The sequence below is a fragment of the Hordeum vulgare genome, chromosome 6H, assembly GCF_904849725.1.
Source record: "Hordeum vulgare subsp. vulgare chromosome 6H, MorexV3_pseudomolecules_assembly, whole genome shotgun sequence".
Taxonomy (NCBI): Eukaryota; Viridiplantae; Streptophyta; class Magnoliopsida; order Poales; family Poaceae; genus Hordeum; species Hordeum vulgare.
Genome location: NC_058523.1, coordinates 381,160,206 through 381,304,384, shown reverse-complemented (window position 1 = coordinate 381,304,384; position 144,179 = coordinate 381,160,206). Strand labels below are relative to the sequence as shown.

Genomic DNA, 144,179 nt, shown 5'->3' with positions numbered 1-144,179 from the left:
TATCAAGACAAGGTGAATCGAAACCAAGGTCCAATGAGGACATGGTGGAGCCTTCGTTTCCGAACTGGGACTGTGAAGAAGATGTGGATATGAGTGGAGAAAAAACCTCCACTCCTTCTACAAGACGCCTAGTTATCCTCCACGAAGCAAGGAGAGGCAAGCACTTCTCTGGTGATGGCAAGCACGTGCACGACGGTCTTACTCAGGTTGGAGCATCGAGGGAGGGGGGAGGACACATCGTATTGTGGCACGGGGCAGGGGATCCTAACCTGGGTAGTTTTGGCAGAGAGGTCAGAGGGGGTGAGGAGGATTGCGAGCTTGACAATTCGGTGTGTCGGAAGACGACCGTGGAGCTTGGTAATGGTGGAGAAGAACTAGTGCGGCGGAGATGGGTCGTTGTTGATGGCGTTGGTAGTAAAGAGAAATGAGAAAGGCGAGATTTGGGGATAGAGATAGAGATGGGTGAGTTAATCGAGTGTCCTTGACTTTTTTTTGAGTGAGCTCTTGGCCGTGGGATGGTGCAGGATGAACGTCAAGCAATTAGTCTGAATTTTTCTTTCTATCAGCCATATGATAGATAGTGTTTCCCTAGACTTAAATGTGTTTTCCACGTGATTCATGATGCTCTTTTGCATGTTTCAATTACTATTCTTGTGTGAGCATCATTGAAATCATCAAGCCTAGCTAAAAGGCATTAAAGAGAAGTGCTTGTTGGGAGACAACCCAACACTTATTATTTTTGTTTTTGTGTGTTAGTATGATTAAGATACTGTATTAATCATGTTTTGTATATTTTATTCCAATAATGTGCCAAGTAAAGCCTTTGGGATAGTGTGGATACTTGTTGGTTTGACTCTATGCAAAAACAGAAAATTTTGTGTCGAGTATAAAAATTCTCAGAATTTACTGGAGCATCAAAATATTCTGAAATTTATACACAGTATTGATCTCAAATTTCCTATGTTTTATTATTTTTTCAGAATTTTAAGAGATATGGAAGTATAGATTTAGTGGAAATCTTTACAAATTGTTGTTTTTTGACACATTCTGTTTTGCATCCATAGTTTGCTTATTTTAGTGTTTCCATAACTTATATTTAGTGATATAAATTATTAGAATGATATAACAAATTAGGAATTATGTTAGAACAACTATGAATCTTGTCTTGACAGTACCTAAGTGAATGATGTATCTCTATTACACTAACCCATCTCACGAAGTTCCGTCAAGTTTTTGTGTGATTGAAGTATTCAACTTTTAGGTGAGATATCTATATGACGATAATAAGGAGTGGCAATACACTAAGCTTGCGGATGCCCAATACACCCCAACATAATATCCAAGGAATACTCAAGCGTCTAAGCTTGGGGATACCCCGGAAGACATCCCATCTTTCGTCTTCAACACTAACGGTATATCTTACTTAGAGCTATATTTTTATTCGTCACATAATATGCATTTTTCTTGGAGCATCATTATATTTTGTTAAAATTTTCTTGCTATTATTTATAATCTTAGTTTTCTAATACAAATACCAAGAATTGCCTTGAGGATGCTGGAATTGCATTTTGATGTGTGTTATTCAAATACAAAAACTTTTATTGTAGTGTTTGAATCTATTTATTTTACTCGAATGTGGAAAGTTTCTAAAGAAATACACCACATTGTCATACAAATTATTTATTATGTCCTAAATTTTCATAATTTTGGAGATACAGAAGTTCTTTTTGAATTAATTACTACACACTGTCCTGTTTAGACAGATTGTTGGCATAGTTTTGTTATCTACTTCCCCTACAGTTTTCATGAATTCCATTGGTAGATATAAATTGTGGAAACTATAGTATACAGTCCTAATGTTTGAAATAATTATGCAACTTGTCTTGGCAGTATATCAAGTGTTGATATATTCATATGTGTACTAACCTATCTCACGTGTTCTTTTTAAGTTTTGTGTGGATGAAGTTTCTGAGACTTAGGTGAAACCAGGATATGAGAGGAATTAAAAATAAACAAAATTTGAAGCTTGGGGATGTCCAAGGCTCCCCAAGTCAATATTAAAAGATGTCTCAAGTATCTAAGGTTGGGTATGCTACTCATCCCATCATTGTTCGTCAACAAATATCGGATAATCTATGTTGATCCTAAGTTTTTATTTGTTCACATGATATGTGCTATTATTGGAGTGCCTCTTCCTTTCTTTCTTGTGTGAAATAAATGCCAGATCTGAAAAATCTTTATTGAGAGAGAGTCCTCACATAGCTACTTAATTGTTTGACTACTCATTGGTCTTCACTTTGACGTTTATTCTTGTGCTTCACTTATATCCCAAGAGTAAATTGTGAATGAATTGAATTTAATAAATCTTAAATTATCCATGTGCTTTATTATTAGTAGTAGTTTCATATTTGTTTTGGAAAGTAAAATCTATTGAAGTTTGACAATCACAATATTGGCCATACAAGTAATTCAGGAGTGATTAGTATAAGAAAGAGAACTTTCACATACAAATATCTTATCTTAGACATCTTTTACGATTGTGAATACCCATTAATAATTTTCAACCTTGATCAAATTGTTGAAGGTGGAAAAGGAAGACATCGTAATGGTTATGTTTGGGTATATTTACTTGGAAGTTATATTGTTATGGATCCTCCAAATGTGGTGCTTGTTTAAAACCTTTTGCTAGCCAAGACTTCGTACTAAGTAGAGATACTACTTGTGGATCCAAATCCTTGAGCAAAGTTTCTTCCATGAGAGTTCAACATACCTACCTATATATGGTGCTGCACTGCCATTCCAAGTAAATCTGCATATGCCACCTCTAAAACCTTCCAACAAACATTTGTTTGTGTGCCCCTACCGCTCATGGAGCGATCGGGCCGGTTAGTATCTTCCATGCTAAGAGGGTTATTTTCATGATGAGTGTTTATTCACTTGGCATTGCAGGAGAGAGAATTGTAAAAAGGATGCCCAGTCTTGCATAATGCAAAAATAAAATAAACAAGAACTCTCCCTAGAAAGTTGATTGCTTGGAGGGCACCCGTGGATATGGCTAGCCATGGAATGTATTTGAATGGTTGAGGGGGAGAAAAATTTCAGTTCTATTTCGGAACCGCTAATAATGTGATTATAATGGAAGATATTGTAATCCCTTGTCGTAACATCGACACGAAAGGCGCGCCACCCAAAATATATTCATCTTTGTTTTAAGCAATGAGCTCTCGCACCTCTACAAATCCCTACTTCCCTCCGCAAAGGGACAATCCATTTAATTTCATGCTATTTACTTTTCATGTTGGGTCAAATTCTTATTCCAACCTCAATCTATTAGTTGGCAAGCATCATGTGGTGGGTAAAGATCTAGGCATATATATCCAGTCAAATATATTTTATCATGACTCATTATTGTTGACAATTATCTTTATGATAAGTGCGTTGGGACACGTAACATTAAGCCCCTATCTTTCTCTATGTTCGATGGATGTGGTTTGTTCTAAAAATATGCTTTGAGTATTAGCAATCATAGAAGACTATATTATAATTGAGTATGTGGAGCTCTTAGTTGGACTTTGTTGAAAATAAGATGCATCGAAATTGTTCGATGACTAAGAACATAGGTTGTTAAGTTTCAAGAGAATGCATGGTTCAAAATTTGACAACTGAATTGATTGCTACTCCATCATGGTGAGTTTTATGAGAAATTATTACTAGTTTTGATTCTAGAAAAGGTGTTTGAAATTATCATTAATCAAATTTATACAGTATGCCAACATTCACACTTCATAAAATACTTCTTTTATCATTTACCTACTCGAGCACGAGTAGAAATTAAGCTTGGGGATGCTAATACGTCTCCAACTTATTGATAATCGATGAAGTATGCATGCCATATTTATCCATGTTAACAATTTGTTTATATGGTTTTCATGCACTTTATATGATTTAATTAGAACTAACAGGGACTAACGTTGTTTCTAGTAGAATTATCATGGTGTTGCTTTTGTGTAGAAAATAAAAGTTTTCGAAAGCGTCCGAAACATTTTGACGATTTTTTCTGGAATATATAAGAAATACTGGAGAAAAAACCAATAGAGGGGGGCACTAGTTGCTCACAAGGCAACAAGGCGACCCCCCAGGGAGCGCCCTGCTGTCTTCTAGGTCCCCTATGGCACTTCTTCACATGATTCCAACACTGAAAAATCCTACATATTGAGAAACCCCCAGAAATTAACCTAGAACTTCTACTCCGCTGCCGCAAGCCCATGTTCCAAAGCGGTCTCATCTGAAGCCCTGTTCTGGCACCCTGCCGGAGGGGGAAATCATCACTGGAGGCCATCTTCATTATGTCGGTGGTCTCCATGATGAGGAGGGAGTAGTTCACCCTCGGGGCATAGGGTATGTACCAGTAGCTATATGTTGATCTCTCTTTCTCTCGTGTTCTTGAGATTGCACGATCTTGATGTATCACTCGCTTTGTGAATATAGTTGGATCGTATGGTGTTCTTCCCTTGCTATCTTGATGTGATGAATTGAGTCTTTTCCTTTGAGGTTTTTGTTTTGTTGGATTGAATATTGTATTTGAGATCACCTCATGTATGTCTTGCATGTGGATAACCGTGGTGATTCACTTGATATATGTTTTGGTAATCAACTTGCCGATTCTCGTGATGACAATGGGGTAATCTATGCATATGGGTTGATACACGTTCTCGTCGTACTTTCTCTGATAGAATTTTTGGGATACTTTTTGAAGTTCATTGTGTTGTATTGAATATGAAGGATCTGAAATTGTTTGATGCATGTCAAATAATAAACTCATGAATACTTGTGATGACATTGGAGCACCTAGGTGACACTAGAGTTGGTTGACGTGTATCATAGGTGTTATTGTAATACGAACTACACTTACGGGACTGGCTAAATAGATTGATCGGAAATGATAACTTTGAGGTGGTTCTACAACCTACAACAATTTTATCTTATATTTTCCACTACATAAGAACTTTGAAATGGTTCTTTGTCGAACACGGTCACCCCAGCCACTGCGCGCGGGGCAACATCGGGGATCCCTCCAAGACAGATATCCCGTGTTGCCGGATCCTGGATGGGAGGGGGAAAGTGCACCGTTGCCGCCAGGCCGCACGGGCTTTGCCCGACGACCTCCGTCGACGGTGGCGAGGGAAGGAGGGGGTGGTGGAGCTACATTGGCGGCGGCTACAGTTCACCCCCCTTTTCACCCACGGGAGTGACCGCTAAGAGCATCTCCAACAGACGCGCGGAGGCGCGACACACAATTTTTTTTACAGCATGCACAAGGGCTTTTTTTGTACCCGAGTAGGCACTTGCTTCACTCGACGCTTCAAATTTTAGCGTGCCACTGTAGCGCTTCAGCAGGAACGCTAAAAGTACAGTGCGACGCTCATATTTCAACTATAGTTCATCATAGATAAAAACTACTCTTCGCCGATAGTTCATAAATAAAATCATAGTTCATACATAATAAAAAATGATAGAAAAGAAAAAAATTACTCCTCGACGCATTCCTCTAACTCGCTGGTGTCCAACTCCTTCGTCGTGTTGAAGGCGTAAGGCCACCGTTCATCTTCGAGGTTCCAAGTCGATGCTTCTTTGAGCTTGATGATGAAGAGCGTGGCCTGCTTCTGCATATGCCTGTCCTCGCGAGGCCCTCCTCACCGTCCTCCTTTCACGAAGAACGTGCGCTCGTCGAGGACGTCCTGCGGGAACCGTTGGCACCACGCCGTCATGGCATGCTCGTCCATCTCAGCGATGCTGAGGCGGCGCTCCCGCCACTAGTTCGTGCGACGGTCCTCTTCGGTCACAAGCTGAGGGCGAGGCGTGAGCCGCTGCGCCCACTCACGCGTCATCACCTCGAGGAAATTCATCTCCCTACGAGGTCGCCGGAGGCGCCACGCCGCTGCATCGTACGCCTGGGCGGCGTCTTCGGGGTTGTCGAACATGCCGAGGCCGAGGCACATCTCGCCGGAGCGGATCTCGGCGGAGAAGGTATCGGATGGGCGCGCGCGGACGCCGCGGTAGCCCGAACTTCCCTGACGGTGTGGCAGAGGCAAGGCGAGAAGGAAGAGCGGCAGAAAGGGCGCGTCGCGAGGCAGAGCGGTGGAGAGGGCGTATGAAGTGACGTTGGATTTAGGCGTGCATCGACATGCGCCAAAACTGCCGCGCGCTCCCCCGCTTTTTTCCGCGTGTGTTCTGTTTTTTGCGGGCCACTTTTTGTGGCGCCGCGCGGATGCCCGCGCTTTATTTGACGCGTTTGTTGAAGATGTTTTAAATGTAAGACCCATGATTGATATTAGGTTTTATTGGTTTTCGTTGTGTGCAGGTTGATTGTTTAGGCGGCACCAGATCCATGGCCACAAAGATAACCGGAAAATTTTCCCTTATCCATGCTAGATACTGAGGGCCCAACCATACAAAGCATGGCACATTCCCGGAATCCTTCCTACGCGCCTGGAGGGAAACAACTTCCTCGTCACTAGTCATAGCGTGTTGGCCTTGTTTTCTACTCCAGCTTTGGTCATTTCCGCATTCCCCGAGCTGGCTAGCCTCTAAAACACTCCTTTAGAATCGAGTCATGTGCATAGGGCATCTTTGACAGCGATAAACTGATAGTGCTTACCCAGGGCATGGTGCTGTTCCCTCTCGGGTTGGTTCCACCCGTCCATTATGCTCGTAGTTCAGTCGGGCCTACATCAGCTGCTGCTGATCGCTGAGCACAAAGCATCTTAATGTGGGTCATCATGCAAGTCCCGGTTTTCACATACTAGCACCTTTTATCATGCTCACAACAGTTATTCCTCCTCAGAAGCAAAAGTATAGATAGATATTATGTTCGCTTCCGACATCCATACATGTCAACCCGTGAGCCGCTCCTATCTTCAGTCTAGTTGTGTTATCCGTATATTTGCTCGGGCCGTGGAGCTGCCTCGCACGATCAGTCGACATTGTTCTCATTTATACGACAGTCGCCATTAACATTCGACAATTCTTCCTTTAGAAAAGAGAACGCCATAGCAAATAGGAATATAGGATAGTGTGCTTTATAGTTGTAGTATAGGCGAGCAGGGTGTGATTATTAAAAAGCTCGGTCAGTTTTCTTTTGGAAAAAAACTGGCTATTGAATTTGTTACGAAGATTTTACGTTCTTGAAGTTTTCAGAAATTTTGATTTTTTAAAGAAATAGAAATTTTATAAAAGTTCTTGAAGTTTTCTGGAAAACCATAAAGTTTTCAAAAAATAGCCTACTTTTAAAAAAACTCTTCATAGTTTTTAAAAATATAAAATAACTAAAAAATATTCTCAAAATTTACAAATGATTTGAAATTTAAAACAGGTTCATAAAATTTTAAAATTACAAACGTTTTAGAAAATGCCTACAAATTTAAAAAAACTTCCTAATTTTTCATAAATACGAAATTTTTAATTATCATGTACTATAAAATATATTCATGTATTTTAGAAAAGGGGGGAGTATAAAACGAAAGTAAACTACAAAAACCCGATGAAAGAAACACAAAAGAAAAAAAAAACTAGAAACAGAATGGCCACGAGACAAGTTTTTGAAGCGGTGCCCACAAAGGCCACGAAATATGTAAGAAATCCACTCAGGGACTTGATCTAATTTGGCTGGTGTTTCTCAACAAGAAAATGGCTTGTTTGGTTTGCTACGTTCTCTGTCTTTAAATGTGACGAGCATCGAATATGGTTTACTACAAGGGTGCTTCTACTCGGGCTATTTTTTAAAAATAATACATTCTGATAACTAGATACTTTCAAAGCCGTCGACTCGGTGCAAAGGCCGTTCGTGCTAGAGGTCCTTCAGGCCCTAGGCTTTGGCAGGAGATGAATTGCATGGATAGCCGGCTTGTTTTCCACCGCATCAACTTGGATCCTCATCAACGGCGTGCAAGGTGCACCAATAAGGAATAGGAAGGGGTTTAGGCAAGGCGACACACTGTCCCCTATGATGTTCATCATGATGATGGAACCCCTGCAGCGGCTATTTGCTCTCGCAGATAGGCAGGGCTTGCTCTCACCATTATCGAGAGCTCCAAACCAGCAGATCTCGATATTCGTGGACGACGTTATGCTATTCCTGCAATCGGAGGCCCGGGATCAACACATGTACAATGCCATCCTCGGCTCGTTTGGGGGTGCTTCAGGGTTGTAAGTGAACAGGGCGAAGACATGCGCGATGCCCATCAGGTACTCCGAGGAGCACATCGACAGGATTACAGTCACGCTTGGTTGTGCTCTGGGAGCTTTTCCCTACCGCTACCTTGAACTGTCGCTTAGCTTGCCGAAGTTAACGACAGCGCAGCTCATTGACCTGGTGGCCCAGGTAGCTCGGAAGCTGCCTTCGTGGAGAGGGGCCTCGCTGCCCAGGAGCAGTTAGTTGGTGCTGGTTAAATAGACTCTTTGTGCCATTCCTGTTCACGCCATACTCGCCATCCACATACCGCATAAGACAATCAAGGCTATCAACATGATCTGCCACGTATTCCTCTGGGATGGCGTGGCGGAGGCTAACGGTGGTCAGTGCAGGGTGTCTTGGAAGTACGTATGCACTTATAAGTGGGTGGGTGGACTTGGTGTTCCTGACTTGAAGTGGCTAAACGTCGTGCTTCAGGCTTGGTGGCCATGGCTGCAGAAAACGGATGACTTCAGGGCATGTAAAGGGATGGACATCAAGGTTTCGAATGATGCCAGGAGGCTATTTCTGGCGGCTACATCTACCACGGACGGTGATGGCCATTGGGCGATCTTCTGGGAAGACAGGTGGATCAACGGGTACAGGGCGCATGAGATTGTGCCGAACCTGTATCAGCGCATGCCTCACAGAACAAGGACGAATATGACAGTCGCGCAGAGGCTTACTGATGGTAGCTGGCTGTGAGCGTTGGCCCACACATGGACGGGGGCACCCTTCGCGAGTATTTGGCCCTTTGGTCGGCGACTGCCATTATTCAGCTAATGCCAAATTCGTGAGACATCGTTAGATGTGCCTGGGAGGAAAATGGTCTCTACTATTCTAGATCGTCTTGTGCGGCAAATTTCTGGGGCCTCATGAGGGCAAACTATGCGGTTCTAGCCTAGAAGTCCAAGGCTCCTCTACAATGTCGCTTCTTCAACTGGTTGGTCGCCAGAGATAGGTGCTGGATTTCAGACAGGTTGGCGCGGCGAGGGCTTCCCCACCAGGCGGCTTGCCCCTTCCGCGACCAGGTGGAGGCTACGATCAACCACAATATCCTAACTTGTGTCTTTGACCAAACGGTGTGGAGAGCCGTGCTTGCGGCATTGGGCAAACCTGAATGGGCACCACGCCAGGAGGACTCCGTAGTGGAGTGGTTCACTACGTGCTCGTCCATGGGGATTCGGTAGTGGGATGTCACCACCATGTTCTCTCTATGTCTTTGGGAGCTATGGAAGCATAGAAACAAGATCATCTTCGAGGGATCCTTATCATCAACAGCGATAGTGATTGCTCGCATTGAGGCCGAGGGCAGAGCTTGGACGAGGGCTAGGATGTTTAGGCACGACATAGCAACCTTCCTGTCTGTGCTTGCTACATGGGCTAGCACGAGTAGTTAGGTCTGTTGGAAATATGCCCTAGAGGCAATAATAAAATATTTATTATTGTATTTCCTATTTCAAGATAATCATTTATTATCGATGCTATAATTGTATTGAATGGAAACACAAATACATGTGTGGATACATAGACAAAATACTGTCCCTAGTAAGCCTCTAGTTGACTAGCTCATTGATCAAAGAAGGTTAAGGTTTACTAGCCATAGACAAGTGTTGTCACTTGATAACAGAATGACATCATTAGGAGAATGGTGTGATGGACAAGACCCAAACCATAAACGTAGCATGTGATCGTGTTATTTTCTTGCTACTATTTCCTGCATGTCATGTATACATTCATATGACCATGAGATCATGTAACTCACTGACACCGGAGGAATGCCTTGTGTGTATCAAACGTCGCAACGTTAATAGGTGACTATAAAGGTTCTCTAGAGGTATCTTCGAAGGTCTCCATTGAGTTAGCATGGATAACGACCGGGATTAGTCACTTCGTATGACGGAGCGGTATCTCAGGCCCACTCGGTAATACAACACCAAAAACAAGCCTTGCAAGCAATGTGACTAAAGAGTTAGCCACGGTATCTTGTATTACGGAACAAACAAAGAGACTTGCTGATAACGATATTGAAATATAGGTATGGAGATACCGACCATCTAATCTCGGGCAAGTAACATACCGAACGACAAAGGGAATGATATACGAGATTAACTGAATCCTTGACATAGAGGTTCAACCGATAAGATCTTCATAGAATATGTAGGATCCAATATGGGCATCTAGGTCCCGCTAGTGGATATTGACCGGAGAGTGTCTCGGTCATGTCTACACCATAGGGTCTGCACACTTAAGGTTTGGTGATGTTTCGGTATAGTTGAATTATTGATGTTAGTAAACAAAGGTTGTTCGGAGTCCCGGATGAGATCCCGGAAAACACGAGGGTTTTCGGAATGGTCCGGAGATGAAGATTGATACATAGGAAGTATTCATTTGGCTTCCGGAAGGTTTTCGGGCATTACCGGTAAAGTACTGGGAGTGACGAATTTGGGTTCCGGAGTTCTACCGGGAGGGGCCACTCACCCGGGAGAGGACCAAAGAGGCCCAAGGGTGGCGCACAAGCCCCTAGTGGGCTGGTGGCCAGCCCAAGTGGGCCTAGGTCGACAGAAGGAGGATAAAAGGAAGGGGGAGGGAGGCAAACCGAATTAGGAAGGGAATCCTCCTCCAGGTCGGTTTGGAGGAGGACTCCTCCTCCTTTGCTTGGCGCGCCGACCAATACTAGGGTTTTTTCCCTAGGGTGCCACCCTTCACTCCCACCTATATATAGTGGAGGTGAGAGAGGCTTTTGGCACTCAAGCCAAAGTGTAGCCCTCTCTCCCTCCTCCACTTTGAGACCCCCGTAGCAAGATTGGACCGACACGCCGAAGCCCTACCGGAGTAGCTCCACCACCATCACTACCATGTGATACGTCCCCAACGCATCTATAATTTTTAATTGTTCCATGCTATTATATTATCTGTTTTGGATGTTTTATATGCATTAATATGCTATTTTATATTATTTTTGGGACTAACCTATTAATCTAGAGACTAGTGCCAGTTTATGTTTTTTCCTTGTTTTTAAGTATTGCGGATAAGGAATATTAAACGGAGTCCAAACGGAATAAAATCTCCAGACTTATTTTTCTTGGACCAGAAGAAACATGTCAGACTTGGAGAGGGGGGTAGGAGACGTGCTGGGAGAGGACAAGCCTGCAGGGGATGCCCTATGGGGGGGGGCTAGATTGTGGGCCCCCTACAGCTCTCCTAACCCTAATCCTTGGCCTATAAATTCTCAAATATTCCCCCATTACCAGAGCAACAACAAAAAATACTTTTCCGCCGCCGGAAGCCTCTATTTCTGTGAGATCCAATCTTGGAGCCTTTTCCGGTAATCTGCCGGAGGGGGAATCGATCACGGAGGGCATCTACATCAACTCCATTGCCCCTCCGATGATGCGTGAGTAGTTCATCATAGACCTACGGGTCCATAGCTAGTAGCTAGATGGCTTCTTCTCTCTCTTTGTTCCTCAATACCATGATCTTCATGGAGATCTACCCGATGTAATACTCTTTTGCGGTGTGTTTGTCGAGATCCAATGAATTGTGGGTTTATGTTAAGATTATCTATGAATATTATCTCAATCTCATTTGAATTCTTATATGCATGATTTCATATCTTTGCAAGTCTCTCTGAGTTGTTGGTTTGGTTTGGCCAACAAGATTGGTAATTCTTGCAATGGGAGAAGTGCTTAGTTTTCGGTTCAATCTTGCGGTGTCCTCACGTAGTGACTAAGTTGGGGTAGCGAGGCACGTATTGCATTATTGCCATCAAGGATAAAAAGATGGGGTTTTCATCATATTGCTTGAGTTTATCGCTCTACATCATGTCATCTTACCTGATGCGGTACTCTGTTCTTCATGAACTTAATACTCTAGATGCACGCAGGAGTCGGTCGATGTGTGGAGTAATAGTAGTAGATGTAGAATCATTTCAGTCTACTCGACATGGACGTGATGCCTATATGCATAATCATTGCCTTGGATATCTTCATATTTATTCGCTTTTCTATCAATTGCTTGACAGTAATTTGTTCACCCACCGTATTATTTTCCTTCATTAGAGAAGCCTCTAACGAAACATATGACCCCCGGGTCTATTTTCCACATTATACTTTCAGGTCTATGTACCAAAACTACCAAAAATACCTTGCTGCAATTTATTTACTTTTGTTTTACTTTTCGTCTCTGCGATCTTTTATATCTATCTCTATTAGATCTCATCCTTGCAAATAACCGTGAAGGGATTGACAACCCCTTTGTAGAGTTGGGTGCAAGTGTTTGATTGTTTGTGTAGGTGCTAACGTTGGGGCCTTGCTTGTTCCTCCTACTGGATTGGTACCTTGGTTCTCAACAAACTGAGGGAAATACTTATCTACTTTGTGGCATCACCCTTTCCTTTTCAAGGGGAAACCAATGCAAGCTAGCAAGAAGGATTCCTGGCGCCGTTGCCATGGAGAAAACATATCAAGATCAAGCCTACAAAGTAACCATCACAAACTCATCTCTTGCATTTACATTATTTTCCGCTCATTCTCCTCTCCCCCACTTCACCAATTTGCCGTTTTATTCACCGTTTCTTTCGTTGGATCTCTTTTGTCTACTTGTGTTACTATGTGCCTTCTATTTGCTTGCATCTTTTCTTGCTAAAAATATATTGATATGGATCCTCATCCACTTGGTGATCTTTTCAAGAGATCGAATTATGATGAACCAATTGCTAGTGAGTTGAGTGTACTTGATTATCTCTATGAAGTTTTGCTTGAGATTCGTGAATCTAAATTTTTTGATGAAGTGATTCACGATGTTTCCTTGAATGCAAAGCATAATTGCAATGAAATTGTTATAAATTCTATTAATATCGATTGTGCTAATGATATGCAAACCCACAAGCTTGAGGATGCTATATTTGATGAGTTTGCCGTGACCGCTACTTATTGCAATGATCATAATTGGGGTGATAATGCTTCTTATGATCTTGATAATTTATTTAATACTCATGATGATTATGATATGGAAAGTGGGTTTGGAAGATTGTCAACTTTAGGCATTATTTATCCCACTATTTTGGAGAGTATTCTCTCTTATGAAATTTTTGATAAAGGTGGGTTTGGAGAGGTCATTACTTTAGCTATTGATAATCCCTCTATTTTGGAAGAGTGTCAAATTTGCATGCTTGTGGATCATGAAGAGAAAATTTTATATGATAGTTACATTATTGAATTCCTTCGTGATGCTACTAAAATTTATTATGAGGGAGGAGCATATGCTTGTTGGGATTGCAATAATATCAAGTTTCATCTCTATGTGTTTAAAGTTTTGAAGTTATACTTGTTTTTCCTTCCTATGCTAGTTGATTCTTGTTACCATAAATTATTTGATCACAAAATCCATATGCATAGTAAGTAGGTTAGACTTAAATTTGTTTTTCATTCTATTCATGATGCTCTTTTGCATATCTCAATTACTACCTTTTATGTGAGCATCATTAAAATCGTTATGCCTAGATAGGGGCGTTAAACAATAGCGCTTGTTGGGAGGCAACCCAATTTTATTTTTATGATTTTGTTTTTGAGTTCTACACACATTATTACCTCTATAGTAATTGTGTTTTCTTGTTTTAATTAGTGTTTGAGCCAAGTAAGACCTTTGGGATGGTCTACGGTGTTTGTGATTTGATTTTGCTGAAAAACATAAACTTTCTCTCTCAATATAGGAATTTTGTAAATTCACTGGAACGTGATTTTGATCTGAATTTTTGTACAAAACATTCATATAAAAATTGACTTGATCTTCATAATTTTCTAGGATTTTTGGACTTGCATAAGTATTCCAAGTATACAAATTGCTACAAACTATTCTGTTTTTGAGAGATTCAGTTTTCTTTGTGTTGCTTGCTTATTACGATGTATCTATGGGTCGTATCCGGGGGTACGAACCATGGAGAACTTGAAATACAGTAAATTTTACACCAATATAAATAAAGAATAAGTTCAAAAACAGTACCTTAAGTGGTGATTTATTTTTCTTAAACTAATGGATCTCATGAGTTTTCTGTTGAGTTTTGTGATGTGAAGTTTTCATGTTTTGGGTAAAGATTTGATGGACTATGGAATAAGGAGTGGCAAGAGCCTAAGATTGGGGGTGCCCAAGGCACCCCAAGCCATATTCAGGGATACCAAAGAGCCTAAGCTTGGGGATGCCCCGAAAGGCGTGCATATAGTCATACTTTGTTCTAGGTATCGAGTTGTAATTTTGGAGTTGTAAGTAAATAAAAGTGTGATGATTTGCATTATTAGAGCATTGTCCCGTGTGAGAAAAGGATGATGGAAGATATGACTCCCTCACAAGTTGGGATGAGTATCCTAACTTCACAAAAAATAAAAGAGGCCATCGAAGCCCACAATAAAAAAAGAGGCCAAAGATGCCCACCAAAAAGAAAAAAATGAGAGAAAGAGAGAAGGGACAATGCTACTATCTTTTTCCACACTTATGCTTCAAAGTAGCACCTTGATATTCATGATATATAGTCTGCTTGTGTGTCACTTCATATACTAGTGGGAATTTTTCAGTATAGAACTTGGCTTGTATATTCCAATGATGGGTTTCCTCAAATTGCCCTAGGTCTTAGTGAGCAAGCGAGTTGGATGCACACCCACTTAGTTTCTTTTTGAGCTTCCATACACTTATAGCTCTAGTGCATCCGTTGTATGGCAATCCCTATTCACTCACATTGATATATATTGATGGGCATCTCCATAGCCCGTTGATACGCATAGTTGATGTGAGACCATCTTCTCCTTTTTTCGTTGCAACCCACACCATATTCTATTCACCTATAGTGTTATATCCATGGCTCACGCTCATGTATTGCATGAGAGTTGAAAAGGTTTGAGAATATAAAAATTGTGAAACAATTGCTTGACTTTCATCTGGGTTGTGCATGATTTAGATACTTTGTGTGGTGAAGATGGAGCATAGCAAGACTATATGATTTTGTAGGGATAACTTTCTAAGGCCATGTTATTTTGAAAGGAAACAATTGCCTTGTTAGTATACTTGAAGTATTACTATCTTTATGTCAATATTAGAATTTTGTTTTGAATCTTATGGATCTGAATATTCATGCCACAATAAAGAATATTACATGGATAAATATGTTAGGTAGCATTCCACATAAAAAATTTGGTTTTTATCATTTACCTACTTGAGGAAGAGCAGGAATTAAACTTGGGGATGCTTGATACGTCTCCAAATATATCTATAATATTTGATTGTTCCATGCTATTATATTATCTGTTTTGGATGTTTTATATGCATTAATATGCTATTTTATATTATTTTTGGGACTACCCTATTAATCTAGATCATAGTGCTAGTTTCTGTTTTTTCCTTGTTTTTGAGTATTGCAGATAAGGAATATTAAACGGAGTCCGAACGGAATAAAATCTATGGAATGATTTTTCTTGGACCACAAGAAACCCACGAGACTTGGAGAGGGGGGCAAGAGACAACAAGCGTACAATGTGCGCCCTAATCCCCTGGCTTGAGGGCCCCCTGTAGCTCTCCTAACCCTAATCCTTGGCCTATAAATTCCCAAATATGCCCCCATTACCATAACGACAACAATAAATACTTTTTCACCGCCGGAAGCCTCCGTTTCCATGAGATCCAATCTTGCAGCCTTTTCCGGTAATCTGCCGGAGGGGGAATCGATCACAGAGGGCATCTACATCAACTCCATTACCCCTCCGATGATGTGTGAGTAGTTCACCACAGACCTATGGGTCCATAGTTAGTAGATAGATGGCTTCTTCTCTCTCTTTGTTCCTCAATACCATGTTCTTCATGATCTTCATGGAGATCTATCCGATGTAATACTCTTTTGCGGTGTGTTTGATGAGATCCGATGAATTGTGGGTTTATGTTAAAATTATCTATGAACATTATTTGAATCTCCTCTGAAATGTTATATGCATGATTTCATATCTTTGCAAGTATCGTCGTATTGGTTTGGTTTGGCCAACTAGATTGGTAATTCTTGCAATGGGTGAAGTGCTTAGTTTTGGGTTCAATCTTGCGTTGTCCTCACCCAGTGACAAAGTAGGGGTAGCGAGGCACGTATTGCATTATTGCCATCAAGGATAAAAAAATGGGGTTTTCATCATATTGCTTGAGTTTATCCCTCCACATCATGTCATCTTCCCTAATGTGTTACTCTGTTCTTCATGAACTTAATACTCTAGATGCAGGCAGGAGTCGGTCGATGTGTGGAGTAATAGTAGATGAAGAATCATTTCGGTCTACTTGACATTGACGTGATGCGTACATGCATAACCATTGCCTTGGATATCTTCATAGTTATTCGCTTTTCTATCAATTGCTCGACAGTAATTTGTTCATCCACCGTATTATTTTCCTTCATGAGAGAAGCCCCTAGCAAAACCTATGGCCTCCGGGTCTATTTTCCACATTATACTTTCAGATCTATACACCAAAATTACCAAAAAATACCTTGCTGCAATTTATTTACTTATGTTTTACTTTTCGTCTCCGCAATCTTTTATATCTATCTCTATCAGATCTCATCCTTGCAAATAACCGTGAAGGGATTGACAACTCCTTTGTAGTGTTGGGTGCAAGTGTTTGATTGTTTGTGTAGGTGCTAATATTGGGGCCATGCTTGTTCCTCCTACTGGATGGATACCTTGGTTCTCAACAAACTGAGGGAAATACTTATCTACTTTGCCGCATCACCCTTTCGTATTCAAGGGAAAACCAACGCAAGCTCAAGAAGTAGCACCACGCCGTCACGTTGCCGGAGAATTCAACTACCACTTCGCCCCTCTTGCTAGATCAAGAAGGCAGAGATATTCACCAAGATGTACGTGTGCTGAACGCATAGGTGTCGTCAATTTGGTACTAGATCGGGACGGAGTTCGTGGGACGCTTGCGATTTGGTTCGCGAAGACGTTCAACTACATCAACCGCATTTCTTAATGCTCCCCGCTTAGCGATCTGCAAGGGTATGTGGATCCAATCTCCCTTCTCGTAGATGATCATCACCATGATAGGTATTGCGTGTACGTATAATTTTTTTAATTTCCCATGCAACGTTCCCCAACAGTGGCATCAGAGCTAGGTATATGCGTAGATGATATATCGAGTAGAACACGAAAGAGTTTGTGGGTGTTGATGTTCACTTTGCTGCCCTCCTTGGTCTTTTCTTGATTCAACGGTATTGTTGTATTGAAGCGGCCCGGACCAACATCACTCCTATGCTTACGAGAGACCAGATTCATCGACTAACATGCAACTTGTTGCATAAAGATGACTAGCGGGTGTGTGTTTCTTCAACTTTAGTTGAATCGGATTTGACCGAGGCGGTCCTTGGAGAAGGTTGAATGGCAATTTGCATATCACCGTTGTGGCTTTGCGTAAGTAAGATGCGATCATACTAGATACACATAGCAGCCATGTAAAATTTGCAACAACAAATTAGAGGGCGTCTAACTTGTTTTTGCAGGGTATGCATGTGATGTGATATGGCCAAAGACATGATATGTTATATTGGATGTATGAGATGAGCATGTTGTAATAGTTAAATATCGACTTGCACGTCGATGCTACGACAACCGGCAGGAGCCATAGGGTTGTATTTAATTATTTTGCGCTTGGAGATGCTTTGCTTTATCGCTAGTTAGTAGCTTTAGTAGTAACAACATAGTTAGCGCGACAACCTCGATGGAAGCACAATGATGGAGATCATAATGATGGAGATCATGGTGTGGCGCCGGTGATGATGGAGATCATACCAGTGCTTTGGTGATGGAGATCAAGGAGCACAAGTTCTTGGCCATATCATGTCACTTATGATTTGCATGTGAAGTTAATCCTTTTATGCACCTTATTCTGCTTAGGACGACATTAGCATTATAAGGTTATCCCTCACTAAAATTTCAAGAAAAAATGGCGTTCTCCCGACTGTGCACCGTTGTGACAGTTCGTCGTTTCAAGACACGACGTGATGATCGGGTGTGATAGACTCTATGTTCACATACAACGGGGCAAAACAGTTGCACACGCGGAACATTCGGGTTAAACTTGACGAGCCTAGCATGTATAGACATGGCCTCAGAACACAAGAGACCGAAAGGTCGAGCATTAATCATATAGTGGATATGATCAACATGGAGGTGTTCACCATTAAAGCTAAACTCAACTCACATGATGATCGGACTGGAGTTAGTGAATTTGGATATTGTGACACTCGAATGACTAGAGGGATGTCAATTTGAGTGGGAGTTCTTAACTAATATGATCAAGTGAATTCATTATCATGAACATAGTCAAAATTCCTTTACAAAGTATGTTGTAGCTTGCATTGTAGCTCTACTCATTTTGATATGTTCCTAGAGAAAACTTAGTTGAAAGATGATAGTAACAATTATGCGAACTTGGTCCGTAAACTGAGGATTGTCCTCATTGCTGCACAGAAGGCTTATGTCCTTGATGCACCGCTCAATGTGCTAAACCCTGAGCGTTGTTTGTAGATGTTGTGAACATCTGACATACACGTTTTTGATGTCTACATGATAGTTCAGTGCATAATGCTTGAACGGCTTAGAATTAGGGCGGCGAAGACGTTTTGAACGTCACAGGACATATGAGATGTTCCAAGAGATGAAATTGGGATTTCAGGCTTGTGCCAGTGTTGAGAGGTATAAGACCTCCGACAATATTCTTTGTCTACAAAATAAGGGAGAAAAGATCAATTGTTGAGCATATGCTTAGATTGTCTAGGTGCTACAATCACTCGAATCGAGTGGGAGTTGATCTTCCAGATAAGATAGTGATTGACATATTTTCCAAAATCACTGCCACCAAGCTAAAGAGCTTTGTGATGAACTATAACATATCAAGAATAGAGTTGATGATCCTTGAGCTATTTGCATCAAGTGTTGATGATTAGTAGAACCACTAGTTTCGAGAAGGGCAAGGTTTAAAAGGGATACTCTATGAAATGGCAAACCAGTTGCCACTCTAGTAAAGAAACACAAGGTTGACTAAGTGCTTCTATTATGAGGGGAACGGTCACTAAAGCAGAACTTCCCTAGTTACTTGGTAGATGAGAAGGCTAGCAAAGTCGGCAAAAGTATATCGGATATACATGATATTGATGTATACTTTACTAGTACCCCTAGTAGCACCGAGCTATTAAATATCAGTTCGGTTGCTAAGTGTTAGTAACTCAAAATAAAAGCTACACAATAAACAGAGGCTAGCTAAAGGCAAGGTGATGATGTATGTTGGAAGTGTTTCCAAGGTGATGTGATCGCCATCGCACACTCCCTCTACTTTCGAGATTAGTGTTGAACCTAAATGTTGTTTGGTGTTTGCGTTGAGAATGAACATGATTAGATTGTGTTTATTGCAATACGGTTATTCATTTAAAGATACTAATGGTTATTCCGTTTACTTGAATATACCTTCAATTGTCATGCACCTAATATGAATGATTTATTGAATCTAGATCATAGTATTACATATGTTCATAATATTTGATGCCAAAAGATACAACATAGTAATGATAGTACCACTTACTTGTGGCACTGCCGCTTCAGTCATATTGGTGTAAAACGCATGAAGAAGCTCTGTCGTGGTATTTCCGGGACAAATTCCATGGGGTGGCTTAACTCATGGATTGGGCCGATGGGCACCGACGACATCTCGGAGCGGGTCTAGGCGTAACACACATGACGCCGGTGTACCCAGGTTTGGGGCCCTCCAGTGAGGTAATACCCCTAGTCGTGCCTGTGTGACTATATGATAATCACAGTACAATGGTGCTCCTGGAGCTGTATGGGAGGAGGGGGATGGAGCACTGGCTGCGTATCTCGCTCCCTCAGTGGTGTTCTACGTGTGCCGTTGCATTGAGAGAATAATGCTTGTGAACCTGCGCTCTCTCGGTGGGCAGGTGAGAGTCTTTATAGTGTAGCCATGGGGGTACAGTGTTGAGGATACGACTGAAGGTGGGACCCGGTTGCGAGCCTCCGAGCCGGCTGTGGGCCTGCCTGCTGTCTGGTCTTGTCGTGGGGCTCGCCGCCCGTGCGCAGCAGCGGCTCATGCGCCGAGCCGTCAGGGCGCGTGCGAATGGGCTATCATGACTACACGACCGCACCGTTTGGTCAGCGTCGGTGTTGTCTAGGCACCCTGTAGCCCTGCTCACTTAATCATCATCCCGTTGTGGCAATCTCCGCCTTTGGTATACCCAGGGGTAGTATCCCCATCAGTAGCCCCCTAAACCGCTGGGGTCCGTAGGCCTCCGCGTGAGGGGGGCAGCGGTTTCACCCCCCCCCCCCCGCACATGAAGGAGCTTGTTGAGGCCGGTCGGCTGCGATGGGCAGGCGGCCGGAGGTCTTCTGTTCGGCCTCGGTGGCAGTCGGCCGAGGCTGTTGCCGGACGTGTTCCAGCTGGCCGCGACGCTTCGGTTCAAGTGCCGGGCCCGACCTGCCATGTGGAGGCCCGTGACGAGCGTCAGGCCCGCCACTACCCGCGCGACAAGACAGCGCTACAGGCCTAGCTTGGCACGCCACGGCCGACGCGCAGATTTACTGTGGCCACTGCCGTTGGTTGGGTTCCCCGTGCATGTTTATTACGCGGAGATCATGGGGAAGCGCAGAGGATTGTGGTTGCAACCGATCCCATGCGCCCCCCGACCTTCCACGGTTTTAAAAGGGGAGAGGGGGAGGCAGAAGCCACCATTGCCTCGCATATTTACCCCATCCTCTCGCACACCGCATTCGTCCTCCTCGCGCCCGCAACGCCTCTCCGCCTCCGTCCTTCCTCCTCGCGCCCGCGGCGCCTCTCTCTTGCCTGCTCCTCTGGTCCGTCGCTGGTGTCGTCGGAGATGCCAAAGCTGTCGGCTAGCTCGTGGGAAGGCTCCCTCATCAACCAGGAGCTCATGGGAAGGCTCCCTCATCAACCAGGAAGCATGCCCAAAGATGAGATCGTGCCGCAACCGCGCGACGGCGAGCGCGTGTTCTTCCTTGAGACCTATGGCCTCCATATGCATCATCTGGGGGTGAACTCTGTCATGTACATCATGTGCTTCGCCACGCTGTGCGGGCTTCCGCCCCTTCTCCATGTTCTTCCGTCACTTCTTTTACTTCCGTGCCCGGAAGCACGGCTTAGTGGGCGACTCCTATGGAGGCACAGTGGTCTACAGGCAGAATGGCCCACCGCTCCCGAGGATGACATTCAAAGAGTCCTTCAAGAAGTGGCAGCGGACGTTCTTCTACGTCTGTAGCCTTGACGAGAAGCGGGATTGGGTAGGCCTCGTCCATTTTGTCAATCAGCTGCCGACCAGGACGAACTGGACTATCGAGCCCTCCTTTTCGGAGCTGAAGGAGATGGTCGGCTGGCTAAAGCTGCTTGAATGTTCTGGGCTGATGGGCGCGGATGTGGTGGCAACCTTTATCACGCGTTGAGTGAAACTGCTGTTGGCGAGGTTGCACCAGATATGTGACATGAGTGGCGCCAGGGACCATGCCGGCTATCGAAAGTGGAGCTGCCGCTGCATAAGGTGGCCTCCCGGGTGAATGACATCACCAACTTTTAGCTGGATGAGGTTGCGTGGCGGTTCGGCATGGAGCCGTTCGACCATAGCAACCCAGGACTACAAGTAAGTCCTCCAGCCGACTGAAGTTGTTTTTCCTTTGCTATATTCTTCCTTTACCAGAGGTACCTAATGCGCGGTCGTGGTGTTCCCCAGATGTTTACCGGCAAAACACCCCGGACCGCAGAGGCTTCTTGCGGATAAGATGGAGTCTGACTCCACCGACTACAAATCATACGGGGCAGGCCCTGATGCCCTCGAGTACTCGGATGCCCAGAGGTCGCAGGGGACGAAGCGGGCGAGGACGATGGTGCGGACAAGCTGGCCTGCGCCCCCACCGACGAGGCGGCATCATCACGCCATCACCCCAAAGGGTTCAGGGACTGGCCAGACAATGATGTGCAGTTGCTGGACGGACCGCCAGCCTCGATGGTGTCGCTTCCGGGCCGCCGCTGCGGAGGGAGCACGGAAGCGCCGGCTAGGGGCCGGCTGATGGTTACGTAGCCAGCCCGCCGCGAGATGGCAGAGCAGCGCCATCGCGAGAAGCAGCCGATCGTTGGCTCGGCCGGCAGCCCAGTCGCCAAGAAGCTGTGGTGGCCGTCCTGCCGGCTGGTGTTCTTCTGCCGGGGTGGAGGAGGGTCAGGTGCGGGCCCCATGAGATCCCCCTTGCCGATGGGTAAGACTTTCTTCGAGGCTGGTGCCACCTTTCTCTTTTCATGTTTGCTGCTGGCATTTGAGCTCGTGCTCATCTTTGTCCTGCAGGCCTCCTCTTGTGCTACCTGAACCGGAGACGTCGGCCCTCAAGACCGCGCAAGTCGCCATCACTCGCCGTGGAGCACCCGCGGTGACAGCGTGACTCGAGAGGGAGCGTCATGCTAATAAGGTCGTGCCGGCTGGGGGAGCCGGCGTCAGCGGCCCCTCGGGCGAAGCAGCAAATGATGCCATGGTGTCGGCGCCGCCTACAGCTGCTTAGGAGAGTCCTTCAATGTACATGTGGACGCAGGCCCCGAGCCACCTCCAGAGATGGCGACCCCAGCGGCTGGCGAGCCAGCTGCCCTAGAGGCGGTTCGTTCAAAGTCTGACCCGGGGCAGCGGACCGGAGCTGCTGCCGATGCCCCTGGCGACGGCGACCGAGCCATTGTTGTGTCAAGAGCACCGGCGATTTCGACCGCGCCGGCTTGTGGGAGCCGGGTGCACTTGTTGACGTCGGTGACGACCGTGTCAGAGCAGCTGCACCCCGCCCCGCCTGCGACCGAGACAGTCCCTTTGACCCCTGGGCAGGCGGTGTTAGTGCTGCGGTCGTTGAGCGTGATTGTCCAATGCAAAAAGGACATGCTCGACTTCGACATATCGATGATGGTTGGCCAAAAGACTCTAGACCAGGTGCTCGAGGTGAGTTTTTCACCCAGATTCTTTTCTTCTTTTGCTTGATGGTGGGTGCGTGCGAGCGCACCCACTGGGTGTAGTCCCTCAGATTTGGATCGGCTACGCGGCTGCGTGGCAGTTGGGCCCAATCTTATTTATTGTTCTTTCTTGTCTTTTCAGGCCAAGCGGTCGCAGCACAGTGCAATCTGTCGGGATGCAACATACATCGGCCGCGCTCCAACAACTGCTACCACAAAGCTCGCAACGACCTCGCGTCTCAGTCGACCGAGGTAGAGACGGTCAAGGCCGAGATGGAAGCTGCCAAAGGTAATTTTCCTCTTCTTTTTTGCTAGTGGGTGGGCGCGAGCGCACCCATTGGGTGTAGTCCCCGAGATTCGGGTTGGCTGCGCAGCTCCGTGACAGCCGGGCCAAATCTTATTGTGTTTTGAGTCGTTGTAGCTTAGCCGGCTGCATACTTGTCTTTCGTGCAGCAGCGGCCGTTCCCGCAGCCGAGGTGGAGGAGATCGCCGGAGAGCGCGACCAGCTGGCCAAGAACTTGGCCGCGAACCAGGCGGCCATGACGGTGCTTGATACGTCTCCATCGTATGTACTTTTCCAAACTCTTTTGCCCTTGTTTTGGACTCTAACTTGCACGATTTGAATGGAACTAACCCGGACTGACGTTGTTTTCAGCAGAATTGCCAAGGTGTTGTTTTTGTGCAGAAATGGAAGTTCTCGGAACGTCGTGAAAATTTGCGGAGAATACTTTTGGAAAATATGAAAAATACTTGCGCAAAGATCCACCATAGGGGGTGAGCCAGTGGGTCACAAGCCCTGTGGTCGCGGCCACCCACCCAGGCCGCGACGCAGGGTTTGTGGGGCCCATGTGGCTCTGCCGCCCCCAAACTGAGTGCTATTTATTCCCTTTCGTCCCGAAAAAAATCAGGAGAGAAGATTTCATCGCATTTGCGACACGGAGGCGCCGCCTCATCCTGTTCTTCATCTGGAGGGCAGATCTGGAGTCCGTTTTGGGCTCCGGATCAAGGAGATCGTCGCCATTGTCATCATAAACCTTCTTACCTCTCCAATTCCATGAAGCTCTTCATCGTTCGTGAGTTATCTATTCGTAGGCTCGCTAGGCGGTGATGAGTAGGATGAGATCTATCATGTAATCGAGTTAGTTTTGACGGGGATTGATCCCTAGTATCCACTATGTTCTGAGATTGATGTTGCTACTACTTTGCCATGCTTAATGCTTGTCACTAGGGCCCGAGTGCCATGATTTCAGATCTGAAATTATTATGTTGTCACCAATATATGTGTGTTTTAGATCCGATCTTGCAAGTTGTAGTTACCTACTATGTGTTATGATCCGGCAACCCCGGAGTGACAATAACCGGAACCACTCCCGATGATGACCATAGTTTGAGGAGTTCATGTGTTCACCAAGTGCTAATGCGTGTGTCCGGTTCTTTATTAAAAGCAGAACCTTAATATCCCGTAGTATCCATTTGGACCCCGCTGCCACGGGAGGGATGGACAATAGATGTCATGCAAGTTCTTTTCTCTAAGCACGTATGACTACACACGGAATGCATGCCTACATCACGTTGACGAACGGAATCTAGCCACATATCTCTCCGTGTTATAACTGTTGCATGATGAATGTCATCCGATAAATCACCGATCCATTGCCTACGAGTTTGTCCCACTACTGCTGTTACTTGCTTTGCTCTGTTGCTGTTACTACTGTTGCTGCTACTGTTACTTGCTACTCTTGCTACTTGCTACTGCTGTCACTACTGCTGTTCCTTGCCACTGCTGTTACTCGTTACACTGCTGCTACCTGCTACAATACTTTTTCTGGCATTGTTGCCGGGAAAGAATATTTCCCGTCCACGGGCAACTTACTGGCGCCATTGATACAACAGTTAGCAATAGTCTGCCGTCAACAAATCGTTTCTGGCACAGTTGTTATCATACTACTTTGCTTGCAGACACTAATCTTTCAGGTGTGGTTGAATCTGACGCATTCAGCTGCTATTACTTGAGAATATTCTTTCACTTCCCGTCGTGCGAACCAACATATTTGGGTTGAATACTCTACCCTCGAAAACTGCCGCGATCCCACACGCTGGTGGGCTATTGCAAGACAATTTCTAATGGTTGAGCAACTAGAAGCAGCTCTTTTTTGGCTCCGTTGCCGTGGAGGCATCAAGTCAGGAATAGTTGCACGTCAACAGTGCTGAAGGCAGAGGTGGAGAGGCTCGGTGGTGCACTCCACGCGGCGGAGGCGGCGTAGGAGGCAGCACAGCAGGCGGCACTCGCGAGTGACAAGGTGACACGGACCCTCCGGGACAAGGTGGCTCGGCTCGGGGAGCTCTAGCAGGGGGCAGACCAGAAGGCGGCCTGCGCCATTGGCCTTGTTAAGGGGGTGGACAACATCTTCGCTGGTATGTCTTACCGCCCTTCACCCATCTATGTTTTTAGTCGGTCTTCTTCTCTTGACTTCCTTCTATGGGACAACCCGCTTTCCAAAGATGCAAGCATGAGCGGAGCGCGCCGTGATGGAGTTCCGGGAGGAGCATCACCAAGCCGGCGGCGGAACGGGCGATGGTGCGAACTGGTCGGCGGCGGAGGTGTCGCTTGCGTGTGAGGCCCGGGTGGTCCATCGCCGGGCCCTCTAGGACCGGCTGCTGACGGCGGGCGAGGAGGTCGTTCGGGCCCATTGGCCTAACCGCGCCGAGGAGGTGCCTGATGATCGGGTTGCGACGTGGCTAGAGTAGGCCGTTGATCGGTTCAACGCGTGGAGGGCGTCGGCTGCCCGGGCTGGTGCTCGGATTGCCTTGACCTTCACGGTCTCTTGGTACTCAGGCGTCAACTTGGGCAAGCTGACTACCTTGAGGGCCGACTCGTAGACTAAGCTGGCGCAGCGTGAGGGGGAAATTGGTTTCCAAGCCCACGAGCTCGCGAGTTACGCGGCGCTGAAGACTAACTTCCCCAAGCTAGATGATGACGGTGTGCCCCTCCTGGAAGATGACTACGACATCCCCATCGGTGAGGGAGAGGAGGAGGTGGCATCCAGCTCAGATGAACCCGAGGATGACGCAGGAGCCGCCAAGACGACTGCCGACAGCGCTGTCAACGTGGAAGCATTACCGACTGGCAAGACGGAGGGCCGACAGGAACCACCGCCGGCTCCCGATGCCTAGACGGGCCGAACAGCCGCGCCGGCTGGACCAGGAGGCAGCGCTGCCATAGCTGGCCATCTACATTTCCTGCTTTTTCTTTCCATTCACAGTTTGTTATGAACAAGTCCACCCACTGGGGGTGGATTGTACCGTAAACTCGGCCTTGGGCGTTATCTTTTTATCTATGCAATGCGTGTTTAGTTTTAACTTGCTCCCGGCTACCTTTTTTGTTCTTTATCGTTTCTTGCTCTGAACCCTTTTCCCACGTGCTCCGCTCCTTGGCCTTTTTTCCTTTTGCCAGCGAGCTAGCGGACCGTGGCCGAGCAAGGAGTGGGCTGCCGGAGGCGGGGTGTTGGTATTTCAGATTTTTTGCAACTTAGTCTTTGAACATTCAGGGTAGTGCAGCCGGACCCAGCCCACCCCTTGTCAGTTTTTCTCATACACCCTGCCTCCTTTTTCCTATGCGCCTACCGACTAGACAGCCACATTGTGGTCTGTAGCCGGCAGGGTTGAGCCGTCGAGTGGAAGGGGCTATGGTACTTTGCCGAGCTGGGGTGGGGATCAGGCGGCCCAGCATTCCCCGGGTTGGCAGAGCCAACTCGGGGGCAGCCGGTGTAGAAAAAATTTAACCATAGTTGAGATGGAAAGGCAGTCCCCGAGTCCTCCTCTGCAGTGCCGGCTATTTTATTTATTGAAAGTAGGGCGGATACATACATACATTCTTCAGCTGTAAAACGGACGGAGGAGCTGTCCATTCCACGGACGCTATGTCTCGGAGGCCGAGGCATCCTTCTTGTCCTTTCTGGCCTTCTGGACGTCGACCAGATAGTAGTCGTTGTTGCTCAAAGCTTTGTTGATGAAGAACGGGCCCTCCCATGGGGCTGATAGTTTGTTCTGGCCGGCTGTGTGTTGGATCAGCCGGAGCACCAGGTCACCCTCTCTGAATGAGAAGGGCTTGACCCACCGGCTGTGGTAGCGGTGCAGGGCTTGCTGGTACATGGTTGTTCTGGACAGCACCACCTCGTGTGCCTCCTCGAGGAGGTTGACACTGTCTTCTGTGGCCTCATTGGCGTGTGTGGGTGTTCTAGGAATGGGGATACCCAGACCTGCCTGCCTGCGGCCCAGGGCTGGCCCACTTCATCGACCAGACACGACCAAGCACGACACCACTCAGGGTAAGGCCCTCCTGAGGGCCTGAGCCTCGTGAGGAGAAACATCACCAAGACCCACAGGGGGCCTCCTCAGGACACCTGCGGAGCAGCGGAGATTCCAAGGCAAGACCCAGCCTCACGAGTCAAGGATGACGCGGGGAAGGACACGCGAGCAGCGGATTGCAGGACGGTGCAGTTTCGCCTTTTGTGCAAAGGGGCAAGGACGTACGCGGGTTCTCAAGGTATCTTCCAAAGGTTTCCATTCCGGTGCAACATGGCCAAAACCGCCCGCCTGCAGGATGAACGTCATGGCTGGGCCCGTCCCTGCAGAGCCGACAGCCGCTTTGCACGCGAAGACCACATTTGGGCACGGGGAACATGTTCCCCTGTTCACCTTCAAAATTGGCTGTTGTGGGATGCCTTCCTGCCATTGCGATAAGGGAAGAGGACCCGGGCCGTCTCTATCTATAGGAGATAGGTTACTTCGTAGAGGGGGACCTGGGATCCATTCATCCATTCACTTTCAACACCGATAGTCCACCAAGCCGCTGGGATCCCGGAATACATCTGACGGCCTCCGGAGGCTCCCAAACACTGTACTAGTTCATCCACCAACCTCCACGAGAGGTAATCCATCAAAGCAAGAGTAGGGTATTACGCTTCGCAGCGGCCCGAACCTGGGTAAACTGTCGTGTTCGTTGTCTTCCTCACCATCGAGTGAGTTCTTTGCCATACTCGTCGAGTAGCGAGCTAGGAGAAGCGAGGCCGCGGGAGATCTTTGCACACGCCCATGAGTTCGAATCTTAAGGGTTTTGCACAACCTGAAATCCGACATTTGGCGCATGAGGTAGGGGCGTGTCAAAGTCTCCTCCATGTCTCGACTCGCCGGAGCTTGTCACACTCAAGGTGAGAGGACGGCGAATCAGCGCGAAGCGGCGAGCCGTTCGCGTGGCGCGGCCGGTGCAGGCGGGCCGGAACGTCGTGCGATGCTTTCCCACCCCGTCGGCGGGCGTTCACACCGGACGGGCTTCCAACGAGCGTCGGGGGCTGCTGCCTTCACTAGCCGCATGGAAGGCCCCTGTCACCCCGGCCCTTCCTCGCGTTCAGGTCGTGCCTCCCTCTTTCGAGTCTGTCAAGATCCGACTCACAGACATGTCGTGCTCCTTGTGGCGCACGAGCTTAGGCGCCAACACGCCGGCCGCCGCCGCTGCATCATCGGGCCTAGGCGTGCTCCTGGGCGCAACGTCGCCAACGAGACCCAGGTGCGCCCCACGGGGACCGCGCTCGTGGGCCCGCACCACTGGGGGTTGTAACGAGGGAACCGCATGGGCGCATCTAAGACATCCGCTCAGGCCCGCGGGAGGGAACCGCACGGGGACTCGGCGGGAGCCTCCGGAGGCGCGGGTCGTGGCCGCGCAAGGGGAGCATGGTCCAGCGTTCCCCGACACGCTTTCCGAAACAAGGGAGGACAAACGGGGCCCCGACTACATCGACTCCTGGAGGCACGCGCAATTCGAAAACGACCGCGTTAGCACACGTCCGGACCACGGAGGAAGCGGCACCGGCTACCACAGTAGCAGGAGACATGTGCGCGACCTCGCGAGTAGCCCCCACAAAGACAGGTACGTGCAGCATCGCGGGGGCGGCTCGCCGGGGTGGCTTCGCAAGGATACCCAGTGCGGGTGTACTCGTGAGGCACACCCCCTTGCTGGGAGCTGCTTCGGACAGACGTCTGGGTCTGGGGACCGGGGGCCGCTCGTGTGGGAACGCGGGGTGGATATTGTCGCCATTCTGGGAATGGGGTTACCGAGACCTGCCTGCGTGCGGCCTAGGGCTGGCCCACTTCATCGACCGTACACAATCGGGAACGGCCCCACTCAAGGCAAGACCCTCGCGAGGGGCCAAGCCTTGCGAGGAGGAGCGGCACCAAGACCCGCAGGGGGCCTCCTGAGGACCCCTCCGGAGAGGCGAAGATTTCGAGGCAATACCTGACTTCAGGAGTCAAGGATGACGCGGGGAAAGGACAGGCGAGCAGCGGATTGCAGGACGGTGCAGTTTCCCCTTTCGTGCAATGGAGACAAGGACGTACGTGGGTTCCCATGGCATCTTCCAAAGGTTTCCATTTTGGTGTAACAAGGCCTCCACCGCCCGCCTGCAGGACGGACGTCATTGCCGGACCCATCCCTGCAGCACCGGCAGCCACTTTGCAAGCGAATACCACCTTTGGACAGGGGAAGCATGTTCCCGTGTTCCCCTTCAAAATTGGCTGGGATCCCTTCCCGCCCTTGCGGTAAGGGAAGAGGACCCGGCAGACTGCTATATATAGAGGATATGTTACTTCGTAGAGGGGGGACTCATTCGCTCAATTCCACCACATGTAGACCACCAAGGCATTGAGGGACCGGAACGTATCCGAGAGGCCTCCGGAGGCTCCCAAGTCATGTACTAGTTCATCCACAAACCTCCACAAGAGGCAATCCACCAAAGCAGGAGTAGGGTATATTACGCTTCTCTGTGGTCCGAACCTGGGTAAATGCCATGTTCGTTGCTAACTCACCATCGAGTGAGTTCTTTGCCATTCCGAGCGAGTAGTGAGCTAGGTGAGGCAAGGCCGCGAGAGATCTTCGCACACGCCCGTGAGTTCGAATCTTAAGTGTTTTGCGGATCCTGAAATCTGAGAATTGGCGCGCCAGGTAGGGGGCGTGTCAAGCTCTCCTCCATGTCTCGACCCACCAAAGCTTGTCACACACATGGTGAGAGGACAACGAATCCGCATGGAGAGGCGGGCGGCTCGCGTGGCACAACCGGCTTAGGTGGGCCAGAATGATGTGCGACGCTCCGCCACCCCGTCAATCGGCGTTCACACCGGACGGGCTTCCAACGAGCGCCGGGGGCTGCCACCTTCGTCAACCGCACGACATGCCATGTTTTCAGGCCGTGCCTCCTCCCTTCCGAGTCTATCAGCACCCGACTCACACATATGTCGTGCTCCTTGTCGCGCATTAGCTCGGGCACAAACACGCCGCCCGTCGCCGCCCAAGCGTGTGTCAGGGAGTGACATGCCGACGAGACCCAGGTGCGCCCCCGCGGGGACCGTGCTCGTGAGCCCGCACCACCAGGGGTTGCGGCGAGGGAACCGCGCGGGCGCGCCCCAGACATCCACTCAGGCCTGCCCCCTTTGGGGACTCGGCGGGAACCTATGGAGGCGCGGGTCCTGGCCGTGCAAGTGGGGCACGGTCCGGCGTGCCCCGACACCCTTCATGGAACGAGGAGGGAGAACCGGAGGTCTGACTACGTCAACTCCTGGAGGCGCGCATTTCGACAACGACCGCGTGGGCTCACGTTCGGATCATGGAGGGAGCGGCGCACACTTCCACAGCAGTAGGAGGCACCTGTGCGACCTCGCGAGTACCCCCTGTGCAGACAGGTACGTGCAACATCACGGGAACGGCTCGCGGGGGTGGCTTCGCGGGGGCGCCCGGTGCGGTTGTCCTCGCGAGGCACACCTGCTCGTTGGGAGCTGCTTCGGGAAGACGTCTGGGTCTGGGGAACAGGGACCTCTCGCCTGGGAACGAGGGGTGGGCACACCCTCGTATCCAGGTCGAGAGGCCCCAGACTGGGGACGGAGGGTCGAACACACGCCCATGTTCCCGGTCTAGATGATCCTAACCTGGCGGCGAGGGGTGGTACATCCGCCCTTGCCTCCGGGGCGTGCGACACCCGCCTCAGGACGGAGGGTGGAACACACGCCCATGTCACCAGTGCGGGCTTTGTTCGATCGCCAGCGGGTGTTCAGGTACTTGCCGTTGCCCTCAGGTTTGACTGGACTGGCTTGGGGGGCACGGCCCAGAGTACCAGCATGGGAACCCAGGGGACCCTGCGAGGCACGATGGGGCAACTCCCGGGGACTCAGGACCCACCGCCTCGGCGAGCTCTCCTGCCGGCGAGCATTGGGGGCTTCTCCCATGCTCGGGGTCTCACTCAAGGCGGACCACACCGCGTTGCTACGAGCCCGGGGACCACGAGCGGGGCCCGCGCCTACGAGGCATGGGGCTCCAGAAGCGTCACCGGGACCTCCATCAACCTGTGACACCTCTGCATCATCCTTCAATCCTTCTGGAACCTACTTCATCCCGTGACACTCTCACGTAATAACGAGCTGCGGGTGTATACGCCCGGGGCACCTCGAGGACACGGAGGGGTCCCTGCCATGCCAAGTGGATGCCCTACGCTCCGCGTTGGGGAAAGACCGTGACACTCTCACGTCATAACGAGCTGCGGATGTATATGCCCGGGGCCCCCCGAGGACGCGGAGGGGTCCCTCCCACGCAATGTGGAAACCCTATGCTGCACGCTGGGGGGAAACGGCGACAGAGACTAGCCTAGGTGCCGGACGCGGCGTTTGCTTGCTTCTTTCTCGAGCTTGAATTGCCCTCTGTTGGATCGAAATTTGACGATCTCAACAGTTGATGTTTGAAAAACAAAAAAAACGTGGAACTTTTTCTTGCATCTTCTCGTTTCGCCAGCTTTGAAGCCTTCTTTTCTGGATGACATTTTCAGAGGAGCTGAATGCTCCACGCCACCCCTAGGCGCCATAGAGCATGAAAGCGAGGATTTGCCGCCGCAGGGGGAAACATTTTCAGTGGTGGACTGATACGTCCATTTTGCATCATGCTTTTATGTTGATATTTATCGCTTTATGGGATGTTATTAGACTTCACGGTACAATACTTATGCCTTTTCTCTCTTATTTTGCAAGGTTTACATGAAGAGGGAGAATGCCGGCACGTGGAATTCTGGCCTGAAAAAGGAGCAAGTTTGAGATACCTATTCTGCACAACTCCAAAAGCCGTGAAAATCAACGAGGATTTATTTTGGAATTTATAAAAAATACTGGGCCGAAGAAGTACGAGAGGGGAGCCACCAGGAGGCCACAAGCCTGCTAGGAGCGGCCTACCCCCCTGGCCATGCCTAGGGGGCTTGTGGGCTCCCAGTTGGCCCTCTGGCCCCCCTCTATTTCTATAAGGAGTGTTTCGTTCTAGAAAAAATCAAGAGGAGGCTTTCGGGAGGAATCGCCACCGCCGCGAGGCGGAACTTGAGAAAACCAATCTAGAGCTCCGGTAGGGTCGTCCTGCCGGGGAAACTTCCCTCCCGGAGGGGGAAATCATCGCCATCGTTATCACCAACACTCCCCTCATCGGAGGGGAATCGTCACCATCAACATCTTCATCAGCACAATCTCATCTCCAAACCCTAGTTCATCTCTTGTAACCAATCTTCGTCTCACGACTCCGATTGGTACTTGTAAGGTTGCTAGTAGTGTTAATTACTCTTTGTAGTTGATGCTAGTTGGATTACTCAGTGGAAGATTATATGTTCAGATCCTTGATGCTATTCAATACCACTCTGGTCATGAATATTATTATGCTTTGTGAGTAGTCACTTATTCCTGAGGACATGGGATAAGTCTTGCTATAAGTAGTCATGTGAATTTGGTGTTCGTTAGATATTTTGATGTGTTGTATGTTGTCTCTCCTCTAGTGGTGTTATGTGAACGTCGACTACATAACACTTCACCATTATTTGGCCCTAGAGGAAGGCATTGGGAAGTAGTAAGTAGATGATGTGTTGCTAGAGTGACAAAAGCTTAAACCCTAGTTTATGCGTTGCTTCATAAGGGGCTGATTTGGATCCATTAGTTTAATGCTATGGTTAGACTTTGTCTTAATTCTTCTTTCGTAGTTGTGGATGCTTGCGAGAGGGGTTAATCATAAGTGGTATGTTTGTCCAAGTAAGGGCAACATCCAAGCACCGGTCCACCCACATATAAAACTATCAAAGTAGCGAACGCGAATCATATGAACATGATGAAAACTAGCTTGACAGAAATTCCCAGGCTTGTCCCTTGCTACAAAGGGTATTGGGCCACTTTTCTGCACCTTTATTACTTTTGCTACTTGCTACTTCCTACGAATCATCTTATCACACAACTATCTGTTACCGATAATTTCAGTGCTTGCAGAGAATACCTTGCTGAAAACCACTTGTCAGATCCTTCTGCTCCTCGTTGGGTTCGACACTCTTACTTATCGAAAGGACTACGATAGATCCCCTATACTTGTGGGTCATCAAGACTCTTTTCTGGCGCCGTTGCCGGGGAGTGAAGAGCCTTTGGTAAGTGGAATTTGGTAAGGAAACATTTATATAGTGTGCTGAAATTTATTGTCACTTGTTACTATGGAAACTAATCCTTTGAGGAGCTTGTTTGGGGTATCTTCACCTCAAACGGAAGCACAAGGATTTGCTCCTCAACTTGCTGCACCTACTGAAAATATTTGCTATGAATTTCCTTCGGGTATGCTTGAGAAACTGCTGGCTAATCCTTTTACAGGAGATGGAACATCACATCCCGACTTGCATCTAATCTATGTAGATGAAGTTTGTGGTTTATTTAAGCTTACAGGTTTGACCGAGGATGAGGTCAAGAAGAAGGTCTTTCCCTTATCTTTTAGGGTTAAAGCATTGACATGGTATAGGCTATGTGATGATACTGGATCATGGAACTACAACCGGTTGAAATTGGAATTTCATCAGAAGTTTTATCCTATTCATCTAGTACATTGTGATCGGAAATATATTTATAATTTTTGGCCTCGTGACAGAGAAAGCATCGCTCAAGCTTGGGGGAGGCTTAAATCAATGTTATATTCCTGCCCCAACCATGAGCTCTCGAGAGAAATTATCATTCAGAACTTCTATGCTCGGCTTTCTCATGATGATCGCACCATGCTTGACACTTCTTGTACCGTTTATTTTATGAAGAGAGATATTGACTTCAGATGGAATTGATTGGAAAGAATTAAACGCAACTCTAAAGATTGGGAGTTTGATGAAGGTAAGGAGTCAGGTATGAATTTCAAGTTTGATTGCGTTAAATCCTTTGTCGAAACAAATACTTTTTGTGATTTTAGCGCTAAATATGGACTTGAGTCTGAGATAGTAGCTTCATTGTGTGAATCATTTGCTGATCATATTGATCTCCCTAAAGAGAGGTGGTTTAAATATCATCCTCCCTTAGAAGTCAATGTAGTTAAACCCAATCCAGTTGAAGAGAAAGTCATCGCTTATAATGATCCTATTGTTCCCAGTGCTTACATTGAGAAACCACATTTCCCTATTAGGATAAAAGATCATTCTAAAGTTTCAATTGTGATACGTAGGGGCTGCATTAGAACACCTACAGCCCCTGAGCAAATTAGAGTTGATCCTCGCATTGCTATTGTCAAAGATCTCCTGTCCGACAATATTGATGGCCATGATATTTACTTTTGTGAAGGTGGTGCTAGAATTGCTAAACCACATGCTAGAGACAAACATAGGCCTGTTGTTGGCACGCCTGTTGTTTCTGTTAAGATAGGAGATCATTGTTATCATGGTTTATGTGATGTGGGTGCTAGTGTTAGTGCAATACCACAATCCTTATATGATGAAATTAAAGACGAGATTGCACCTGTTGAGATGGAACCTATTGATGTCACTATTCAGCTTGCCAATAGAGATACTATCTACCCTTTGGGAATTGTTAGAGATGTTGAAGTCTTGTGTGGTAAAACAAATTATCCTGCTGATTTTCTCTTTCTTGCTACCACACAAGATAGCTTTTGTCCCACAATATTTGGCAGACCCTTCCTCAATACCGTCAATGCTCATATTGACTGTGAGAAGCAAACTGTCACTGTTGGCTTTGAAGGTGTGTCACATGAGTTCAAATTCTCCAAGTTTGGTAGACAACCTCATGAAAAAGTGTTTCCTAGTAAGGATGAAATTATTGCCTAGCTTCTATTGCCGTGCCTCCTATTGGTCCTTTAGAGAAATACTTGCTTGAGCATGAAAATGATATGCATATGGATGAAAGGGATGAGATAGATAGAGTTGTCTATGAAAAATATCCATCCTTCAGAATAATTTGCCTGTTGAATTGCTTGGAGATCCACCCCCACCAAAGGGTGATCCTCTGTTCGAGCTTAAACAGTTGCCTGATACTCTTAAGTATGCTTATCTAGATGAAAAAGAGATATATCATGTTATTATTAGTGCTAGCGTCTCAGAGCATGAAGAAAAGAAGTTACTACAAACTCTAAGGAAGCACCGTGCTGCTATTGGATATACTCTGGATGATCTTAAGGGCATTAGTCCCACTCTATGCCAGCACAAGATTAAAACCGATCCTGATTCCAAACCAGTTGCTGACCATCAACGAAGATTAAATCCTAAGATGAAAGAGGTAGTAAGAAATCCTAAGATGAAAGAGGTAGTAAGAAAATAAATACTAAATCTACTGGAAGCAGGTATTATCTATCCTGTTTCTCATAGTGATTGGGTGAGTCCGGTGCATTGCGTCCCTAAGAAGGGAGGTATTACTGTTGTCCCTAATGATAAAGATGAATTGATCCCACAGAGGATTATTAGTGGCTATAGGATGGTGATCGATTTTAGGAAATTGAATAAGGCCACTAGGAAAAATCATTACCCTTTGCCTTTTATCGACCAAATGCTAGAAAGACTGTCTAAACATACACACTTCTGCTTTCTAGATGGTTATTCTAGTTTATCCCAAATACCGGTTGCACAATCTAATTAGGAGAAAACCACTTTCACCTGCCCTTTCGGTACCTTTGCTTACAGACATATGACTTTTGGCTTATGTAATGCACCTGCTACCTTTCAAAGATGTATGATGGCTATATTCTCTGACTTTTGTGAAAAGATTGTTGAGGTTTTCATGGATGACTTCTCCATTTACGGGTCTTCTTTTGATGATTGCCTCAGCAACCTTGATCGAGTCTTGCAGAGATGTAAAGATACCAACCTTGTCTTGAATTAGGAGAAGTGCCACTTTATGGTTAATGAAGGCATCGTCTTAGGACATAAAATTTTTGAAAGAGGTATTGAAGTCGATAAGGCTAACGTTGATGCGATCGATAAAATGCCGTGCCCTACAGTTATCAAAGGTATAAGAAGTTTCCTTGGTCATGCTGGTTTCTATAGAAGGTTCATTAAAGACTTCTCTAAGATTTCTAGGCCTCTTACCAATCTCTTGCAAAAGGATATTCCTTTTGTTTTTGACGATGATTGTGAGGAAGCCTTCGAAATATTTAAGAAGGCCTTGATAATTGCACCTATTGTTCAACCACCTGATTGGAACTTAGCTTTTGAAATCATGTGTGATGCTAGTGATTATGCTGTTGGCGTTGTTCTAGGACAAAGAGTTGATAAGAAGTTGAATGTTATTCACTATGCTAGTAAAACTCTAGACAGTGCCCAAAGAAACTATGCTACTACTGAAAAGGAATTTTTAGCAGTCGTGTTTGCATGTGAAAAGTCCAAATCTTACATAGTTGATTCCAAAGTCACTATTCATACTAATCACGCTGCTATTAAGTACGTCATGGAAAAGAAAGACGCTAAACCTAGACTTATCAGATGGGTTCTCTTGCTACAAGAATTTGATTTGCATGTTGTCGACACGAAGGGTGCTGAGAACCTCGTAGCAGATAATTTGTCTAAGTTGGAGAATGTTCTTGATGACCCACAACCTATTGATGATAGCTTTCCTGATGAGCAATTGAATGTCATCAATACTTCATGTAGTACACCGTGGTATGCTGATTATGCAAATTATAGCGTTGCCAAATATATACCACCTAGTTTTAGATACCAGCAAAAGAAGAAATTCTTCCTTGATTTGAGACATTACTTTTGGGATGATCCTCACCTTTATAAGGAAGGAGTAGATTGTGTTATTAGACGTTGTGTACTTGAACATGAACAGGGATATATCCTACAGAAGTGTCACTCAAGGCTTACGGAGGACACCATGCGGGAGATAGAAGTGCACACAAGGTATTGCAATCAGGTTTCTATTGGCGCACTCTCTTCAAGGATGCCCGTAAGTTTGTCTTGTCTTGTGACGAATGTCAAAGAATAGGTAATATCGGTAAGCATCAGGAAATGCCTATGAATTATTCACTTGTCATTGGACCATTTGATGTTTGGGGCTTTGATTATATGGGATCTTTTCCAAAATCCAACGGGTATACTCATATCCTAGTTGCTATCGATTACGTTACTAAGTGGGTAGAAGCTATCCCAACTAGTAGTGCTGATCACAACACCTCTATCAGGATGCTTAAAGAAGTTATTTTCCCTAGATTTGGAGTCCCTAGATATCTAATGACTGATGGTGGTTCACATTTCATTCATGGTGCTTTCTGTAAAACGCTTGCTAAGTATGATGTCAACCATAGAATTGCATCTCCCTATCATCCTCAGTCCAGTGGTCAAGTAGAGCTAAGTAATAGAGAGATTAAACAAATTCTACAAAGGAATGTCAATAGGTCTAGAAAGAATTGGTCTTAGAAGCTCGATGATGCACTGTGGGCTTGTAGAACTGCTTATAAGAATCCCATGGGCATGTCTCCGTATAAAATGGTTTACAGTAAAGCATGTCATTTACCTCTTGAGCTAGAGCATAAGGCTTATTGGGCAATCAAAGAGCTCAACTTTGATTTCAAACTTGCTGGTGAGAAGAGGTTATTTTATATTAGCTCGCTTGATGAATGGAGAGCTCAGACATATGAAAATGCCAAGTTGTTTAAAGAAAAGGTTAAGAGGTGGCATGATAAAAGGATACAAAACGTGAGTTCAATGTAGGTGATTATGTCTTGCTATATAATTCTCATTTAAGATTTTTTGCAGGCAAGCTTCTCGCTAAATGGGAAGGTCCTTACATTGTTGAGGAAGTATATCGTTCCGGTGCCATCAAGATCAACAACACGGAAGGTAATTTTCTGAGAGTGGTAAAAGGGCAAAGAATCAAGCATTATATCTCAGGTACTGCCATAAATGTTGAAAGCCATATTATCAATACCATAACTCCGGAGGAGTACATAAGGGATATTTATCAGCCTATTTCAGACTCCGAAAATAAAGAGGTATGTGATTCGGTAAGTAAACCGACTCCAAAACTTTTCCAGTAGGAATTTTTAGAAAAATAGAATAATTTAAAGTAGTCCAGAAAGCGCAAGAGGAGGCGACAAGCCTGCCAGGCGCGGGCTACCCCCTGGCCGCGCCTGGGGGCTTGTGACCACCTCGTGTGCCTCTCGGACTCCGTTTTCTTGCGGAGTACTCCTTCTGGACGGGAAAAAATCATTATATATTCTCATGAAAGGTCTGACCCTCATATCACGCAGTTTTCCTCTATTTTCGTTTCGAGCCTGTTTCTGCCACAGATTTAGACCAAGTTGTCGTCTCAGGAATCTGTAGGGGAGAACGATCTCCCTCAAGTCTATGAAGAAGTATATACTGATCTGAAAAGAATGGAGGTCATGGAGGTCAAGGAAAGGCTACCTAAAGAAACTAAAGGCAAAAGTAAGGAGAAGAATCCGACATTGGACGAAGGGCAATCTGTGCTCAACAAGGAAGAAGCTGGGGAAGAGGATTTTCTTCAACCTTACCTCCACCTTTTACCTCCATCCTTGATCGAGCTCTTGAGGTTATGCGACAAGCCTGCCACGCGCGGGCCACCCCCCTGGCCGCGCCTGGGGGGCTTGTGACGACCTCGTGTGCCTCCCGGACTCCGTTTTCGTGCGGAGTACTCCTTCTAGTCGAGAAAAAATCATTATATATTCTCCCGAAAGGTCTGACCCTCATATCACGCAATTTTCCTCTGTTTTCATTTCGAGCTATTGTGCAGACAGATCTAGATCGCTATGGCGTCCCCAAAAGCTCCGAAGGACAAGATCTTCGAGAAAGTCATCAATCCCTACCTCGCGGAGTGCTGCAACACCCTCAATCTATCGAGATGCGTGAGGGGGTGTGCTACTGCAACAAAAGACCTTCCAACGGCGCCAGCAATAGGCGTGTTGACGGGAGACTGTTCTTGTCTTGGTACTCCTCAGCAACGGCACCAGGAATCCTTCAGCTACGGCTATGCCTTAAGGGACTTCCTAGGAAAATATGCAAAGGATTTCCCCCGTGGCCGTGGAGCCTTGCGTTGGTGTTCCCTCAAAGCGGAAAGGGTGATGTAGCGCAGCCCTGGTAAGTATTTCCCTCAGTTTGAGAACCAAGGTATCGATCAAGTGAAGGAGTATCTCGAGTGCCTGCACAAACACAAAAAGCTCGCTCCCAACGCTATGAAGGGGTTGTCAATCCCTTATAGATTGTTCGCCAAGTGAGAATTGAAAGCAACAAAGTAACAAAGCAAAGTAAAAGCGAAAGTGGAAACGATAGGTGTGAATTGACCCCGGGGGCCGTAGTGTTTACTAGTGGCTTCTCTCATGAAAGCAAGTAGACGGTGGGTGAACAAATTACCGTCGAGCAATTGATAAAACCACGCAAAGTCGTGACGTCATCTATGGCAATGATTATATCTATAGGCATCACGTCCAAAACAAGTAGACCGATACTTTCTGCATCTACTACTATTACTCCACACGTCGACCGCTATCCAGCATGCATCTAGTCTATTAAGTCCAAAAGAACAGAGTAACGCCTTAAGCAAGATGACATGATGTAGATGGACAATCTCATATCTACGACAAAGCCCACCGTGTTACCCTTGATGGCAACTACACAATGTGTGCCTTGCTTCCCCTACTGTCACTGGGAAAGGCACCACATGGTAAGAACCCAAAACCAAGAACTTCTCCCATTGCAAGAATCATAGATCTAGTTGGCCAAACAAAACCCAAGACTCGGAGAGACTTACAAGGATATCAAATCATGCATATAAGAAATCAGCAAATACTCAAATATATATAATAGATAATCTGATCACAAATTCACAATTCATAGGATCTCGACAAACACACCGCCAAAGAGGATTACATCGGATAGATCTCCATGAAGATCATGGAGAACTTTGTACTGAAGATCCAAGAGAGAGAAGAAGCCATCTAGCTACTAACTACGGACCCGTAGGTCTGAAGTGAACTACTCACGAGTAATTGGAGGGGCGATGATGTTGATGTAGAAGCCCTCCAACTCCAAAGTCCCCTCCGGCAGGGCACCGGGAAGGGTCTCCAAATGAGATCTCGCGGAAACGGAAGCTTGCGGCGGTGGAAAAGTATTTTCGTGGATCCCTCGATTTTTTTCTGTATTTTAGGGAATATATAGGCGAAGGAGCTAGGTCAGGGGTGCGCCAGGGAGGCCACAAGCCTGCCATGCGCCACCCCCTGGTGGCGGCTAGGGGGCTTGTGGGCTCCATGTAGCCCTCCTGGCTTGGCCCACAAGCCCCCTGATCTTCTTCCGTTCGGGAAAAAATTATTATGGGGATTTTATTCCTTTTGGACTCCGTTCCAAAATCAGATCTGAAAAGAGCCAAAAACACAGAAAAAACAGGAACTGGCACTTGCCACTGAATTAATAAGTTAGTCCCAAAAAAGATATAAAAAGTACATAAAACATCCAAAGATGACAAGATAACAGCATGAAACCATCAAAAATTATAGATACGTTTGAGGCCTATCAGGGTGCTGCACATCCATGATGTTGAGGGGCCCAAGAGGACCGGAAGTGTGGAGGCGAGGCTCGAAGCAATGGAGCAACAAGTCTTCAAGTGCCAAGGGATGGTGGAACGCGGACTCAACGCCAACCACATGATGATCATAGAGTTCACCAACAAGCACAAGATCAATGCCAATGACATCGGGAAGCACCTCTCCAGGCTCTATGACATAATTGATCACCTCCAAGCCCAGATCTATGACCTGCTGAACGAAAACTGTGAGTATGAGTATAGATTTAAATCTATACGGTTGGCTGCAGATTTGAGGATTCCGGAGACTCGATCATCTTTCCATGATGGATCACCTACGCCTTGGAAGACGGAGGATCAAACCCAGGTTGCAACAACTCCACCACCATCAACTCCAAAGGAAGACAACTAAGCACGGGTACGGGCAATCCCCTTGGCTTGTGCCAAGCTTGGGGGAGTTGCCCCGGTATCGTATCACCATCACATCTTTTGCCTTTACCTTTTCTTAGTTCGATCCTTTTTGGTTTTATCTTTCTCTAGTAGAATAAAGTTCTTAGTGTTTTAGGCTTGAGTTTTGCTTTGTGTCACCCCCAATGTATTCGAGTTCGTGAGTCAGATAATAAAGAGTGTTTTAGTTAAGGGCCTTGCTTCATGCCATGATCCAAATAAAAGAATGATCAAAGAACAAAAGGATGAAAGATCATGTAATGATCTTATGAGAAGTGATGACTTCACATATAAAAAGAATGTTGATTGAAACTTGTTACGGGTGGAAAAACGTAGACCTTGGTCATTGCTGCAATTAATAGGAAGTAATAAGAAAAGAGAGGTTCACATATGAATATATCATCTTGGACACCATCTATGATTGTGAACACCCACTAAACTATTGCATGCTTAGAAGTAGATGTTGGACAAGGAAGACAACATAATGAATTATGCCTGCTTGGTTCCGAACAATGATTATATGACTAGAGATCCCTTAGCATGTGACGATCACTTCCACCCCATATCAGCCAAAACTCCCGCACCAAGTAGAGATACTACTTGTGCATCCATAAACCTTCAACCCAGTTTTGCCATGAGAGTCCACCATACCTACCTATGGATTGAAGAAGATCCCTCAAGTAAGTTGTCATCAGTGCAAGCAATAAAAATTGCTCCCTAAATATGTATGATCTATTAGTGTGTGGAAAATAAGCTTTGTACGAACTTGTGATGAGGAAGACATAAAAGCGACGGACTGCATAATAAAGTTCTTTATCACAGGAGGCAATATAAAGTGACGTTCTTTCACACTAAGAGGTCACACATCCAAACCTCAAAAGCGCATGACAACCTCTGCTCTCCTCTACGAAGGGCCTATCTTGTAACTTTACCTTTTGCCCTTGAAAGAGTCATGGTGATCTACACCAATTCCTTATTTCGCCTTTATCTTGGTTAACGTCATATGCTAGGGAAAGATCTATATTCATATGTCAACTTGGAAGTAAGTATTCGTGAATTATTATTGTTGACATTACCCTTGAGGTAAGCAGTTGGGAGGTGAAACTATAAGCCCCTATCTTTCTCTGTGTCCAACTGAAACTTTGATCTCATGAGTACCATGTGAGTTGTAGCAATTGTAGAAGACGAAAGGATGATTGAGTATGTGGATTTGCTTACAAGCTCTTATTTGACTCTTTCCGATGTTATCATAAATTGCAATTGCTTCAATGACTAAAGGCTATTGGTTGTTATTTCTCAATAAAGTTCTTGATCCTTACTTTACTTTGTGAAGGAATTATCACTTTAGCATAAGAGATGATTTGATGATATTGCTGTTCTAACTGATCATGATGCCTGCATGTCCATATCTTGTTTTTTCGACACCTACCCCTCTAAACATGTGGGCATATTTATTGATCTCGGTTTCCGCTTGAGGACAAGCGAAGTCTAAGCTTGGGGGAGTTGATACGTCCATTTTGCATCATGCTTTTATGTTGAAATTTATCACTTTATGGGCTGTTATTACACATCACGGTACAATACTTATGCCTTTTCTCTCTTATTTTGCAAGGTTTACGTGAAGAGGGAGAATGCCGGCAGCTGGAATTCTGGCCGGAAAAAGGAGCAAGTTTGAGATACCTATTCTACGCAACTCCAAAAGTCGTGAAAATAAACGAGGATTTATTTTGGAATTTATAAAAAATACTGGGCCGAAGAAGTACCAGAGGGGAGCCACTAGGAGGTCGCAAGCCTAGTAGGCGCGACCTACCCCCTGGCGGCGCCTAGGGGGCTTGTGGGCTCCCAGTTGGCCCTCTGGCCCCCTCTTTTGCTATAAGGAGGGTTTCCTTCCAGAAAAAATCAAGAGGAGGCTTTCGGGAGGAATCGCCGCCGCCACGAGGCGGAACTTGAGCAGAACCAATCTGGAGCTCCGGCAGGGTCGTCCTGCCGGGGAAACTTCCCTCCCGGAGGGGGAAATCATCACCATTGTCATCACCAACACTCCTCTCATCGGAGGGGACTCGTCACAATCAACATCTTCATCAGCACCATCTCATCTCCAAACCCTAGTTCATCTCTTGTAACCAATCTCCGTCTCAGGACTCCGATTGGTACTTGTAAGGTTGCTAGTAGTGTTAATTACTCTTTGTAGTTGATGCAAGTTGGATTAATCGGTGGAAGATTATATGTTCACATCCTTGGTGCTATTCAATACCTCTCTGGTCATGAATATTATTATGCTTTTTGAGTAGTCACTTTTGTTCCTGAGGACATGGGATAAGTCTTGCTATAAGTAGTCATGTGAATTTGGTATTCGTTCGATATTTTGATGTGTTGTATGTTGTATCTCCTCTAGTGGTTATATGTGAATGCCGACTACATAAAACTTCACCATTATTTGGGTCTAGAGGAAGGCATTGGGAAGTAGTAAGTAGATGATGGGTTGCTAGAGTGACAGAAGCGTAAACCCTAGTTTATGCGTTGCTTCATAAGGGGCTGATTTGGATCCATTAGTTTAATGCTATGGTTAGACTTTGTCTTAATTCTTCTTTCGTAGTTGCGGATGCTTGCGAGAGGGGTTAATCATAAGTGGGATGTTTGTGCAAGTAAGGGCAGCACCCAAGCACCGGTCCACCCACATATCAAACTATCAAAGTAGCGAACACGAATCATATGAACATGATGAAAACTAGCTTGACAGAAATTCCCATGTGTCCTCGGGAGTGCTTTACCTCCTATAAGAGTTTGTCCAAGCTTGTCCCTTGCTACAAAAGGGATTGGGCCACTTTGTTGCACCTTTGTTACTTTTGCTACTTGCTACTTGCTACGAATCATCTTATCACACAACTATCTGTTACCGATAATTTCAGTGCTTGCAGAGAATACCTTGCTGAAAACCACTTGTCAGATCCTTCTGCTCCTCGCTGGGTTCGACACTCTTACTTATCGAAAGGACTACGATCGATCCCCTATACTTGTGGGTCATCATAGACCCCCGCCCGGGGGTTCCGATCGAAGCATGGTACCACCACAAGGAGTCTCGTGAGGCCTGAGGGCATCCTGGGGCGATGACCAAAGGGACGGAATGGGGAATCGCTCGAGCACCAAAGGGGAGCTCCGAGGCATCGCTTCAGGAGCCTTACCGGTCATAAGGCCACTTGCCACCCCCGATGCCGTCCTGGAGTTCCGGTCGGTGTTAGGAGCGGCGGGGCCTCACCCCATGAGGTGCGCCCACTATGGTTGTACCTAACGGCGGTGGGGAGATGTGAGGGACTCGGACGTGTCGATGTAGAGCGGTTTGAGTGTCAAGGGGGACTCCTGAGCAACACACCTCAGTAGCCTTACCGTTCGCAAGGCCACTCAGACACCCTGGTGCCGCCCCTGTCGGTACCCAGTGTGTCGGGGTTTGCCCCGTGAGGAACGACCTTGGTAACTGATCGCGCCTTACGTCGGCAGGGAAATGTGCGGGACCAGGACCTGCAGACACAGAGTGCCGAAAGGGTATCCTTCCCGTCCCACAAATAAAGCAGGAGGAATTGAGGAGGAGCTACGGGAGGAGCCGGCGCCAACCCACGAGCTAAGTACACCGCAGACCCAGGCAGGGCCACCTCGCTTTGTGTCGAACCAAGAACAAATAAAAAAAATGTGCGTACTAACGAAAGGATATAGGCCATGAGGACTAAGCCGCGGCGAGCAACAAGGCCATCGGCCAAGCGTGCAGCGGCACAAGCGACGCCTCGGGAGGAGAGGACCTCGTGAGGACTCTGGTGGCCGTCGCCCCCGGGCCACAACGGGGTTGGCATTGGGCTCTGCGAGTGGAGGCTGAGCCGTGACGACACCAAGCGAGCGGCCATCGGTTCAAGGACGAAAAAGAAGAAAGTGAGGTGAAGGTAACACACAAAAGGCTAACGCCCGATAGGACAGAGTTCTTTATCCAACATTGCAGGGGCAGGTAAAAGGAAGCTTGGGGACGCTTAGGGGGAGAGGTTGCTGACACCGCCCTTGGCGTCGAGAGGGTCGGCGTCAGAGCCCTCCTCCTTGCTGGAGACGGGCACCCGGACCTACCGCTCCACCAGGGCATCCACGTGCGGGCGTACCTCATCCAGGAGGGAGCACAGGAGCTCGACGGGCACCGGCTCTATGACGCGCTGGAGGTCGAGCTGTAGGGAGAGGCGGCGCGGGTAGGAGAAGACAAGCGTCCAGGCGAGGCCCAGAAGCTCGCACGCGTCAGACGCGTTGTCCTCCTCCACACGGGAGACGCTGGCCTCGAGCACCTCCACCACCTTCTGGAAGAAGTCAAGGTAGCCCCTGTCGCCGCTCACCCTTGGAAGCGTGGGAGCGTCGCCCACGTATCGGACCGTCGCTCCAACCGCTCAGTCGGCGATGCCCTGGAACTGTCGGGCGTGTTGGAACACCATCATCCGCGCGTACGCCGCCTCGTCCTGGGCAGCCTGAACGGCGTCGAACGCCTCCTGGACCTGGGTCTATAGGGACGCCAGCTCTGCATTGGCCTCCGCTTCGCCTTAGATGGCGGCCTCGAGAGTGGCCTCGGCGCTCTCTAGATGGGCCCGCAGCCTCTCCGTCTCCTCCTGAAGCTCACCGAGCTTGAGCTTCTTGGTCGCGGGCGCTCTGGAGAAAAAGGCAGGATCATGCACCAAGCGGCGGACGAGGCGGCTAGGAAAATAGGTGACGACAAGGAACTTATTCATCGACCCGAGCCTAACGACGACGAATGCGCGATGACCAGAAGGAACCTCCGCCGCTGCCTCTTGATAACCCACAAGTATAGGGGATCAATTGTAGCCTTTCTCGATAAGTAAGAGTGTCGAACCCAACGAGGAGCTAAAGGCAGGACAAATATTCACTCAAGTTCTATCGACTACCGATACAACTCTACGCACACTTTACGTTCGCTTTACCTAGAACAAGTATGAAACTAGATGTACTTTGTAGGAGTGATAGGAAAGGCTTGCAAGAAAGTAAAGAACACGTAAATAAAACTAGGGGCTGGTTAGAAAAAGAAATTAATACGAGTGTCTAACGAGTGTGAAAAGTGGTGGTAGGAGTTGCGGAATTGTCCCTAAGCAATTGACTACGTTACTAGATCGATAGCAAGTATCATGTGGGAGAGGAATCTGCTAGCATTTCATCCCTTACTTGGAATTCTATGCACTTATGATTAGAACTATTAGCAAGCGTCCGGAACTACTAACGTTCATTAAGGTAAAACCCAACCATAGCAATAAGATATATTGGTCCCCCTTCAATCCCATATGCATCAATTTCTATGCTAGGTTTAAAGCTTCTGTCACTCTAGCCTACCAATACATAGTCCTATCAACATACAACTAACCCTATGGTGTGATCCACGCGTGCGATCATATGATGGGCACCAAAGGACAACAACATAACCACAAGAAAATTAAACCAACTATAGCAATTCATCAATCACCGATAGGACAACGATAATCTACTCAGACATCATAGGATAGCAACACATCATTGCATAATAATATGTAGCATAAAGCACCATGTTCAAGTAGAGGGTACAGCGGGATGTGGGAGAGTGAAGCTGAATATAGATGGGTGAAGATGATGGAGATGTTGGTGAAGATGACGGAGGTGTTGGTGTAGATCACCGTCACACGATGATGTCCCGTGCGGCGTTCCGGCGCCGCCGGGAGAGAGGGGGAGAGAGCCCCCCTCCTTCTTCTTTCTTGACCTCCTCCCTAGATGGGAGAAGGGTTTCCCCTCTGGTCCATGGTCTCCATGGCGGCGGAGGGGTGAGAGCCCCTCCTAGATTGGATCTCTCTCTCTGTGTCCTTCTGTTTCTGCACTCCCAAATTCTGCGTTTCACCGTTTCTTAACTTCCCGGAGATCCGTAACTCTGATTGGGCTGAAATTTTAACACAATTTCCTTCCGGATATGATCTTTCTTGCGGAAAAATAAGGGCTTCAACCGCCTTAAGGAGTGCCCACAAGCCTACCTGCCGCGGGCTCACCCCCTGGCCGCGGCGATAGGGCTTGTGGGCACTCCGTGCATCGCTTCGCTTTGATTCTTCTTCCCAAAAATCATAAATATTCCAAAAAAATTCCCCGTAAGTTCTTATTACGTTTGGACTTTGTTTGGTATGGATATTCTGTGAAAAAAACATGCAACAAACAGGAACTACCACTGGGCACTGGATCAATATGTTAGTCCCAAAAATAGTATAAAAAGTTGCCAAAAATATATGAAAGTTGTAGAATATTGGCATGAAACAATCAAAAATTATAGATACGACGGAGACATATCACTGCCCCCAGGGGCGGACGAGGGTGCGGGTGGAGCCTTATGTTTCCCCCTGCCGGCATCACCTCCCGGGGATGCCATGGAAGACGAAGAGATGGGGGAGAGAGGGTTTTCTCTTGGTAGAGTAAACGGAGCAAAGAGGAGGTTCAAGATTACGATGCCTTCCACCCTGCCAGGGGCGGGGCTGATTTATAGGCGAACCTCGGTCACGAAGCGTTGTGGGAGAGTTAGCATCGCGCACCCCACGGGCGCCGCGAGGTGGTTTGGCTAGCACTTTTCCGCCCACGTTGCCTCACCTGACAGCTGAGTATTCAGATCCGCGAAGGCCATTGAGCGTGGGCCGGAAACATCTACGCCATTCAATGAGAAGCAATGATGGCTGGCACAGCTCTCGGAGGTCGTGCCTTGATGGCTTGGAGCGTCTCAGACACCTAGGGAACGGAGGCGTTGCTGCATGGCGGTTCGACACGTGTGCCGCCTTGCCTGCAGGCAATTATGGCCCGCGACGCCTTGGGCCGCCCCCAAGGCTTCATCTGGAGGCGAACCCGAACATGCCTTGGGACCGGGGGCTACTGTCGACGTTTTGGGAACGGGGGTACCCACACCTGCCAGCCTGCGGCTCAGGGCTGGCCCACTTCATCAACCGTACACAATCGGGCACGACGCCACTCAAGGCAAGGCCCTCACGAGGGGCCAAGCCTCGCGAGGAGGAGCCGCACCAAGACCCGTAGGGGGCCTCCTCACGACCCGTCCGGAGCGACGGAGATTCCGAGGAAATACCCACCCTTAGGAGTCAAGGATGACGCGGGGAAAGTATAGGCAAGCAGAGGATTGTAGGACGGTGCAGTTTCCCCTTTCGTGCAAAGGGGGCAAGGATGTACGCGGGTTCCCAGGGCATCTTCCAAAGGTTTCTAGTCTGGTGCAACAAGGCCTCCACCGCCCGCCTGCAGGACGGACGTCATTGCTGGACCCATCCCTGCAGCATGTTCCCCTGTTCCCCTCCAAAATTGGTCGTTGTAGGATCCCATCCCGCCCTTGTGATAAGGGAAGAGGACCCAAGCCGCCGCTATATATAGAGGATAGGTTACTTCATAGAGTGGGCGACTCATTCGCTTGTTTCCACCACTCGTAGACCACCAAGCCAATGAGGGCCCGGAACGCATCCGAGGGGCCTCCAGAGGTTCCCAAGCCCTGTACTAGTTCATCCACAAACATCCACGAGAGGCAATCCACCAAAGCAGGAGTAGGGTATTACGCTTTCTATGACTCGAACCTGGGTAAACTATCGTGTTCGTTGTCTTCCTATCCATCAAGTGAGTTCTTTGCCATACCCAGTGAGTAGCGAGCTAGGTGAGGCGAGGCCGCGAGAGATCTTCGCACACGCCCCTGAGTTCGAATCTTAAGGGTTTTGCGGAGCCCGAAATCCGACAGATACGCCCTCGTTTCCATGTCGAGAGGCCCGAGCCTCGGGACGGAGGGTGGAACACACGACCATGTTCCCGGGCCACATGATTCTAACATGGAGGCCAGGGGTTGTACATCCGCCCCTGTCTCCGGGGTGCGCGACGCCCTCTTGGGGACGGAGGGTGGAACACAGGCCCATGTCGCCAGAGCGGGTTTCGTTCAATCACCAGCGGGTGCTCAGGTACTCACCGTTGCCCTTAGGTTCGGCTCGTTTGGCCCAGGGGGCAGGGCCCAGAGTACCGGCATGCGAACCCAGGGGGGCTTGCGAGGCGCGCTGGGGCAACGCCCGGGGGACTCAGGACCTTCCGCCAGGGCGAGCTCTCCAGCCAGCGAGCACTGGGAGTTCTCCCACGCTCGAGGGCTCGACCAAGGCGGACCACACCGTGCCGCTACGAGCCCGGGGACCGCGAGCGGGGGCCGCGCCTACGTGGCATGGGGTTCCCGAAGCATCCCCGGGACCTACATCAACCCGAGACATCTCTGCACACCCTTCAATTCTTCCGGAACCTACATCATCCCGTGACACTCTCACGTAATAATAAGATGCGGCTGTATACGCTCAGGGCCCTCTGATACGTCTCAAACGTATATATAATTTTTGATGGTTTCACGCTGTTATCTTGCCTTCTTTGTATGTTTTATGTATCTTTTCATATCTTTTTTGGGACTAACTTATTGATTCAGTGCCAAGTGCCAGTTCCTATTTTTCCGTGTTTTTCACTCTTTTCAGATCTGATTTTGGAACGGAGTCCAAACTGAAGAAAAACCCCGAAATGATTTTTTTCCCGAACGGAAGAAGTCCAGGGGGCTTTTGGCCCAAGCCAGGTGGGCTCCAGGGAGCCCACAAGCCCCCACTCCGCCACCAGGGGGGAGGCGGCGGTGGGCAGGCTTGTGGCCTCCCTAGCCGCCCCCTGACCTAGGTCTTGTGCCTATATATTCCCAAATATTCCGCAAAAAATCAGGGGAGCCTCGAAAATACTTCTCCGCCGCCGCAAGCTTCCATTTCCGCGACACCTCATCTGGAGACCCTTCCCGGCACCCTGCCGTAGGGGACTTTGGAGGTGGAGGGCCTCTTCATCATCATCATCGCCCTCCAATGACTCGTGAGTAGTTCACTTCAGACCTACGGGTCCGTAGTTATTAGCTAGATGGCTTCTTCTCTCTCTTGGATCTTCAATACAAAGTTCTCCATGATCTTCATGGAGATCTATTTCGATGTAATCTTCTTTTGGCGGTGTGTTTGTCGAGATCCGATGAATTGTGGACTTGTGATCAGATTATCTATGATATATATTTGAGTCTTTGCTGATTTCTTATATGCATGATTTGATATCCTTGTAAGTTTCTTCGAGTCTTGGGTTTTGTTTGGCCAACTAGATCTATGATTCTTGCAATGGGAGAAGTGCTTGGTTTTGAGTTCTGCCATGTGGTGACCTTTCCCAGTGACAGTAGGGGAAGCAAGGCACACATGAAGCGGTTGCCATCAAGGGTAAAAAGATGGGGTTTTCATCATCGGTTTAAGATTATCCCTCTACATCATGTCATCTTGGTTAAGGCGTTACTCTGTTCTTATAGACTTAATACACTAGATGCATGCTGGATAGCGGTCGACGTGTGGAGTAATAGTAGTAGATGCAGAAAGTATCGGTCTACTTGTTTCGGACATGATGCCTATAGAAATAATCATCGCATAGATATCGTGAGGACTCTGCACAGTTCTATCAATTGCTCGACAGTAATTTGTTCACCCACCGTCTACTTGCTTTCATGAGAGAAGCCACTAGTAAACACTACGGCCCCCGGGTCTATTCACATCCATCGTTTACAACTCCGCTTTTACTTTGCTTTGTTACTTTGTTGCTTCCAGTTCTCACTTGGCAAACAATCTATAAGGGATTGACAACCCCTTCATAGCGTTGGGTGCAAACTTTTTGTGTTTGTGCAGGATCTTGAGATACTCTTCCGCCGAATTGATACCTTGGTTCTCAAACCGAGGGAAATACTTACCATCGCTGTGCTACATCACCCTTTCTGCTTCGAGGGAACACCAACGCAAGGCGCCAAGGCCATGGGGTAAATCCTTTGGATACTTGCCTAGGAAGTCCCTTAAGGCGTAGCTGCAGCAGAAAGATCAAGCCAAGTATTCTCCCGTTGACGTGCTTATTTCTGGCGCCGTTGGAAGGTCTTTTGTTGCAGTAGCAGAAGTATTTCTGGCACCATTGCCAGGGATACACAGCAAACATCAGAAGTATTTCTGGCGCAGTTGTCGGGGAGGAGAAATCAAGATATATCCAAGTAGGTCTCACAAACTCTTCTCTTGCATTTACTTTTGTTGCCAGTTGCCTCTCGTTTCCTCTCCCCCACTTCACACTTGTCGTTTTCATTCGCCTTTCTCCTTTGCCGTTTTCTCTTGCCCTTGCCATTTTCCTTTGCCATTTTCTTGCTTGCTTGTGTGCTTGTTTGGTTGTTGAAGTCATCATGTCTGAAAACACCAAACTTTGCGACTTCTCGAGCACTAATAATAATGATGTTATTAGTACTCTGATTGCTCCCGCCACTAGTGCGGAATCGTATGAAATCAACGCAGCTTTGCTGAATCTTGTTATGAAAGAGCAATTCTTTGGCCTTCCTAGTGAAGATGCCGCATCCCATCTCAATACCTTCATTGAGCTTTGTGATGTGCAAAAGAAAAGAGATGTGGATAATGACATGATTAAGTTGAAACTTTTTCCTTTCTCGTTGCGAGATCGCGCAAAAACTTGGTTTTCTTCTTTGCCTAAAAATAGTATCGATTCTTGGGATAGGTGCGAAGATGCTTACATATCCAAGTATTTTCCGCCGGCTAAGATCATCTCCTTACGTAACGATATCATGAATTTCAAGCAACTTGATCATGAACACGTCGCACAATCTTGGGAGAGGATGAAGCTTATGATTAGAAATTGTCCCGCTCATGGCTTGAGTTTGTGGATGATTATACAAATCTTTTACGCTGGCTTGAATTTCGCTTCTCGCAATATCTTGGACTCCGCCTCAGGTGGAACGTTCATGGAAATCACGTTAGGAGACACTACAAAACTCCTAGACAATATCATGACCAACTACTCTCAGTGGCACACTGAACGGTCGCCTGCTAGCAAAAAGGTGCAGGCTTTTGAAGAGATTAACTCGCTTGGTGCTAAGATGGACGAGTTGATGAATTTGGTTGCTAGTAGAAACGCTACCGTAGATCCTAATGACATGCCACTATCTTCTTTGATTGAGAGTAGCAATGCTAGTTTGGACGTGAATTTTGTTGGTAGGAACAATTTTGGCAACAACAATGCTTTTAGAGGAAACTATTTTCCTAGGCCTTTTCCTAGTAACTCCTCTAACAATTATGGCAATTCCTACGGCAACACTTATGGAAATCATAACAAATTACCCTCTGATCTAGAGAGTAATATCAAAGAGTTCATAACCTCTCAAAAGATTTTCAATGCGTCCATAGATGAAAAACTACTCAAAATAGATGATTTGTCTAAGAGCGTTGATAGGATGTCTTGTGATATTGATGCTTTGAAAGATAGATGCGCTACTTCCAAGATCAACTTGGATGAAACTTTGAAAGCTATGTGTATCTCCATGAATGAGAGAAAAGAAAGAACCGCCCAAATTCGCGCTATACATGAATGGTTTAAAAGGGTGCGTTCTAGTGATGCAAATCACGAAGATCTTAAAGTGCTTGGTGTGTCTCCTCTTGAATCTTTGTTTTTGTGTGTCAAACCTACTTATGGAGGGGCTGGATATGAATCCACTTTGGTTGAAAAACGCCGCAATGATTCGGAGTCCACCTATCTTGATGATAAAGCTGTGGAGAGTGGAGTAGAAGAAGTCAAAATTTTGGGTAGTAATGAAACTCCCACTTTGGATTTCAAGGAATTCAATTATGATAATTGCTCCTTGTTTGAATGCATTTCTTTGTTGAAATCCATTGCAAACTCTCCACATGCTTATAGCCAAAGCAAAGCCTTTACCGCGCATATTATAGATGCTATGATGAAATCTCTTGAAGAGAAGCTCGAACTAGAAGTATCTATACCTAGAAAACTTCATGATGAGTGGGAACCTACTATCAAAATCAAGATAAAAAACTATGAGTGCAATGCTTCGTGTGATTTGGGTGCTAGTGTTTCCACGATTCCAAAGTCTTTATGTGATATTCTTGGTTTTCATGAGATTGAAGAGTGTTCTCTTAATTTGCATCTTGCAGATTCTACTGTCAAGAAGCCCATGGGGAGGATCGATGATGTTCTTATTGTTGCAAATAAGAACTATTTACCCGTGGATTTCATTGTACTTGACATAGATTGCAATCCTTCATGTCCCATTATTCTTGGTAGACCTTTCCTAAGGACTATTGGTGCTATCATCGATATGTTGGAAGGGAATATTAGATTTCAATTTCCCTTAAAGAAGGGCATGGAGCACTTTCCTAGAAAGAAAATAAGATTGCCTTATGAATCTATGATGAGGGCTACCTATGGTTTGAGCACCAAAGATGACTATACGTGATTCCATCACTTTCGCCTAGCTAAGGGCGTTAAACAAAAGCTCTTGTTGGGAGGCAACCCAACGAATCTATCCTTTTTATTTCTGTTTTCTGTTTTCCACACTTTCATAATTCTGTTATGATTGTGTTTTCTGTGTTTCTTTTTGCGTTTGTGCCAAGCAAAACCGTTATGATTAGTCTTGAGGATGATCGTTTGGTCATGCTGGGAAAGACAGAAACTTTCTGCTCACGAAAAGAATTTTCTTTCTTTTCTGTAAGATCTTTTGACTTGATTCTTTTTCCTGCTGATTTCTACGCAAATTCTTCAGACTGTTGTAATTTTTCAGAATTTTTGAAGTACCATAGGTATACGAAACATACAGATTTGTACAGACTGGTCTGTTGTTAACAGATTCTGTTTTTGTTGTGTTGGTTGCTTATTTTGATGAAACTATGGATAGTATCGGGGGTATTAGCCATGGAAGATTGAAAGTATAGTAACCTAACATCAGCACAAGTAGAATTTAAGTTTGCTATAGTACCTAAGGAAGTGGTGGTTTGCTTTCTTGTACTAATGTTATCACGATTTTCTGTTTAAGTTTCGTGTTGTGAAGTTTTCATGTTTTGGGTGAAGTTCTTATGGACAAAAAGATAATGAGTGGCAAGAGCTCAAGCTTGGGGATGCCCAAGGCACCCCAAGAGATTCAAGGATGCCGTAAACGCCTAAGCTTGGGGATGCCCCGAGAAGGCATCCCCTCTCTCGTCTTCAATCCAGCGGTAATGTTACTTGGGGCTATATTTTTATTCAACACATGTTATGTGTTTTTTCTTGGAGCGTCTTGTATCGTAGGAGTCATTTATTTTTGTTGTGTCACAATCATCCTTGCTGCACACCTAGAGATAGAGACATGCACACACTGTGATTTTGTCGAGCTTCACTTATATCTTTTGGTAGACAATTCAGCTCACATGTGCTTCACTTATATCTTTTGAGCTAGATACTTTTGCTCTATGTGCTTCACTTATATCTTTTAGAGCGCAGCGGTGCGTGACTTGGTAGTTGATCTATGCTTTGAAAGTAGTCTCAAAAGGGGTAGTTATCCAAAGGGATACGAAAACTTCCACCTTCATGTGCATTGAATAGTTAGAGAAGTTTGATTCATCTCAATTAGTTTTCAGTTGTGGTTATGGTAATATTGAAGTCATGCTAGTAAGGTGTTGTGGATCTAGAAATACTTGTGTTGAAGTTAGTGATTCCCGAAGCATGCACGTATGGTGAACCGCTATGTGATGAAATCTGAGCATGATTAGTTTATTGATTGTCATCCTTTGCGTGGCGGTCGGGATCGCGCGATGGTTTATACCTACCAACCCTTCCCCTAGGAGTATGCGTTGAATGCGTTGTTTCGATTGATAATAAAACTTTTGCAACAAGTATATGAGTTCTTCATGACTAATGTTGAGTCCATGGTTTAGATGCACTTTCACCTTCCACCATCACTATCTTCTTAGTGCCGCGCAACTCTTGCCGGTGCACAAAACCCACCATTAGCCTCCCTCAAAACAGCCACCATACCTACCTATTATGGCTTTTGCAAAGTAATTCCGAGATATATTGCCATGCAACTACCACTGTGACATGTGCCACCACGTCTACATTGCCATTGCATGATCGTAAGATAGCTAGCATGATGTTTCCATTGATGTCTATGCCATGCTAGATCGTTGCCACGGTACACTATCGAAGGCATTCCATATCGAGTCATAATTGCTCTAAGTTTTGAATTGAAAGTGTGATGACCATCATTATTGGAGCATTGTCTCATGCGAGGAAATAAAAGAGGCCAAAGAAGCCCAAACAAAAAAAGAGGCCAAAGAGCCCACCAAAATAAAAAAAATGAGAGAAAAAGAGAGAAGGGACAATGCTACCACTTTTTCCACACTTGTGCATATTGAGCACCATGATCTTCATGATCGAGAGTCTCTCGTTTTGTCACCACCATATAGCTAGTGGGAAATTCTCATTATATAACTTGGCTTGTATATTCCACTGATAGGCTTCCTCAAAATTGCCTTAGGTCTTCGTGAGGAAGCAAATTGGATGCACACCCACTAGTTTTCTTTAAGAGCTTTCACATACTTGTAGCTCTAGTGCATCATTTGTATGGCAATCCCTACTCATTCACATTGATATCTATTGATGAGCATCTCCATAGCTCATTCATATGCCTAATTAATGTGACTATCTTCTCCTTTTTGTCTTGCAACCTCCACCACATTCCACACCATCTATAGTGCTATAACCATGGCTCACGCTCATGTATTGCGTGAGGGTTGATAATATTTGATATAGTAAAGGTGTGAAACAATTACTTGGACAATATCAGGGTTGTGCATGATTTAAATTCGTTGTGCAATGATGATAGAGCATAGCCAGACTATATGATTTTGTAGGGATAACTTTCTTTTGGCCTTGTTATTTTGAAAGTTCATGATTACTTTGCTAGTTTGTTTGAAGTATTATTGTTTCCACGTCAATAGCAAACTATTGTTTTGAATCTAATGGATCTGAACATTCACGTCACATAAGAGGAATTACAAAGGACACCTATGCTAGGTAGCATCAAAGCATCAAAAATTCATTCTTATCATTTCCCTACTCGAGGACGAGCAAGAGTTAAGCTTGGGGATGCTTGATACGTCTCAAACGTATCAATAATTTTTGATGATTTCACGTTGTTATCTTTCCTTCTTTGTATGTTTTATGTATCTTTTTATATCTTTTTTGGGACTAACTTATTGATTCAGTGCCAAGTGCCAGTTCCTGTTTTTCCGTGTTTTTCACTCTTTTCAGATCTAATTTTGGAACGGAGTCCAAACGGAAGAAAAACCCCGAAATGATTTTTTTCCCGAACAGAAGAAGTCCAGGGGGCTTTTGGGCAAAGCTAGGTGGGCTCCAGGGAGCCCACAAGCCCCCACTCCGCCACCAGGGGGAGGTGGCGGTGGGCAGGCTTGTGGCCTCCCTGGCCGCCCCTGACCTAGGTCTTGCCCCTATATATTCCCAAACATTCCGCAAAAAATCAGGGGAGCCTCGAAAATACATTTCCCCCGCCGCAAGCTTCCGTTTCCGCGATATCTCATCTGGAGACCCTTCCCGGCACCATGCCGGAGGGGACTTTGGAGGTGGAGGACTTCATCATCATCATCATCGCCCCTCCAATGACTCGTGAGTAGTTCACTTCAGACCTACGGGTCCGTAGTTAGTAGCTAGATGGCTTCTTCTCTCTCTTGGATCTTCAATACAAAGTTCTCCATGATCTTCATGGAGATCTATCCGATGTAATCTTCCTTGGCGGTGTGTTTGTCAAGATCCGATGAATTGTGGACTTGTGATCAGATTATCTATGATATATATTTGAGTCTTTGCTGATTTCTTATATGCATGATTTGATATCCTTGTAAGTCTCTCCGAGTCTTGGGTTTTGTTTGGCCAACTAGATCTATGATTCTTGCAATGGGAGAAGTGCTTGGTTTTGGGTTCTGCCATGTGGTGACCTTTCGCAGTGACAGTAGAGGCAGCAAGGCACACATCAAGCGGTTGCCATCAAGGGTAAAAAGATGGGGTTTTAATCATTGGTTTGAGATTATCCCTCTACATCATGTCATCTTGCTTAAGGCGTTATTCTGTTCTTATGGACTTAATTCACTAGATGCATGCTGGATAGCGGTCGACGTGTGGAGTAATAGTAGTAGATGCAGAAAGTATCGGTCTACTTGTTTCGGACGTGATGCCTATAGAAATAATCATTGCATAGATATCGTCACGACTCTACATAGTTCTATCAATTGCTCGACAGTAATTTGTTCACCCACCGTCTACTTTCTTTCATGAGAGAAGCCACTAGTAAACACTACGGCCCACGGGTCTATTCACATCCATCATTTACAACTCCGCTTTTACTTTGCTTTGTTAGTTTGTTGCTTTCAGTTCTCACTTGGCAAACAATCTATAAGCGATTGATAACCCCTTCATAGCGTTGGGTGCAAGCTTTTTGTGTTTGTGCAGGATCTTGAGATACTCTTCCGCGGATTGATACCTTGGTTCTCAAACTGAGGGAAATACTTACCGTCGCTATGCTACATCACCCTTTCCGCTTCGAGGGAACACCAACGCAAGGCTCCAAGGCCATGGGGGAAATCCTTTGCATACTTGCCTAGGAAGACCCTTAAGGCGTAGCCGCAGCAGAAAGATCAAGCCAAGTATTTTCCCGTCGACGTGCCTATTTCTGGCGCCGTTGGAAGGTCTTTTGTTGCAGTAGCGGAAGTATTTCTGGCACCATTGCCAGGGATACACAGCAAACATCACCCTCCGAGGACGCGGAGGGGTCCCTCCCATGCAATGTGGATGCCCTATGCTCCACGCTGGGGGAAGACCGTGACACTCTCACGTAATAATGAGTTGCGGCTGTATATGCCCGGGGCCCCCCGAGGATGCGGAAGGGTCCCTCCCATGCAATGTGGATGCCATATGCTCCACGCTGGGGGAAGATGGAGAATAGCCTAGGTGTCGGACGCGGCGTTTTCTTGCTTCTTCCTCGAGTTCGATTTACCCTTTACTAGATCGAAATTTGATGATTTCAAAAGTTGATGTTTGAAAAACAAAAAGGGCGAAATTTTTTCTCTGTGTTCTCTCGTTTTATCGATCTCGAGTTCTCTTTCTCCCTTTCTAGATTGGTGTTCAGCAGAAACCTCGGGAGGCCTCCGGGCCTCCCGAGGCAACCACTCGAGGGGCGGAATGGGGAATTGCTCGAGCGCCAAATGAGGCTCCTGAGCAGCGTCTCATGAGCCTTACCGGTCATAAGGCCACTCGCCCTCCTTGGTGCCGTCAGGGGTGGCGGGGCATCGCCCCATCAGGCGCGTCCTCCATGGTCGTACCTAATGGCGGTGGGGAAATGTGCGAAACTAGGACCTGTCGCATAGAGCGGTTTGAGTGTCAAGCGGGACTTCTCTATAACGGACCTCAGGAGCCTTACCGTTCACAAGGCCACTCGCCCACCCTGGTATCGTATATGCATCCGGTCGGTACCGCGGGTGTCGGGGCTTTGCTCCATGAGGAACGAACTTGGTAACGGGTCGTGCCTAATGGCGGCAGGGAAATGTGCAGGACCGGGACTTCCAGACACAGAGTGTCGAAAGGGTCCTCAAACCGCCCCACAAGCAGGAAAGAAGCACGTCAGCTGGAGCCACGAATGTGAGCTAGATCGTCACTACCGCGTGGCGATACCACAGAATTAGCAACGACCCCGGCCATAAGGAAAGCACCGTACACACCTCGTCGTCGGGGAACGCATTTAAGGGTACCTTCCAGATACATAAAAGCTGATGTTAAGCCTAGTACATAAACCTATCAGGAGAACAAGACACGGCTAAGGGGGACGCGCCGTCGTCAAAGCTCTCGCCACCACCTTCGGGAACAAGCGTCGCTACGAGGTCATCCACATGGTCCTCGACCCACTCGGCCAAGGCGACGCGAATCGTCTCTGGCTCGGGATCTAGCACTGAATCAAAATCAAAGTTTGGGTCGAGATGATGGATGTGGCTGAAGACGTCCGAGGCCGCTTGTTCCAAGAGGTCACGACTCTTCTCTTCCACGACCACGCGGACCTTCTCGGCGCCCCCTCAAGGCACTCTACAATCCGGGAGAAGAAGCCCAAATATCCAGCATCGTCGAGAACCAGGGGGCTTGAGACGCCCTCACCACTGATGTCGCACAAGGCCCGGGAGGCCCTCCTCTCGAGGGATTGGAACATCCGGGAACGCTCATGCTGGAGACCGCGATCATGGCTTGCCTCTTTGGGGGACTCTTCTACCAGGGAAGCCGCGCCTTTCACTTGTTTGTAAAGAAGTGTCAGTTTTCCTTCGGCGGTTGCCTGGGCATCCAGTGCGACCTGCCGATGTTTCACCTCCTGACCCAACCTTTTCCGTAGGGCGTCGACCTCGCTTTTCACGTGGCCACGGCGACCGCGGAAACGGGACTCCTGGAGCCCCAGCTTTGCGCGGTAGTCAAGAAGGAGGGAGCGTTGAACCTCCGCCACCCTGCTATCGACCTCTTCTTGGAACTTCGCCTCACGGGAGGCAAGGGATTCCTCGGCAAGCGACACTTGGAACTCCCTCACCTCCAGCCGCTCCTGCTCTAGGCTCTGCTCCACCTCTTCTAGCACCAACGAATCAACACACACATGGGGGCTCATGCAGGAAAGGAGAAACTTGGTCGGTGGACCCCCGAGTGTGGCCCTCCGCAGCTGAATCTTCTCTTCAAGGTCGGCGTGGCGGAGATGGAGCTCCTTGAGGCGTTCCTCAGAGACCCTGCATCGACAATCAACCTCGTGAACCTCGGACAGAGCACGTTCGCGGGCCTCCGCTGCCGCGGCAAGGGACCCTTATGCCTTCGTGCGGGCACGCTCGCGATGTAGGCGACCAAAGTTCACGACGACCTCAAGCTGGCGCCACCCCGACGCAAGGCGCCGACGCTCATCCTCCAAGAAGACTTCATTGCAAGCAAGCCCCGCTCCAAGACGCTGAAGCACGTTTGCCATGGTGTGGAGAAAGACCCACGACGCGGCACGCATACCTTCAACAGGCTCCAGCGGCCTACAAGGGCTTTCGCCCTCCCCATAGTACATGGGGGAGGCACGTGAGGAGTCTCTCAGCCCGGTTCCATGATCGGCGGCTAGGGGCTCAACGTGCTGGCGCTTTGTCAGATGGAAGCGCCCCCTAAGGCCCCATGTCACCAAGCAGAAGGGGTCCAGAAGGGAGGCACAGCACGGCCCTACGAGGGGCTGCAGGTGATGGCAATATCCCCCTCCCGGGAAACCGCAAGCCGCGGGAAAAGAAGGCCGCGAAAGGCTCACGCACGGGGGTGTCGGGAGATTGAACCCCGCGGAATGCGAGGGAAGAAACCACGAGATGCTCCGCGGTCACAGGGGCGGGCAGCACCGACCCGCCTCCCCTGTCGCCGGTGAGGAGCATGCAGAACAAAGGCTCGGGAGGGAGGTGCTGAAAGGAAGGACGAGGGAGGGAATGTGCGCTTACTCATCTACGGCGACCCACTTATTCTTCATCAGATCCCACCGCGTTAAGGGGCGGCCGCCCTCAGGCGACCTCCTCTTCCGACCAATGTGGGGGGATTGGCGCGGAGACCCGGCAGACCGCGACTGAAGCTTGGAGACGGGGGAGGCGACCTTCACCGTTGGCTGGTCGGCACCAGCAGCCCCGGCTCGACTCCGAGCAAGAGTGGGGAAGTGGGCGGCGATACACCACTCGCCTCGGCTGCGGAAGGGGCGGCACGACCGGTATTCTCGTGGGCCTGGACCCCAAGGATCGGGGGCCGCCGGGGGCGTGCTTCCCCCCTAGGGAGGAACTCCCACTCATCGACGAGAGCTTCCGGGGCCTTGAAATTATACAATGGGAAGCCATTCGGGGGAAGCTAGTCAGGATCTCCACCGGTTAGCCGGCGGAGCAGCTCAAGCAAGAAGTCAGGGGAGTGTGGCAGGACCTGGATCCTCATTGGGTCACGAGGCCCCGCGTAGGCCCACATTGGATGGGAATGGCGCTGGAGAGGAGCAATCCACCGACAGATGAGCTCCCGTACCACCATCGCCATCGTCACCGCCGCTCGCTTTAGCTCCTCTAGCCGGGTCAGGACCGGCGTGAGTCGGGGGTCGTTGAGCTCCTCGCTCGTCCACCCCTAAGTTGGCATTGTGGGCTCGACGGGGGCTGGAACAAGGCTCCCGCCTCGGCAGTTTCAACCTGCACGCACTACCACCGGAACCCCTCTGCCTTGAGGAGGAGCTCGGCGTCGAGAGCCCCTGGGACCGATGCGTTGGTTGTCTTCACGGATGCGAACCCGGAGCACTGCTCCTCCAAGACTAGTTCGAGGGAGAAGAAGTGGCGAAGCAATGCCATGGAAGGGGTAATGCCAACAAAAACCTCGCACAAGAACGCGACGACCGAGAGGAGAACCAAGGAACTGGGGTCAAGGTGGAGCGTGCGGATCTGGTAATGCGAAAGCACTTCTTTAAGGAAGCTCGAGAATGGCGGTAGTATTCTAGAAAGAAGAGCATGAATATGGAGGGGAATCGCGGGGGTCGCCACCTCGCCCCGGGGCCACGAACCTGGCCAGATCTTGGTGGCCCCCCACTCATTGGAGCCGGCAGCGACTACGAGTCGGATCTTCTCCAACCCCTTGAAATTCACCACCGTCGATCGACCCAGCGCGGGTTGGGGCGCCATCGGGACGGTCGGACTCCGCAGGCCTCCGTGTTTTCCCCCCTTCGGAGGTATGGCGAGGAGGATGGGGAAAAAAGGCGATGCCGCTCGCGAGGGCTCGAAGCAGGGAGTCGGGATTGCACAGGAGGTAGAACCGATGACGAAATCGATGGGAGACGAAGGCGGCCCGCGGATGCGGGTCAGGTGCTTCAACGGAATTTGCTAAGGCTGGTCTGGTGCGGAGAAGATGGAAAGACAGGCTTTCAGCTTGATATGTAGTCAGCAGCAAGTTTTCCCTCACACAGAAATTGTAAGGTTTATCAAACCAGTAGGACTCCTAGGATCAACAAGTAGGTGTATCCCACCCTGGTGCTAGCAGAAGATGTGGCCCCGCACACGCAACAAATTACTTTGCTCCCAACGAATACAGAGAGGTTGTCAATCTATCCGGCCTTGTAGTTTGCAAAGGATCAAAACACAAGCGGGAGAAGTAATAGCGATTGCAACGGAAAAGTAAATGAAAACGGTAAATGATGGAGGTGTAAACAATGATGGTGACATGGACCGGAGTCACATGATGTTCACTAGTTATGTCTCTCTCCCAAAAGACGATAAAGAACTGTGCTTGGGTAAACAAATTACAGTTGGGCAATTGACAGAATTATGAACGCACCGCAATGCTAATGATGCTACTTGATAGTTAGAGGTTCAATAGTAATGGGCAGTACGACAAGACAAGTAGACCGTTTATTCATCAGCATCTACTTACTAATCATCCACCTTGAGATATCTATCCAGAACATCTCGCTTCTATTAAGTTGTGAGCCCCACCCAAAGTGTAAACTCAAAGCAACGGACAACTGCATTAATGAACTATGCGTAAGGTAAACAATCCTTGCAACCGCGGTCACAAGCACCGTTCTTTTCTCCTTGGTAGCAACATCACATCCCCTAGACTCATGTTTCTGTCACTCAAGATAGATATCGAGGGGCATGAACCCACAATCATGCATAACGCTCCATCTTGGAGTTCCAATCTACTACTCAGCCAAAGCAATAAATAGCAACGGAGAACATGCATGAATCACTAAGGAACATAATGTAAAATGATAATCAAATATATAACCGATAACAATCTGAACATAATCTCATAATCCATCGGATCCCAACAAACCGAGCATAGCAATAGCAAGAGAATTATATAGATGTCTTGATCATGTAGGGCAGCTCACAAGGACTAACCATTGAAACACACGATTGGAGAGAAGACATCACATAGCTACTGGTCATGGACTCATGGCCCAAGGAGGACTACTCACGGCACGTCTGGGAAGCGTCCATGGCAGTGGAGAAGCTCCCGGAGGTCAATCCTCCCTCCGGCAGGGTGCCTGGAAGAGGTCTCCTGACGCTCCCGATCTCGGAAGCGCTGCGGCGGCGGAACGATGGAGAAATTCGCTATTCTGGATATCCTCAAAGGGTTTTCTCTCGGAGGACTAAATATAGGCCGAAGGAGGGCACTGGAGGAGGTGGGACCCACCCAGGCGGCCTCTTGGCGCAGCCGGGGGTAGGCCGCACCCACAGGTCGCCTGGGCGGCCCCTGGCCCCCCTGGGGCCCTTCTTCGGTGATCTCGAAGCTTCCGTTACGTTGGTTTTTTATATATTTTTCTCAGGATTTTTTGTGCTTCGGAAAATTGGGTAAAAGCCCCTACAAAATAGACATCAGCAGACAGAAACTGGCACGGGGTGCACTAAGTTAGTAGGTTAGTCCAAATATGTATAAAATGATATAAAAGTGTAGCAAAACATATAACAATGTCACCCAAAAATCATGGAACAAGGAGAAATTATAGATACGTTTTGGACTTATCACTCGTCGTTTATAAGTCCTGGCCCGTAGGCATATAGGTCACGCAGTGCTCCGGGTTGGCCCGAGCACGCCTCGGGCCGGGGGGCTACTGTCGACGTTCTGGGAATGGGGTACCCAGAGTTACCTGCCTGTGGCCCAGTGCTGGCCCACTACATCGAGCAGACACGACCAGGCACGACACCAGACAGGGCAAGGCCCTCCCGAGGGCCCGAGCCTCGCAAGGATAAACAACACCAAGACCCATAGGGGGCCTCCTCAGGACCCCTCCGGAGCGGCGGAGATTCCAAGGCAAGACCCGGCCACAAGAGTCAAGGATGACGCGGGGAAATACACGCGAGCAGCGAATTGCAGGACGGTGGAGTTTCCCCTTTTGTGCAAAGGGGGAAAGGACGTACGCGGGTTCCCAAGGCATCTTCCAAAGGTTTCCATTCCGGTGCAACAAGGCCACAACCGCCTGCCTGGAGGACGGACGCCATTGCTGGGCCCGTCCGTGTAGCGCCGACACCCACTTTGCATGCGAAGACCACCTTTGGGAAGGGGGAACATGTTCCCCTACTCCCCTTCAAAATTGGGCATTGTGGGATCCCTTCCCGCCATTGTGATAAGGGAATAGGACTCGGGCCGCCGCTATATATAGGAGATAGGTTACTTCGTAGAGGGGGACCTCGGATCCATTCATCCATTCACTTTCAGCACTCATAGTCCACCAGGCCGCTGGGAGCCCGGAATACATCCGAGGGCCTCCGAAGGCTCCCAAACACTATACTAGTTCATCCACCAACCTCCACGAGAGGTAATCCACCAAAGCAGGAGTAGGGTATTACGCTTCGCAGCGGCCCGAACCTGGGTAAACTGCCGTGTTCGTTGTTTTCCTCACCATCGAGTGAGTTCTTTGCCATACTTGACGAGTAGCGAGCTAGGAAAGGCGAGGCCGCGAGAGATCTTTGCACACGCCCCTGAGTTCAAATCTTAAGGGTTTTGCGGAGCCCGAAATCCAACAGCATCGTCCTCAGTGTACAGGGTGACCCGAGGCGAGTCGAACTCAACGTCGGTGGGGATGATCGCCTTGGCCCCGTACACCAAGAAGAATGGTGTGAAGCCCGTCGATCGGTTCGGTGTGGTTTGCAGGCTCCACAGCACAGCCGACAGTTCCTCAACCCAAGCGTCGTGCGAGCGCTCGAGCAGCTCGACCAACCTAGGCTAGAGGCCGGCTAGGATGAGGTTATTTGCCCGCTCCGCCTCACCGTTTGACTGAGGCTGAGCCACGGACGTGAGGTCCAGCAGGATACCTTGTTTGCCGCAGTAACGGGCCAGTGCGCCGTTCACTAAGTTGGTGTCGTTGTCGGTGATGATGTTGTTGGGGAGGCCATAGCGGACGGATATGTCTTTGATGAACGTGACGGCCGTTGGGCTGTGATACGTCTCCATCGTATCTACTTTTCCAAACTCTTTTACCCTTGTTTTGGACTCTAATTTGCATGATTTGAATGGAACTAACCCAGACTGACGTTGTTTTCAGCAGAATTGCCATGGTGTTGTTTTTGTGCAGAAATAAAAGTTCTTGGAATTACCTGGAAACCTACGAGGATTTTTTGTGGAATATATAAAAATACTGGCACAAGAATTACCCGAAGACACGGAGCCAAGGGCCCACGACCTCAGGAGGCGCGCCCCCCCTAGGGTGTGCCTGGCAGGCTCGGGGGCCCACGTGGCTCCGCAGCCTCCAACTCCAACTCTATATAGTCTCTCTCGCCCAAAAAGACGAGGAGAGAAGAGTTCATCGCGTTTCACGATACGGAGGCACCGCCACCTCCTGTTCTTCCTCGGGAGGGCAGATCTGGAGTCCGTTCTGGGCTCCAGAGAGGGGAAATCGACGCCGTCGTCATCGTCAACCATCCTCCATCGCCAATTCCTTGATGCTCTCCATCGTTTGTGAGTAATCTCATCGTAGGCTTGTTGGACGGTGATGGGTTGGATGAGATCTATCATGTAATAGAGTTAGTTTTGATGGCGTTTGATCCCTAGCTAGTATCCACTATGTTCTAAGATTGATGTTGCTACTACTTTGCTATGCTTAATGCTTCTCACTAGGGCCCGAGTGCCATGATTTCAGATCTCAACCTATTATGTTTTCATCAATATATGTGTGTTCTTGATTCTATCTTGCAAGTTGTAGTCACCTACTATGTGTTATGACCCGACAACCACGGAGATGACCATAGTATGAGGATCCCATGTATTCACTATGTGCTAATGCTTTGTTCCGGTTCTCTATTAAAAGGAGACCTTAATATCCCTTAGTTTCCGTTAGGACCCCGCTGCCACGGGAGGGTAGGACAAAAGATGGCATGCAAGTTCTTTTCCATAAGAACGTATGACTAAATACGTAATACATGCCTACATTACATTGACGACTCGAGCTAGTTGCATATCACCCTATGTTATAACTGTTACATGATGAATGCCATCCGACATAATTATCCATCACCGATCCAATGCCCACGAGCTTTTCCTATACTGGTCCTTGCTAAGTTACTTTACCGCTACTGGTGTCACAATTTCTATACAAATTACTACTGCTACTGTTACCGCCGCTATCGTTACTATCATACTAATTTGCTACTAAAACTTTGCTGCAGATACTAAGTCTTTCAGGTCTGGTTGAATTGACAACTCAGCTGCTAATACTCAAGAGTATTCTTTGGCTCCCCTTGTGTCGAATCAATAAATTTGGGTTGAATACTCTACCCCCGAAAATGGTTGCGATCCCCTATACTTGTGGGTTATCGGGCTGTCAAGTTTCTTGATTGGCATGACCTTAATCCACTTCGTAAACTTGTCGACGACCACCAGGAAATGTGTCACGCCACCCCGAGCGGTTTTGAACGGACCCACCATGTCCAGGCCCCATACGGGAAACGACCATGTGAGGGGGATGGTCTGTAGAGCTGCAGTCGGCTCGTGGCTGCGCACCTTGAAGCGTTGGCAGCCGTTGCACTTTTCGACCAGCTCCTTGGCGTCTTTTACGACAAACGGCCACTAGAACCTGTGGAGGAATGCCTTGGCCACCAGGGAACGAGAGGCAGCGTCGTGGCCAGACTCGCCCTGATAGATGTCGAGGAGGATCTTGTGGCCCTTCTCTGCCTCGACGCAGCACTGGAAAACTCCAGACACGCTGCGCTTCACGAGCTCGTTGTTGATGATGGTATAGGCGACAACATGCTGTTGGATGTGTCGGGCCTCGACCTCGTTGGCTGGCAGGGTGCCTCTTTTGAGGAACTGGAGGTAAGGCTTTACCCAGGGCGAGGCCGTGACTGTTGCTAGCACGACCGTTGTGGTTGGCTCTTCCGGGGCAGGGGCGGCTGGCCGGCTGCAGCAGTACCCGAGTCGAGCTGGAGGGAACCCGCTGAAGGGCCGGCAGCCCCCGGGACTGGTGGCGTGATAATTCCCAAGTGCAAGGAATCATCATAGCAATTTCCAAAGGTGGAAGTGATAAGTATGGAGTGTCGAACCCACAAGCATCTAAAGGTAAGATCAATATTCTCTCAAGTATTTCAAACAACAAGTGTGGGATAATGATAGGTCGGTGTGCGGAATTGTCCTAGGCAATTATTAACAAGATCGGTAATCATTATTGCATATTTATATGAGGGAGAGGCATAAGCTAACATACTTTCTCTACTTGGATCATATGCACTTATAATTGGAACTCTAGCAAGCATCCGCAACTACTAAAGATCATTAAGGTAAAACCCAACCATAGCATTGTAGCATCAAGTCCCCTTTATCCCATACGCAACAACCCCCTTACTCGGGTTTATGCTTCTGTCACTCAAGCAACCCACTATAACAGAATCATGAACGTATTGCAACACCCTAGATCGGGAATCCTTCACATGTGCACGGCACTGAAGGCACCATAGGACAGCAGCAAAATAAACATACAACTCAAACCAATCTAGATCATCAATCAACCCAAAGGACAAAAGTAATCTACTCAAAACATCATACGATGGCAACACATCATTGGATCATAATATGTGGCATAAAGCACCATGTTCAAGTAGGAGATTACAGCGAGGTGCGAGAGAGTGAACCGCTGAAAGGAGATGAGGATGGTAATGAAAAATGTGATGTTGATGAAGACGATCACCGCGATGATGGTTCCCCCAATGGCACTCTGGCGCCACCGTGAGAGAGAGGGAGAGGTTCTCCCCCTTGTGCTTCCTCCTCCATGGCCTCTCCCTAAGTGGGGAGATGTTCCCACTCTGGTACGTGGCTTCCATGGCGATGATGTCCCCTCCGTCTTCCTCCTCCATAGTCTCCGGTGAAGGTGACCCCCTCCGGCAGGGTGCTTGAGAGGGCCAAGGTAGGTTTTTCATGGCTGTGGAGGCTTGCGGTGGCCGAACTCCCATCTAGGTTTATTATAGGAGGTTCTGGGGTTGGTCCTGTTGGATATATGCCATAGAGGAAATAATAAATAGGTTATTATTATATTTCCTTGTACATGATAATCGTTTATTATCCATGCTAGAATTGTATTGATTGTAAACTCAAATACATGTGTGGATACAGAGACAACACATTGTCCCTAGTGAGCCTCAACTTGATTAGCTCGTTGATCAAATATGGACAAGGTTTCCTGACCATAGACAAAGGGTTGTCACTTGATAACGAGATCACATCATTAGGAGAATGATGTGATGGAGAAGAGCCAAACTATGAACGTAGCATATGATCGTGTCAGTTTATTGCTACCGTTTTCTGCATGTCAAAGTATTTGTTCCTATGACCATGAGATCATGCAACTCCTGGACTTTGGAGGAATACCTTGTGTGTATGAAACGTCGCAACGTAACCGGGTGACTATAAAGGTGCTCTACAAGCATCTCTGAATGTGTCTGTTGGGGTGGCGTGAATCGAGACTAGGATTTGTCACTTTGTATGACGGAGAGGTATCTCGGGGCACACTCGGTAATACAACTTCACAAACAAGCATTACAAGCAATGTGACTAATGAGTTAGCCATGGTATCTTGTATTACAGAATGAGTAAAGAGACTTGCCGATAACGAGATTGAACTAGGTATGGAGATACCGACGATCGAATCTTGGGCAAGTAACATACCGCAGGACAAAGAGAACAACATATGGGATTAACTGAATCCTTGACATAGAGGATCAACCGATAAGATCTTCGTAGAATTTGTAGGATCCAATATGGGCATCCAGGTCCCACTATTGGATATTGACCGGAGAGAGTCTCGGTCATGTCTACATAGTTCTCGAACCCGCAGGGTCTGCACACTTAAGGTTCGATGACGTTTCGGTATAGTTGAGTTATAGGTGTTGGTGACCGAAGGTTGTTCGCAGTCCTGGATGACATCCTGGACATTACGGGGAGCTCCGAAATGGTCTGGAGGTAAAGATTGATATATAGAGGAAGTCATGTTTTGGTCAACGGTAAAGTTTTGGGCTCGTCGGTAGTGTACCGGGAGAGCCGGGAGGATACCGTGGGACCACCGGGGGTGTGACGACCCAAGAACTTCATGTGTGAGAGGAGGTAGACCATCCCCTGGTGGGCTGGCTGAAGCCTCCCTTTAGGGCACATGCGGGTGGAGTGGAGGGATAAGGCAAAAAGGGACAAATTAGGAAGGAGTCCTAATAGGATTCCACCTCCCTTGTGGGAGGTGGACTCCTCCCTTGTTTGGTTCGGCCGAACCTCCTTGGAGTAGGGGCCAAGGCTGCCTCCTCTCACCCCCTCCTATATATACTAGAGGTTTTAGAGGCGAGGGCTAGACCAAATTGCGATGTGCTCCCTCTACTTCATTTAGATCATTATCTGCTCTAGTCTAGTTCGACAGTGCTTAGGCGAAGCCCTGCTGGATTAGTTCACCACCACCACTACCACGCCATCATGCTGGAGAACTCATCTACCCCTCTGCTCCCTCTTGCCGGATCAAGAAGGCGGGGATCATCATCGAACTGTACGTGTGCTGAACGTGGAGGTGTCGTCCGTTCAGCACTAGATCGGGATGGGTCGTTATGAGATCGTGGGACAGGCTGCAATTTGGATCGCGAAGATGTTCCACTACACATCAACCGCGTTATATAAGGTTCCGCTTAGCGATCTACAAGGGTATGTACATTCACTCTCCCCTCTCATAGATGATCATCACCATGGATAGGTATTGTGTGTGCGTAGGAATTTTTTTGTTTCCCATGAGACATTCCCCAAAAGTGGCATCATGACCTAGGTTCATGCGTAGATGATATCTTGAGTATAACACAAAAGAGTTTGTGGGCATTGATGTTCAATTTTCTGCCCTCCTTAGTCTTTTCTTGATTCGACAGTATTGTTGAATTGAAGCGGCCCGGACGAACATTAATCGTACGCTTACAAGAGACCGGTTTCATCGACTAACATGCAACTTGTTGCATAAAGATGACTGGCGGGTGTGTGTTTCTTCAACTTTAGTTGAATTAGATTTCACCGAGGCGGTCCTTGGAGAAGGTTAACTAGCAATTTGTATATCACTGTTGTGGCTTTGCGTAAGCAAGATGTGATCATGCTAGATACCCATATCAGCCATGTAAAATTTACAACAACAAATTAGAGGACATCTAACCTCTTTTGCAGCGTATGCATGTGATCTGATATGGCCAAAGACATGTTACGATATATTGGATGTATGAGATGATCATGTTGTAATAGTTAAACATCGACTTGCACGTCAATGTGTTGTCTTTAAATTTATTTTACGCTTGAAGATACTCTTGCTATATCGCTAGGCAGTAGCTTTACTAGTAACAACATAGTTAGCGGGTCAACCTCGATGGCAGCACAATGATGTAAATCATGGTGTGGTGCCGGTGACGATGGAGATCTTGCGGTGCTTTGGTGATGGAGATCAAGAAGCACAAGTTCATGGCCATATCATGTCACTTATGATTTGCATGTGATGTTAATCCTTTTATGCACCTTATTTTTCTTAGAACGACGTTACCGTTATAAGGTGATCCCTCACTAAAATTTCAAGATAAAATTGTTTTCTCCCCTACTGTGCACTGTTGCAACAGTTTGTCGTTTCGAGACACCACATGATGATCGGGTGTGATAGACTAAACGTTCACATACAACGGGTGCAAAACAGTTGCACACGCAGAACACTCGGGTTAAACTTGACAAGCCTAGCATGTACAGACATGGCCTCGGAACACATGAGATCGAAAGGTCGAGCATGAATCATATAGTTGATATGATCAACATGGAGATCTTCACCATTGAAACTAATCTCGACTCACGTGATGATCGTACTTGAGTTAGTGGATTTGGATCATGCGCCACTCGAATGAATAGAGAGATGTCTATTTGAGTGGGAGGTATTAAGTAATATGATTAACTGTACTCATTATCATGAACATATTCAAAATATCTTTGCAAATTATGTTGTAGCTTGCGCTGTAGCTCTACTATTTTTTATTTGTTCCTAGAGAAAACTTAGTTGAAAGATGATAGTAGCAAATATGTGGACTGGGTCCGTAAAATAATGATTGTCCTCATTGATGCACAGAAGGCTTATGTCCTTAATGCACCGCTCGGTGTGCTAAACCCCGAGCGTCATCTGTATGTGTTGCGAACATCTGACATACACGGTTTTGATGACTACAGGATAGTTCGGTGCATAATGCTTAAACGGCTTAGAATTGGGGCGCTGAAGACGTTTCAAATGTCACGGGACATATGAGATGTTCAAAGAGATGAAATTGGGATTTAAGGCTCGTGCCCTTGTTGAGAGGTATAAGACCTCCGAAAAGATTCTTTGTCTACAAAGTAAGGGAGAAAACTCAATCGTTGAGCATGTGCTCAGATTCTTTGAGTATACAATCGCTTGAATCGAGTGGGAGTTGATCTTCCAGATAAGATAGTGATTGACATAGTTCTCCTAAATCACTGTCACAAAGCTACATAGCTTCGTGATGAACTATAACATATCAGGGATAGAGATGATGATCCTTGAGATATTCGTGATGTTTGACACCACGAAGGTAGAAATCAAGTAGGAGCATCAAGTGTTGATGGTTAGTAAAACCACTAGTTTGGAGAAGGGCAAGGGTTAAATGAGATACTTCATGAAATGGAAAACCAGTTACCACTCTAGTAAAGAAACCCAAGGTTGAACCCAAACCCGAGACTAACTACTTCTATTATGAGGGGAATAGTCACTTACACGGAATTACCCTAGTTACTTGGTAGATGAGAAGGGTGGCAAAATCAGCAAAAGTATATTGGATATACATGATATTGATGTGTAATTTACTAGTACTCCTAGTAGCACCAGGGTATTAGATACCGGTTTGGTTGCTAAGTGTTAGTAACTCGAAATAAAAGCTATGGAATAAACGGAGACTTGCTAAAGGCGAGGTGACGATATGTGTTGGAAGTGTTTCCAAGGTTGATGTGATCACCATCAGATGCTCCCTCTACTTTCAAGATTAGTGTTGAACCTATAAGTTGTTTGGTGTTTGCGTTGGGCATGAACATGATTGGATTTTATTTATTGCAATACGGTTATTCATTTAAATAGAATAATGGTTATTCTGTTTACTCGAATAATATCTTTAATGGTTATGCACATGATATGAATGGTTTATTGAATCTTGATCGTAGTATTACACATGTTCGTAATATTTGATGCCAAAAGATACAATGTAGTAATGATATTACCACTTATTTGTGGCACTGTCACTTGAGTCATATTGGTGTAAAAGCCATGAAGAAGGTCCATACTGATGGATCTTTGGACTCATTCTTTTTTGAAACGTTTGAGACATGTGAACCATACCTATTGGTGTAAACACATGAAGAAACTCCATGCGGATGGATCATTTGGACTCACTTGATTTTGAATCACCTGAGACATGCAAATCATGCCACATGGGCAAGATGACTCAAGGCCTCGTTTTCCAGTGAGATGGAACAAGAAAGTAACTTATTGGAAGTAATACATTTTGATGTATGCAGTCCAATGAGTGCTGAGGCACGCAGTGGATATCGTTATGTTCTTACTTCACAAATGATTTGAGTAGATACTAGTATATTTACTTGATGAAACACAAGTCTAAATTATTGAAAGGTTCAAGTAATTTCATATTGAAATTGAAGATCGTCGTGACAAGAGATGAAATGTCTATGATATGATCATAAAGATGATTATCTAAGTTGCGAGTTTGGTACACATTTAAGACAATGTGTAAATTGTTTCACAACTAATGCCACCTGGAACACCATAGTGTGATGGTATGTCCGAACATCGTAGCCGCGCCCTATTAAGATACAGTGCATACTATGATGTCTCTTATCGAATTACCACTATCGTTTTGGGGTTATGCATTGGAGACATCAACATTCACTTTAGTAGGGTAGCATGTAGTTCCGTTTAGAAGACACCATATGAACTATGGTTTGGAGAAACCTAAGTTGTCGTTTCTTGAAAGTTTGGGGCTACGATGCTTATGTCAAAACGCTTCGGCCTGATAAGATCGAACCAAGAGCGGATAAATGCATCTTCGTAGGATACCCAAAATAGTTGGGTATACCTCTTATCTCAGATCCAAAAGCAAAGTGTTTGTTTCAGGAAACAAGTACTTTCTCGAGAAAGAGATACTCTCGAAAGAATTGAGTGGGGGGATGGTGGAACTTGATGAGGTTTTGAACCATCACTTTAACCAGAGAGTAGAAGGGCGCATGAAGTGGTTCATGTGGCGCCTACACAAGTTGAAGTGGAAGCTGATGATGGTGATCATGAACCTTCAGCTCAAGTCACTACCAAACCTCGTAGGTTGACAAGGATACGCACTGCTCTAAAGTGGCATGGTAATCCTGTCTTGGAGGTCATTTTGCTAGACAACAATGAACCTACGAGCTATGGAGAAGCGACGGAGGGCCCGGATGCCGAAAATGGCTGGAGGCCATGCAATCCGAGAGAGGGTCCACATATGAAAACAAACTATGGACTTTGGAAGAACTACTTGATGGTCGCCAGACTATTGAGTAAAGATTTATCTTTAAAAGGAAGACAGACGATCATGGTGAATATCACCATTTAGAAAGCTCGACTTGTTGCAAAGAAGTTTCCGACAAGTTCAAGGAGTTGACTACGATGAGAATTTCTCACTCGTAGCGATGCTAAAAGTCTGTTGGAATTATCTTATCAGTTGCTTCTTTTTTCAATTATGAAATCTTGCATATGGATGTCAAAACATTGTTTCCTCAATGGTTTCGTGGAGGAAAGGTTGTATGTGATACAACCAGAAGGTTTTGTCGATCCTAAGGATGCTAACAAGTATGCAAGCTCCAGCGATCCTTCTAAGGACTCGAGTAAGCATCTCAAAGATGGAATATGCGCTTTGATGAGATGATCAAAGCTTTTGGGATTATACAAAGATTATGAGAAACTTGTATTTCCAAGGAAGTGAGTGGGAGCACTATAAAATTTCTGATGAGTATATGTGGTTGACATATTGTTGATCGGAAATGATGTAGAATTTCTGGAAAGCATATAGGGTTGTTTGAAAAGGTGTTTTCAAAGGAAAAAAATGTATTAAGCTACTTGAACATTGAGCATCAAGATCTATAGAGATAGACCAAGACGCTTGAAAAAACTTTGAATGAAATGTATGTCTTGACAAGTTTTTGAAGGAGTTCAAAATAGATCGGCAAAGAAGGAGTTCTAAGTTGTGTTGTAAGGTGTGAATTTGAGTAAGAATCAAAGCTCAATCACGGCAGAAAAACAAGAAAGGATGAAGGTCGTCCCCTATGCCTTAGCCATAGGCTCTGTAGTATGCTATGTTGTGTAGCGCACCTGATGTGTGCCTTGCCATGAATCTATCAAGGGGTACGAAAGTGATCCAGGAGTTGATTACCGGACAACGGTCAAAACTTATCCATAATAACTAGTGGACTAAGGATTTTTTTCTCGATTATGGAGGTGATAAAATAGTTCGACGTAAAGGGTTACGTCGATGCATGCTTTGACACTAATCCGGATGACTTTGAGTAGTAAACCAGATTCGTATAGTGGAGCAGTCATTTGGAATACTTCCAAATGTCACGTTGCTAGTAGCACCTACAGGATGACATAGAGATTTGTAAAGCGCACACAGATCTGAGAGGTTCAAATCCGTTGACTAAAAACCTTGCTACTTCTCAAACAAGAGCGCCAGAAATTGACACGTTGACGGAGACTCGGCTTGCATTGGTTTTTCCCTTGAAGAGGAAACGGTGATGCAGCACAGGAGCAGTAAGTATTTCCCTTAGTTTGAGAACCAAGGTATCGATCCAGAAGGAGGGTCTCGTCAAGTCTAGAGTACCTGCGCAAACACAAACAAGCTTGCACCCAACGCTTCAAAGGGGTTGTCAATCCCTTCAAGATTGTTTGCAAAGTGAGATCTGAAGGTAGAACGTGCAACGAAGTAAAAAGTGTAAGGCTGAAAATATGGTGTGGAGTAGACCCGGCGGCCATAGTGTTCACTAGAGGCTTCTCTCAAAATAGCAAATATCACGGTGGGTGAACAACTTACTGTCGAGCAATTGATAGAACCGCGCAAAGTCATGACAATATCTAAGGCAATGATCATACATATAGGCATCACGTCCGAGACAAGTAGACCGATACTTTCTGCATCTACTACTATTACTCCACACATCGACCGCTATCCAGTATGCATCTAGTGTATTGAGTTCATGACGAACACAGTAATGCCTTAAGCAAGATGACATGATGTAGAGGGATAATCTCAAACCAATGATGAAAACCCCATCTTTTTACCCTTGATGGCAACAAAAACGATGCGTGCCTCGCTACCCCTTCTGTCACTTGGTGAGGTCACCGCACGGTATGAACCCAAAACCAAGCACGTCTCCCATTGCAAGAAGCATGGATCTAGTTGGCCAAACAAAACCCACAACTCGAAGAGAATTACAAGGATATGAAATCATGCATAAGAGAGATCAGAAGAAACTCAAATAAGATTCATAGATAATCTGATCATAAATCCACAATTCATCGGATCTCGACAAATACACCACAAAAGAAGATTACATCGGATAGATCTACATGAAGATCATGGAGAACTTTGTATTGAAGATCTAAGAGAAAGAAGAAGCCATCTAGTTACTAGCTATGGACCCGTAGATCTATGGTGAACTACTCACGCATCATCGCAGAGGTCATGGTGTTGATGAATAAGCCCTCCGTATCCGAATCCCCCTCCGGCAGGGCACCAGAACGTGCCCTAGATGGGATCTTGCGGAGACAGAAGCTTGCGGCGGCGGAAAAGTACTTTCGATGATCTCCTAATTTTTTGGGATTTTTAGGGAATATATTGGCACAACCTCTAGGGCAGAGGGCGTCCAGGGGGGCCACAAGCCTGTGGGCCGCGGCCTCCCCCCTAGCCACGGGGTGAGGGCTTGTGGGGCCCCTGGGCCCCCCTGCCTTGGCTCTCAAGTCTCCTGATCTTCTTCCATTACGGAAAAATTCTTTTTAGGGATTTTATTGCGTTTGGACTCCGTTTCAAAATCTCCTCTAAAAGGGGTCAAAAACATGGAAAAACAGGAACTGGCACTTGGCACTGAGTTAATAAGTTAGTCCCAAAAAATATATAAAAGGCATGCAAAACATCCAAAGTTTGACAAGATAAAATCAAGAAACCATCAAAAATTACAGATACGTTGGAGACGTATCAAGCATCCCCAAGCTTAACTCCTGCTCGTCCTCGAGTAGGGAAGTGATAAAGAATGAATTTTTGATGTGGAATGCTACCTAGCATAGTTGTCCTTTGCAACTTCTTTCATGTGACATGAATGTTCAGATCTGTAAGATTCGAAACAATAGCTTGCTATTGACATGAAAACAATAATACTTCAAGCAAACTAGCAAGGTAATCATGTACTTTCAAAATAACAAGGCCAAGGAAAGTTATCCCTACAAAATCATATAGTCTGGCTATGCTCCATAATCCTCACACAACTAATGTAAATCATGCACAACCCCGGTATTGGCCAAGTAATTCTTTTTGCACTCTTACTTTCTCAAACTTTTTATAACTATCACACAATACATGAGCGCGAGCCATGGATATAGCACTATAGGTGGAATAGAGTGTGGTGGTGGTTGTGAGACAAAAAGGAGGAGATGGTCACATTGACTCGGCGTATCAAAGGGCTATGGAGATGCCCATCAATAGATATCAATGTGAATGAGTAGGGATTGCCATACAAGAGGTGCACTAGAGCTATAACTGTGGGAAAGCTCAAAAGAAAAACTAGTGGGTGTGCATCCAACTTGCTTGCTCACGAAGACCTAGGGAAATTTTGAGGAAGCCCATCATTGGAATATACAAGCCAAGTTATATAATGAAGATTCCCACTATCATGTGGTAGTGACAAAGCTAGAAGCTCTCAATCATGAAGAACATGGTGCTATTATGAAGCACAAGTGTGGAAAAAGATAGTAGCATTGTGCCTTCTCTCTTTTTCTCTCTTTTCTTTTATTTACTCACACCTCAAAATGATGATGACTCCATAGGAAATGCCTCCGGCAGTGTACCGGTATGTGCAACGATCTAGCATGGCGTATGACATTGAAACATCTCGCTAGCTATCTTACGATCATGCATTGGAAATATGAGAGTGATGGAACAAGTCATGAGACGGAACGGTGGGAGTTGCATGGCAATATATCTCGGAATGCCTATGAAAATGCCATAGTAGGTAGGTGTGGTGGCTGTTTTGAGGAAGGAATATGGTGGGTTTGTGCACCGGCGAGAATTACGCGGCACTAGAGAGGCTAGCAATGGTGGAAGGTGAAAGTGCATCTATACCATGGACTCACATTAGTCATGAAGAACTCACATACTTGTTGCAAAAGTTTTTATTAGTAATCGAAACAAAGTGCTAAACGCATACTCCTAGGGGAAGGGTTGGTAGGTGTTAACCATCGCGCAACCCCGACCTCAACACAAAGGATGACAATCAATAGATCAATTATGCTCCGACTTCCTAACATAGCGGTTCACCATACGTGCATGCTACGGGAATCACTAACTTCGACACAAGTATTTCTAGATTCACAACACCCTACTAACATAGCTCTTAATATTACCAAATCCACGTCTCAAAACTAATTGAGAGGAATCAAGACTTCTCTTTCTACTCAATGCACATGAAGATGGAAGTTTTTGCATCCTCTTTTGGTACCTATCACATTTGGAACTACTTTCATAGAATAATCCAACTACCAAATCACGCACCGCCGTGCTCTAAAAGATATAAGTGAAGCACATAGAGCAAAAGTATCTAGCTCAAAAGATATAAGTGAAGCACTATGAGCATTCTAGCAAAATCATGATGAGTGCATGTCTCTCTCTCTCTCAAAAAGGTGTGCAGCAAGGATGATTGTGACACAACGAAAAGAATAGACTCCTAAGATACAAGACGCTCCAAGCAAAACACATATGATGTGGTGAATAAAAATATAGCTCCAAGTAATGTTACCGATTGATTGAAGACGAAAGAGGGGATGCCTTCCCAGGGCATCCCCAAGCCTAGGATTTTTGTTGTCCTTGAATTTGGCTTGGGATGCCTTGGGCATCCCCAAGCTTGAGCTATTTCCACTCCTTATCTCTTTGTCCATGAGAACATCAACCAAAACTTGAAAACTTCACAACACAAAACTTAAACAGAAACTCGTTATAACATTAGCACAAGATAACAAACTACCACTTCTTTTGGTACTGTATCAAACTTTAATTCTATCTATATTGGTGTTGGGCTACTGTATTCTCACTTTTCCATGGCTAGTACCCCCCGATACTAACCATAGTTTCATCAAAATAAGCAACCAACTCAACAAAAACAGAATCTGTCAAAAACAGACCAGTCTGTAGCAATCTGTATACTTCATATACTTCTGTACCTCAAAAAATATGAACAATTGCGAAGGCCTGGGAAAAAGGCATATCAACCAGCAGCAAAAATAATCAACTCAAAAGCTATTTCTGAATAAAAATGAAAAATTATCTCGTGAGCGAAAAGTTTCTGTCTTTTTCCAGCAGGATCAAACAACCATTACCAAGACTAGTCATAAAGGTTTTGCTTGGCTCAAACACAAAAGGAAACACAAAAAACACAATCACAACAGAATTTTGATGGCGTGGACGCAACAAAAAAGAAAGAAAAAAGATAAATTCATTGGGCTGCCTCCCAACAAGCGCTATTGTTTAACGCCCTTAGCTAGGCATAAAAGCAATAGAATCACGTATCGTCGTCATTGGCGCTCAACCCATAAGTGGCCCTCATCATGGATTCATAAGGCAATCTTATTTTCTTTCTAGGAAAGTGTTCCATGCCCTTCCTTCAAGGAAATTGAAATCTAATATTCCCTTCCTTCATATCGATATGAAGGAAGGGAATATTAGATTTCAATTTCCACGGTAGTAATTTCATTACTACTCAAAGATTTAACAACTTCTACTCCACTTTCAATGCTTTTAGCATCAAGATAGATGGACTCCAAATCATTGGTGCACTTTTCAACCTAAGTGGATCCATATACAGCCCCATAATCATTAGGTTTGACACAAGAAAACAAATATTCAATTGGAGTCACGCCAAGCACTTTAAGATCTTCGTGATTCTCATCATGAGAACACACATTTTTAAGCCATTCATGTCTAGCACGAATTTGGGCAGTTCTTTCTTGGCTCTCAATCATGGAAACACGCATAGCTTTCAAAGTTTCATCGATGTTGATTTTGGGAGGAGCACATCTAACTTTCAAAGTATCAACATCACTAGACATTCTACCAACGCTCTTAGCCAAATCGTCAACTTTGAGTAGCTTTTCCTCTATGGACACATTGAAAATCTTCTGAGAGTTGATGAACTCTTTGATATTACTCTCTAGATCAGAGGGTAATCTATTGTAATTTCCATGAGTATTGTTGTAGGAGTTGCCAAAATTATTAGAGGAGTTACTAGGAAAAGGCCTAGGAACATAGTTTCCTCTAAAAGCATTGTTGTTGCCAAAGTTATTCCTACCAACAAAATTAACGTCCAAGCTATCCTTGCTACTCTCAATCAAAGAAGACAGGGGCATATCATTAGGATCCAAAGGAGCACTTCTACTAGCAACCAAATTCATTAACTCGTCCATCTTAGCACTCAACGAGTTAATTTCCTCTATAGAGTGTACCTTCTTACTAGTAGGTGACCTTTCAGTGTGCCAATGAGAGTAGTTTGTCATGATGTTGTCTATGAGCTTTGTGGCTTCCCCTAACGTGATTTCCATGAACGGTCCTCCTGAGGCAGAGTCCAAGATATTTCTAGAAGCTAAATTCAAGCCAGCGTAAAAGATTTGAATAATCATCCAAAGACTCAAGCCATGAGCGGGACAATTTCTAATCATTAATTTCATTCTCTCCCAAGATTGTGCAACATGTTCATGATCAAGTTGCTTGAAATTCATGATATCATTACGGAGAGAGATGATCTTAGCCGGCGGAAAATACTTGGATATATAAGCATCTTTGCACATATCCCAAGAATTGATACTATTTTTGGGCAAAAAAGAAAACCAAGTTTTTGCGCGATCTCGCAACGAGAAAGGAAAAAGCTTCAATTTAATCACGTCATTATCCACATCTCTCTACTTTTGCATATCTCAAAGCTCAATGAAGGTATTGAGATGGGATGCGGCATCTTCACTAGGAAGGCCAGAGAATTGCTCTTTCATAACATGATTCAGCAAAGCGGCATTGATTTCGTATGACTCCGCACTAGTGGCGGGAGCAATCGGAGTACTAATAAAATCATTATTATTATTATTCGATAAGTCACAAAGTTTGGTGTTTTCATTCATGGTGACTTCAGCAAGCAAGAAATTACACAAGCAAACAAAGAGCAGGCGAGAAAAAGGGCGAACGAAAAGGCGAACGAAAAAGGCAAATTGTGAAGTGGGGGAGAGGAAAACGAGAGGCAACTAGCAAACAAAGTAAATGCAAGAGATGAGTTTGTGACACCTACTTGGATGAGTTCTTGACTTGATATTCCTCCCCGGCAACGGTACCAGAAATCCTTTTGCTACTTCTCAAACAACAATGCCACAAATTGACACGTTGACGAAGAGTGGGCTTGCGTTGGTTTTTCCCTTGAAGAGGAAAGGGTGATGCAGCACAGGAGCAATAAGTATTTCCCTCAGTTTGAGAAACAAGGTATCGATCCAGAAGGAGGGTTTCGTCAAGTCCAGAGTACCTGCGCACATACAAACAAGCTTGCACCCAACGCTTCAAAGGGGTTGTCAATCCCTTCAAGATTGTTTGCAAAGTGAGATCTGAAGGCGGAAAGTGCAACGAAGTAAAAAGTGTAAGGCTGAAAATATGGTGTGGAGTAGACCCGGGGGCCATAGTGTTCACTAGAGGCTTCTCTCAAAATATAAAATATCACGGTGGGTGAACAAATTACTGTCGAGCAATTGATAGAACCGCGCAAAGTCATGACGATATCTAAGGCAATGATCATACATATAGGCATGACATCTGAGACAAGTAGACCGATACTTTCTGCATCTACTACTATTACTCCACACATCGACCGCTATCTAGCATGCATCTAGTGTATTGAGTTCAAGACGAACAGAGTAACGCCTTAAGCAAGATGACATGATGTAGAAAGATAATCTCAAACCAATGATGAAAACCCCATCTTTTTACCCTTGATGGCAACAACATGATGCGTGCCTCACTACCCCTTCTGTCACTGGGTGAGGTCACCGCACTGTATGAACCCAAAACCAAGCACTTCTCCCATTGCAAGAATCATAGATCTAGTTGGCCAGACAAAACCCACAACTCGAACAGAATTACAAGGATATGAAATCATGCATAAGAGATATCAAAAGAAACTCAAATAAGATTCATAGATAATCTGATCATAAATCCACAATTCATCGGATCTCGACAAACACACCGCAAAAGAAGATTACATAGGATAGATCTCCATGAAGATCATGGAGAACTTTGTATTGAAGATCCAAGAGAGAGAAGAAGCCATGTAGTTACTAGCTATGGACCCGTAGGTCCATGGTGAACTACTCATGATGTTACAACCACACAGGTACTTGACCGTGTTACTTGGAACTTAGATGAATAATGTTAGGCGGGTGGGTTCCCGCGTGGATGTGTTGATTAGTTAATTAAAATTTTAATGGATTTGGGTATTTTATCTGGGTTGGTCGGAGACCTTATTACGCACTAACCGTCTATGTGGGACAAGTTATGGGTACTCGGCGGCTTAGTATCAGTCGAACCTCTTCAGAAGTCAGCAATGGAGCGGCGCGCGCCCAAGTGATCCAGATATGCATCGCGCTTGTAATAAGAGGTGCTAGGACTGACATTGGCTGCCCTCGCATTGTGCAGGGGTGAAAAGGGTGATGGGACCATGACCCTTGCGTGCTTAGGATATGACCTAGAAAAGTGTGTCCGGCCAAAGTGTTATCGAGCGTGACGGGGAATATATTGTGCACCCCTACAGGGAAGAACTTATCTATTCGAATAGCCGTGTCCACGGTTACAAGACGACTTAGAGTTGTGCCCTTATCTTATACAACTACAACTGTTACTTAATTGGATTGTTGCTCGAGGATTGCTTCCTTGCAGGGAGTCGAGGGGGAATCTCTGGGCGTGACCTCATATTAATATTGTTGCAACAATATGACTATTAATTGTGTTACTTGTTCTACTCTCGTCTATTTCTTCAAGACCCCCCACTGAAGATGCTAGTCTTCGATAGGACTAGGCCTTCCCTCTCTTTCTCGCATTGCTGCAGCCAGTCCACATATAAACCCCTCTTTTGATACTGATGCATACTTAGCATAGTTGTGATGTCTGTCTTGCGAGCACTTTGGATGAGTACTCACCGTTGCTTTGCTACCCTTTTGTCTCCTTGATCCGTTGCTGCGACCAGATGATGGAGCCCAGGAGATGGAGTATCCCGCCGACGATGACTGCTACTCCGATGGTGCCTACTACTACGTGGAGGCCGCTGAAGATCAGGAGTAGTTAGGAGGTTCCCAGGCAGGAGGCCTCGCCTCGTTCGATCGTTGTATATTTTGTGCTAGCCTTCTCTAAGGCACCCCCATGTTTAATATTTGTACTCGGGTATTTGTTGCTTCCGCTGACTCGTGTGTTTATTGAGCTTCTGTATTCTAGCCCTCAAGGCCCCTGGCTTGTTGTATGAAGCTTGTATGTTTTATTTGTGTCTAGAGTTGTGTTGTGATATCTTCCCGTGAGTCCTTGAGCTTGGTCGTACGCATTTGCGTGTATGATTAGTGTACAATCAAATCAAGGGCATCACTAGTTGGTATCAGAGCCGACTTCCTGTAGGTAGCCCCCTTTCCAACTCCTTGGCCGAAGTTGAGTATAGTACTTGAAAAGCTTACTAACTTTGATGGTGTGGCTTACGGTCCCACATCTCAATTGGGTGGTATTAGTATATTTTACTCCTTTTCTATGCTCTGGGTTCTACTCTCTCTTCTCTTTTGGGTTAAAGATTTTGCTAACTCCAACTCTCGGTTCTCGTAAACACTTCCTCCCGGAGAGCCCCGCAATTCCAGACGATGGCTTGATTCCTTATAAGACTCCGAAGATACTCTCCGATGTTCTCTCGAAAGTTGGTGCTCATCGCTCTTCCAATTTCACTACTGGAATTTATAATTTTGCCGTCCGCCATGGCTGACGGCAAAGGGGGGAACCACAGACGGCAAAGGCTTTGCCGTCGGTCAACAGACGACAAAGTAGACGGCAAAAAAAACCCGGTGAAGAGGTTCTTTGTCGTCTTCTTTTTTAAAGCAGACGGCAAAGAATCTTTGCCATGAGGGGGCAGATGGCAAATTAAATGGGACGATAGATACACCAACGGTCCCGTTAAGTGTTAACGGAAGGCCTCCTCTCTTTGCCGTCTTCCCTCCCCCCCTTTCCTTGTGGGGGAAGACGGCAAAGGGGGGAACCAAGCCCCTCTCTCTCCCATCTTTGCCATCTTCCATCCCCCCTTTGCCATATGGGGGCAGACGGCAAAGCGGGGAACCAAGCCCCTCTCTCTCCCCTCTTTGCCGTCTGCCATCCCCCCTTTTCCATGTAGGGGCAGACGGCAAAGGGGCGAACCAAGCCCCTCTCTCTCCCCTCTTTGTCGTCTACCATCCCCCCTTTGCCATGTGGGGGCAGACGGCAAAGGGGGGAACCAAGCCCCTCTTTCTCCCCTCTTTGCCGTCTGCCATCCCCCCTTTGCCATGTGAGGGCAGACGGCAAAGGGGGGAACCAGCCCCTTTTTATTTTATTTCTTATTATATCCAGCGTTTTTCACAATAATCAGGATATATATATATATATATATTTGATAAAATAAATTTGTTTCCGTACTCATAACCATATTAAAATAACTTTCATCCATGGTACATACATATTATGCAAGTTCCATCCGTACCAAACCATATATTACACCAGTTTCATCCACATGCATACAAAGTTTCATATATATCCATATACTACAATAGTTTCAATACAAGCTTCCGTGAAGCCATGGTACAAGAAATCATCTTCAAGCATTCCATCAATATAATCCAAGCTTCCCGTGAAGTGAACCTAATCTGCAAAATGACAAATAAGAAAGTTACAAGAATAATACTAGATGGAGAAGTATATAGGTTATTTCAGAGAGAACTTAGCTAAGTATAGTCCATTTAATAGCTAAGTTAGGTGGAATAGGTCATCTTGGAGCTGCATAGCCTTATTATGTCATTTAGGAGAGAACTTAGCTAAGTATAGGTCATTCTAGACCTAACTTGGATAAAATATGTCATTTTGTAGCCAACTATGATTATTAATCCATTTTGACCTTATTATGTCATTTTGGAGCTAAATTAGTCATTTTAATGAGCTAACCAAGGTTCTTATGATGTTTTTACATAACTATGCTAATTATGTCATTTTGGAGGATAATTAGCTAAGTATGTCTTTGTTGGGGAAAATAACCTACGTAGAAGAAGAAAGAGAAGAACCAAGAAGAGAAGAACCAAGAAGAGAAGAAGAAGGAGAAGAAAAAGAAGAAGAAGAAGCACGAGGAGGAGAAGGAGAAGGAAGAGGAGAATAAGAAGAAAAGAAGAAGGACAAGAAGAAGGAGAAGAAGGAGGACAAGAAGGAGAAGGAGCTTCTCTCCTCCTTCTCCTTCTCCTTATTCTTCCTCCTTCTCCTTCTTCTTCTCTTCTTCTTCTTCTTCCTTCTTTTCATTTTTCCTCTTTCTTCTCCGCTTGTCCCCTTCTTCGGGCTAAATTAGCTAAGAATGCGTTTGTGGAGCTAATTATGTCATTTCGAGGATAATTAGCTAAGTATAGGTCATGTTTTATTAAATAGACCATTTTGGAGCTAACTAAGGTAATTATGTCATTTAGGTGGAAGCCTAGCTAATTATAGGTCATTTCGGAGCTACTTGGGTAAATTATGTCATTCTGGAGCAAACTATGCTTATTAAGCCATTTTGGATCTAGCTAAGCTAATTATAGGCCATTTAATACCTAAGATAGGCGGAATAGGTCATCTTGGAGCTACGTAAGCCTTATTGTGTCATTTAGGAGAGAACTTAGCTAACTATAGGTCATTTTTTATCAAATACGTCATTTTGGAGCTAACTAAGCTAATTATGTCATTTAGGTGGAAGCCTAGGTAACTATAGGTCGTTTCGGAGCTCATTTGGGTTAAATATGTCATTTTGGAGCTAACTATGCTTATTAAGCCATATTGGAGCTAAATTGGCTAATTATATCATTTAGGTGGAAGCCAAGCTAAGTATATAATATTCATGAGCTAACAAAGGTTGTTATGCCATTTTGAGCTTATTATTTCATTTTTTAGCTAAATTGGTCATTTTAATGAGCTAACCAAGGTTCTTATGATGTTTTCACCTAACTAAGCTACTTATGTCATTTTGTAGGATAATTAGCCAATTTAGTCTTTGTTGGATGAGTCTAAGCTACGTAGAAGAAGAGAAAGAGAATAAGCAAGAAGAGAAGAAGAAGTAACATAAGAAGGAGGAGGAGGAGGAGGAGGAGAAGGAGAAGGAAGAGGAGAAGAATAAGAAAAGAAGAAGGAGAAGGAGAAGTAGGAAGAAGAAGGAGAAGGAGGAGCTCCTTCTCCTTCTTCTCCTCCTTCTTCTCCGTCTTCTTGTCCTTCTTCTTCTCTTCTTCTTCTTCTCTTCTTCTTCTTCCTTCTTTTCATTTTTCCTCTTTCTTCTCCTCTTGTCCCCTTCTTTGGGCTAAATTAGCTAAGAATGCCTTTTCGGAGCTAATTATGTCATTTCGAGGATAATTAGCTAAGTATAGGTTATTTTTTATTAAATAGACCATTTTGGAGCTAACTAATATAACTAGGTCATTTAGGTGGAAGCCTAGCTAACTATAGGTCATTTCGGAGCTACTTGGGTAAAATATGTCATTCCGGAGCAAACTATGCTTATTGAGCCATTTTGGATCTAGCTAAGCTAATTATAGGCCATTTAATACCTAAGTTAGGGGGAATAGGTTATCTTGGAGCTACGTAAGCCTTATTATGTCATTTAGGAGAGAAATTAGCTAACTATAGGTCATTTTTTATTAAATAGGTCATTTTGGAGCTAACTAAGCTAATTATGTCATTTAGGTGGTAGCCTAGCTAACTATAGGTCGTTTCGGAGCTCACTTGGGTTAAATATGTCATTTTGGAGCTAGCTATGCTTATTAAGCCATATTGGAGCTAAATTGGCTAATTATATCATTTAGGTGGAAGCCAAGCTAAGTATATAATATTCATGAGCTAACCAAGGTTCTTATGCCATTTTGAGCTTATTATTTCATTTTTATCTAAATTGGTCATTTTAATGAGCTAACCAAGGTTCTTATGATATTTTCACCTAACTAAGCTAATTATGTCATTTTGTAGGATAATTAGGCAATTTAGTCTTTGTTGGATGAGTCTAAGCTACGTAGAAGAAGAGAAAGAGAAGAAGCGAGAAGAGAAGAAGAAGTAAAAGAAGGAGGAGGAGGAAGAGGAGAAGGAGAAGGAAGAGGAGAAGAAGAAGAAAAGAAGGAGAAGGAGAAGGAGGAAGAAGGAGGAAGAAGAAGGAGAAGGAGGAGCTCCTTCTCCTTCTTCTCCTCCTTCTTCTCCTTCTTCTTGTCCTTCTTCTTCTCTTCTTCTTCTTCTATTCTTCTTCTTCTTCCTTCTTTTCATTCTTCCTCTTTCTTCTCCTCTTGTCCCCTTCTTCGGGCTAAATTAGCTAAGAATGCCTTTTTGGAGCTAATTATGTCATTTCGAGGATAATTAGCTAAGTATAGGTCATGTTTTATTAAATAGACCATTTTGGAGCTAACTAAGCTAATTATGTCAATTAGGTGGAAGCCTAGCTAACTATAGGTCATTTCGGAGCTAACTTGGGTAAAATGTGTCATTCCGGAGCAAACTATGCTTATTAAGCCATTTTGGAACTAGCTAAGCTAATTATAGGCCATTTAATACCTACGTTAGGGGGAATAGGTCATCTTGGAGCTAAGTTAGCCTTATTATGTCATTTAGGAGAGAACTTAGCTAACTATAGGTCATTTTTTATTAAATAGGTCATTTTGGAGCTAACTAAGCTAATTATGTCATTTAGGTGGAAGCCTAGCTAACTATATGTCGTTTCGGAGCTAACTTGGGTTAAATATGTCATTTTGGAGGATAATTAGCTAAGTATATGTCATTTTGGAGCTAATTATGTCATTTCGAGGATAATTAGCTAAGTATATGTCATTTTTATTAAATAGACAATTTTGGTGCTAACTAAGCTAATTATGTCATTTAGGTGGAAGCCTAGCTAACTATAGGTCATTTCGGAGCTAACTTGGGTAAAATAGGTCATGCGGGACCAAACTATGCTTATTAAGCCATTTTGGATCTAGCTAAGCTAATTATAGGCCATTTAATACCGAAGTTAGGGGGAATAGGTCATCTTCGAGCTACCTAAGCCTTATTATGTCATTTAGGAGAGAACTTAGCTAAGCATATGTAATTTTTATTAAAACACTAGAAATAACATACCATTATCGTCATCACGGCGGTGAAGCACGGTGCCTGTGGCTTGTTTCACGTGGAGAAGGCTGCCCTGGAGAAGGCTCCACTGTAGAAGGGTCGTGCGATGCGTTTCGGGTGATATTCTACACCAAACATCGTTTGCAATGTGTCGTTAGCATGAGGACACTCTTAAGATCACTGCACTGAAATGAAACTCACCATCCCCACCATGTTAATGACTGGCATCGGTGGAGGGAATTGGCCGGTCTTCTCGCACATAGACTGTACATTTGGTTTCGACAAGTCAAACTTTTTATTTATTAATGAAATGGACATTAAAATGCAAGATTTGAAATAATATGAAGAAGAAACTTACCACGAAGACCTCGTATATGGCCCTGTTAGACGCATCATTCCGTGCCCTCTCCACCTCCAGCAATGCAGTCGTCCTCTCCTCCAGCTCCCTCATCTCCTTATCCTTCTCCGCCATAGCCGTCTGCATTGCCTCTCTCTCTCTCTCTCTTTCAGAATAACAACCTACAACACAACTCATTGTTAGCATTGTAATCATATTGGTTCCAACGCACAACATAATGCGGAAAGATAGTCGAGTCCATTAAACTAACCTCGATGGCGAGCTCGACTAGCCGTGGACGAGGTGTTATCTCCGGACAGGAGCTCGTTTGGCGTGCCTTTATCTGCAGGAGAGTGCTAGGACAACGTATAAGGCCGTCTCCAATGGCGATCGAGCCATGGGGCCTCCCGTTGTCATCTATCGTCACCAGCTCTGGATCAATAGGCCCCTCGCTCGGGTTAAAGTCCTCCCCTTTCATCACCTTCCCGTGATCTCTGTACTTCACGAGCTTGTGGTGGGAGGAGATGTTGGTGAAGTTTTCTGGATGCTCGAGGTCAGACTCAAAGAATGCCTTGACCTTCTTGTACGAGGCAGTATGGGCCATCGCATACAGGTCGTACATCTGTGGCACCTCCGTCTTATTGTGACGCGCCTAAAAGAGAGAGAGAGGAAAATTGTATTAGTAAAGTGCTCAAGATAGCATGAAGAATGAATTGCATGAGGCATGAAGCAAACCACATACCCAGTTCTCGCTAGATTGGACTAAGCTGACGCTCCCTTGATGGTTTGGCACACCAACCATTTTGCCACGCCTCTCCTTGGCATTGTTGTGGCTGGCCTCCCACGTTTCGGAGCACCACTGATCCACCAAGGCCTCCCAACAATCCATCTTATCCACACACCATCTCGGGGGCACCTAAGTTAATAAAGAGAAATTTGAGCGCATAAGAACCAAATCAAGGAAACTAACTACAAAGCATTAATAATATGTAATTACCTTCATGTAATGCTCCTTCTCCATCTTAGAATCACGCACTTCGCCTTGTCCTTCCTAATACGCCGCGTGGCATAGTAGTCTCGAACAGCCTGCACCCGAGCCTCGTGCCGAAAGTTTTGAAGTAGGCGGCGACATTCGGTTTCGATAACCTTTGTCACGTCCTCCTCGTATCCCTCCTCACACCTATAGTAGGTCTGCTAAGGAGACAACACCAATTAGTACAATAACAAGCTATGGTTGATTTATAATTGTGTGAAAGAGAAATTACCCAGAACTGTCGGATTACCATGTCGGCACTCGTGTGGCACAAAACACCGTCGATCTCCACCTCCGACGGGGTCGGGGCACCCAAGTAGTGCTCCCAGGTCATTCCTACCTCTCGCTCCCGACCGGGCAACGTAACAAACCCTCGGAAGTTTCTACGGCAAAGCACACCAAGGACGTTGTTGGGCTTGCGGACACCCTTGCCAACAATCCAACCCCTACGGTATGACAAATTAAAGCCAAAACATTAGATATTTGAGAAAACGTGAAGGCAAAAGGTTAAATAAGAGTAAATTAACTTACTTGTCCCCATTTGGCCAAATCGACCACCTCTGCTCGGGGGTCGCCGGCACGAGCGGGAGCCCCGAACTACCACGCTGGTAGACGGTAGCCCCCTCACCCAGCTCCTCGTCGCTACCAGCATGGCCACTTGGCTCAGCCCAGGTATCCCACTGGGTCTCTGGGGACGTACCCTCATCCCTCCTTTCCTCTGGAGTCGCCTGGAACGAAGCCTCTCGGACACGAGTCTTGTGGGTCGAAGGCTTGTCGACCCGAGGCTCGTGAACCGGAGACCGTGTAGCCTCCACCTCAGACGAATCCACCCTAGAAGTCATGTGCTCAGGTGAATCAGTGATGACCCACAAGTATAGGGGATCAATCGTAGTCCTTTCGATAAGTAAGAGTGTCGAACCCAACAAGGAGGAGAAGGCTCTGATAAACGGTTTTCAGCAAGGTAATAACTGCAAGCACTAAAAGTAGCGGTAACAAGTGATGGTGTAGTGAGGTGAAACATAGCAAGAAAAAAGTAACAAGTAACAAGTAGTATCAATGGTGCAGCAAGTGGCCCAATCCATTTTGTAGCAAGTGACAAGCCTGAGAAAAGTCTTATAAGAGGAAAAACGCTCCCGAGGACACACGGGAATTTTTGTCATGCTAGTTTCATCATGTTCATATGATCCGCGTTCGTTACTTTGATAGTTTGATATGTGGGTGGACCGGCGCTTGGGTACTGCCCTTACTTGGACAAGCATCCCACTTATGATTAACCCCTCTCGCAAGCATGCACAACTACGAAAGAAGAATTAAGACAACGTCTAACCATAGCATTAAACTAGTGGATCCAAATCAGCCCCTTACGAAGCAACACATAGACTGGGGTTTAAGCTTCTGTCACACCAGCAATCCATCATCTACTTACTACTCCACAATGCCTCCCTCTAGGCCCAAATATTGTGAAGTGTTATGTAGTCGACGTTCACATAACACCACTAGAGGAAAAAAACATACAACATATCAAAATACCGAACGAATACCAAATTCACATGACTATTATTAGCATGACTTATCCTATGTCCTCGGAACAAAAGTAACTACTCACAAAGCATAATCATAATCATGATCATAGGTGTAATGAATAGCATCAAGGATCTGAACATAAACTCTTCCACCAAGTAATCCAACTAGCATCAACTACAAAGAGTAATCAACACTACTAGCAACCTTACAAGTACCAATCGGAGTCGCGAGACGGATATTGATTACAAGAGATGAACTAGGGTTTGGAGAGGAGATGGTGCTGATGAAGATGTTGATGGAGATGACTCCCCTCCGACGAGAGGAGTGTTGGTGATGTCGATGGCGACGATTTCCCCCTCCGGGAGGGAAGTTTCCCCGGCAGGATCGTCCTGTCGGAGCTCTAGATTGGATCTGCTCAAGTTCCACCTTGTGGCGGCGGAGAATCCACAAAAAAGATCCACACTGATTTTTTTTCCGGAGGAAACCCTTCATATAGCAAAAGAGGGGGGCCAGTGGGCCACCAGGGTGCCAACAAGACCCGTTGCCGCGGCCAGGGGGGTAGGCTGCGGCAACCAGGCTTGTGGGCCCCTGGCAGCTCCCCTGTGACACTTCTTTCGCCAGTATTTTTTATAAATTCCAAAAAAAATCCACGTTGATTTTCAGTGCATTTGGAGTTGCGCAGAATAGAGGACTCAGACTTGATCCTTTTCCAGTCGAGAATTCCAGCTACCGGTATTCTCCCTCTTCAAATAAACCTTGCATAATAAGAGAGAAAAGGCATATGTAATATTCCACAAAGTATAATAACAGTCCATAAAGCGATAAATATCAACATGGAAGCATGATGCAAAACGGACGTATCAACTCCCCAAGATTAGACCTCGCTTGTCCTCAAGCGAAAACCAGGACTCAAAACATGTCCACATGTTTAGGGATGAAGGTGTCGATAAAACAAAATACGGACATGAGGGCATCATGATCACACATAGAACAGCAATACATCATAGTGATTCTTATGGGAAAGTAACAATTCCTTCACAAAGCAAAGTATGAAACAAAAACCTTACCGAGAAGTAGCCAACAACAATCCATAGTCATTGAAGCAATTGAAATTTATCATATTATCAGAAAGAGTCCAATAAGAGCTTGTCAGGCAAATCCACATACTCAATCATCTCTTTTGTTTTCCACAATTTTTACAACTCACGTGGTACTCATGGTATCAAAGTTTCACTTGGACACAGAGAAAGATAGGGGCTTATAATTTGCCTCCCAACTATTTACCTCAAGGGTAAAGTCTACAATAATAAAGCATAAGTAATCAGCTCCAAGTTGATATATGAATATAGATCTTTCCCAAGCATATGACGTTCACCAAGAAAAAGGCTAGATAAGGAATTGGTGAAGATCACCATGACTCTTACAAGGGTAGAAAGTAAAGGTACAAGATAGGCCCTTCGCAGAGGGAAGCAGAGGTTGTCATGCGCTTTTGAGGTTTGGATGCGTGTCCCCTTAGTGCGGAGGAATGTCACTTTATATTGCCTCCTGTGATAAAGAACTTTATTATGTAGTCTGTCGCTTTTATGTCTTTCTCATCACAGGTTCGTACAAAGCTTATTTTCCACACACCAATAGATCATACATATTAGAGAGCAATTTTTATTGCTTGCACCGATGACAACTTACTTGAGGGATCTTATTCAATCCATAGGTAGGTATGGTGGACACTCATGGCAAAAGTGGGTTGAAGGTTTATGGATGCACAAGTAGTATCTCTACTTGGTGCGGGAGTTTTGGCTAATATGAGGTGGAAGCAATCATCACATGCTAAGGGATCTCTAATCATACATCATTGTTTGGAACCAAGCAAACACAATTCATTATGTTGTCTTCCTTGTCCAACATCTACTTCTAAGCATGTAATAGTTTGGTGAGTGCTCACAATTATAGAAAGTGTCTAAGATGATATATTTATATGTGAACCTCTCTTTCCTTATTACATCTTATTAATTGCAACAATGACTGAGGTCTATGTTGGTCTACTCTCAACAAGTTTCAATCGTCATACTTGTTATATGTGAAGCTATCACTTTCCATAGGATCATCTCATGATCTTTCATGCTATCATTCTTTTCATTCTTTTGATCACGGCACAAAACAAAGCCCTTGACTAAGATACTCTTTATTATATAGCTCGCAAGCTCGAATACATCGGGGGAGACACAAGGCAAAAGACTCAAACTAAAACACTAAAGACTTATTCCACTAAGAGAAGAAATAAAAACTAAAAAAGGAAAGAACTAAAATAAAGGTAAAAGCAAAAGATATAAAGCTGATACGATACCAGGGCAACTCCCCCAAGCTTGGCAAAAGCCAAGGGGATTGCCCATACCAATGCTTAGTTGTCTTCCTTTGGTGGTGATGGTGGTGGTGTTGTTGAAGTAGTCTTGAGCTTGTCTAATTTCCACTTGAGCAAAAAGTTCTGCTCCCTCAGATCGTCATTTTCCTCCTCAAGCTTCAACACTCTAAGCCAAAGTTCCTGCTTACTCTCCTGCAAGAAACGAGAAGGGATAAACAAGGTCTTAGGCTTCTTCCTTTGGTCAGGGAGGCTTGACTTCTTGAACTCCACATGAGTGTGTCCAGGTTCGGGTAGAGGAGCCTCCTTTTCATCGGAACTCGTTTGTTCCTTCCCACTGGGCTCATAGTCCTCTTCCTCGTCAGTTATCCGGCCATAAGGTTCCAAGTCCCCATCAATCCCGGAGTTAGCACGATCATCGGCCACATAGATCTCCTCTTCTGAATCTTGAGAAGACATCTTGACCTAAATCTGCGGTAGACAACAGGCTCGAAACGAAAACAGAGGAAAACTACGCGATACGGAGATCAAAACCCTCGGGTGTATATATAATGATTTTTTTGGACCAGAAGGAGTGCTCTGCAAGAAAACGGAGTCTGGGAGGCACACGAGCTTCCCACAAGCCATGTTGCTGCGGCCAGGGGGAGGCCGCGGCAACCAAGCTTGTGGCCGCCTCGTGCGCTCTCCGGACTGCTTTTTATTTTTCTAATTTTCCATAAATTCCAAAATAGAGAAAATTTCTTATTGGAAAAGTTTCGGAGTCCAATTACTTACCGAAACAGATACCTCTTGGTTTTCAGGGTCTGGAAAAGGCTGATAAACATCCCTTTTGTACTCCTTTGGAGTTATGATATTGATGATATTGGTCTCAACATTTATGGGAGTACCAGATATATAATGCTTGATTCTTTGCCCGTTTACCACCCTAGGAAAATTACCTTCCGTGTTATTGATTTTGATGGCACCGGAACGATATACTTCCTCCACAACGTAGGGTCCTTCCCATTTAGAGAGAAGCTTGCCTGCGAACAATCTTAAACGAGAATTGTATAGCAGGACATAATCACCTACATTGAACTCTCGTTTTTGTATTCTTTTATCGTGCCACCTCTTAACCTTCTCCTTGAACAACTTGGCATTCTCATATGCCTGGGCCCTCCATTCATCTAATGAGCTGATATCAAACAACCGCTCCACACCGGCAAGTTTGAAATCAAAGTTGAGCTCTTTGATTGCCCAATAAGCTTTGTGTTCCAGCTCAAGATGTAAATGACAGGCCTTACCGTAAACCATTTTAAACGGTGACATGCCCATGGGATTCTTATAAGCAGTCCTATAAGCTCATAGTGCATCGTCAAGTTTGCTAGACAAATTCTTTCGAGATCTATTGACGGTCTTCTTTAAGATCAATTTGATCTCTCTATTACTCAACTCCACTTGACCACTAGACTGGGGATGATAAGGAGATGCAACTCTATGGTTGACATCATACTTAGCGAGCATCTTGTGGAAAACACCATGAATGAAGTGTGAACCGCCATCAGTCATCAGATATCTAGGGACTCCAAATCTTGGGAAAATGACTTCTTTAAGCATCCTAATAGAGGTGTGGTGATCAGCATTTTTAGTGGTGATAGTTCTACCCACTTAGTGACGTAGTCCACAGCAACTTAGATGTGAGTGTACCCATTGGAACTCAGGAAGGGTCCCATATAATAAAAGCCCCAGACATCAAATGGTTCGATGACAAGTGAATAGTTCATAGGCATTTCTTGACGCTTACTGATATTCCCTATTCTTTGGCATTCGTCACAAGACAATACAAACTTACGGGCATCCTTGAAGAGAGCGGGCCAATAGAAACCTGATTGCAATACCTTATGAGCAGTTCTGTCTCCAGCATGGTGTCCTCTGTAGGCCTCGGAATGACACTTCTGCAGGATTTGTCCCTATTCATGTTCGGGCACACAATGTCTAATAACACCATCTACTCCTTCCTTATAATGGTGAGGATCATCCCAAAAATAGTGTCTCAAATCAAATAAGAATTTCTTCTTTTGCTGGTAGGTGAAACTGGGTGGTATGTATTTGGCTACAATATAGTTTGCGTAATCAGCATACCACGGTACAGTATGTGAAGTACGGATGACATTCAGTTGCTCATCAGGGAAGCTGTCATCAATAGGTAGTGGGTCATCAAGGACATTCTCTAGCCTAGACAAGTTATCTGCTACAGGGTATCAGCACCCTTTCGGTCAACAACATGCAAATCAAATTCCTGTAGCAGGAGAACCCATCTGATTAGCCTAGGCTTAGCGTCCTTCTTCTCCATGAGGTACTTAATAGCAGCATGATCAGAGTGAATAGTGACTTTGGAGTCAACTATATAAGATCTGAACTTTTCGCATGCAAACACGACAGCTAAAAACTCCTTCTCCGTAGTGGCGTAGTTTCTTTGGGCACTGTCTAGAGTTTTACTAGCGTAGTGAATGAGATTTAACTTCTTGTCAACTCTTTGTCCTAGAACAGCACCAACAGCATAATCACTAGCATCGCACATGATTTCAAAGGGCAAGTTCCAATCAGGTGGTTGAACAATAGGTGCGGTTATCAAGGCCTCCTTAAGTATTTCGAAAGCTTCCTCACAATCCTCATCAAAAACAAAAGGAACATCCTTCTGCAAGAGGTTGGTAAGAGGCCTAGAAATCTTAGAGAAGTCTTTAATGAACCTTCTATAGAAACCAACATGACCTAGGAAACTTCGTATACCTCTGATATATGTGGGGCAAGGCATTTTCTCAATTGCATCAACCTTAGCCTTATCAACTTCAATGCCTTTCTTAGAAATTTTGTGTCCTAAGACGATGCCTTCATTAACCATGAAGTGGCACTTCTCCCAGTTCAAGACGAGGTTGGTATCTTTGCATCTCTGTAAGACTCGATCAAGGTTGCTGAGGCAATCATCAAGGAAAGAACTGTAGAAGGAGAAATCATCCATGAAAACCTCAACAATCTTTTCACAAAAGTCAGAGAATATAGCCATCATACATCTTTGAAAGGTGGCAGGTGCATTGCACAAGCCAAAAGGCATGCGTCTATAATCGAAGGTACCGAAGGGGCATGTGAAGGTGGTTTTCTCTTGATCATATTGTGCAACAGGTATTTGCGAGAAACCTGAATAACCATCTAGAAAGTAGAAGTGTGTGTGTTTAGATAGCCTTTCTAGCATCTGGTCGATAAACGGCAAAGGATAATGGTCTTTCCAGGTTGCCTTGTTCAGTTTCCGGAAGTCTATCACCATCCTATAGCCCGTAATAATCCTCTGTGGGATTAGTTCATTCTTATCATTAGGAACGACGGTGATACCTCCCTTCTTAGGTACGCAATGTACTAGACTTACCCAATCACTATGAGCAACAGGATAGACGATTCCTTCTTCCAGAAGCTTCAATATTTCTTTTCTCGCGACCTCTTTCATCCTCGAATTTAGTCTCCGTTGATGATCAACAACTGGCTTAGAATCAGGATCGGTTTTAATCTTGTGCTGACATAGAGTGGGGCTAATACCCTTAAGATCATCAAGAGTATATCCAATAACAGCACGGTGCTTCCTCAAAGTTTTTAATAACTTCTTCTCTTCGTGATTCGAGAGGTGAGCACTAATAATAACAGGATATATCTCCTTCTCATCAAGATAGGCATACTTAAGAGTATCTGGTAACTGTTTTAGCTCGAACACAGGATCATCCTTTGGTGGGGGAGGATCCCCAAGCAGTTCAACACGCAGATTATTCTTCAGAATAGGATATTGTTCTAAGACAATTTTATCTATCTCATCTCTTTCATCCATATGCATATCATTTTCATGCTCAAGCAGATATTGCTCTAAAGGATCCGTAGGAGGTACGGCAATAGTGGCAAGAGCAATGATTTCATCCCTACCAGACGACTCTTTTTCATGGGGTTGTCTTCCAAACTTGGAGAAGTTAAATTCATGAGACAGTATGCTGGTCAAGCCTCTGTGTATCTGTGCCATCCCTAGATCAGTATGCTGGCACACACAATACATCAATGTATATATCAAAGTGCAATCACATGGAAATAGCGTAAAACTGATATAAACCTTAAATATCTCAGCGGAAGCACTCAAGGGAGTGTAGTCCCAATAAACACCAACGGCAAGTTGAGTCCCAATATCTCTTACTCGTCGAAGAAAAATATCTGCAACATAAGACGTTGCAGCCGTGTAGGTCAGCATATTGAATATGCCGGCAAGTCACATAAGAGAGGGGTGAAAAGTAATCATCTATACTATATGCATATATGGCAGGTGGGGCTATAAGTTTTTAGCGAAAAGCAAGTTTTCTCCTACATCAAGAGAGGGCTAAAAGCAAAATGTTACTACATTGTTGGTTGTTAACGAGATGGTTCCACCAACCAATTCTCGTACCCATGTTGTCAATAATACCCACATCAATATTATTATTTGTGTTGAGAATTTCAGATAACTTCAGTTCCTTTGGCTCAAGTTGTCCATGACCGTGGACACGGCTAATCGATTAGGTTTGAGTACTCTGCAGAGTTTTGCACACATTCCCCACAAGATTTGATCGCCTCCGTGTATGTCCTCGCACTTCAGGGTGTTTGAAGACCCGATGATCAAATCATGGTCTTTCAACGGGTCCCTCTGAATCCCTGTCGGTGCCCATCCAATCCTACCGTTCTTCTACATCTGCTAGCACCGCCTGTCCAGAGTCGCCACGTTGTCCAACGAAGCCAGAGCCCATAATGACTTGTGGCTGTGCAGGTAAGCCTTGGGTCTTGAAAATATCCATCCGTCTCTTTGAGCCTGGGTGAAGCTTTCCGCAAGATGTCATGGCCGTCTCCAGGATCCCGGGTCATCCACTGGTTTCTCCAGGGAGCCGATCAACCATCCTTCACCCAGAGTTGCATTGCATCATGAGGTCTTGAAAAGTCTTGACTTAACCGGTCTTGGTTATTAAATTATTCTCGCATCACTCGTGATAAACTCTCAACCAGAATCCCGTCTACTCAAGCATAGCAATATGAAATTTGTCGTCCCGGGCCAAGTAACGGGGTTGATGGGTGCCTACCACATGATACTACAATATGTAACCATAATTTCCAAGTACCTACTCAGCATGCAATTGGGCATAGGATGGTAGAACTACGATGCATAAAACATAGGTGATACATGATCAAATGACTTGCCTGGCGATGTTTACGAAGAATAATTTCTCGAGAAATAACTTGATAGACTACTCGTCACTCTCCGATGAAATCTATATAACAAACATATCATTCAAATAAGAACTCATACTAGCAATTTTCTAGCAATCAAAACAAAAGAGAGAGTGAATAAGAATCCGAAGGAAACTTCAAATAAGACTAGGGAGTCTTCTACTACATCAAACACTAAGTAGTTTTTGTCTAACAGAAAATAAAATACTTAAATAACAGGGAACTGAGATAAAATAAAGTATTTTTCACAAAACTATTTGAAGGTATTTCCAAACCGGATTTGAAACAGTAGAGAAATCAATTGCAAGTTATTTGGGAACTAGAATTGATTTCATGATAACATATAAAAATAAAATCAAAACTTGTTGCAAAGCTACTGTTAACTAACAGAAACAAAACATAATCTTTCTGAAATATAAAAGAAAAATAATTTAAAAACAACTAAAGAAAGAAAATTAGTCACAATCCTAAAAGAGGTGAAACAGAAATTGTTTCACAAGAAACAATGAGCTAAAATACTCAAATAATTTTGAAATTTTTACCACTGATAATTAAGATTACTTGTGATCATTAGCAAAAAGAATTAAATTAAAATCTATCTTTAAACTCCCAGAATAAGCAAAACAAGGTTTAAACAAAATCTGATCTAATTCAAATTTGAAAATTTCAAACATAGACACATTATATGTTTTTAAAACCTACAGAAAAATTGTGATCCACTAGAAAAAGAATCAACCTCATTGAATCTCTAGATCAAAAGTTATGATCAAAACAAGATTGGAACTTTCTCTGTTTTGGAATTAAAACAGAAAAAAGAAAAAAATTGATTTGTGAACAGGGGGTCCACGTGGCATCTTCTGATTGGTCAGGGTGTGTGTGATGCGGTGACTAACGGACGAACGGCTGCAACGTAAACAAAATCTCCCTGGCTAATATTAAGTGAAGAAAACCGTTCGGTTTTTAATTAAAAGACCGAAGGGGTACGTGATATCTAATCTGATGCGTTCGTTTAGATCTGACGGCTACAGGAGGGGGAGATGGGGTGCTCACAGGGGGCTGCCGGTGTTGGCTCTTCTCCGACGAACAGGGACGTGGTGGTCGACGGGGACGAGGCTCCGGCGAGTGTCCGGCGGGTCCAAAGGATGGCGGCGAGGCTCCGGCGTTCGAGGGAGGCATCGGCGAGGCGAGAGGGAGCCGAGGGCGAGCAGAGGGAGCTCGGGGAGGTTCCCGTACCGGCCGAATCCGGCGAGTCGAGGGTGGCGGCGTGGAGCGGCGAGGGCTCGGGCTGGGTGGAAAAATGGAATGCGGTGGAGGCGGGGGTGCTTGTGGCGGCGTCAGTTGGGGGCGGGGAGGTGCGGTAGTGGCGTGGGGTGGTGGTGGCGGTTCTACTTGACCTTGGGCTCTAGCAAGGGCGGCGGCGTACTGGCATGTGGAGAGGAGGGGGCCCAGGGGGCGAGGGGGGCGATTTATATAGGTGCGAGGGAGGAAGGGGAGGCAAGATCGGGGAGGGGATCACGTGATCCAGGGGATCACGCCATGAAAGGGTGGCCAAGGCGCTAGGAAGGAAAGAGGTCACGGGAGGAAGAAAAGGAAAGGGGAAGAAGAAGGAAGGAAAAAAAAGAAAAGAAGAGGGGGTGCGCTGGAGGGGCTGGTGGCGGTTGGGCGCAGGGATCTGGATCCGTGGTGATGAGGGATCTGTTTTTTTTAAACAGCAAGAAAAGAATAAAAGGAAACAAAAAAATAATTTATATGGGGTAGTATATACCAAATCGATCCGAAAAATATTTCCTAATTGATTAACATTTTTCCAACACCAAAATAAAAACTTTTAAAAAAAATGTTTTTCAGAAAAACCCCTAAGGTTTTATTTTCTTTTTGGCAATTAATTTCTCCATAAAACTTGGGTCTTCTTGGCTCAAAATATTTCAGAAATGCCTCACATTTTGGAGGGTCATTTTCCTCCGCTCTTTCTTGCGTGCAAGAATTTTGTCGGGGCATTTTCTCGGGGAAGAAAAAATATAGAAGAGCAAAAGAATTTTTTTTGAAAGAATTCAAATGCAAACTCCATTGAAATTCTTTATAGTTGAAGAAGTCATGTCATCTTCTCTCATTGCTTTTGAATTTGAATTTACCGGAGAAGGGGAAAGTCATTTTATTCCCTCTCATTCAAAAGTTTTGAAAAGTTTCAAATTTCACTCAAGTTTTTCAATCACTCAAGCAACCAAACAAAAAATATAATAATTATATTAACATTCCAAAATTTGGGATGTTACAGATGGTGTCTCTATTAGCTAGCGTAATAGTGACATCAATGGGTTCTAACTCAGCAGGTGCAATCTCATCTTTGATTTCATCATATAGGAAACGGGGTATTGCACTAACACTAGCACCCATATCACATAAACCATGATAACAGTGATCTCCTATCTTGAGAGAAACAACGGACAAGCCAACTACAGGTCCGTATTTGTCTTTCGCGTGAGGTTTAGCAATTCTAGCGGAGTCCTCACAGAATTTGATAACATGCCCGTCTATGTCTTCGGCTAAGAGATCTTTGATAATACCAATACTAGGTTCAACTCTAATTTCCTTAGGGGGTGCAAGTGGTCTAATGTAACCCCTACGTATCACAGTTGGAGCTTTAGAATAATCCTTTTTCCTAGCAGGGTAAGGTGGTTTCTCAGCGTAGGCACAAGAAACAATAGGATCACTAAAGGCCATGACTTTCTCTTCAACTAGATTGGGTTTAACTATGTTGACTTCTACAGGCGGATGATACTTAAACCACTTCTCTTTGGGAAGATCAACATGAGCAGCAAAAGATACACATACAAAAGCTACTATCTCAGAGTCAAGTCCATACTTAGCGCTAAAATCTCTAGAACTGTTTGTTTCAACAAAAGATTTAACGCAATCAAACTGGAAATTCATACCTGACTCCTTACCTTCTTCAAGCTCCCAATCTTCAGAGTTACGTTTGATTCTTTCCAATAAATTCCACTTGTGGTCAATATCCTTCTTCATAAAAGAACCGGTACACGAATTGTCAAGCATGGTACGATCTTCATGGGAAAGCCGAGCATAAAAGTTTTGAGTAATAACTTCTCTCGAGAGCTCATGATTGGGGCATGAATATAGCATTGATTTAAGCCTCCCCCAAGCTTGAGCTATGCTTTCCCTGTGACGAGGCCAAAAGTTATAAATATAATTCGGATCATGATGTACTAAATGCATAGGATAAAACTTTTGAGGAAATTCCAATTTCAACCGATTGTAGTCCCATGATCCAGTATCATCTCATAGCCTATACCATGTCAATGCCTTATCCTTCAAAGATAAAGGAAATACTTTCTTATTTACCTCATCCTCGGGCAAACCGGCAAGCTTAAATAAACCACAAACGTCATCTACATAGATCAGATGCAAGTCTGGATGTGATGATCCATCTCCTGTAAAAGGATTAGCCAACAGTTTCTCAAGCATACCCGAAGGAATTTCATAAAAGATATTTTCAGTAGGTACCTCAGGTTGAGGAGCAACTCCTCGTGCTTCCGTTCATGGTGAAGATACCCCGAACAAACTCCTCAAAGGAACAGTTTCCATAGTGACAAGTGACAAAATATTTCAGCACAGTATATAAATGTTTCCTTACCAAATTCCACTTACCAAAGGCGCTTCCTCCCCGGCAACGGCGCCAGAAAAGAGTCTTGATGACCCACAAGTATAGGGGATCAATCATAGTCCTTTCGATAAGTAAGAGTGTCGAACCCAACGAGGAGCAGAAGGCTCTGATAAACGGTTTTCAGCAAGGTAATAACTGCAAGCACTGAAAGTAGCGGTAACAAGTGATGGTGTAGTGAGGTGAAATGTCGGAAGCGAAAAGTAACAAGTAACAAGTAGTAGAAACGGTGCAGCAAGTGGCCCAATCCCTTTTGTAGCAAGGGACAAGCCTGAACAAAGTCTTATAAGAGGAAAAACGCTCCCGAGGACACATGGGAATTTCTGTCATGCTAGTTTCATCATGTTCATATGATCCGCGTTTGTTACTTTGATAGTTTGATATGTGGGTGCACCGGCGCTTGGGTACTGCCCTTACTTGGACAAGCATCCCACTTATGATTAACCCCTCTCGCAAGCATACGCAACTACGAAAGAAGAATTAAGACAACGTCTAACCATAGCATTAAACTAGTGGATCCAAATCAGCCCCTTACGAAGCAACGCATAGACTGGGGTTTAAGCTTCTGTCACTCCAACAACCAATCATCAAGTTACTACTCCCCAATGCCTTCCTCTAGGACCAAATATGGTGAAGTGTTATGTAGTCGACGTTCACATAACACCACTATAGGAAAAACAACATGCAACATATCAAAATACCGAACAAATACCAAATTCACATGACTATTATTAGCATGACTTATCCCATGTCCTCAGGAACAAAAGTAACTACTCACAAAGCATAATCATAATCATGATCAGAGGTGTAATGAATAGCATCAAGGATCTGAACATAAACTCTTCCACCAAGTAATCCAACTAGGATCAACTACAAAGAGTAATCAACATTACTAGCAACCTTACAAGTACCAATCGGAGTCGCGAGACGGAGATTGGTTACAAGAGATGAACTAGGGTTTGGAGAGGAGATGGTGCTGATGAAGATGTTGATGGAGATGCCTCCCCTCCGACGAGAGGAGTGTTGGTGATGACGATGGCGACGATTTCCACCTCCTGGAGGGAAGTTTCCCCCGCAGGATCGTCCTGCCGGAGCTCTAGATTGGATCTGCTCAAGTTCCGCCTCGTGGCGGCGGAGAATCCACGAAAAGTCTCCACACTGATTTTTTTTCTGGACGAAACCCTTCATATAGCAAAATAAGGGGCAAGTGGGCCACCAGGGTGCCCACAACCCCTGTTGCCGCGGCCACGGGGGGTAGGCCGCGGCAACCAAGCTTGTGGGCCCCTGGTTGCTCCCCTCTGACACTTCTTTCGCCCAGTATTTTTTATAAATTCCAAAAAAAATCCACGTTGATTTTCAGGGCATTTGGAGTTGCGCAGAATAGAGGACTCGGACTTGGTCCTTTTCCAGTCCAGAATTCCAGTTGCCGGTATTCTCCCTCTTCAAATAAACCTTGCAAAATAAGAGAGAAACGGCATAAGTAAGGTTCCACAAAGGATAATAACAGTCCATAAAGTGATAAATATCAACATGAAAGCATGATGCAAAATGGACGTATCAATCAGCTTGGGGTGGTGGTGGAGACCATGTAGCCTCCACCTCAGAAGGCGTGGCAGCCACCGCCCTACCTCCCCCGCGGCCACGTGTACCTTGAGTACAACATAAATACCAACATGAGTAATAAAATGTATATAAATACCAATATGCATACAACATGAGTACAACATAAATACCAACATGAATACAACGTGTACTTTTAGTACCTCCCGGCTTCGCGGGCGGTCGACCTCCTCTCACGGGGGCGCTCCTTGCATTGTAGAGAGCAACACTCTTCGAAGAGGCGAGGCAGGAATGGAAGTACCCATCCCATCACCCGCCGACGAAGAAGGAGCTGCGCAGTGCTTTCGACCCTTTCCCACCATCTTTCAACACCTGTCATGACAAAGAGTAAATGAAATTAGTACAACATAAATACCAACATGAGCAATAAAATGTATATAATTTAAGTGTATCATCGTCATAAATACCAACATGACTAATAAAAATTGAATACCTAATAAGAACTCAAAATTTATATATAGTATAATAGTTGAATACCTGACATGAACTAATAACAATCGTGCTCGTCTATATATGCTTCGGGATCAATAAATGCATCATGATCATCACTTTCATCAATAAATGCATCATCATCATCACTATCAGGAAAAACATGTGGAAGGCGACCATTATGTAATCGGTCAAGAAGTGACAGGTCATCCGCAGCAGTAACCTCTTCTTCTTCCAGCTCTTCCTGTTCGGGCTCAGGGGTTAAGACGGATTCACTGTCGCTTTCTACTTCAATGTTCTAGGGTGAAGTAGAGAGGTTCTTGAAACGTTTCTTGGACATACGTGTTTCTTGGAAGAATTCTCCTTCATATGTGTCTGGGTTAATGTGAGGTTCGTAATCCTCTTCATTGAGGGTAGGTGGTCTAAAATGTGGTGGCACTTCATAAACGACATCCCAACCTTTGAGATTTGGATCAGTTTGGCAGGCCCACGGCAGATAGAAAACTTGTGTCGCCTGTTGAGCCGTAATATAGACATCGGGAACATCTAAGTGGGTTTTTTGGTTGATTTCGACTAGTCCTATATGTTCATGAGTCCTTCTAGTCTCCCTCGGCTCAAACCAATAACATTTGAAGACTATGACGGTCGGTGGGTTTTCACCATAGAATAGAAGTCCATAAATTGCTCCTCCTTCGCCGAGAGCCGAGACAGAACAATTTGTAGTCTTTAGGTCGGGCATAGATAGCTCTTTGCCAAAGGTACGAAAGTGATACCCGTTGATGTTGTATTTGTCAAATGAACGGACCTTATAGTCAAAACCATTAGCGACTTGTCTCAACTCGGCGTCCATAGACTCTGCATCAGCCTACAAGTTTAATATGAAAGAATGGATGCATTAGCCACAAATTAGACCAAGAAATCAAATGGGCCCTTAATGGTAATTAATTACCCTTTGTTTGAACCAAGAGATGAAACCGGGATAGTCGCCTCCATGCTTTGCGAGAAGCTCATACTCTTCGACGGAATCCTTTTCGATGACCGCTCCATCCGAGAATTCGGCGACGTGTCGAATATATCAAATATCCGGGAATAAGAGTAGTTCAAAGCAATTAGAAGTTGCAGAACAATAATTTACCGAGAACTTACTCGATGTACGGCCGCACTTCTGTTAGGTTGGTGAAGATATACAATGAAATGGTCCGCCATTCTTCGACATCCAACGATTTCCGTTTCGAAGCACCGGATGGTGCGAGCTTACCTTTTAATAGACTGAGGTTGGATCGAACTTTTTTTGGATCGCCATCATTGTACCGAGGCTTCGGGTTATGCAAATGATGATTTTTGGCTTCGTAGTGTGCTGTCACGAAGTTTGCCGCCTCCTCAGTAATGAATGCCTCGGCCATCGATGCTTCAAATTCTACGTTTATTTTTACACTTAGATCGAAGCATCTTCTACATCCTCTCAGTTGAGTAGAACCATCGATTTTGAACGCCCCCCCCCCATTCTTGCCTTGGTCGGGAGATGCAAAATCAACTGTTGCATTAGATTAAAGAAGCCCGGTGGAAAGATCTTTTCTAATTTGCAGATCAACTCTGCCGCCAACTCTTCCATTTCATCTAGCATGCTAGGCGATAGTCCTTTCGCACAAAGAGAACAGAAGAAATAGCTCAGCTCTGCCAGTACTAGCCATTCATCCTCAGGGATAAAGCCACCCAACATCACCGGCATTACCCGCTCAATGCATATGTGCCAATCATGACTCTTGAGACCAAATATTTTCAATTTCTCAAGACTCGCTCCCCTCTTTAGATTCGCAGCATACCCATCGGGGAACATCAACCGCATTTTCACCCACAATAGCATTTCCCTCATAGTTGGCCTTACAAGATTGAACCATGCCTTTGGCTTCGCTATGCTTTGCTTTCCTTTCCGTTGTCGCAAGTTTTGCCAAAACGGTCTATCACATAGAGCCTCCAGGTCGATTCTAGCCTTAGCATTATCTTTTGACTTCCCCTCTATGCCGAACAATGTACCAAAAATGGCATCCGCAATATTCTTTTCACTGTGCATCACGTCGATGTTGTGTGGGCAAAGGAGATCTTTGAAGTAAGGCAGATCCCATAAGCATGACTTGTGAGTCTAGGCGTGTTCCGTATTATACCTTTTGAAGTATCCTGGACGCAAAGGATCAGGCTCGAGAGCGTTTAACTGATCAAGGGTCTGTTGGCCTATCAACGCAGCTGGTGCAGTGTTTTTGACAACTCTACCTTTGATGAAATTCTTCTTGTCTTTTCTGAACTTATGGTCAGGATCCAGGAATTGTCTATGCATGTCGAAGCAAGAATACGTGCGACCAGCCTGCAGCCAACGGAACTGAAGAGCTGCCTTGCATGTGGTGCACGGGAACCTTCCATGCACACACCAGCCAGCGAATAGTGCAAACGCCGGATAATCATGCGTCGAGTACATGTACCACACATGCATTTTGAAATTTGTTTTGGTAGCCGCGTCGTAGGTATTGATCCCATTATCCCAGGCTTCTTGCAACTCATCCTTAAGCGGCTGCATGTACACATTCATATTCTTCCCCGGATAGTTGGGCCCTGGAATTAACAACGTCAGGAAAATGTTCTTTCTTTTCATAATCTCTCCGAGTGGCAAATTTAGTGGAATGAAAAATACAGGTCAACAACTGTATTGTGCTACTGTCATACCATACACATTGAACCCATCCGTGCTGATGGCAACTCTAGGTTGCCTTGGATCTTCCGATCTATCCTTATGTAATGCATCGAAGTGCCTCCACGCAAAACCGTCTGAAGTGTGTACCAGCATCTTGTTCCCATCCGCATCTAGTTCGGTTCTTTTGCCCAATTTGTGCCATGTCATCTGTCTGGCCGTCTCTTCGACCATGAAAAGACGTTGAAATCTTGGTACGATTGGCAGATACCGAAGAACACTAATGGGGATTTTGGTCTGATTCGTCTCACCCATACCGTTGTCTACCACAATATACCTATAAGAATTGCAAATGGGGCAATAGTTCAAGGCCGCATACTCAAGCCTAAATAAGGCACATCCATTCTCACAGGAATGTATCTTCTCATAGGGCATCTTAAGTACACGGAGGATTTTCTCTGACTGGTACAGGTTTGCAGGCAGTACATGGCCTTTGGGTAGAAAGCGTCCAAATATTGTCATCATCGCGTCGTAGCATTCTCTGCCTAGGTTGAATTGAGCCTTCAGATCCATTACTTGCGCGATGGCATCCAGCTAACAAAGCTCAGTTTGCTCGTGGAGAGGACATTTTGAAGACTCCAACATTTCATAGAAGGCCTTTGCAGATTCCTCCATCTCATCGTCCGAATCCCGAGCACCATCAAAGTCTTGCACCATGTCTTCAATCCCGGTACCATGCTCGTCGGTGCAACGACGAATCAACTCAGCTCTGGCACGTTGGTCAGACTCACCATGAAAAGTCCACACCATATAATTAGGCGTAAAACCCCACTTTTGCAGGTGTTTACCCATTTCAAACTTTGTCTGCTTTTTCCAGTTGTCGCAGTTGGGACAGGGGCACCATGTTTTTTGCTGGCCATTTGCAAATGTGACTCTCACAAACCCCCTGGTTTTTGTTAACCATTCATGGGTCATGTCTTTCCGACTAGGGTGACCAGTGTACATCCAAGCACGATCACTCATGTTGCCTAGCTACCTATGGGCGCACAAGAAATAAATATATAATTCATCATCTATATTCATACGCTAATCAAGTTTGTCAGTTTTATTACGTCCATGCAACCTACACGCTAATAGGTAAAGATAGGTCCTAATCCCACCCGAGTATGTGTAGATTGGGTTCGTTTTCCCATGCTCTGCTCCAGATGCGATGGAGAATTTTGGCAGCACCTCCCCGCTGTTCTCCTGATACATGTCTCAACAATAAGCAGAGAGGATGTGTACCCGGAGAACAACAGGGAGGCACTGACGAAATTCTGCATTGGATCGAGAGCACAGCATACGGGAAAACGAACCCAATCTACACATACTCATGTTGTCCATGGATAATGTTGGACAATTCGAAAGGATGGCGGTTATATATGCAAAGAAATGCATATTTATAGATGCCGCCCTTTCGAACGGGAGACGCATACTGGTCACGCATACTCATGATTGAAGAAACCTATAGCTAGCAAGTTTCATCAGCACGAACACCGGGACAGAGCAAATTAAGGGGGTAGGAGGAGAAGTCATTTGTGCTCACCAACAAACGCAAGGGCGGAGCTCGTCCAACGCACGTGGAGATCGTCGAACAACTGCACATTGAAATTCACACGATCAACACAAATATGATGTTTTTATAATTAACATAACTATGTGACCTAACGCATAACTATGTGGGTGAGTGTCGTCAGGGGTCGAGGGTCACTGGCGTCGGGGGTTGGGGTCTTTTCGGTCAACAAGAGGTCGAAGAGGTGTCGGGGCTCGGGAGTTGGGGGTCAGTGGCGTCGGGGGTCGGGGTAGGGGGTCGGGGGTCGAGGGTTAGTGGCGTCGGGGGTCGGAGGTCGTGGGTCGAGGGTCAGTGGCGTCGGGGGTTCGCGTACTATGGCATCTCCTCCAACCTCATCAGCTACGTGATCGGCCCGCTCGGGGAGAGCACGGCCGCCGCTGCCGCCGCCGTCAACGCCTGGTCCGGTGCCGCGTCCATGCGGCCGCTTCTCGGCGCCGCCGTCGCTGACTCGTGGCTCGGCCGCTACCGCACCATCGTCGCCTCCTCCATGGTATACATCACGGTCAGCCAACTCCACAGAACGCCTCCTGATTCATTACCTTCGTCGACGCCAAGCACAACTTTCTTCCTTCTGATTAATCAACTTTTCTCTGGATCTTTTCGGTAGCGTTTGTTTGAACGATAACGAGTTTACTGGTCCAAGAAATCTCGCAAGAGTGGCGCATCGCACCGTATAGTTGTAGTAGTGGTAGTAGTATTTTTGTTGAGAATATAATGGTTGACAGGGATGTTTCAAAATATCATTGTTTTGTCCGGTGGAAGCACACACACAACAACATAGTGCTTCCCACGTCGTTGTGCTTTCATGTTGATATTTATCGCTTTATGGACTGTTATTATACTTGGTGGTACCATACTTATGCCTTTTCTCTCTTATTTGCAAGGTTTATTTAAAGAGGGAGAATACCGACAGCTGAAATTCTAGACTTGAAAAGGAGAAAGTCTGAGTCCTCTATTCTGCGCAACTCCAAATGCCCTAAAAATCAACGTGGAATTTTTTGGCAATATATAAAAAATATTGGGCCAAAGAAGTGCTAGAGGGGAGCTGCCAGGGGCCCACAAGCCTGGTGGCCGCGGCCTACCCCCCTGGCCGCGGCAACAGGGCTTGTGGGCACCCTGGTGGCCCACTGGCCCCCCCTCTTTTGCTATATGAAGGGTTTTGTCCGGAAAAAAATCAGGGTGGAGCTTTTTCGTGGATTCTCCGTCGCCACGAGGCGAAACTTGAGCAGAACCAATCTAGAGCTCCGGCAGGACGATCCTGTAGGGCAAACTTCCCTCCCGGAGGGGGAAATCGTCGCCATCGTCATCACCAACACTCCTCTCGTCAGAGGGGAGTCATCTCCATCAACATCTTCGTCAGCACCATCTCCTCTCCAAACCCTAGTTCATCTCTTGTAACCAATCTCTGTCTCGCGATTCCGATTGGTACTTGTAAGGTTGCTAGTAGTGTTGATTACTCTTTGTAGTTGATGCTAGTTGGATTACTTGGTGGAGGACTTTATGTTCAGATCCTTGATGCTACTCATTACACCTCTGATCATGATTATGATTATTCTTTGTGAGTAGTTACTTTTGTTCCTGAGGGCATGTGATAAGTCATGCTAATAGTAGTCATGTGAATTGGGTATTCGTTCGGTATTTTGATATGTTGTATGTTGTCTTTTCCTCTAGTGGTGTTATGTGAACGTCGACTACATAACACTTCACCATTATTTGGGACAAGAGGAAGGCATTGGGGAGTAATAAGTAGATGATAGGTTGCTAGAGTGACAGAAGCTTAAACCCCAGTCTATATGTTGCTTCATAAGCGGCTGATTTGGATCCACTAGTTTAATGCTATGGTTACGTTGTCTTAATTCTTATTATGAAGGGCAGTACCCAAGCGCCGGTCCACCCATATATCAAACTATCAAAGTAACGAACGCGAATGATATGAACATGATGAAACTAGCATGACAAAAATTCCCGTGTGTCCTCGGGAGCGTTTTACTTCCTATAAGACTTTGTTCAGGCTTGTCCCTTGCTACAAAAGGGATTGGGCCACTTGCTGCACCGTTTCTACTACTTGTTACTTGTTACTTTTCGCTTCCTACGTTTCACCTCACTACACCATCACTTTTTACCGCTACTTTCAGTGCTTGCAGTTATTACCTTGCTGAAAACCGTTTATCAGAGCCTTCTGCTCCTCGTTGGGTTCGACACTCTTACTTATCGAAAGGACTACGATTGATCCCCTATACTTGTGGGTCATCAAGACTCTTTTCTGGCGCCGTTGCCGGGGAGTGAAGCGCCTTTGGTAAGTGGAATTTGGTAAGGAAACATTTATATACTGTGCTGAAATTTATTGTCACTTCTCACTATGGAAACTGTTCCTTTGAGGAATTTGTTCGGGGTATCTTCACCACGAACGGAAGCACGAGGGGTTGCTCCTCAACCTGAGGTACCTACTGAAAATATCTTTTATGAAATTCCTTCGAGTATGCTTGAGAAACTGCTGGCTAATCCTTTTACACGAGATGGATCATAACATCCAGACTTGCATCTAATCTATGTAGATGAAGTTTGTGGTTTATTTAAGCTTGTAGGTTTGCGTGAGGATGAGGTAAAGGAGAAAGTCTTTCCCTTATCTTTGAAGGATAAGGCGTTGACATGGTACACGCTATGTGATGATACTGGATCATGGGACTACAATCGGTTGAAATTGGAATTTCATCAAAAGTTTTATCCTATGCATTTAGTACATCGTGATCGGAATTATATTTATAACTTTTGGCCTCGTGACAGGGAAAGCATAGCTCAAGCTTGGGGGAGGCTTAAATCAATGCTATATTCATGCCCCAATCATGAGCTCTCGAGAGAAATTCTCACTCAAAACTTTTATGCTCGGCTTTATCATGAAGATCATACCATGCTTGACACTTCTTGTACCGGTTCTTTTATGAAGAAGGATATTGACCACAAGTGGAATTTATTGAAAAGAATCAAATGTAACTCTGAAGATTGGGAGCTTGAAGAAGGTAAGGAGTCAGATATGAATTTCCAGTTTGATTGCGTTAAATCTTTTGTTGAACCAAACACTTCTAGAGATTTTAGCGCTAAGTATGGACTTAACTCTGAGATAGTAGCTTCTTTATGTGAATCTTTTGCTGCTCATATTGATCTTCCCAAAGAGAAGTGGTTTAAGTATCATCCCCATGTAGAATTCAACATAGTTAAACCCAATCTAGTTGAAGAGAAAGTCATTGCCTTTAATGATCCTATTGTTCCTTGTGCCTACACTGAGAAACCACTTTACCCTGCTAAGAAAAAGGATTATTCTAAAGCTCCAACTGTGATACGTAGGGGTTACATTAGACAACTTGCACCCGCTGAGGAAATTAGAGTTGAACCTTGTGTTGCTATTATCAAAGATCTCTTAACCGAAGACATAGATGGGCATGTTATCAAATTCTGTGAGGACTCCTCTAGAATTGCTAAACCTCACGCGAAAGACAAATACGGACCTGTAGTTGGCCTGCCCGTTGTTTCTTTCGAGAGAGGAGATCGTTGTTATCAAGGTTTATGTGATATGGGTGCTAGTGTTAGTGCAATACCCCGGTCCCTATATGATGAAAGCAAAGATGAGATTGCGCCTGCTGAGTTAGAACCCATTGACGTCACTATTACGCTAGCTAATAGAGACACTATCTGCCCTATGGGAATTGTGAGAGACGTAGAAGTCCTGTGTGGTAAGACGAAGTATCCTACTAATTTCCTCGTCCTTGCTACTGCACAAGATAGCTTTTGTCCCATCATATTTGGTAGACCCTTTCTCAACACTGTCAATGCTCATATTGATTGCGTTAAACAGACTGTCACTGTTAGTTTCGAGGGTGTGTCTCAAGAATTTAACTTCTCCAAGTTTGGAAGACAACCTCATGAAAAAGAGTCGTCTGGTAGGGAAGAAATCATTGCTCTTGCCTCTATTGTCGTACCTCCTACGGATCCTTTAGAGCAATATCTGCTTGAGCATGAAAATCATATGCATATGGATGAAAGAGATGAGATAGATAAAATTGTTTTAGAACAATATCCTATTCTCAAGAATAATCTGCCTGTTGAACTGCTTGGGGATCCTCACCCACCAAAGGGTGATCCTGTGTTCGAGCTAAAACAGTTACCAGATACACTAAAGTATGCCTATCTTGATGAGAAGGAGATATATCCTGTTATTATTAGTGCTCACATCTCGAATCATGAAGAGAAGAAGTTATTAAAAACTTTGAGGAAGCACCGTGCTGCTATTGGATATACTCTTGATGATCTTAAGGGTATTAGTCCCACTCTATGTCAGCACAAGATTAAAACCGATCCTGATTCTAAGCCAGTTGCTAATCATCAACGGAGATTAAATCCGAGGATGAAAGAGGTCATGAGAAAAGAAATATTAAAGCTTCTGGAAGGAGGAATCATTTATCTTGTTGCTCATAGTGATTGGGAAATATTAAAGAAGGGAGGTATCACCGTCGTTCCAAATGATAAGAATGAACTAATCCCATAGAGGATTATTACGGGCTATAGGATGGTGATAGACTTCCGGAAACTGAACAAGGCAACCAGGAAAGACCATTATCCTTTGTCGTTTATCGACCAAATGCTGGAAAGCCTATCTAAACACACACACTTCTGCTTTCTAGACGGTTATTCAGGTTTCTCGCAAATACCTGTTGCACAATCTGATCAGGAGAAAACCACTTTCACCTGCCCCTTCGGTACCTTTGCTTATAGACCTATGCCTTTTGGCTTATGCAATGCACCTGCCACCTTTCAAAGGTGTATGATGGCAATATTCTCTGACTTTTGTGAAAAAATTATTGAGGTTTTCATGGATGATTTCTCCGTTTACGGTTCTTCCTTTGTCGATTGCCTCAGCAACCTTGATCGAGTCTTACAGAGATGCAAAGATACCAACCTCGTCTTGAACTGGGAGAAGTGCCACTTCATGGTCAATGAAGGCATTGTCTTAGGACACAAAATCTCTGAGAAAGGCATTGAAGTTGATAAGGCTAAGGTTGATGCAATTGAGAAAATGCCTGGCCCCACAGATATCAGAGGTATACGAAGTTTCCTAGGTCATGCTCGTTTCTATAGAAGGTTCATTGAAGACTTCTCTAAGATTTCCAGGCCTCTTACCAACCTCTTGCAGAAGGATGTTCCTTTTGTTTTTGATGAGGATTGTGAGGAAGCTTTCGAAATACTTAAGAAGGCCTTGATAACCGCACCTATTGTTCAACCACCTGATTGGAACTTGCCCTTTGAAAACATGTGTGATGCTAGTGATTATGCTGTTGGTGATGTTCTAGGACAAAGAGTTGACAAGAAGTTGAATGTTATTCACTACGCTAGTAAAACTCTAGACAGTGCCCAAAGAAACTATGCTACTACGGAGAAGGAGTTTTTAGCACTCTTGTTTGCATGTGAAAAGTTCAGATGTTATATACTTGACTCCAAGTCACTATTCACTCTCATCATGCTGCTATTAAGTACCTTATGGAGAAGAAGGACGCTAAGCCTAGGCTAATCAGATGGGTTCTCCTCCTACAGGAATTTGATTTGCACGTTGTTGACGGAAAGGGTGCTTATAACCCTGTAGCAGATAACATATCTAGGCTAGAGAATGTCCTTGATGACCCACGACCTATTGATGACAGCTTTCCTGATGAGCAACTTAATGTCATCTGTACTTCACATAGTGCACCTTGGTATGCTGATTACACAAACTATATCGTAGCCAAATACATACCACCCAGTTTCACCTACCAGCAAAAGAAGAAATTCTTCTTTGATTGGAGACACTACTTTTGGGATGATCCTCACCTTTATAAGGAAGGAGTAGATGGTGTTATTAGACGTTGTGTGCCTGAACATGAACAGAGACAGATCCTGCAGAAGTGTCATTCCGAGGCCTACGGAGGACACCATGCTGGAGACAGAACTACTCATAAGGTATTGCAATTAGGTTTCTATTGGCCCACTCTCTTCATGGATGCCCGTAAGTTTGTCTTGTCATGTGACGAATGCCAAAGAATAGCGAACATCCGTAAGCGTCAGGAAATGCCTATGAACTATTCACTTGTCATTGAACCATTTGATGTCTAGGGCTTTGTTTATATGGGACCTTTCCCGAGTTCCAATGGGTACACTCACATCTTAGTTGCTGTGGATTACGTCACTAAGTGGGTAGAAGCTATCCTCACTAGAAATTATGATCACCACACATCTATTAAGATGCTTAAAGAAGTCATTTTCCCAAGATTTGGAGTCCCTAGATATCTGATGACTGATGGCGGTTCACACTTCATTCATGGTGTTTTCCGCAAGATGCTCGCTAAGTATGATGTCAACCATAGAGTTGCATCTCCTTATCATCCTCAATCTAGTGGTCAAGTGGAGTTGAGTAATAGGGAGATCAAATTGATCTTACAAAAGACTGTCAATAGATCTCGAAAGAATTGGTCTAGCAAACTTGACGATGCACTATGGGCTTGTAGGACTGCTTATAATAATCCCATGGGCATGTCACCGTATAAAATGGTTTACGGTAAGGCCTGTCATTTACCTCTTGAGCTGGAACACAAAGCTTATTGGGCAATCAAAGAGCTCAACTTCGATTTCAAACTTGCCGGTGAGAAGCGGTTGTTTGATATCAGCTCATTAGATGAATGGAGGGCCCAGGCATATGAGAATGCCAAGTTGTTCAAGGAAAAGGTTAAGAGATGGCACGATAAAAGAATACAAAAACGAGAGTTCAATGTAGGTGATTATGTCTTGCTATACAATTTTCACTTAAGATTCTTCGCACGCAAGCTTCTCTCTAAATTGGAAGGTCCCTACGTTGTCGAGTAAGTATATCGTTCCGGTGTCATCAAAATCAATAACACGGAAGGTAATTTTCCTAGAGTGGTAAATGGGCAAAGAATCAAGCATTATATCTCTGGTACTCCCATAAATGTTGAGACCAATATCATCAATATCATAACTCCAAAGGAGTACATAAGGGATGTTTATCAGCCTGTTTCAGACCCTGAAAACAAAGAGGTATGTGTTTCGGTAAGAAATTAGACTCCAAAACTTTTCCAGTAGGAAATTTTCTCCGTTTTGGAATTTATGTAAAAATAGAAAAATAAAAAACAGTCCGAAGAGCGCACGAGGCGGACACAAGCTTGGTTGACGCCCCCTGGCCGCGGCAACAGGGCTTGTGGGCACCTCGTGTGCCTCCCGGACTCCGTTTTCTTGCGGAGCGCTCCTTCTGGTCCAGAAAAAAATCATTATATATACGCCCGAGGGTTTTGGTCTCCGTATCGCACAGTTTTCCTCTGTTTTCGTTTCGAGCCTCTTGTCTGCTGCAGATTTAGAGCAAAGATGTCTCAGGAATCTGTTGGGGAGAACAATCTCCCTCAAGTTCATGAAGAAGTAGATGCTGATCTAAAAAGAGTAGAAGTCACGAAAGTGAGGGAGAAAGCTAAGGAGAAAACCCAAGCTAGGGAGGAAGTTCAACCTATGTTCAACATTGAAGACGTTGATGGAGTGGATTTTCTCCAACCCTTCCTCCACGTGTTGTCTCCATCCTTGATTGAACTCTTGAGGTTTTGTGAAACAACTCGTGCTTGCAATATTTCCTTTTCTCGTGATGTTGTTTTGCTGGAACACCATGTCGCAGATCTCCTAGGTATAAATCAAAGATTGATAGCTCTCTTGGAATCAAAGGCAAAGACTCCACCACCATCACCACCAAAGGAAGGCAACTTAGCATTGGTATGGGCAACCCCCTTGGCTTATGCCAACCTTGGGGGGGTTGCCCTGGTATCGTATCACCTTTATATCTTTTGCTTTTACCTTTGTTTTAGTTCTTTCCTTTTCAGTTTTTATTTCTTCTCTTAGTGGAATAAGTCTTTAGTGTTTAGTTTGAGTATTTTGCCTTGTGTCTCCCCCGATGTATTCGAGCTTGCGAGCTATATAATAAAGAGTATCTTAGTCAAGGGCTTTGTTTTGTGCCGTGATCAAAAGTATGAAAAGAACGGTAACATGAAAGATCATGAGATGATCTTATGGAAAGTGATAGCTTCACATATAACAAGTATGATGATTGAAACTTGCTGAGAATAGACCAACATAGACCCCAGTCATTGTTGGAATTAATAAGAAGTAATAAGGAAAGAGAGGTTCACATATAAATATACCATCTTAGACACTTTCTATAATTGTGAGCACTCACCAAACTATTACATGCTTAGAAGTAGATGTTGGACAAGGAAGAAAACATAATGAATTATGTTTGCTTGATTCCAAACAATGCTATATGAATAGAGATCCCTTAGCATGTGATGATTTCTTCCACCTCATATTAGCCAAAACTTCCGTACTAAGTAGGAATACTACTTGTGCATCCATAAACCTCCAACCTAGTTGTGCCATGAGAGTCCACCATACCTACCTATGGATTGAATAAGATCCCTCAAGTAAGTTGTCATCGGTGCAAGCAATAAAAATTGCTCTCTAATATGTATGATACATTAGTGTGTGGAAAATAAGCTTTACACGAACCTGTGATGAGGAAGACATAAAAGCGACAGACTGCATAATAAAGTTCTTTAAAACAGGAGGCAATATAAAGTGATGTTCCTCCACACTAAGAGGACACGCATCCAAACCTCAAAAGCGCATGACAACCTCTGCTTCCCTCTGCGAAGGGCCTATCTTGTACCTTTACTTTTGTCCTGGTGAAAGTCTTGGTGATCAACACCAATTCCCTATTCCATCTTCATCTTGGTGAATGGCATATGCTTGGGAAAGATCTATATTCATATATCAACTTGGAGATAAGTACTTATGCTTTATTATTGTTGACTTTACCCTTCAGGTAAATGGTTGGGAGGCAAAACTATAAGCCCCTATCTTTCTCTGTGTCCAACTGAAACTTTGATACCATGAGTACCACGTGAGTTGTAACAATTGTTGAAAACAAAAGAGATGATTGAGTATGTGGATTTGCTTTACAAGCTCTTATTTGACTCCTTCTGATGATATGATAAATTGCAATTGCTTCAATGACTATGGACTGTTGTTGGCTACTTCTCGGTAAGGTTTTTGTTTCATACTTTGCTTTGTGAAGGAATTGTCACTTTCCCATAAGAATCTTTATGATGTATTGTTGTTCTATGTGTGATCATGATGCCCTCATGTACGTATTATGTTTTATCGACACCTTCATCCCTAAACATGTGGACATGTTATGGGTTTTGGTTTGTGCTTGAGGACAAGCGAGGTCTAAGCTTGGGGGAGTTGATACGTCCATTTTGCATCATGCTTTCATGTTGATATTTATTGCTTTACGGACTGTTATTATACTTTGTGGTACCATACTTATGCCTTTTCTCTCTTATTTTGCAAGGTTTATTTGAAGAGGGAGAATACCGGCAGCTAGAATTCTGGACTGGAAAAGGAGCAAGTCTGAGTCCTCTATTCTGCGCAACTCCAAATGCCCTGAAAATGAATGTGGAATTTTTTGGGAATATATAAAAAATATTGGGCGAAAGAACTACTAGAGGGGAGCTGCCAGGGGCCCACAAGCCTGGTGGCTGCGGCCTACCCCCCCCCCCCCCCCCCCCCCCCGCTGCGGCAACAGGACTTGTGGGGACCCTGGTGGCCCACTGGCCCCCCTCTTTTTCTATATGAAGGGTTTCGTCCGGAAAAAAATCAGGGTGGAGCTTTTCGTGGATTCTCCGGCGCCACGAGGGGGAACTTGAGCAGAACCAATCTAGAGCTCCGGCAGGACGATCCTGCCGGGGAAACTTCCCTCCCGGAGGGGGAAATCGTCGCCATCATCATCACCAACACTCCTCTCGTTGGAGGGGAGTCATCTCTATCAACATCTTCATCAGCACCATCTCCTCTCCAAACCCTAGTTCATCTCTTGTAACCAATCTCCGTCTCGCGACTCCGATTGCTACTTGTAAGGTTGCTAGTAGTGTTGATTACTCTTTGTAGTTGATGCTAGTTGGATTACTTGGTGGAAGAGTTTATGTTCAGATCCTTGATGCTACTCATTACACCTCTGATCATGATTATGATTATGCTTTGTGAGTAGTTACTTTTGTTCCTGAGGACATGGGATAAGTCATGCTAATAGTAGGCATGTGAATTTGGTATTCGTTTGGTATTTTGATATGTTGTATGTTGTCTTTTCCTCTAGTGAACGTCGACTACATAACACTTCACCATTATTTGGGCCTTGAGGAAGGCATTGGGGAGTAGTAAGTAGGTGATGGGTTGCTAGAGTGACAGAAGCTTAAACCCCAGTCTATGCGTTGCCTCGTAAGGGGCTGATTTGGATCCACTAGTTTAATGATATGGTTAGACGTTGTCTTAATTCTTCTTTTGTAGTTGCGGATGCTTGCGAGAGGGGTTAATCATAAGTGGTATGCTTGTCCATGTAAGGGCAGTACCCAAGTGCCGGTCCACCCACATATCAAACTATCAAAGTAACGAACGCGAATCATATGAACATGATGAAACTAGCATGACAGAAATTCCCGTGTGTCCTCGGGAGCGTTTTACTTCCTATAAGACTTGTTCAGGCTTGTCCCTTGCTACAAAATGGATTGGGCCACTTTGCTACACCGTTGCTACTACTTGTCACTTGTTACTTTTCACCTACTACGTTTCACCTCACTACACCATCACTTGTTACAGCTACTCTCAGTGCTTGCAGTTATTACCTTGCTGAAAATCGTTTATCAGAGCCTTCTGCTCCTCGTTGGGTTCGACACTCTTACTTATCGAAAGGACTTCGATTGATCCCCTATACTTGTGGGTCATCAGGTACCGAGTCGTTCTTCAAAGATAGAATAATGTGCTCAACCCTAAACCTTTTTCTTTTCTAATGACACCACTTTTTTCTTGAAACACATCATCAGTACTCCTGAGTCAAAAAAATATATTTTTTTAGCCTTTCCGATGAAGAGGTACTCTGAGAAAAATTATTTTTTGTAAATAATAAGTGTCACATGTGTGACACAGAACACATCAACATTTTCAAACTACAAATACCATTAAATGGAAACAAAACCAAAAAAACACATCATGCTTGACAACTAATGTTATTATCCTCGTGTCATTAATTTTACAATAAACAATTGACATATACAGTATAACCTAACAAACTAATTACCATGAACCTAAAAATGACAAAAGAGAAAAAACAAAAAAAGCAGAAAAAATTTTACCTAGGGGAGGGGTAGTGCTCGAGGAGCGGTCGTGGGGGAGGGAGTCCACGACGGAGGGGAGCGGTGGAGGGAGGGGCCGGGTGGATCCGACCTGGGGGAGGGGGCGCTGAGCAGCGCAGGGAGGGGTGGCCACGGGGGAGGGAAGGGTGCGGGGGAGGGGCAGCGTAGGGAGGTGGGGCAGAGCAGGGTGGTGGCGGCGCAGGGAGGAGGGGCGGAGCAGGGAGGTGGCAGCGCAGGAAGGAGGGGCGGAGCAGGGAGGTGCAGAGGAGGGAGGTGGCGGTGCAGGGACGAGGGGCGGTGCAGGGTGGTGGCGGCACAGGGAGGAGGGGCGGAGCATGGAGGAGCGGTGCGGGGAGTGGCAGTGCAGGGTGGTGGCGGCGCCGGGTGGGGGAGGCGCCATGGGAGGGGCGGCCGTGCAGGAGGAGGGAGACGAGGTGTTGGAGGCATCGGGTGGGGGCAGCCGTTAGTGGGGATGGTGGGCCGCCATCCCCTTTGCCGTCCGCCGTGCTCCTAGGCAGACAGCAAAAGAGTCCCAGGCAGACGGCAAAGGGTCGGGGTGGGTGGGGTTGGGGTTTCGGCCGTTTGGGGGGGGGGGGGCTTTGCCGTTTGCCCACCCTTTGCCGTCCGCATAGGGCTCCTTTGTCGTCCGCCAGCGGACGGCAAAGAGGTGGCCGACGGCAAATTAAACCTTTCCCATCAGCCACCTCTTTGTCGTCAGCACTGTGACAGCTGACGGCAAAGAGTACCTTTGCCATGCATATGCAGACACAAAAGGCAAGGAAGACGGCAAAATTCAAAATTCCAGTAGTGTTTCCCTTCCTCCGTCAACCCCTATGGATGACGACATACAAATGTCGTTCATACTTTATTTTCCAATTGCTCTTGTTTTACGAGATGCAACAAATTATCTTATCGGGAATTCGTCCGTCATCAGTTGTCATGGGTTTCGAAAGTTGTTCAAATTGCTATTCGATCTTTCAGAACCCCCAGTAGCCTGTTGCTCTTGACCTTTCTCACCTGCTTGCATTATGGTTAAATCCATATGTCTAGCCGCATTCATTAAAATCCTTTGTGATTTCCCTGTGATCTTATTGATTCTACCTTTGTGTGAATGCACGAAATCATGTGTGGATACTCATAAATTATCTTTCTGGCTCAGACGTCCTTCCAGACAGGGCTAGTTCTCGACAAGTCAACTTTGGTTGGTTGACCATCTAAGTCCATTCTATTGGGTAACATCGCATGGGAAACAAAACATTTCCTACGCACATGCAATACCTATCCATGGTGATGATCATCTATGAGAGGGGAGAGTGCATTTACATACCCTTGTAGATCGCTAAGCAGAAGTGTATATAACGTGGTTGATGTAGTGGAACATCTTCGCGATCCAAATCGCAGCCCGTCCCGCGATCTCATCACGATCCGTCCTGCGATCCCATCACGATCCATCCTAATCTAGTGCCGAACGGATGGCACCTCCGCGGTCAGCACACGTACAGCTCGATGACGATCTCTTCCTTCTTGATCCAGCAAGAGGGGTGAAGAGGTAGATGATATCTCCAAAACGGCGGCATGGTGGTGATGGTGGTGGAGCTATTCGAGCCGGGCTTCGCCTAAGCACCGCTGAAACTAGACTAGAGGAGAAACGGGTCTAGAGAGAGAGGGAAGGACGTGGCTGTTTTTCTGTGTCTCAAAAACCCTCAATACCTCTAGTATATATAGGAGGGAGGGAGGGGAGGAGGAAGCCACTAACCATCAAAGTTTGGCCGAAATTGGAGGTGGAGGAGTCCTACTCCAATCCTACTAGGAGTAGGATTCCTCCTTTCCACTTGGAAACCCTTTCCACCTTATCCACTTTTGGGTTTTTAGCCTCTCAAACCTCATGGGCCTAAGCGGGAGCTTATTTCAGCCCACTAGGGGCTGGTTTGTATCCTCCCACAGCCAATAAGGCCCCTTGGGGCGTGACACCCCTCCCGATGGTCCCCGGTACCCTCCCGGCACTCCCGCTACACTACCGATGAGCCCGAAACTTTCCCAGTGACTAAAACAAGACTTCCTATATATAAATCTTTACCTACGGACCATTCTGGAGCTCCTCGTGACATCTGGGATCTCATCTGGGACTCCGAACAAATTTCGGTTACCAACACCGATAACTCAACTATACCAAAACGTCACCGAACCTTAAGTGTGCAGACCCTGCGGGTTTGAGAACTATGCACACATGACCGAGACACCTCTACGGTCAATAACCAATAGAGGGAACTGGACGCCCATAATGGCTCCTAAATATTCTACGAAGATCTTTATTGGTTGAACCTCTATGTCAAGGATTCAGTTAATCCCGTATGATGTTCCCTTTGTCCTTCGGTATGTTACTTGCCCGAGATTCGATCATCCGTATTTCTATACCTAGTTCAATCTCGTTATCGGCAAGTCTCTTTACTCGTTCCGTAATACAAGATCTCCTGGCTAAATCCTTAGTCACATTGCTTTCTAGGCTTATTGTGATGTTGTGTTACCGAGTGGGCCCCAAGATACCTCTCCGTCATACGGAGTGACAAATCCCAGTCTCGATTCACGCCAACCCAACAGACACCTTCGGAGATACTTGTAGAGCACCTTTATAGTCACCCAGTTATGTTGCGACATTTGATACACACAAGGTATTCCTCCGGTATCCGGGAGTTGCATGATCTCATGGTCGTAGGAACAGATACATTGACATGCGGAAAACAGTAGCAATAAATTAACACGATCATATGATACTTTTGTAGTTTGGGTCTTGTCCATCACATCATTCTCCTAATGATGTGATCCCTTTATCAAGTGACAACGCTTGTCTATGTCTCGGAAACCTTAACCATCTTTGATCAACGAGCTAGTCAACTAAAGGCTTACTAGGGACAGTGTTTTGTCTATGTATCCATGATACGTCTCCAACGTATCTATAATTTTGTTGGTTCCATGCTATTATCTTGTCAAACTTTGGATGTTTTGTATGCCTTTTATATCTTTTTTGGGACTAACTTATTAACTCAGTGGCAAGTGCCAGTTCCTATTTATTCTGTGTTTTTGACCCTTTTCAGAGGAGAATATTGAACGGAGTCCAAACGGAATAAAACTTCCGAAAAATCCAAAACCACGGGAGAGATCCACACCTAGCAGGGGGGCCCGCGCCTAGCAGGCTTGTGGGCCCCCTGTGGCTTGTCTGCCCTACTTCTTCCGCCTATAAATCCCCGAAAAATCCAAAACCATGGGAGAGATCCACAAAAAAACTTTTCCGCCGCTGCAAGCTTCTGTCTCCGCAAGATCCCATATGGGGCACGTTCTGGTGCCCTGCCGGAGGGGGGATTCGGATACGGAGGGCTTCTTCATCAACACCATTGCCTCTCTGATGATGCATGAGTAGTTCACCATAGACCTTCGGGTCCATATCTAGTAGCTAGATGGCTTCTTCTCTCTCTTGTTTCTTCAATACAAAGTTCTACATGATCTTCGTGGAGATCTATCCAATGTAATCTTCTTTTGCGGTGTGTTTGTCGAGATCCAGTGAATTGTGGATTTATGATCAGATTATCTATGAATCTTATTTGAGTTTCTTCTGATCTCTTATATGCATGATTTCATATCCTTGTAATTCTCTTCGAGTTGTGGGTTTTGTTTGGCCAACTTGATCTATGATTCTTGCAATGGGAGAAGTGCTTGGTTTTGGGTTCATACCATGTGGTGACCTCACCCAGTGACAGAAGGGGTAGCAAGGCACGCATCGTGTTGTTGCCATCAAGGGTAAAAAGTTGGGGTTTATAGATATTGCATGAATTTATCCCTCTACATCATGTCATCTTGCTTAAGGCATAACTCTATTCGTCATGAACTCAATACACTAGATGCATGCTGGATAGAGGTCCATGTGTGGAGTAATAGTACTAGATGCAGACAGTATCAGTCTACTTGTCTCGGACGTGATGCCTATATGTATGATCATTGCCTTAGATATCGTCATGACTTTGCACTGTTCTATCAATTGCTCGACAGTAATTCGTTCTCCCATCGGAATACTTGCTATCTTGAGAGAAGCCTCTAGTGAACACTATGGCCCCCGGGTCTACTTCACATCATATTTTCAGCCTTACACTTTCAGTTCGTTGCACTTTCCACCTTCAGATCTCACTTTGCAATCAATCTTGAAGGGATTGACAACCCCTTTATAGCGTTGGGTGCAAGCTCGTTTGTGTTTGCGCAGGTACTCTGGACACTTGGCTTGATTCTCCTACTAGATTGATACCTTGGTTCTCAAACTGAGGGAAATACTTACTGCTAATGTGCTGCATCACCCTTTCCTCTTTAAGGTAAAAACCAATGCAAGCTGAAGAGGTAGCAAGAAGAATTTCTCGCGCCGTTGCCGAGGAGTATCAAGTCCAGAATAGTCTCCCTTCAATGTGTCAATTTTTGACATCAGGGACTATTCTAAGAGAAGCTTATCCAAGTAACCTTCGCAAACTCATCTCTTGCATTTACTTTTTTGCCTTTTGCCTCTCGTTTTCCTCTCCCCCACTTCTGAAAAACAAAAATTTATAAAAATATTTGCCTTTTTTGTTTGCCTTTCCTTTGCTTGTGTGCTATGTGCCTTCAATATGCTTGCATCTTCGCTTGCTGAAAATCTATGGATATGGATCATCATCCACTTGCTAATCTCTTTAAGAGATCCAATTATGTTGAACCAATTGCTAGTGAGTTGAGTGCACTTGACTTTCTCTATGGAGTTTTGCTTGAGATGCGTCAATCTGAAAATCGTAATGAAGAAATTTATGAAGTGATTCACGAGGGCTCCTTGAATGAAAAGCATGATTGCAATGTTTCACTATAAATCCTATTAGTGTCAATCATGCTAAAAATATGCAAAATCTTAAGCTTGCGGATGCTAGTTTTGCTTTGTCCACTACTTGTTGCAATGATCATGATTTGGGTAATGATTTTTCTTATGATCTTGAAACAAAATTAAGCCTCATGATGAATATGATATTTGCAATAATATTGAAAGTGGGATTGGAGAAGTCATGACTTTAGTTGATGATAATCCCACTATTTTTGAAGAGCGTCAACTTTGCATGCATGTGGATCATGAAAAGAATATCCTATGTGATAGCAATATTGTTGAATTTTAATATGATCCCACATGTAATTGTTATGAGAGTGGAAAATATTATGGTAGAAACTTTCATATCACTAAATCACCTCTCGTTATGTTGAGATTGCTATTGTCTCTTTCTTCTTCCTTGCATATGGTAACTATTGGTTGTCTTGACAATCTGTTTTCCTATAAAATGCATATGCATAGCAAGTATGTTATACTTAGATATGTTTGTCACATGTTTCATGATGCTCTCTTCGTGTCCGATTGCTATCTTTTATGTGAGCATCATTGAATTGTCAATGCCTAGTTAAGGGCGTTAAACGATAGCGCTTGTTGGGAGGCAACCCAATGAATTTATCTTTGCTTTTTGCTTTCTATTTTGTTTTGTCCACACCATCATAATTCTGTTATGATTGTGTTTTTTTATGTTTATTTTTGTGTTTGAGCCAAGTAAAACCTTTATGACTAGTTTTGGTGATGGTTGTTTGATCGTGCTGAAAAAGACAGAAACTTTTCGTTCACGAAATTATTTTTCATTTTTATCCAGAAAGAGCTTTTGAGTTGATTCTTTTTTGCTTGTGGTTTATAGGCCAATTGCCCAAATTGTTATAATTTTTCAGAATTTGTGAGATACCAGAAGTCTACGAAGTATACATATTACTATAGACTAGTCTGTTTTTGACAGATTCTGTTTTTTGTTGTGTTGGTTGCTTGTTTTGATGAAACTATGGATAGTAACGGGGGGTACTAGTCATGAAAAAGTGAGAATACAGTAATCTAACACCAATATAAATAGAAATCAAGTTTTCTACAGTACCTCAAGAGGTGGTAGTTTGTTTTCTTCTGCTAATGATATCACGAGTTTCTGTTTAAGTTTTGTGTTGTGAAGTTTTCAAGTTTTGGGTGATGTTCTCATGGACAATGGAATAAAGAGTGGAAAGAGCTCAAGCGTGGGGATGCCCAAGGCATCCCAAGCCAAATTCAAGGACTCCAAAAAGCCTAAGCTTGGGGATGCCCCGGGAAGGCATCCCCTCTTTCGTCTTCAATCCATCGGTAACATTACTTGGAGCTATATTTTTATTCACCACATGATATGTGTTTTGCTTGGAGCGTCTTGTATCGTAGGAGTATTTTATTTTTGTTGTGCCAAAATCATCCTTGCTGCACACCTTTTGAGAGAGACATGCACTCATCGTTTATTTGCTAGAATACTCTTTGAGCTTCGCTTATATCTTTTGAGCTAGATAACTTTTGCTCTTAGTGCTTCACTTAGATCTTTTAGAGCACGGAGGTGTTATATTTTGGAGAAATAAGAACTCTCGATCTTCACTTATATCTTTTTGAGAGTGATCTCTCTGAGTAACTTGGTAGTTGGCTTGTGCTATGAAAGTAGTTCCAAAGGTGATAGGAACCCAAAGAGGATACAATAAAACTTCCATCTTCATATGCATTGATTAGAAAGAGAAATTTGATTCCTCTCGATTAGTTTTGAGACATGGATTTGGTGATATTGAGAGTTATGTTAGTAGGGTGTTGTGAATCTAGAAATACTTGTGTTGAAGTTAGTGATTCCTGTAACATGCACGTATGGTGAACCGCTATGTTAGGAAGTCGGAGCATAATTGATCTATTGATTGTCATCCTTTGTGTTGCGGTCGGGATCGCGTGATAGTTAACACCTACCAACCCTTCCCCTAGGAGTATGCGCTTAGCACTTTATTTCGATTACTAATAAAAAATTGCAATAAGTATGTGAGTTCTTCATGACTATGTGAGTCCATGGTATAAATGCACTTTCACCTTTCACCATTGCTAGCCTCTCTAGTGCCGCGCAACTTTCGCCGGTGCAGAAACCCACCATATGCCTTCCTCAAAACGGCCACCATGCCTACCTACTATGGCATTTTCATAGCCATTCCGAGATATATTTCCATGCAACTCCCACCGTTCCGTCTCATGACATGTGCCGTCACTTTCATATTGCCATTGCATGATCGTAAGATAGCTAGCGAGATGTTTCAACGTCATACGCCAAGCTAGATCGTTGCACATCCCGGTACACTGCCGGAGGCATTTCCTATAGAGTCATCATTGTCCTAAGCATTAGCTGTGAGTAAATTAAAGTGTGATGATCATCATTATTAGAGCATTGTCCCATCTGAGGAAATGAAAAAAAAGGCCAAAGTTGCCCACAAAAAAAAGAGATATGGAAAGAGGCCAAAGAGCCCAAACAAAAAAAAGAGAGAGAAAAAGAGAGAAGGGACAATGCTACTATCTTTTCCACACTTGTGCTTTATAATAGCACCATGTTCTTCATGATTGAGAGTCTCTTGTTTCAGCACCACCATATGCTAGTGGGAATCTTCGTTATATAACTTCGCTTGTATATTCAAATGATGGGCTTCCTCAAAATTTCCCTAGGTCTTCGTGAGCAAGCAAGTTGGATGCACACCCACTAGTTCTCCTTTTGAGCTTTCACATACTTATAGCTCTAAGTGCATCCATTGCATGGTAATCCCTACTCTTTCACATTGATATCTATTAATGGGCATCTACATAGCCCTTTGATACGCCGAGTCGATGTGACCATCTCCTCCTTTTTGTCTCACAACCTCCACCACACTCTATTCCACCTATAGTATTATATCCATGGCTCATGCTCATGTATTGCGTGAGAGTTGAAAAAGTTTTGAGAAATTAATAGCGAGAAAACAATTACTTGGCCAATACCGGGGTTTTGCATGATTTAAATTAGTAGTGTGGGGATGATGGAGCATAGCCAGACTATATGATTTTGTAAGGATAACTTACTTTGGCCTTGTTATTTCGAAAGTTCATGATTACCTTGCTAGTTTGCTTGAAGTATTATTGTTTTCAAGTCAATAGCAAACTATTGTTTTGAATCTTACGGATCTGAACATTCATGTCACATGAAAGAAGTTACAAAGGACAAATATGCTAGGTAGCATTCCACATCAAAAATTATGTCTTTATCACTTCCCTACTCGAGGAAGAGTAGGAGTTAAGCTTGGGGATGCTTGATACGTATCCAACGTATCTATAATTTTTTATGGTTCCATGCTATTATCTTGTCAAACTTTGGATGTTTTGTATGCCTTTCATATCTTTTTTGGGACTAACTTATTAACTCAGTGCCAAGTGACAGTTCCTGTTTTCCCATGTTTTTGACCCTTTTCAGAGGAGAATATTGAACGGAGTCCAAATGGAATAAAACTTCCGAAAATATTTTTTCCGGAACAGAAGATACGCACAGGGCGTGGGAACCATGGCACAGGCCACCAGGGGAGGCCACAAGCCCCCTAGGCGCGGCCAGGGGGGCCGCGCCTAGCAGGCTTGTGGGCCCCGTGTGGCTCGTCTACCCTACTTCTTCTGCCTATAAATCCCTGAAAAATCCAAAACCACGGGAGAGATCCACGAAAATACTTTTCTGCCGCCGCAAGCTTTTGTCTCCGCAAGATCCCATCTGGGGCACGTTCTGGTGCCCTGCCGGAGGGGGTGTTCAGATACGGAGGGCTTCTTCATCAACACCATTGCCTCTACGATGATGCGTGAGTAGTTCACCATAGACCTTCGGGTCCATAGCTAGTAGCTAGATGGCTTCTTCTCTCTCTTGGATCTTCAATACAAAGTTCTCCATGATCTTCATGGAGAACTATCCGACGTAATCTTCTTTTGCAGTGTGTTTGTCGAGATCCGATGAATTGTGGATTTATGATCAGGTTATCTATGAATCTTATTTGAGTTTCTTCTGATCTCTTATATGCATGATTTCATATCCTTTTAATTCTCTTCGAGTTGTGGGTTTTGTTTGGCCAACTTGATCTATGATTCTTGCAATGGGAGAAATGCTTGGTTTTGGGTTCATACCGTGCGGTGACCTCACCCAGTGACCGAACGGGTAGCGAGGCACGCATCATGTTGTTGCCATCAAAGGTGAAAAGATGGGGTTTATATCTATTGCATGAATTTATCCCTCTACATCATGTCATCTTGCTTAAGGCGTTACTCTGTTCGTCATGAACTCAATACACTACATGCATGCTGGATAGCGGTCGATGTGTGGAGTAATAGTAGTAGATGCAGGCAGTATTTGTCTACTTCTCTCGGACGTGATGCCTATATGTGTGATCATTGCCTTAGATATCGTCATGAATTTGCGCGGTTCTATCAATTGCTCGACAGTAATTCGTTCACCCACCAAAAATTTGCTATCTTGAGAGAAGCCTCTAGTGAACACTATGGCCCCCGGGTCTACTTCACATCATATTTTCAGCCTTACACTTTCACTTCGTTGCACTTTCCACCTTCAGATCTCACTTTGCAATCAAACTTGAAGGGATTGACAACCCCTTTATAGCGTTGGGTGCAAGCTCGTTTGTGTTTACGCAGGTACTCTGGACACTTGGCTTGATTCTCCTACTGGATTGACACCTTGGTTCTCAAACTGAGGGAAATACTTACTGCTACTATGCTGCATCACCCTTTCCTCTTCAAGGGAAAAACCAACGCAAGCTAAAGAGGTAGCAATCCACACATGTATTTGAGTTTCCAATCAATACAATTATAGCATGGATAATAAACGATTATCTTGAACAAGGAAATATAATAATAACCAATCTATTATTGCCTCTAGGGCATATTTACAACATTCTCCCACTTGCACTAGAGTCAATAATCTAGTTCACATCACTATGTGATTTTGATGAATCTAACACCCATACAGTTCAGGGGTTTGATCGTGTCTTGCTTGTGAGAGAGGTTTTATTCAACGGGTCTGAACCTTTCAGATCTATGTGTGCTTTACAAATCTCTATGTCACCCTGTAGGTGCTCCTACCAACGTGCCATTTTGGAGCTATTCCAAATGACTGCTCCACTATACGAATCCGGTTTACTACTCACAGTCTTCCGGATTAGTGTCAAAGCTTGCATCGTCGTAACCCTTCACGACGAACTCTTTTAACACCTCCATAATCGAGAAAAAATTCCTTAGTCCACTAGTTACTAAGAATAACTTTTGACCATTATCCAGTAATGCATTCGTGTATCACTTTCATAGCCCTTGACAAATTCATGCCAAGGCATCCATCAGGTGCGGTACACAGCATAGCATACTATAGAGCCTATGGCTAATGCATAGGGGACGAACTTAGTCCTTTCTCTTTCTTCTGTCGTGGTCGGGCTTTGAGTCTTACTCTAATTCACACCTTACAACACAGCCAAGAACTCCTTCTTTGCCAATCGATTTTGAACTCCTTCAAAAACTTTTCAAGGCATGCATTTCATTGAAAGTTCTATCAAGCGTCTTGACCTATCTCTATAGATCTTGATGCTCAATGTTCAAGTAGCTCAATCCAGGTTTTCCTCTCAAAACACCTTTTCAAACAACCCTATATGCTTTCCAGAAATTCTACATCATTCCTGATCAACAATATGACAACCACATATACTCATGAGAAATTCTATAGTGCTCCCACTCACTTCGTTGGAAATACGAGTTTCTCACAAACTTTGTATAAACCCACAAGCTTTGATCACCACATCAAAGCGTATATCCAACTCCCAAATGCTTACTCTAGTCGTTAGAAGGATCTCTAGAGCTTGCATACTTGTTAGCATCCTTAGGATCGACAAAACCTTCTTGTTGTATTACATACAACCTTTCCTCATGGAAACCGTCGAGGAAACAATGTTTTGACATCCATCTGCAAGATGCAGCAACTGCTAACATAATTCCAACTCCTTGAACTTGTCGGAAACCTCTTCGCAACAAGTCGAGCTTTCTTAAATGGTGACTTTCACCATCATTGTTTGTCTTTTTTTAAAGATCCATCTATACTTAATAGTCTTACGACCATCAAGTAGTTCTTCCAAAGTCCACACTTTTTTTCATACATGGATCCTCTCTCGGATATCATGGCCTTCAGCCATTTGTCGGAATCCGGGCCCACCATCGCTTCTCCATAGCTCATAGGTTCATTGTTGTCCAGCAACATGACCTACAAGACAGGATTACCACACCATTCTGTAGTAGTGAGTATCCTTGTCAACATACGAGGTTTGGTAGTAACTTGATCTGAAGCTTCATGATCACCATAATTGGCTTCCACTTCAGCTGGTGTAGGCGCCACAGGAACAACTTCTTGCGCCCTTCTACTCTCTAGTTCAAGTGTTGGTTCAATAACATCATCAAGTTCCTCCATCCTCCCACTCAATTCTTTTGAGAGAAACTCTTTCTCGAGAAAGGACCCATTTTCTGAAACAAACACTTTGCTTCTGGATCTGAAATAGGAGGTATACCCAACTATTTTGGGTATCTTATGAACATGCATTTATCCGCTTTGGGTTCGACCTTATCAGGCCGAAGCCTTTGGACATAAGCATCATAGGCCCAAACTTTTATGAAACGACAGCTTAGGTTTCTCGAAACCATAGTTCATACGGTGTCATCTCAACAGAACTATGTGATGCCCTATTAAAGTGAATGTTGTTGTCTCCAATGCATAACCCCAAAACGATAGTGCTAATTCGATAAGACACATCATAATATGCACCATATCTAATAGGGTGCAGCTACGACGTTCGAACACACCATCACACTATGGTGTTCCAGGTGGCATTAGGTGTGAAACAATTTTCACATTGTCTTAAATGTATACCAAACTTGTAACTCGAATATTTACCTCCACGATCACATCGTAGACATATTATCCTCTTGTCACAACGATCTTCAAGTTCACTCTGAAATTGCTTGAACCTTTCAATAACTCAGACTTGTGTTTCATCAAGTAAATATACCAGAATCTACTCAAATCAGCTGTGAAGTAAGACCATAATGATATCCACTGCGTGCGTCACCACTCATTGGAGTGCATACATCAAAATGCATTACTTCCAAAAAGTTACTTTCTTGTTCCATCTCAATGGAAAACAAGGCCGTCACTCATCTTGCCCATGTTGCATGATTTGCATGTCTCGACGGATTCAAAATCAAGTGAGTCCAAACGATCCGTCTGCATGGAGTTTCTTCATGCGTTTACACCTATAGGGATGGTTCATATGTCTCAAACGATTCAAAAACGAGTGAGTCCAAAGATCCATCAGCATGAAGCTTCAGTGCCACAAGTAAGTGGTACTATCATTACTACTTTGCATCTTTTGTCATCGATATTATGAACATGTGTATCACTACATTCGAGATTCAATGAACCATTCATATTGGTGCATGACCATTGAAGGTATTATTCATGTAAACAGAATAACTTTTATTCTCTAACTTAAATGAATAACCGTATTGCAATAAACACAATCCAATCATGAACATGCTCAATGCAAACACCATGTAACATTTATTTAGGTTCAAAACTAATACTGATGGTAGAGGGAGCCTGCGATGTAGATCACATCAACCTTGGAAACACTTCCAACACATCGTCACCTCGCCTTTAGCTAGTATCTGTTTATTCCTTAGCTTTTATTTCGATTTACTAACACCTAGCAACATGAACCGGTATCTAATACCCCGGTGCTACTAGGAGTACTAGTAAAGTACACATCAAAATCATGTATATCCAATATACTTTTGTCAACTTTGCCAGCCTTCTCATCTACCATGTAACTAGGGTAGTTCCACTTCAGTGACGGTTTCTTTACTAGATGGCAACTGGTTAGCCATTTCATAAAGCATCCCTTTAAACCCTTACCCTTCTCAAAACTAGTAGTTCTACTAACCATCAACACTTGATGCTCCTACTTGATTTCTACCTTCGCGATGTCAAACATCGCAAATTGCTCAAGGATCATCAATTCTATCCCCGGCATGTTATAGTTCATCATGAAGCTCTGTAGCTTGGTGGCAGTGACTTTGGAGAACTATGCCAATCACTATCTTATCTGCAAGATCAACTCCCCCTTGATTCAAGCGATTCTAGCACCCAGACAATCTGAGCACATGCTCAATGATTGAGATTTTCTCCCTTACTTTGTAGGCAAAGAATCTTGTCGAAGGTATCATACCTCTCAACACGGGCACGATCCTGAAATCCTAATTTCATCTCTTGGAACATCTCATATGTCTCGTGACGTTCGTAACGTCTTCGGCGCCTTACTTCTAAGTCGTTTAAGCATTACACAATGAACTATCATGTAGTCATAAAAACATGTATGTTAGATGTTTGCAACATCTACAGACGATGCTCTGGGTTTAGCACAATGAGCGGTGCATTAAGGACATAAGCCTTCTGCGCAGCAATGAGGACAATCCTCAGTTTAGGGACCCATTCCGCTTAATTGCTACTATCATCTTTCAACTAGATTTTCTCTAGGAACATATCAAAACAGTAGATCTACAGCGCGAGCTACAACATAATTTGCAAATACATTTGGACCATGTTCATGATAATTGAATTTAGCTAATCATATTACTAATAAACTCCCACTCAAATAGACATCCATCTAGTCATTCGAGTGCCGCATGATCCAAATCCACTAAGTCAAGTCCGATCATCACGTGAGTTGAGTATAGTTTTAGTGGTGAACATCTCCATGTAGATAATATCAACTATATGATTCATGCTCGACCTTTCGGTCTCTTGTATTCCGAGGCCATGTCTGTACATGCTAGGCTCGCCAAGTTTAACCCGTGTGTTCCGTGTGTGCAACTGTTTTGCACCGGTTGTATGTGAACGTTGAGTCTGTCACACCTGATCATCACATGGTGTCTCGAAATGAAGAACTGTCGCAACGGTGCACAGTCGGGGAGAACACAATTTCATCTTGAAATTTTAGTGAGGGATCACCTTATAATTCTACCGTCGTCCTAAGCAAAATAAGGTGCATAAAAGGTTTAACATCACATGCAAATCATAAGTGACATGATATGGCCATGAACTTGTGCTTCTTAATCTCCATTACCAAAGCACCGGCATGATCTCCATCGTCATTGGCGTCGCACCATGATCTACATCATCGTGCTGCCATCGAGGTTGTCGTGCTATCTATGCTATTACTACTAAAGCTACTACCTAGCAATATAGTAAAAGCATCTGCAAGAACTATTGTTCGTTTAAAGACAACCCTATGGCTCATGTCGGTTGTCGTAGCATCGATGTGCAAGTCAATATTTAACTACTACAACATGATCATCTCATATATCCAATATATCATATCATGTCTTTGGCCATATCACATCACATGCATGATGTTGGGGATATTACCTGCGGTGTAACCCGCCCTAACTGGGCCAGGTCACGAAAGGGGCGACTCATACTTTGTTAATACAAGCCTTAGCCCAGGGTCCCATGAACTAGATGGCGGTTCAAGATTGATGCAGAAGATAAGCCGCCAAGGAGGTTTCCAGTCTTGGAAAGCACGGCGACTTAGAGATATGAAAGACCACGATTTGTGGCGTGGCTAGGACTATTGTAAACCCTAGGGCCTTGACCTGTATATAAAGGCGGGTCTCTGGGGCAGATAGGGCAGGTTAGAAATCATTGAAAGCTAGGTCAGGCGAGTTACACCCTCCTTGTAATCGAATCCATCATCAATCTAAGCAAAGCAGGACGTAGGCTTTCACCTGCACACAAGGGGCCGAACCTGGGTAAATCTGAGTCTCGCTTTCGCTCACCCCCTTTGAGTCGCCACCAAGGTGCGATGGCTCCTTCATTAAGTCCTTTCACGAGGACATCTGCTGTGACAAAACCATGATAGTTGGTGCCCACCATGAGGCTAGCGCACGGTGGAGTTGAGTTCTCAAAGGGAGCCCTTCCAGGGTCAGGAAGCTATGCGGTCAGCATCATGACGAAAAGCCGCCCCGAAAAATACTACATAGACAACTCGAAGTGGGGGCCTGACGCCGATTCGGTCGAATCGGGTTACAGGGTCCCCTTTGGCAAAATCCACGTCTTCATCGGCAAAATCGGGGCACCCGTACCTGAGTCGGACACCTTCACCGACATCGTCGAGCCGGACCGATATGCCCGCCCCATCACACGTCAGGATAGGGGACGCCATGGCTTTGTCGGCTTTACGCTGGAAACCAGCTTGCAGGATGAGCCATTGGTTCAGGAGGTCACCCCCGTCAACTCTGACGATGAGTCATCCATGGGCGACACGGATTCAATTCACCCTCTCTATGAAGGAAAACTCGTAGGGTTGCCACTAGCGGCAAACTCCGAGGACTTTGCAGGACCCCGTCGACAAGTTGCCATCTACATGGCGGGGGCGGCACAACCTTAGCCAAACCCGGCCAGCAACAACGAGACTGGCGGGTCGTCGAAAACACCGGATCAAGCCATGGTGGATTTGGCGGCGAAAATCACCAAACTCATGGCAATTGTTGTGACAACGAAGAATCAGGAAACGATCAATGCCGAACTGGCGAAGCTGCAGGAGGAGATGGCCAAGACTGAGCGGGACGTGGAAGCGGAAGCCGCCAGGATGGCGGCACAGTAGGCCCAGATCACCGCGGAGACAGAACGGCTGAACACCGAAGGATGGCGGCTCGAGAGACAACAACGCGCGTCCGATGCTATTCACCAGAGGAGGCATCATGGTCGCCTCCCAGCCGATCTACACCCGACCCGCCATTTCGACACCCCACACACTCTTGGGATGGGACCTGATCGGCCTTTGCAGGACGCTCCAGGGGAGGGTCCGGTTCAACCGCCGCCTAACCTGCCCCCACCTCAACCAGTAGAGGCCCACGCACCTCGCTTCCAGACACCACGAGGCCACTTCTCGAATCCTGTGGATAACGTGTTGTCGGCAACCCGCCACTTGGAGTCCCTCCCAATTTATGGAAACTCCCCAGCCGAAGTGGATGCGCGAAATGCCATCGAGATGCTGAAAACGGAGGTGGTCCAACACGCGCAATATTCACATAGCCTTGACCGGTTACACTCTACACCCCAGGCGAGTCACACCAGGAGTCGCCATGAGGATCAACCCGCGGTGACCAGCGGGAAACGGCGTCCACCGCAAACCAACACGCCCGTGATGCACGATACTCAAGCCCAAGACATCATGGATGCAGCGCGAGCCGCCCGCCTGATGGAGACGGCGGCCGTGGCGGGTCAGGCTATCCGTCTTATACTGAGACCCCTCCCACATCGCTCGATATGGGCGGCAGGCACGTTGGGGTGCCATGTCTCATGCCTGCTCTGCGCAACGAGCGAATGCCAAAGGATTTCAAGGGACCGAGGAAGGTACCCAATTACACACCAGATCTCGAGCCAGGGTCATGGATCGAGAGTTACGAGCTTGCAATGGATATGCTCGATGTGAACGAGGCAGTCTGCACCAAGTATTTTACCATGATGCTTGAAGGAACGGCACGCACATGGTTGAAAAACCTGCCGCCTAACTCCATCAACACTTGGGCAGAGTTGAAGGAACGTTTCATCAAGAATTTCCAAGGGACTTGAAAATTCCCAATGACCATCGTCGACTTACAACACTGCGTTTAGCGACCAGACCAGTCCGCCCATCATTGGACGCGGCGGGTTGCAGTCGTCATTCATTCGTCGGACGGCATCTCGGCATCTCAATCGGTGTTAATCCTGGAGAAAAATTGCCATTATGAGCCTTTGGTGATGAAGATTGGGCATCTCAAGCATAAGGTACAAGACATGGGCGAGTTGATGGACACCCTGACCAGGTATGCCGAGTCAATCGACACTAAGGATCCTGGGGAGGATGATGATAAGGCTAGCAACGCCAGGAGAGGCGAGTCGTCAAAAGGTCACTCCCAGTTTCAGGGGCGGGGTAACCACAACCATGTCGGGCAAGGAAAGAGGAGACAACAAGAAGGTCCCACAGACTTCTTCGCCAATACGAATGCCGGCAACGGGAACAAACGCTAGAAGAAGCGGGAAGAAGCTGCGCAACTATCATGAGATGCTCTAAGGCCCCTGCCCACAGCACGCCACTACTAAAGGACCAGCTACCCACTCCTGGGAGGATTGCTATGTGATGCAAGAGTTCCAAGATGAGGCACTCAAGGAAGGTCAAGTAGGTAACCAAGGCGGGCGACACGAACAGTTCGGCACGCCCGGGTCACACCAAAGCCCGTTCGGTGGGTTTCCTAACCCGAGCCCGCAGGGCGGGTCACAGCCTAATAGTGAACAGTACCAAGTTCACAACCAACAGCGGTATAACCCACAGGGCGTGTTTCAGCAACCGCCCCCGCAAGGAGATCCCCAGCGGCAGGATGACAATATCGGCTTTCAGAATAACCCTAAGCAGTTGAACAGTGGAGAGTATCATGTGTTCAGCACTCCTACGGCGACAAAAATCTTTTGTCGGCTCTTGAGCTTGCATTGGTTTTTCCCTTGAAGAGGAAAGGGCGATGCAGCATAGAAGCAGTAAGTATTTCCCTCAGTTTGAGAACCAAGGTATCAATCCAGTAGGAGAATCTCGTCAAGTCCAGAGTACCTGCACAAACACAAAAGAGCTTGCACCCAACGGTATAAAGAGGTTGTCAATCCCTTCAAAATTGATTGCAAAGTGAGATCTGAAGGCGGAAAGTGCAACGAAGAAAAAGTGTAAGGCTGAAAATATGATGTGAAGTAGACCCGAGGGCCATAGTGTTCACTAGAGGCTTCTCTCAAAATAGCAAATATCACGGTGGGTGAACAAATTACTGTCGAGCAATTGATAGAACCGCACAAAGTCATGACGATATCTAAGCCAATGATCATACATATAGGCATCGTGTCCGAGACAAGTAGACCGATACTTTCTGCATCTACTACTATTACTCCACACATCGACCTCTATCCAGCATGCATCTAGTGTATTGAGTTCATGACGAATAGAGTAACACCTTAAGCAAGATGACATGATGTAGAGGGATAAACTCAAACCAATGATGAAAACCCCATCTTTCTACCCTTGATGGCAACAACATGATGCGTGCCTCGCTACCCCTTCTGGCACTGGGTGAGGTCACCGCACGGTATGAACCCAAAACCAAGCACTTCTCCCATTGCAAGAATCATAGATCAAGCTGGCCAAACAAAACCCACAACTCGAAGAGAATTACAAAGATATGAAATCATGCATAAGAGAGATCAGGAGAAACTCAAATAAGATTCATAGATAATCTGATCATAAATCCACAATTCATCGGATCTCGACAAACACACCGCAAAAGAAGATTACATTGGATAGATCTCCATGAAGATCATGGAGAACTTTGTACTGAGGATCCAAGAGAGAGAAGAAGTCATCTAACTACTAGCTATGGACTCGTAGGTCTGGTGTGAACTACTCACGCATCATCGGAGACGTCATGGTGTTGATCAAGAAGCCCTCCGTATCCGAATCCCCCCTCCAGCAGGGCACCAGAACGTGTCCCAGATGGGATCTTGTGGAGATAAGTTTGCGACGGCGGAAAAGTACTTTCGATGATCTCTTGATTTTTTCTGGGATTTTACGGAATATATAGGCGGAAGACCTAGGGCAGAGGTGGCCCAGGGAGCCCACAAACCTGGGAGGCGCGGGCCCCCCTTGGCCGCAGCTAGGGGGCTTGTGGGGTCCCTGCTGGCCCCCTGCCCTGATTCTCAGGCTTCCCGATCTTCTGTTTCGGAAAAAATCTTTTTGGCAGTTTCGTTCCGTTTGGACTCCGTTTAAAACCCTCCTCTGAAAGGGGTCAAAAACATGGAAAAAACAGGAACTAGCGCTTGGCACTGAGTTAATAAATTAGTCCCAAAAAATATATAAAAGGCATACAAAACATCCAAAGTTTTACAAGATAATAGCATGAAACCATCAAAAATTATAGATACGTTGGAGACGTATCAACCACCAGCACTTGCAAACGGGACCAGAAGGTGAAACATAGAACTTTTAGCGTGGCTGAGCCGGCGCTCCCTAGGTACCTTCATTGGTCCGAGCAGCCCATCACCTGGAGTAGGGAGGATCACCCGCCCCGAGTTGATAACCCTGGCGACTTGGCTTTGGTCGTGGCTCCCCAAGTCGGAGGATACACCCTTTCCAAAGTCCTTATGGATGGTGGCAGCAGCATAAACATCTTATACTTCGATACCTTCCGAAGGATGAACTTCTCAGAGAAAGACTTGATGCCATCATCCACGGTTTTTCACAGCATTGTTCTGGATAAGTCGGCATACCCAATTGGGTGGATTAAACTTAACGTGGCTTTTGGCATAGAGTCTAATTACAGGAGCGAGTAACTCATGTTTGAGGTGGTCAAAATCAAGAGCCCTTACCACACGTTGTTTGGAAGGCCGGCTTACGCTCGATTCATGGCTCGCCCATGTTATGTTTATCTCAAGCTCAAAATGCCTGGTCCTAGGGGGACTATCACAATAAATGCAGACAGGAAAATAGCCCAAGAATGTGAGGAAGGAGATGCAGCTTATGCCGAGATGGCTTGCGCGGCCGAGGAGCTCAATTTTCACCAAGCTAATGTTGACCCGGCGGATATGACGCCGCTCAAGAGACCAATGATTGACTCAGAGCCGCCCCTCAAGTTTAAACCAACGGATGACATGAACGTGATAGATTTCACGCCTGGCGACTCAACCAAGCAGTTCACCATTGGACGGGTCTGGATCCCAAATAGTAAAGAGCGCTCATCGAATTCATCTGTGATAATTGGGACATCTTCGCATGGAAACCTTCACACATGCCGGGTGTGCTGAGAGAATTCGCTGAGCACCATCTTAATACTGACCCCAAAGTAAACACAGTTCGGCAGTATCTTCGCAGATTTAACGAAGAACAGCATAAGGCAATTGGAGAGGAAGTCGCCCGGCTTTTGGCTGCCGGATTCATCATCGAGGTTTTTCATCCTAAATGGTTGGCTAACCCGGTCCTAGTGCTAAAAAAGAACGTAACATTCCGCATGTGCATCGACTACACCGACCTCAACAGAGCATGTCCAAAGGATCCTTTCGTCCTTCCCCGCATTGATCAAATCATTGATTCGACGGCGCGTTGCGAGCGTTTCTATTTTTTGGATGCTTACTCAGGATAACACCAGATCAAGATGGTTGTGGCAGACCAGGAGAAAACGTCCTTCATAACCCCCTCCGGAGCCTTCTGTTACGTGTCTATGCCATTTGGGCTCAAGAGTGCGGGGGCGACTTATCAGCGTTGCATCCAGAGTTGCTTCCATAACCAGATCAGACGTAATGTCCATGTCTATGTTGACGACATCATGGTTAAGTCTCAGAAGAAGGAGTCACTCTTGGAGGATCTCAAGGAGACTTTTGACAATTTGCGCATATACCAGATGAGGCTTAACCCTACCGAGTGTGTGTTTGGTGTTCCCGTGGGAAAGTTATTGGCTTTTCTGGTGTCAGAGCGCGGCATTGAAGCTAATCCAGATAAAACTGAAGCGATCGCTCTGCTAGTCATGCCGGCCAATATCAATCAAGTTCAGCGCATGGAGGGTCGTATCACGGCTCTAAGTCGCTTTATAAGTCGACTTGGACGGATGAAGCCAACGAAGCTTTTGAAGCCCTGAAGCAACAACTAGTTAAGCCGCTAGTCTTGGCTGCTCCGACGAACAAGGAACCTATGCTCTTGTACATCGTAGCTAATTCTAAGGCAGTGAGCGTGGTAGTGGTCATCGAGCGGAAAGAAGAAGGAAAAGAATATCCAGTTCAGTGACTAGTATATTTTATCAGCAAAGTCCTGACCCTCTCCAATCAACGCTACTCGCATCGGCAGAAGCTGGTCTTTGGGGTGTTTATAGCGAGCCGGAAGCTGAAACACTACTTCCAAGAGCATCCCATCACGATGGTCAGTTCTGCCCCCCTTGGTGACATTATACAAAATCAAGAAGCGATTGGACGGATTGCTAAGTGGGCCATAGAGTTAGGACCTCATCACGTGCGATATACCCCTCGTACGGCCATTAAGTATCAAGCACTAGTGGATTTCATCAACGACTGGACCGAGTTGCAAATTCCAGAAGACATGCCCGATCACACATACTGGACCATCCATTTTGACGGGTCTAGTCAGTTGGAAGGCTCAGGGGCTGGCTTGGTGTTAACTTCGCCTCAGGGTGACAAATTCTGCTATGTCCTCCGGCTCATGTTTCCATGTACCAACAATGCAGCAGAATATGAAGCTCTGCTCCATGGGTTGCAACTCACCAAAGAGATGAATCTCACCCGAGTCATATGTTTCAGCGACTCAGATCTAGTGGCACAACAGGTTTCTGGCACTTGGGATTCCAGAGATCCCTTGATGGCGGCTTACACGTGAGCTGTGTCGAACGTGGCGGGTCATTTTCATGGTTATCAGGTGGATCATATCGATCGGCGACTTAATGAAGCGGCACATGCCCTTTCACGCCTCGGTTCACAATGTAAGCCGGTTCCCCCCAATGTCTTTTTGGATGTGTTACATAACCCATCGGTGAGGCTGCCTTCAGAGGAAGATTTGGCGGTGCCAGACCCTGAGTCTCAACTTGTGGCGGCTCTTCGTGCTACCCCGGATTGGGCGATGCCCTACATGGTGTATCTCACACGAGATGAGTTACCCACTAATGAGTTTTTGGCTCGCCAAATCGTCCGTCGATGCAAATCCATGGTCATACATAACGGCGAATTGCGTAAGCGAAGCACTTCAGGAGTATTTCAAATGTGTGTCTCTTCCGAGGAAGGATGTATGATTCTCAATGAAATTCATGCAGGCGACTGTGGTCATCATGCCGGGTCACGCTCCCTGGTTTCCAAAGCTTTTATGTATGGGTTTTATTGGCTGATGGCTCATGCAGATGCTGAAGATATAGTTCGCCGATGTGATGGTTGCCAAAAAATTGGACGTCAGATGCACGTGCCGGCTCAGGAATTACGGATGATTCCAATTACTTGTCCGTTTGCGGTCTGGGGGCTGGACATGGTTGGTCCTTTCAAAATGTTGTCGAACAAAAAGACTCTCCTATTGGTGGCGGTTGACAAGTTTACTAAGTGGGTCGAAGCAGAACCAGTTAGTAGCTGTGATGCAGCCACGGCTGTCAAATTCTTGAAAAAGGTGATCTTCCGTTTCGGATACCCTCGTAGTATCATTACTAATAATGGTACTAATCTATCAAAGGGCGCAATGCAAGAGTTTTGCGGAAGAGAGCATATCCGGCTTGACGTTTCTGAAGTCGCACACGCCTAGTCTAATGGACAGGCAGAAAGGGTGAATCAAGAAATATTGCGAGGAATCATGCCCCGACTTATGGTACCTCTAGAGCGTACCCCAAGATGTTGGGTTGAAGAATTGCCCTCATTTTTACTCCCTTTTTCCTGGTCTACGGGGCAGAGGCAATATTGCCAAGTGACATCAGACATGATTCACCAAGAGTCGCTGCTTATGTGGAACAGGACAACGAGTTGGCACGTCAAGATTCGTTGGATGCTTTGGAGGAAGAGCGAGACTTGGCTGCATCACGATCGACGATCTACCAACAGGACTTGCGACACTACCACAGCCGCCGCGTCAAGAGATGGACTTTTCAAGAGGGCGACTTAGTGCTCCGGTTGATTCAAGACCATACTGATATGCATAAGTTATCACCCCCATGGGAAGGACTATTTGTCATCGGCAAGAATCTTCGGAACAGTTCATACTACTTGGTGGATCTTCGCCCTGATAGGCCAACAATAGAGGTTGAGACAACTCGCCCTTGGAATATCGCCCACTTGCGGCCATACTACACCTAGAGCCATGAGTCCTTTCTTTTTTGCAATCTCAAAACTTGTAATCTTTTATTTATAAAGCAATAAAGCCAGCACCCACAAACTTCGGGGTCCTTTGCCGTTTTAGCTTCTTGAGAGCATGAGTCTTTATTGTTCCATAAGTCGTCCAAGTATGGACGTTATCAATACCGAAGAGCATAAGTCGCCATGCTGCACTTATTTCAAAACTGGGTACTGGTAAGCCAAAGAGGACCAAAGTTGCCACGTTGCATGGTTCAAACATGGGCGCCTTATAAGATTTTGAGAATTAAGCCGGCTTACTTGGGGGCTACTAGTTCCCAAGTCGTTTTGCAGTAAGAGCGTAAACGCTTATGCTATCCTATGTCTAACTTTTCCCTAATCATAGGTCACTTGGGGGCTTCCACTCACTGAGTTCAGCCTGAATACCCTCTTGGCTAGCGAAAAATTACCGCATTACAATTGGTTATACTGGACTATGTGTTGGACGAGTCGCCCATGGACCCATGTACTCTTCGTGAGTTAATCCGTTTTTGGACCCTGAACTCGCCTTGGTTAAAACATGAAAGGTACTGGCCAGAGCCACACATGGAAAATAGAGAAACCATTGGTTCACTGAACCTGCTTCACTGAAGCTTGACTCGCGCCTGATCAGCCGGTCTAAATAACTTGGGTTGTTGCAAAAGCCTTCTTGGGGTAGTACTAGAGTTTTGCAAACTCATCCTATCATGTCGTAGCTCATCGAGCCGACAAATTTTTATGACTATCTTAGTGGCACTGCCCCAAGGTTTCGTAAAACGTTTTTATAACATGTCGTGACTCACTGAGCCGGCTCCTTATTCATAACTCGCCGCGACTCACTGAGCCGGCTCCTTGTTTCTAGCTCGCCATGACCCACTGGGCTGGTTTATCTCTTGCCGCAACTCATTGAGTCGGCTTATGATGTTTTGCCTGGCAAACAGGTTGACGAAAATTTTCTATCAAACTATGACACTTCCTAACTATCAAGCATAAGGATTGGGAAAAGCCATTCATGATTCACAAAAAGGATAACAATTCAGAATTGTCAAGCAGAAGGCATGGCTGGAAGGTTGTTTCCCCAAAACCTAAAGACTATTACATGGCTCTCTAGGCCATAGCGGCGTCATCTCCCGGTCAGAAAAAAGATCAAATTGTTTTTTGAAGAACTGACTACATGATGAGTAAACTCAAGCCGCCTCCGGGTCACCCTGCCTTGAGCTCTCTCCATTTTCGATTTGTAAGTCGCCCAGTTTCCAATTGCACTTGGACAAGGCGACAAATTCATCTTCATCATTTAGGAAGACAGATAGATCAGCTTCAAAGTCGAAGGGGTTCTTACGCCGGCCGGGAGTCAGGCTGGTAACTTCGAACG

The 144,179-nt window shown here is 45.4% G+C and overlaps 1 protein-coding gene across 1 annotated transcript; it reads left to right on the top strand.

Moving 5' to 3' along the window:
* Positions 1-21,682: 21,682 nt before the first annotated feature.
* On the top strand, positions 21,683-23,526 carry LOC123404600. The gene is made up of 3 exons (XM_045098539.1): positions 21,683-21,911; positions 22,002-23,237; positions 23,391-23,526. Exons 2-3 carry the CDS (start codon positions 22,869-22,871, stop codon positions 23,502-23,504), a joined length of 483 nt encoding a protein of 160 aa, XP_044954474.1. The 5' UTR covers positions 21,683-21,911; positions 22,002-22,868; the 3' UTR covers positions 23,505-23,526.
* Positions 23,527-144,179: the final 120,653 nt, after the last annotated feature.

What these genes read in the sequence shown, in the direction of transcription:
- LOC123404600 (XM_045098539.1), top strand. Translation starts at nt 22,869, where the DNA reads ATGGCGACCCCAGCGGCTGGCGAGCCAGCTGCCCTAGAGGCGGTTCGT. An exon ending in CTCTAGACCAGGTGCTCGAG is followed by an intron (nt 23,238 to 23,390) that starts GTGAGTTTTTCA and finishes TTGTCTTTTCAG; the next exon opens with GCCAAGCGGTCGCAGCACAG.